The sequence below is a fragment of the Phragmites australis genome, chromosome 23 (assembly GCF_958298935.1).
Source record: "Phragmites australis chromosome 23, lpPhrAust1.1, whole genome shotgun sequence".
Lineage (NCBI taxonomy): Eukaryota > Viridiplantae > Streptophyta > Magnoliopsida > Poales > Poaceae > Phragmites > Phragmites australis.
Window position 1 is genome coordinate 19,954,257 of NC_084943.1, and position 129,256 is coordinate 20,083,512.

Below are 129,256 nucleotides of genomic sequence, written 5' to 3' on the forward strand. Positions count from 1 at the left end.
CCCCCCCCCCCCCAAAAAAAAGAGGGGGAGCAAATGTCAAATTGCTGACAGTGCGAGTGGGCGTATTTAAGTTTAATTCTAAATTTTCAATTTCAATTGGACTATAGGATTGTTCAAATAGGATAAACACAAGATTTTATAGAGCTAGTGAAGTATTTGGTTACTTGATTCATAAAGCTGGTATCATGCAGACTTATTCATGTAACTCTTTAGGAATGAATCAAGTTGACCAGACTTGAGCACATCTAGATTTATAAGTTGTCAAGTTCGAACAATTCAGAAGTTTTATATTTGTTTTAAGAGAATGACATTGATGTTTACTCTATTTATTGAATTGGACTTTTTTAGACCCACATTGAATTGGAATTTAGATTTACGAAGAGATAGTACAAATGATACTTTTTCCATACAGATAAGAATGATGCGATTGGACATTGCCAAGGTACATATCATTGTGGCAGTTATTGACTTGATCATCTAAAAATTAAATATCACAATATATTCTACAAATGCATGGCAAACCAACAATTGACCTCCCAATGTCAAAGGAGCCTGGCGTTCCAAGAAATTTCTCAATGACAAATATATTGTTAGCTGTGATTGTAGCAACTTGGAAAGTATATTTTTGACGTTTGGATATGGTTAACCAAATGATTGTTAATTTAATGATGCGCTATCCTGTGAGCTCGGTTTATACTCAACTTAGATTCGATCAGATAAGGAGATGAATTGTTTTTTTCCACCAATTGCAGCTCTATTATCCTTTTTCCAATCCCAAAAAAGTATTTCTCTTATTTGTCACTCTTGCTTTAGCGTAATTATCAATTTTATCGTCATGATCAGGTCAATGCTAGTTGGCTGTGAATTTTTTATATTTTAATGTATCAATAGCATAGCTTCTTCATTTGCTTAAAAAATACTGTCAAATTTTCCCATTACCTTATTAAAGCCTTATGAACTTTGCAAATTCATGGACAAAATTAGCGCCAACATTTTAGCACAACTTTTAGAGTTCCAGGAAAGGTACATTGTTGGTATATTTCTCTTTTGGAAGCTCTTTTTTTTTGTAGCTGCATATTTCTCTGAATTTTCAGCATAATATTGCTACACGCACCCAGCACACGTACAAGGAAGATTACCCACACACTTTTTTTGGCTGAAATTTTACTTGCGCTCAAAGATTTAAACTAAGGACAATATCAAGCAACCAAACAATGTAAATTTACACTTCCATGCCGGTTGTTTTATTCCATATTCATATGGTGATTTTCATTGGTTTTGAAGGAGGATTATATCGAGTAGTGTGTCAAACACTCTGTTATGCAGCTGATTACCGATTCATGCTTTCTTCTTCCACATATGGTATGTTTCATTGCTCTTATGTGCTATTATATTTAGGCTATTTGCATGCTATTACAGTTTGAGCAGAGATTGGGATAATATTTTATTGGATCACTTTGAGTTAATCATTATGGATATGGTTTCTAAATACTCTTTACAATTTTTTATTTAAAAGTGAAGGTTTCTCTATGAATTGAGTTCAAGGTGGAGGATTATGAGTGCAAAAGAGGAGGGTTTTTTTTACTAGATACTGCACCATTTGGTATTACAGATGCAATATGGTTTTGTTGTCTTCGCTCACTCAGAGAGGTCTAGTACAAAATATGATATATAGATACTACAATATTTGATACTATATTCAGTACATTCATGTTGTTTTAAGATGAAGATGTCTGCTCATGAGGTCTATTGCGGAGTTTTTTATACTCTGTTAATTGCACATTATGTCTTTATCTAGACTATTGTTTCAAAGGAGCAGTTAATGACCATGTTATAAGATTCATATTATTTTATGGCCGACAGTTTGGTGTATGTAATGATCACACATGTAATTTGCTCTTGTGAGAGCATTGTTTGCTAAGTTTTATGTTCCAGACGGATCATATATGATTTCATAACATGAGTTCTTCACTGAAGGTTTTATTTAGCACCACAGATGATATTTTGGCTTATGCTTTTGATGATTGAGCGTTGTTTTAGTTTGGATAACAAGGTCAGTTGTACAAATTCAGACTCTTGCTAGAGTTATGAATTCATGAAGACCCAAATTATTTGTCTGCTTTGTTCATAGTTGTGCATTGGGACCTACTGGTTATTTGTTGTATTTGGCTTCGTATGAAGTGTTTGAAGACTCAAGTGATCATAGTCATTGTTTAGCCCTTCGGGGTTTCGAAGACAACTTCTTCAGAAATATATTTATAGGGATTTTGAGTCAAGGGGAGGTTTGTTAGATATTATGTCTCAAAATTATAGATAGACTCATAGCTGGATACACTCCAAACAGGGCATATAAATATGGGTCAACCCCTATACTTGTACCCTGAGCCATCATAATAATAGATTTTGTTTCCCGTGGTTTTTTACCTCCACATTGGAGGGTTTTTTCACATTAAAATTGCGCCTTCTCATGTCTATTAATTCCAACAAGAAGCTACACATTCTCCCTTGCAACTCTTAGTGCGCTTCCAAAACATCACTATGCTCTTATAGGGATTAAAAATTCATGAAAAAACATAGAAAATTAAGAAAGAAAGTAACAACACAAAAGTTTCATGACTTGCCTTCGAACAAAAGTTTCCAATTTCAAATAATTTACACATGGTAATTTTGAGGTAGTTAAATAAAGGCAAAATTATGTGGATACCATCGCAAAAGTGCTCATATTAGAAAATACCATCGACTGTGAGGATGACATATAGGCCCAGGACCCACATGTCATCCTCACACCGATGGTATTTCCAACTTTTACAACTTTTGCGATGGTACCTAGCAAATTGCCTCTTAAATAAAAGCTGAGGAAAATCCAGACTCTTCGAAAAGTCACTACTACATAAAGGGTCATCCATGCCCTCTTTTCACTACCGGTAAGAAAATAACCATAGTGATAAGGTATCACTGCCTGTTCATAAGCTTAACCGGCAGATCTAACTTTGAGCCGGTACGAATCTGCAGTGAAGTATCACTACCAATTCAAAAGCTCATCGCAAAGGAATAATTGAGCTAATATGAACTAGCAGTGATAATACTTATCTCTATCGGCTCATATTCCAAACCTGCAGTGATAAAGTTTATCACTGTCGGTTCAATATCTAAATGACAGAGCAATAATTGAGCGAAGACGAACCGACGGTGTTAATTATTATCACTGTCAGTTCGTATTCCAAACCGTCAGTGATAGTTCTTCTATAAATTGAGTCCATGTCCCTCAGTTGTGCTCCACATCTCACTTCACTCCCAATCTCCAGAAGCCACTCCCAAGGGGTAGTGGCGGTCGAAGTGGTGTGGTGCTCACCGTCACCACTACAGCTGCCTCTACCCCTTGTGCTTGGCTTCCACGTCCTTCGAGCCACCTTGTTTCCATGAGCCACCTCGACATCTCTAAGCCCATAGCCACCACGCAACCGCCCGAGTCACCTTGTGACCACCATCTCTAAGCCTATCACCTGACCTTGTCGTCTCCGAGCCCAACACCAACCTCACCATCTCCGAGCCCATCGCCAACCTCACCATCTCTGAGCATGTCGCCGACATCACTGTCTTTGAGCTCGTAGCCATGTTTCCCTATCTCCCGACTTGTAGCCCCATCTCCTAATCTCCACATCTCCCCATCTCCCCAACTAAATGAGTGGCTAAGTTTGAGTGTTAAATATTGTGGAAATAGGTAGATATAAATAAATGGAAGAAAACATATTCGCTTCAAGCTAAGTTTCAGTGGTAAACATTGTCTTTTCGCCATTCATTTAGACTTACTATTGTCACTCAAATAGTATTGTCACTTGGATAGCGCAAGATGTAAAATGGATGGCGCAAAGCTACTGTAGCAAAAATAGTCCTATTAGGTTATGATTGTGATTTTGGTGATTAATGACAATATAGTCATTGGGATTAATATGTTTGTCAAGAATATATATTAGTAGGTCTCATGGATGCAATACACGAAGAAGTCACCGAAGTCGGGACAAAGTTTGATTAAATTGGAAAAGTCCCAGGAATATTTATCTCATCGGATGATCTGGTGCAAAGGAGTTTGCACTCACCAGAGTATTGTGTAAAGAGGCTGATAGCCTCACCCTATAGTCTGGTGAAATAGGACATGAGACCACCGGAGTGTTTCTGACAAAGGGGAAGAAGGCTGAGTACCTCACCGGATAATCCGGTAATCTTCAACGGGTAACACCAGAGTATTTCATGCAAAGAAGATTGCAAGTGCAGAAGACTGAAGATCAACCCACCGGATGCTCCGGTGCTTAGTTTGTGCACACCGGATTATAGCACCGGTGCATTTCTTGTAGAGACGACTGTAAGTGTTGAAGAATGAAGAACAACCCACCAGAAGGTTCGGTGCTTTGAAGATGAATCCACCGGAGCATTTTACATAAAGAGGTTGCAAAGGCTCTGATGGCTCAAGATAATTCACCAAAAGGTCCGGTGGCAGATTTGAAGGTACACCGGAGTGTCCGGTGTTCACAGAGGCATTGAGTGGAGTTCCAACGACTAATTTCTGAGTTATACTCACTGGATGATCCAGTGTTAGCACTACTATTCTCACCGGATCATTCAGTGTTAATAGCTTTTCTGAGTCATTAGGAATACGGCTAGTTGGCGGGTTTGAGGCTATAAATACCCCTCCACTCAGTCATTTAAAGGTGTGGCATGCTGCTGGAATCTAGAGGAAGCTCATACACACTTGAGAAGACATCCAACCACCAAAGTGCTTAAAGTGATCATCCAAGGCGATTAAGCACAATATTAGAGAGTGGTTAGTGCTTATAGGCCTAGCATGAATTGTAGCTAGGTGATGCAGCTTGTAGAAGGGATCAATGAGTGATCCTGGCTTGTACCAAGTGGTACGTCGGTACCTTGAAGTCTTGGTGACTCACTGGCAACTTGAGCCAGAGTTGCTCAAGCTTATTGACCATCCGACTTGGTGTGGAGCAGTGTCAAGACACGTGTTCAGGAACGCGGAGACCCTTGCCTTGGTGGCACAAGCTTCGAAGTGATCACGGTGGCAAGTGACCTGAAGAGAGGCTAGTGGTGAGACCCTGCCTTAGTGGTTTGGTTTCTCATCTAGCTTGAGTCCTTGCGTTGATAGCTTGGTGGCTCAAGAGTCATGACCGGGTGCTGACCAGAAGTATATTCTTGGTGGAGCATCAACGTAGACTAGAGATGGTATTCATGCCATCGATACCACGGGATAAAAATTACTTGTTCTGAGTTTGTCTTTCTACCGTATTTACGTATTCATATTTGCATACTTACAATTTACCTTGCTAGAGTATGTTGCAATCCTCGTGGGCGGTAGAGTAGACACATCAGATAAACCTAAAGCATATTTAGATAGAAATTAAGATAGATTCATCTCGTGAAGTTTTTGGAACCAATTTAATTTAAGTTTTTAAGTGTCCTAATTCACCCCCTCCCCCCTCTTAGGACATCACTGATCTTGATAATTGGTATCAGAGCCTCATGCTCTTGATAGGCTTAACATTCTAGAGTTGTGATATCCGGGATTGAGATGGATACCCATAGCGCTCCACATTTTGATGGCACTAATTTCCCCCGTTGAAAAATTCTAATGACTTGTTATTTACAAGCTAAAGGTTTAGATGTTTGGAGGGTCACCGAAGAAGGGATGAGACATCGCATCACCAACAAGAAGAGGCAATTAGATGCATTGGCGAAGAGTATCCTTTTATTATCTTTAAATATTGATGCATTTAATCATATTTATTCTCTCATCAATGCACATGATATGTAGACTAGTCTCATTAAGATATATGAAGGCATAAAGGATGTGCGCAATGAGAAATATCATGTGCTTGTTAATAAGCTCAATATTATCAAATAATTTGCTCATGAAAGTGTTAATGACATATACTCATGTTTGAATATTCTTGTCAATGAGATCAATAGGTTAGATTTGACGTAAATTGATGATAATCAAGTGGTGAGAAGAATACTTCAAACTCTTCTACCAAAGTACAAATTGATAGTCTCCATCATCTACGATAATAATGATATCAAGGTTACGACTCCAAGTCAAGTGCTCGGCAAGATCACCACCCATGAGATGATCATGAATATAAGGGTAGAAGCTTCTTCTTCATCTGATGCCAAGAACCTTGCTCTCACAAGCAAGCAAGCACCATACCAACACATGAAGGCAAATATGAGGAGATAAAAGCAAGAGTCAAGCTCAAGCGAAGAAAATGAAGATGAAGAGAGCAATGAAGATGATGAGCAAAGCACATCAAGTGATGAAGAGACGGATCCCAAAGTTGCCAAGCTCATCTCTCAAGTAGAGAAGAACATCAAGAAGATCAATGCCAAGATTGATCACCGAATCTTCATGAAAAACTTGGTTAAAACAATTGATCACATCAATAAGGAGAAGAAGACCAAGAGCAAAAGGGAGACAATGGGAAGAGTCAAAGTATTTGTAAGCATGGAAAGATGGGTGAGTGAAGATGAAGATTCAAGCTCAAGTGATGAGAGTTTCACCATCCACTCCTCCAAGAGAAGCTCTTCCTCAAGGTCGTCATCACGCAAGTTGTCATCACACAAGTGCCGTATGGATAAAGGTATGAAAAGCGATGTAAGTGATGATGAATCCGATGAGGATTCTCCCTCTCAACAATAACTTCTTGATTTGATAAATGAGCAACAAATGGTCTTAAAGAAACAAACTAAAGAACTAAAGAAATTCAATATCCTAAATGACATTCATACTACATTTGTTTCTAATTATGAATAATTATTGAGCAAATTCAATTTACTAAACAAGGAGGATGAAGATCTTAATGCTAAATTGGAGTGCATTGAATCTCAAACTAAGGCTCCTTTGAAGCAATCTACCTCACTCTTTAATTTCAAGTCTAAGATAGATGCTTCCACTTCTTGTAATGATTTGATTGATTTATCTAGCTCACCCCTTTGCAATAAGACATGCATTGAGAATGTTATTGTAGAACTATCTAATGAACTCATTGCATAAGAGAATGATGAGCTCAAGAAAGAAGTGGAGAAGCTCAAGAAGGACTTGGCAAGATTAAAGGGCAAGAACCATGTCCAACTTCCTTAAGATAACCATGCTGCCATGGTGAAAAAGCTTGCAGAGGGGTCCACCGTGACATATTTCAAGTGCCATCAAGAAGGTCACAAGTCTTTCCAATACGAGCAAGTCAAGAAGGAGATCCTTGAGAAGAAGAAGATCATGAACCTCTCTAATAAGATCTTTAACATCTACACCAAGCTCAACTACAAGAACAAGATCAAGAAGAAGGAAAATGGCAATGTGGTTGCATATATAGTTGGGAGAAATTACCGGGGTGAAACCAACCCATTTGGGTGCATAAGCAAGTCAGACCAATATGAATAGGCCCCAATCGGTTTGGGTTCCAAAGAATACTTAAAGTCCACAAGTCGGCTTGGGGATTTAGAAACTTGGCTCACAAGATAAAGTGAAAGTTCAAGCAAAGAAGCTAAGTATATAAGATTAGACGCTTCATTGAAGATCGTGATCATCATATACCCAAATCCTCATCCAAAGATAAAAGAGGTACATTGTAGCTTGATCTTTGTCTGTGTATTTTGTTTTGTATCTAGATCATTTGCTTTGACTAGGATTGCCTGTGCATTTTTTCAATTTATTGCAATGCCTAATGTAGGTTTTTTATATGGTAGGTTGCTTGTATTTCTCTCTTTTATTATGAGACCATCCCTCGTCGGTTGCCCGCGGGACCCACTATCAAGAAGTGTATCCACAGCATTCATTTGAATGTTCTTATAAAACAATATTTTTTTTTCATATCATGTGAGTGAGGTAAAAATTCCATGGATCGATCTCATCACTCACATCCAACAGCTAGTGAAATATTAGTTGTAGATTTCTTACATGGCAATAGTTTTTCAATTGGTATTCTTTATGTGCCATGATCCAATCTATAGGATAAATTTTCCATTGTTATCAATAACAAGTACATAAATCTCACAAGTATTCAACATATGTACACATTTAGGAGAGCATATCCTATAGGTTGTAATTTTGAGAATAGCATGTGTTGCTAGATGTATCTTTTGCAGTCTCATGGAGAAATCAATACGCCCCAGAGGTATGCAATGCTTAAAGGTTTTAATTGGTATAATTGTCAATTTATTTCTACATTTAAGCTACCTCCATGCACGATATGACTTAAATTTTCTACATCTACTTATTGTCTAGATGTGCATATATTGCTACATTCCTATAAATGGTATTCGTAAGTGAATCTCATTATATGTATGCACACATAAAGGGAGAGTTTAGATTATATCATGTGAGTTTCATGAATTATAATCCTTGTTTGTCTTTTTCAATTAATATTAATGCCTCCTATCGTTACAATTGGTATATCTTTTCAATTGGTATCATTTCATTGGATCATCATTTATGAAGCTCTCTCTCATGTGCTCTAACGCTCTTCCTTGAGTTCAACATGTGTTTGTAGCCCTTTTTGAGATTGTTGACAAAGGGGGAAAAGTTTGACGACCAAAGTAAGAGGCATGTCTAGTAGAGAACAAACAAGATATCAAGGTTGACAAAAGAAGACTCATCTACATTTGGTATCAAAAGCATCTAATAAAAAAGCTCTTGCATAGGTCGATCAAGGGAGATAGTGACAATGGAGAAAGGAGGAGCCACAACAAAGGGGGACTAAGTGATAAGAACATTCATCCAAGCAATGTGGTAAGGCTTTGTGCTCTTTACGATTAGTATCATTTATTATTTATCACTTGTTTTGGTTGTGTTGTCCTTGCTTTAGTTGTGTTGTCATCAATCACTAAAAATAGGAAGATTGTAGCGAGAATGGTCCTATTAGGCTATAATTGTGATTTTGGTGATTAATGATAATATAATCATTGGGACTAATATATTTATCAAGAATATATGTTAGTAAGTCTCATGGATGCAATACATAAAAAAGCCACCAAAGTCGGGATAAAATTTGATTGAATTGGAAAAGTCTCGAGAAGATTTGTCTTACCGGATGGTCCGGTGCAGAGGAGTTTGCACTCACTAGAGCATTGTGTCTAGATGCTGATAGCCTCACTGGATAGTCCGGTAAATAGGACATAAGACCACTGGAGTGTTTCTGACAAAGGGAGAGAAGACTAGGGACCTCACCGGATAGTCCGGTGATCTTCACTGGGTAACACTAGAGTATTTCCTATAGAGAATAATGCAAATGCAAAAGACAGAAGATCAACCCACAGGATGGTCCGGTGCTTGGTTCGTGCACACCGGATTATAGCATCGGAGCATTTCTTGCAAAGGCAACTGCAAGTGTTGGAAAATGAAGAATAACCCATCGGAAGGTCCGGTGCTCTGAAGATGAATGCACCGGAGCATTTTACACAGAGAGGCTATAAATGCTCAGATGGCTCAAGATAACTCACCGGAAGATCTGGTGATAGACTTGAAGGTACATAGGAGTGTCTGGTGTTCACAGAGGTATTGAATGGAGTTTCAACGGCTAGTTTCTGAGGTTATACTCACCGGATGATCCGGTATTAGTACTACTGTTCTCACTGAATCATCTGGTGTTAACAACTTTTCTAAGCCATTGAGAATAGAGCTAGTTAGCCGGTTTGAGGCTATAAATATCTATTTACTCAGTTATTTGAAGGTGTGGCATGCTCCTAGAGTCTAGAAGAAGCTCATACACACTTGAGAAGACATCCAAGCCACCAAAATACTTAAAGTGATCATCTAAGGTGATTAAGCACAAAATTAGAGAGTGTTTAGTGCTTATAGGTCTAGAGTGAGTTGTAGCTAGGTGTTGCAGCTTGAAGAAGGGATCAATGAGTGATCCTAAATTATACCAAGTGGTACACCGACGCCTTGAAGTCTTGGTGACTCGCCGGCAACTTGAGCCAGAGTTGTTCAAGCCTGTTGATCCTCTTACTTGGTGTGAAGTGGTGGCAAGACATGTGTACGGGGACACGGAGACCCTTGCCTTAGTGGCTCAAGCTCCGAAGTGATCACGGTGTCAAGTGACCGGAAGAGAGGCTAGTGATGAGACCTTGGCTTGGCGGCTTGAGACCTTGGCTTGGTGGTTTAGTGGCTCAAGAGTCATGATCGGGTGCCGACCGGGAGCATATTCTTGGTGAAGCTCAACTGTGGACTAGGGGTAACATTCATGTCATCGATACCACGGGATAAAAATTACTTGTGCCGAGTTTGTCTTTCTACCTTATTTATGTTTTCGCATTTACATACTTGCAATTTACCTTCCTAGAGTACGTTGCAATCCTCTTGACCGGTAGGTAGACACACTAGATAAACCTAGAGCACATTTAGATAGAGATTGAGATAGTTTTATCTTGTGAAGTTTTTGGAGCTAATTTGGTTTAGGTTTTTAAGTATCCTAATTCAACCCCCCTCTTAGGACGTCACCGATCCTCACAGCTGTTGTATCAAGAGCTCATTTGACTTGGGACATCAGAAGAGCTCTTGGTACAGCAACTTCGCAACAGCCATTTCTATTTGTCATTGCGAATGTAGATTTAGATATAAAATGTTCTACCACGAACATTCCGGCATCATGTCTCTGTCTAAGTTTGAGATTAAACTTAGGCTGATCCCCCATGCTGGCGAGTTCACAGTAGAGTATTTTTGCATATGTGGATGATTTATCACTGTCGGTTTATCATTATCGGTTCTTAGTTTGAACCAGTGGTTATAGTAAACTTAATATCACATCAGTTCATAAGCCGACAATGATAATCATGACGCTAATGATACCAGTTTTGAGCCGGTAGTGATGATATTTTCTATAGTAGTGAGTATGTATTTAATTTATGAACCACATTTTCTAGAAAGAGTTTCATGTGCAACACATTTTAATCTTCCTTAACATTTATATTTTAATCTACATGCCAAAATCACACCATTGGGGTTTTGGGCCAGTCCAAGTCTGATGGGCCAATAAAGAAAATTTAGAAAATGCCAAATTTTCATCTACTCGAGTGTTGGCCTAAGAACACCAAATTTTGAAGATTGCTCGCAAGTCCTTGTATGTTTTAAAGTTTGCTCTCTCAATTGTATTTTGTAGAAATGAGCAGAGAATCAAGGGCTCTTTTGCAATTTGATGCACCGAGCATGTTTGCTTGCATGCGTCTGCCCTACTAGGCTGAGATGTGTGTCCTTGCATGCATGCATGCATGTAAGTAGGATGAGAGTGGATCATAGACTCATCTACATTCCTATAAAATGTATAAGTCATGGTAAATCTAATCGATCTTTGTTGTTCATTGGAGTTGATCAAATAGTTCACATGAAAAGTATTTCTCCTTTAAAAATATATTTATTCTCCCATTATTTACCTTCCATATCTAGATGTCCAATATTTATCTTTCATACATTCTAAAAATACAATCAATCTCTCATTATTTATCTTTCATACCTAGATGTATAATATTTATCTTCCATACATTCAACGTCGGGTTTCTCCAGATGATGTGTCGCCTTCCGTATTTCGCCTACAACGCCTGCTTTTTAAAGAGGGTGCGTTGCCACCCGCACGTTGCCTCCACCTCCGTCTACCACAGAGGTCGCCTCTGTCACACAATCTTTACACCAATGTACTATACGATACTTATTTTTATCCCCTCACAAATCGGTCACCATCTTTATCCTACTCATATTGTTGCTATGGACGGCCAACTCTAGATGATATGAACCCTTCTACCCTCATGTTCAAGTACTCATCATTTTCCTCCCTCCTGAAATTACATGATCATATTATTAATTTCGTGTATGTAAATATCTCTTTTGTTATGTTATATTCTTCTATTTCTTTAGATTGCTATATCATGGATTGATTCTGCGTGTGTGAAACACGTGTGTAGTTTCTACTAGTAAAGATAGTGGACCACTTCACTCACGGGGGCAGTGACATGAATTGCGGGTCAAGCTATTGCTTCATGTTAATTACCTCGTGTCGGTTAGAGCATGTACATCTGTTACCCCTTAAGGTGAGTGTTAAAATTGGTTATCCATTATTCTCTCCACAGTGGTATAGCTAGTATTTTGGGGGACAAGGGCGAGCTTTTAGCTTACAAATATAGAAGTGCCCAACATCAACATAACTAAAAATGACATCTAGTAAAATCTATACTCCTATAAAATGCATGAGTTGTGGCAGGTCCGATCGATCTCCACTGTCCACCTGAGTTGATCAAACAATCACCATGCAGAGTTAGACCCAGTTCCTCCTTCCAAAAATACATTTAATCTCCTATTATTTATCTTTCATATCTAGACGTCCAATATTTATCTTCTATACATTCCAAAAATACATCTAATATCTCATTATTTGCCTTCCATACCTAGACATCTAATATTTGCCTTCTATATATTCACCGTCGAATTTCTCCAGCGGGTGTACTGCCTTCCGCACTTCACCTACAATGTCGGGTTTCTCCAAAGGGTGTGTTGCCTTCCGCACTTCACCTACAACGTCGGCTTTCTAGAGAAGGTGCACCGCTGCCCGCATATCACCTCCATCACTATCTACCACAGAGGTCCTTCCATCGCGCTATCTTTACACTAAGGTACTATGCAGGAATTGTTTTATCCCCTCACAACTCGGTTACCATCTTGATCCTCCTCACAACGTTGCTATGGACGGCCAACACTAGACGATACGATTCCCTCACCCTCCTATCTAGGTACTCGACAATCTCCTCCCTCCTGAAATTGTATGATCATGTTATGAATTTTGTGTATGCGAATCTCTCTTTTGTTATGCTATATTTTTTTATTTCTTCAGATTGCTATATCCTAGATTGATTTCACGTATGTGAAACACGTGTGCAGTTGCTAGTAGATCCAAATTACCAAGTTTTAAGTAAAACTAGTGCATAAATATAGAGTGAGACAATAAAGTGCTCATTAAAAAGGTAGTAAAATTAACTAGGAAACTCTATGTGAGCTTGTGCCACTCCAATATGCACTCTCCATCTCGAGAACGGATTCCAAAATGATTGTAGTTCTGTATTGATTTCATCTTCCAACAAGCTGCTATGAGGAAATTGAGGTTCTTGGAGAATGAAAATATAAAATCAAATTTCAGAGTAGAAGTAAAGAGGGAAAATTACTAAAGAGCATAGGTGAGATGTGCTAGCAAACTAGTGCGTCGCCTGTCCATGTGCCTATTCCTATGCCTGCAAATCGCTCTCACCGGCTGGCCATGAACCGCGTGTACTATGCATAGCGCCCTGCGAGATGCCGAGCCAATCCATGTCACATGCTCCTTTGATAGGGTTCAATGGCCTCTGCTCACGAGTCAAGTCGACCAAGACAATTTGATTTGTTGCTTCGTTGGCTGGACCTGCGGGCTGCGAACCTTATTTCGCTTAGGCAGTTGGCTTGCCAGGCCAGAGGGTCCGCACGGCATGGACACGTCTTCTCAACCATGACACAGCTCTAGAATGCTAGGCCAACAGCCATGGCACAATTGCTGCAGTGCTGCCGGAAAACATGGGGCTTTCCTACTGGTGCTAACTTGTGTGTGCACACATGAAGTTGAAACCCTCCAATGTAAGGATCCAGATTGGGTGATATCCATTCAAGAAAAACTCAATAACTTCACCCCCAATGAAGTATGTGTTCTTGAAGAATGTCCCCAAGGCAAGCACGTGTTGGCACAAAGAGGATGTTCTGAAATAAACAAGATGAACATGGAGTAGTGGTGCGCAACAAGGCAAGGCTCATTGCACAAGGATTCTCTCAAATTCAAGGCTTGGATTATGGAGAGACCTTTGCACCGGTGACAAAGCTTGAGGCCATTCACGTCTTTCTTGCATATGCATTTTCACATAATTTCAAGTTATATCAAATGGATGAGAAAAGTGTATTTGTAAATGGTTTCATAAATGAAGAAGTTTATGTTGAGCAACCTCTCATATTTGAAAACTCTAGATATCGTAATCATGTTTATAGGTTGCACAAGGCACTATATGGACTCAAGCAAACTCCAAGGGCTTGGTATGAGCGTCTTCGGGACTTTCTACTTAAGAAGGGATTCAAAATTGGAAGGGTGGACACCACATTGTTCATGAAGACCATTGATGATGATTTCTTCGTGTGTCAAATATATGTCAATGATGTTATATTTGGCTCAACTAATGATGAGTTTTGCAAGGAATTCAAAGCCATGATATCTAAGGAGTTTGAGATGTTGATGATTGGCAAGCTTAACTTCTTCATTGGATTTCAAATAAAGCAATTGAAGAAATGGAAATTCAACTATCAAAAGAAGTATAGCAAGGATCTTCTCAAGCACTTCAAGATGGATGATGCTAAGCTAATCAAAACTCTAATGTGCTTACTAATAGACATCTCGACTCGAATGAGGAAGGTAAATCCATTTATCAAAAGCTTTATTGTTCTATGATCAATAGCTTACTTTATCTTACCGCATTTAGGCCCGACATCATGTTTAGTGTATGCATGTGTGCGAGATTTGAAGCAAACCCTAAGGAATCACATCTATATGCAATCAACAAAGATGGATGAAACTACCAGCAGGTTGGCTGAAGTGCGATGTTGATGGTGCTTTCCTGGCCAATGATAACACATGAGCTACCAGCTGGGTTTTACGTGATGAGCATGGCCATTTTGGTGGTGGGGTGCATTATGGTATGCACATGCCTTGAGTGCTATATGGATAGAAGCATAAACATGTAGGGGTGACTTAACATATACAATTCAGAGAGGTGCTCAGAAGGTGATAATGGAAACTGTCAGCCATGTTTTGGTTGATATATGGGGAAATCCAACACGTCAACACCAGAGATTGCACTAATTCTAGAAGATATCAAAGAGCTTAGTAAGAGTTGTTCTTCTTTTCAACTGATCTATTCTAGTCACTCGTGTAATAAAGCTGCACATACTTGTGCAAAACATGTTTCACGGGTTTGACGAGGGGTGTGTGGCATTTTGAAGTGCCCTCGATAGTCCGTGATTCTCTAGAGCTAGATTGTAATCCTACTATCAGTTAAGAATGAAGCTCTTTGACTTCAGAAAAAGTATATCAATGAAAATATGCTCATATATGCTGTGATAATGAAAATATACTCATATTCGTAGGTGCATTGACAAAATCCCCCTCCCAAAAAAGAGATAGATCAAATGTCAAATTGTTGACATTACAAGTGGGTGTATTTAAACTTAATCCACAATTTTCAGTTGGACTATATGATTGTTCAAATAGGATAAACAAAATATTAAAAGAGCTAGTGAAGTATTTGGTTACATGATTCATAAACCTTATATCATGCAGACTTAGTCATGCAACTCTTTAGGAATGAATCAACTTAACTAGACTTGAGAACAGCTAGATTGATAAATTGTCTAGTTTGAAAAGTTCAGATGTTGCATTTTACAATGTTGAATATGCTCTTTATTAAAAGAATGGTACTTGCGAACCAACACTTAGTGTGGTGGTAGAGGCGTGAGGGTACATCTGCACCCACAAGGTTCAAATTATGGTGCCCATGATTTATGCATATGCGGGTGCTTTTAGCAGTTTATTTATAGTCATGTGGTAGGAGACACACTTAGATGTGTGAGAGTGTGGTGTGTGCATGTGTGGTGAATAGGAGAGAGCAATTTTGGACTCACAAAGGAGAGAACAAAATACTATCAACCCATCATAGATATGCCAAACAGGTGAACTCGATCATTTTATTATTGCTCTAGTAATCTTCCATTCGATTGAATCTAAATGTAGTTACTAATCATAATCATGCACAGGACATATTGATGATATTGTAAGAAGAGTGTTAGATACCTACCACGCACGAAGGATTTCTTGAGCCTAGCAAGCGAGTGAGTGCCTCACAAGCTTTCCGGTACATACGGAATATTCATGTCTCGCAATTACTACTAAATAACTCACTCCATGCCACTGATATTTTCATTCCTTTTTAGTAATTGAGGCAAGACCCAGGCAACAATTTATGTGGGCTCTATGTATGTGAGTACATGCACTGATCCATCTTGATAAATCAAATCATATCAATTCAAGAACAACTCATCGGGTTCATCCTTGATGAGGTTGTCAATCCAAGGGGCGAGTTTCATATACCAACTCAGTGAAACCGTCCTTCGTTAAACATTGGTAACTTAGATATGTCGGTACCTTCTAGTAAAAGTAAAAAAAAACAGAAATATGACTAAAGCTTGAGCTGATTCGCATTCTTGTAGGTCCATATTATTGCAAAATTGCAAACTTGATGTAAAATTGTCTACGAGGATGAAAACTTATTGATGTGTATGGATGAATGATATTTGTGAATGAGGTTGACATGTGATTGTGTATATGGATGATTTGTGAATGAAATATGTCGATATTGGGACTATAAATGTACATGCATGACATGTGATGCATGTATGCCGAGATTGGAGTTGTTATATATATGATGTTTTCTTTTTCATGGTGACATTAGAAGTAGGAATGAATTGATCAATATTCTGGACATATCATAGGCAGTTCATAGCTAAAACTGGCATTGATATGGACTATCAATGTCATTCCTGAACGGATCAAAAAATGGCAGTAAAGCCAGTTACGAGCTGGCAGTAAAGGGCTTTTCTATAGTGGTGTCTGTCATCCTTATAATCAAAACAAAAAAGAGCATACTTAAACATTTTGCTAAATGAGCCTAGCAAGCGAGTGAGTGCCTCACAAGCCGGCTCGAGATCATCTAGGGTCTAGCTCGTACTCTCATATCGGTTTGTTTAAGACTTGAACCTAAGTTGAGCTGGCTTTTCCCATGAATGATATGTTGATTATATGGTCCCACCCGACATTGAGAAAAAGAGGGAGGTAGAGACAAAGCGTAATTTGAGGAAAAAATTCTTCTTTGAAGTTCAATTCCAGGACAGATGTTTATTTGTGGAAAACACGTAGAAAGATATGAGTTGCTCGGTAACAAATATTACAATTGCATTGCAAAGTAAGCTCAACTAACACAGACAAATCATTACATGGAATGAAACAAACATATGCTTTGCAAGGTGATCTCGACTACTGACAAAGGTAACTGATGTAGTTCTTCGATACATCAACGACGAAGCAAACTCATCGAACAAAGGTAGATGGACAACATAGAAAGAACCACTGCAAATGAACTATTTTCTTGAAACACCACTGCACTCAAAGAAACTCTAGATGATGCTATTGGAGATAAAAACATGCTCAATCGATCACTCATGCTCTTCTGTCTGACGAAAACAGGATGATTTCGGATGATGAACAGTGTATTCAGGGCATAGTTCAGAGCAGAGCAAAAGGCAAGGGTTTTGGGGGGTCAGCAATTGGTCCCTTCTTTTTTTTTTGCTTTTCTATTTATTTTGACTCAAAGGCTCACACACACGAACACATGACCGGTCGATCCTAGCGTGCATCATCCACATGATTCTAGGATCCACTAGTCTCGGTCAGGCCTAACAAACACACGTGCTAACTCTGAACCTGAGCCGGACTTGCGTCCGTCAGACCCAAACGCGCACACACGCAACACTTATGCAACAATCATGATTAATACAACACAACAATGTGCTTCACCGCGATGACTGCCTCGGTGAACCTCTTGACCAAGGCATCATAGTAGGGCAAGTTGTCCTCCGAGGAAATGGTGTTAGGCACCCCATTTGGGAGGTTGGGGAAGGGCAGAACGTTGCTGCGATGGGTGGTGAGCCTCATGTGGACAAGCTTGAGCGAGTACATGCTTCAACCACATTCTCAGCCTGTACGTACCCTCGCTCGGCCTCGAGCAAGACGTAGGAGATGCAACGGTCAGCCCAGTCCACACTCTGCGGAATGAAAGAATGATTAGTTCCTGAGGAAAGACAATCCCCCATAGGATAGGGGTAGCGTTTGGATGTTGCCGAACTTACAGGGACGGTATCGCTTGAGAAGTAGGCTTGCACGTGTAGAATCTGAAGGAGAGCCATACCCTGATTGGCGCTCCTCCGGAACTTGGAGGCACGATGAGGTTTGGTTAGGCAGGTAATACGAATCTCTTTCTCCTCGTCCCCTGGCTCACCGGCGGTGGCAGCCACGATGAGGCCACCGCGAGGGGAGTGCCTGCCTGCGCCGACCAGGCCGACTGCCACCACCACGAACACGATGCCAAAGCCAGTAGCGGCATGACCCCTGCTAGAGGCGTGGCTAACAGCACCGGCTAGGCCCGCCAGGGAGCGGGTCACCGCTGGCACCGCAACGGACACAGCGTCATAGCCAACCGCAGCGACCACGACGTGACCATCATGGGTGGAGGTGCGGGTCGTGGCCAACAAGCGACAGCACCCACCGTCGCCACGGGGTGCACCCCTGGCGGGAAGTGAGCCCCGCAGGGGCCACCATGAGGAGAGGAGACGTTGAAGCAGCCCGTGGGGAGCATCAGACAGCCCCCGGAGAGAGGTAGGGTTGTGGGCATAGCCATGGGACTAGCGGCAAGTGAGTGCTTGTGCGGTGAGAGTGGAGAGATGAAAATGAAGGGGGCACTACTACAGAATATGTCATAAGTAGCACCTCATCAGGGTCGGTTCGAGCGTAACCGGTACTGTTGACGTATCAGTGCCGGTTCTTAAACTCCCGCGTGTGAACCACGATTAAGACGCCAAGAACCGACACTGATAGGCACTATCAGTACCGGTTCCAACCACAAACCGGCACTGATACTTCACAGATAAGGAGTCCTCCACAGATAAGGATGTGGTGAAGAGCCCGAAGAAAGGGAAGAGGTAGGCATCCTTTAGTGGTCCTACTAAAGTGAAGAAGTACAAGGACAAGAGTCATATGGTCAAGGAATTTGCGAAGATGGTCACCATGTTGAGCAGTGCCACATCTGATAGATCGATCAACACCTCATCAGTTGCAGCTCCTCCCACCATCAAAGATTTGTTGAGGTTGGTTGTTAGATGTGGTGCGAATGAAGGGACTGGTCTACACTTCACAGCTACAAAGATTCTTATGAAGCCGAACTATAGAGAGTTGTTAGCTTCTTTTGAGACAGATCCAGGGAGACTTGATTGGCTTCATAGGATGCACAATGAGTTGAGCAATAAGTGATGATTTGTACCATCTATTGTACCACTATTTGAACAATTACCATTTGTGCCGAACTAGTCTTGATTGCTATTTCACTTGGACTTTGTTGTAATAATTGAGTTGTGTTGAACTTATGTGTTGTTCAATTTATGGTGAAATTATGTGTTGTTCAATTGGATGCTGAATTAAGATGTTGTCATGTGTAGATAGATTATTCGCATGAAGTATCATGGCTTAACTTCGAAGTTCATGTGGATGACTCTCAAACTATGTTCAACTTATCTTGGAAGGAATTTGAAGTTGAAGAGGAGAAGGAGGAAGAGGTTGCGGATCTAACAAGGCAATATCTTTCATATGTCATAGCGGCTGGTTTTTTAGGCAACTCTTACTATGATACATATGAGAACAAAAGACCATATAGGACACCACAACAAACTGGTTATGAGTGGACAATAGAACAACTAGCTAATGATATGGATTGTTACTCAATGTTCAAGATGGCTCCGAAAGTATTCTATGCATTGTATGACACTTTAGTTGCAACTATAATCTTAAATCAAGTAGGTTATGTACCTCAGTTGAGAGTTTGGCTATATTCTTATGGATGGTAGAAGCAGGAGAATCAATTAGTCAAGCAAAGAATAAGTTTAAGAGGTCTGATGAAACAATTTGTAGAAAATTTCTACATGTCTTGCGTTCTGTCAATGCCTTTGCTACACAAAACACTAGACCAAGATATCCAAACTTTACCATCATGCATTTCAGACTGCAAGATGGTAGGTTTTTCCCTCATTTTAATGGATACATCGGTACTATAGATGGCACACATATACGTGTCATTGTACCTTACGATGAGATTGTCAATCACACTTATCGACATGGCTATCTAACTCAAAATGTGATGGTTGCTTGTGACTTTGATATGAGATTACCTTTGTGGTGGTCGGATGGCTGGAGTCGGCGCATGATACTCGTATATTCAACAACTCATTAGGGAAATATGCGGCAAGTTTCTCTCACCCACCTGCAAGTAACAATTTTCACTAATCCAATGATTGTTCACCTTTTTGTGTACTCACCGCTGACATGTGACCTTGCATGTTGGTATATACTATCTTGTTGATTCCGGATATCCAAACAAATGAGGGTACCTTGCACCTTATAAGGGAAACAAATATCACCTCCAGGAATTTCATCAAGGACGACAACCAAGCAGGAAGTATGAAGTGTTTAATCATGCTCATTCCTCTCTTCAAAATGTAATTGAGAGGCCATTCGGTGTTTTAAAGATGAAATGGAGGATCTTATTAGGCATACTAGCGTACCCAATGGTAAAGCAAACTCAAATAATTCTTGCATGTATGGCCCTTCATAATTTCATACGTGACAGTGTCTTGCGTGATGAGGAGTTTAAAAAATGTGACACTGATGGGGACTACAATCCAGGAGGTGCTCAACCACACCAAGTGAGAGGTGCTGGTGACACCTCTATGGCGCAAGATGAGCAAGATATGAACCAATTATGTGACAGTATTGCTACCTCTTTAATGGCAAGTAAAATTTAGGAATATTTTCATTACATGCTACTACTACTATTTGGTGAATAAGATTTTAATATTGTAACGCTATATATCCTACTATTTGTTGAAAATTCTATACGATAGATGCATGTATTGTTTGATGTCATTGTTTGTACATATGTTGTTGTAGCTTTATCAAGATTTAAGCAGGTCAATTACACTTTAATAGCATATTTACAACTAATCAGTTAAACTAGGGGCATTTCACACATTTCCTCGTTCAGCCACAGCTACAGTAGACAGACAGTACATCCAAAATCCAACTATCCAAACGACTTTCTTCTCAACTCAAAACAGTCACAATCACTTCCCTAACCAACTAGCCTTCTATAAAAACCACGCTCTATCCAAACAGGCATTGTTTGTGGGCAGCCCGGCTGACAGAACCCAATCTGATCTAGCCTAGAAAACCCGGCCAGGCCGGGCCGGTATTGGGCCTTAGTTTTTGGCCCATTTTAGTTCTCCAACCGTCCTCGGGCTTTGATAAAAGCGGCCCGAAGATCCCGACCCTTTTTCGTTCGCCCTGCGGATGACGGGGACGAGGAAAAGAGAGCGAGAGAGACGGGAGAGGCGCCATGGCGATGCGAGCAGCTGCGGCGGCGGCGGCGGCGGCAGGCTTCTTCTCTCCCTCCTCTGTCTCCCCGAGGCGCTTCCTCTCCGCCACACCACCGGCATCACTCTCCACCGGGCGCTGCATCCATCGCCATCGTCTCCGCGCCTTCCCAAGTACAGCACTATCTCCCTCCATTTCTTTCTTTCTTTGGTGTTCCGATTTCTCAATGAACAAATGCAATCGTCTCTCTCCATTTTCCGGAGATTCATTGCAGATTCGGAGTTAACTCTGGAGGAACTCAACCCATCCGTCGATCTACTCATAGGCACCCTCCCCTTCTCTCCCTCCCCCTCTATCTATCATTTATTTATCTCGTTTGGAATCTAATGACTAATGCAGAGGAAAACTGCTGAGGCTGTCGGCGATTTCAGGAAAACACCTATCTATATCGTTGGTATGCCTTTTCCAGCTTCCTTCGAATTTTTGGGGATTAAAAGGCTTGTTTGGTTTGGCACCAATGTGAACCAAGCCAAATATTGGTAATAGCAATCAAGTTAGACACCATTTTGTTTGGTACCAAAATTTGGCAATCCAAAGGTGAGGAAATTGCTCACGGAAATTTTGGCTCTGCTAAATCTTGGCTAGGCCACGATCCAAACTACGTTCTTTTTGCCAAATTTCGGCCTTACCGAGGCTTTGGTTATTCCAAAATCTTTTGAAGAATAGATAGCAGGTGTTCTGGCTTGTCATAAGTGGAGAGAAAATATTTACAAGCTGCCTGATACGAAATGCCAGGGCAGTATGCATCTAAACGTACAGCACAAGAGAAAACAACCGTCTGAAAATCATGTTGAATTCTAAATCTCCGCAATTTCTTCAACAACCACAATTTACAGGAATTGGGTGTCTTCGCCGGATGAGGCTGAAAATCTGTTCTTCGTCGAGCTGTTGTTGCTCTAAATTCTCCGATTTCTCTCTTTCCATAGGTCCAGGCGGTGTATGTAGCTAGTTGAGTGTCTAACTCCCCCTGCTGTGATGGTGTTCCTGCAGTACTGTTGACCACCGTTGGGATAGGGAATTTGCCGTCGCTGCCTGGCTAAGCAACTGTAGTCACATTCCTGCCCAGCCTGCAACTTTCTGCCAAACTACTAGAGAGAAAAGGCAGTTTACCATGAGGCGAAGGGCTGTTTCATCCTGGTTCCTACAGAGCTTGAAAATTGGATTGACATCATGGCCTCTTGCCAGTAGCTTGCTTGTCCACTGTGAGGATTTTGTTTTGCAGTAGGAGCCACAGATGAAACTTGCTTTGTTTCCAACCTATGACATCCAAATCAGCATCCAATCCATTTTGTGAACAAGCCGAAGAATTGTGCCTCAAGCTTTTGCCAAGTAGTTTCCATGAGCAGATAAGCACCAGGCTATCTTGTTCTCTTAATCTGATAGAGTTATGTCTCGCATAAGGGACCAAAGGTCGGCAAACTGCACGTTGTCGAGATGACATTCTCTGCCCTTTCATCCAGTTTCTGTTTTGATGAGCTGCTGCAACCTTCAAATTTTGCCTCCAGGCCAAGGTCTACACTGCTGGTGCAATTTATTTCAGAGAAGTGCCATGTAGCCATCTTCATGCTCATGCCAAAAGCTAACTTGGGTGCAATCCCCTAGCATGATAGGCACGTAAGCTCTGACAACTCCTTGTCCACCTCATCACAGGGTGTGTTCACTTCAATCCATGGTTTTTCCTTCTGTGTGTACTCGAATCGTAACCATCTCAGTTTATTCCAAAAATATTGGCTTGGCTCATTTGGGCATAAACCAAACAGGCCTTGTCCAGACCAAAAAGATGCAGTCACTGACTGGCTGGTTTCTTCATGCATAGGCATGGATTGTACAGCCAAGCGCAACATCACCAAGCTCCTTGCCAATTCCATCATATACCGCTACCTCTGCAGCGAGGAACTGCTCGAGGATGTTCTTGGAGGCAAGGACGCCCTCAGAGCCTTCCGGGAATCTGATGGAAAGGGCTACCTCGAAGTTGAGGTGCTTTCCTTCTTTCTTCCTTTCTCTCTGTAGTTATTGTTTAGTTTGTTGCCGCAAAAGTTGCTATCCCTACATTACATAGTACCAATTTGCCATTCCTTTGTCTTGTTGCTAGACCGAAGGGTTAAAGCAGCTGACATCCATGGGTAGCCTTGTGCTTTGCTGTGGGGATGGCGCTGTCATGAACTCAACCAATCTGTATGTATGGATGTGTCTTCACCATCTATTCTGTTACCTGCGCATGTTAAACTCAGTCTGTCACACCATGATGCTGATATTTATATGTAATGAATCTCCAGGGGGCTGCTGAGGCATGGTGTCTCCATTTGGATTGATGTTCCTCTCGAAATGGTGGTGAACGATATATTGAAGAGCACAGGAACACAAGCCATTACAGATCCAGACTCTTTTTCTCAGGTTATACTCTCTTCTTGATAGCCAGTTGTTCGATGCTCTCTGCTGATGTAATAACCGAGATATCCTTATATTTTCTCACTCTATTTTATTGGGTGATAATTTTGATTCAGCTGTATGACTGTAAAATCGTCTTTGGGACTCCAATAGCCCTTAAACTATAGTCCATCAAATCCAGCCAGCCTTAACGCTTTTACCAGATTGAAATTCAAGTATCATTCTAGTAAATTAGTATTTTCTTCTTATGTGAAAGATACTTCCGCATCCTCTGGTTTGTTATTGTCATTAGTATGCTTCTCTTGTTACTTGGCTTTATTATCTATATGCACTTGCAGGCAATGAGCAAGCTCCGTCAGCAGTATGATGAACTGAAAGAGCGCTATGGAGTTTCTGATATTACTGTTTCAGTACAAAGTAAAGATAGATCCTCAAACAACCTTTCCTGCATTTGAGTGAAAACTAATAAATGCTAATTTTGTACAATCAGTTATTTTTTGCTGACATGTCGTTCAACACTTTACAGATGTGGCTTCTCAGCTGGGCTACAGCAGTGTGGACTCAGTGACCCTTGAGGACATGGTCCTTGAAGTAAGTCAGCAATATTAGCATCGCAGGCAAAATTGTGTATCATCATTGACAATTGAGCAGAACTTTACCTAAATATAATTGATACCTAGTTGCCTTGTAACGCATACACTGGAGCGTTTGTCCCACGCTAGGCACATTTTCATGTCTTTTCTTCCCAGATTGTGAGGCAAATTGAGAGGCTGATCCGAACGAAGGCAATGATGGAAGCTGCTGGGAGGCCCTTCTAGGCTAGAGGCGCAAGATTTCGCTTCGGCATATATATTTTCTCCAATTGTCCGAGCCTAGACATCTGGCTCTTTCATGAAGCTAATTGCAGATTTGCAGTTAGCCTATGAATCAAGGACAAGCATTTGAAATCCGAGGAAATGAAGCATGATGTTTCATTCGAATATGTTCATTTGTAGTGGACGGTTGACCGGCATTTTATAGCGCATTTCTGTGTAAATCCGCCACAGCGCATCAAGTATCAGAACGAGAAAAAAATACTGTGTAGCAGTGAAACTGGCAAATTTTCTTGCTTGTAAATGGCCCGGTGGCCAAACAACCAGGGAATTTTTCTGGTAGAGAAACTTTGATAATCCTTTTGCGATGCACAGGATTGTCAGGTTAACACTTGTGCGATGTTACTTCTTTTGGCTGGTTAGTACTTTGTATCAGTTCAGTGCATAACCGACCTATGTGGTTGTGTGTTGAAATCGGCTGTAGGTTGGACAAAAGTTATTTTGCTTTGTCAGGCCACTAAGCCTATACCTTTGTAACTTCACTTTTGCTATAAATAGAAGTGCAAATCAGAAAAGCTGCAAGTAGTTTTTTGCAGCATAAAAACTCTCTAGAGTTCACTTTGTGTGTGTTCTTGCCCTTGGTTCTATCAATTGGTATCATAGCTCGTGTTGGGCGAGTCTAGGAGGGATGTTGGCTCCTCAGCCAAGGCATTCTTGAGCACTAGTGTGCCATGGACGACGTCGATCACCATCGCCTCCTTCGCACTGACACCATCGCCTCCTTCGCACTGACACCATCACCATGACGATGTTGGGCGAGAGATTGGCGTACAACGTGTAGTGAAGGAAGCGACTGGCTTTGTCGTGTACGGCGCTCACCAAGACAAACTACATCGAGTGGGTTCTGGTCATGCAAGTGAACTTGTAGGCGCAAGGCTTGTGGGAGGCCATTGATCCCGGTGACACCGACTTCTGTGATGACATGTTGGCCTTGTGGGCCATCCTTCGAGCTATGCCGTCGGAGATGTTGTCTTCGCTCGTGGTCAAGAACACGACGAAGGAAGCCTAGGAGGTCATGAAGACCATTCGTGTGGGTGTTGATCGTGTCCGTGAGGCGAACACGTAGAAACTTCACCAGGAATTCGGGGACATCGATTCAGAAGCTGCGTGTTCTTGGCGACAACATCCGAGATCAGGAGGTGGTGAAGAAGATGTTGCAGGTTGCCCTGGAGCGCTTCATGTAGGTAGCTATCTCAATTGAGACGCTACTTGATGTCAACAAGTTGTTGGTAGAGGAAGTGATCGGTCGCCTCCGAGCCGTTGAGCAACGCTACAAGGCTAAGAAGGCCAAAAAGACCGACGGCCAGGGGCGCCTACTTCTCTCCAAAGAGGAGTGGTTGGAGCGACTCAAGCTGAGGGAGAACAACGGCAGTAGAGGGAGCAGCAGCGCCAACAACAACCGCCGTTGCAGGAAGGGCTGAGGTCGTGGGCACGATAACGGACCACACAATGACAAGACGAGCGGCAAACGCGACCTGAAGGATCAGTGTCACAATTGCGGCAAGTATGGGCATTAGGACCATGTGTGCCGGAGCAAGCCTCATCGCGAGAAGGCCCATATGCCCCAAGAAGAGGACTCCATATTGATGGTGAGGGTAGAAATCCCCAATCCATCCTCTGCTCCGTCGCAATCTCCTGCTCTGACCTCTGGCGGCCCGCTGGCCGCGGCGACGAATGGACCACCTCTGTCACGCCCGTCGACCTCCTCGTCTCCCACCTCTCTACCCTCTCTCCTCCGTTGTGTGCCGGATCCTCCTCACTGCTGCACTCTAACCTCACCTCGCCAGCGCGACCTAGCCCCGGGCTGTCGCGCCTCGAGCTGGCGTGTCGTTGTGCCTCCCTAGCGAGCCACCATTCGAACTACGGGCAAAGCGACACTGCCCGAAGCGCATCGTCATCAAGCGGGGATGCAGTGGCTCAGGGAGGCCAACGAAGGGAGCACCTGGAGGAAGCCACCACCGCCGAAAGGAGCGCTATCACCTCCTTGGTGGCTGCTGCTACGTCACCTCAAGCAAGAGCACCGCTGTCACCTCAGGCTAGACCACCGTCGCAGCAGCTGTGCAATCAAGTGCACCTATGCAAAGAGAGGGTGATTGACACCGAGGCCACAAACCATATGACGGGATCCCGGACCACCTTCTTTGTCCTCAATGCAGAGACTCACGGCACCATCAAGTTTGGGGGCGGTCCTATGGTCCAGATCGAGGGTTGTGGGACCGTGCTCTTCGCCTCAAGACTATCACGTCCCAAAATGCTAATCACATGATTAAGCATTCATTATCATCATGACATTATGTTTATCTGTATTCGTTTGATAACTTGAGTTTAAACATGTTTCAAAAGTACTTTGAGATAGTTTAGAGCCATTTAGGAAAACCCTAAATGCCTTGGAGATGAAGAAGAATAGAAAAGGTGAATAAAATAAAGTTTTTAGCACAAGACCGCCCTCATGGTCTAACCGGGATTCCCTGCGGTTTGACCACCAGGGGGCAGCCACGTAGGCTTTCTGTGGTCTGACCGACACTTCCCACGGTCTGACCGCCATAGCGCAGAGGCTCCACTTAAGAAATTTGGCTAACTCTCTCACACTCTCACTCACTCTTTCACCCACACCACGAGAGAGGGAGAGACCACCTCAACATCTATGACGATAGGAGATCGACAGAGAGGACTTCCTCGAGCTCCCCAAAGGTTCCCTCGAGCTCATCCCCTTCATCCTCTTCGTCGGGAGAGTTCCTATACGCGTTTCTTCCACCTCAAGCCCATATACTACCCGAAGCCCGATCTCCAAATCGAGCTTCCCAGAGCGGTCCTTTCCAATAGAAGGCTTCCCTACACTAAGGTGAGCCATCCCCTACCCTTTTTCCATCATTTCCAAGCTTGAGTTGTCCCCCATGTTGTTTAGACCTAAGTTCAACCTAGCCTAGGACTTATTCATGTGGTATTTTGAGTTTAGCTTGGTGTATATTGTCCAAATAACTTTAAAAGCATTCCACTAGTCTCATAGAGCATTTTGGTACCCTTCATGATCGAATGCCTCATCGGAGCCTTCACCTACGATCTCACAAGGTGCTATTGGCAAGGTCTCGTGATCTGACCGCCAACTAGGTCAGTTTGACCGCTGGTTAAGAAAATCAAAACTCCAGTCGAACCCATAGTCAGGAGTCAGGCAATCGTTAGCCGGTCTGACCGTAGAACCTCGCGGTCTGACCGCCGACCGGTCCGATCTGACCGCAGAGGCAAAAACCTTCTGCACACTGGCGGTATAACCGCCACTTTAACACCGGTCTAACCGCCGACCACTTAAAGCTATAAGCACTTAGGTTGTGTTATCTAGGGTTTTAAACTTTGGAACCCTAATATTTTAGCAGTCTTTTGCAAATGCTTTCAAAACACGACACTCTATTGTTATCCAAGCATGCATCATATGCACACTTTTCCATCGTTTGATTATTTTTGCAATGTATTCTTGATTCGTTTAGAGAGTGTTATGTCGATGGTCCAAGTGAGTAAAGACGATGCCAATCTACCGGAGTTATATGAGTGTTGCGCCAGGAGCATCAGGCAACCGCCGGAGCAGCAAGGTAAGCATCTAACCATACTCAACCTACTACTTTAGATCTCATATTATATAACTTGATAAATTACGCTTTATGTATGTTTGCATGAGTAGTGAGTCCATTGTCGGGTTTAGATGGGTAGAACCTATGTTGATGAATTGCATTACCTCTACCTTGAGTTGTTGAGTATTCATATATTTGTAGCCTTGATAACATTATTAATGTCTAACTTACAAATTATTCAAAATTCTTAGCAATGCCTAGGTCCTCAATAGAAGACAAGCAACAGTTCAACCATTGTTTGTGAGCTTAGGACTTACTTATTGTTTACAAACACAATGAAAATGATGTGGGTTATATGAGATGTGAGAATGAGGCTAGTTGTGAATGGGGTTAGGGCTTCTGCATCGGAGGAGTTCCTCGATGTAGTTCGGGACAGGAGCCCGGATGTCATAGATCGCTTGCATCGTTTAAGCACCGTCCATCAGTGCAGTTGGCTTTAGCACTTTCTGTACTTACTACATGTCGCATATATGGACGATAAGCCAAATACCTTTGTAGTTGTAGCCTTTTGGCGTGCGAGTCGGTAGTGTCGTTGGCATAATGGGCTTATAGAGGTATCTAATTTGCTCCAGGAGTAGTTCTGGATGACCCTTGCACCTATCGACATGATCAAACGGTTAGAGCTTATTGAGAAAGGTTGACATGAGTACTCCTTAAGTGAGCCTATGTGGACACTTAAGCCGTATGGTCCACGAGACGTGTAGGTAAAGGAGTACCCCTGTATGGTGTAAAAATAATTCGAATTGTCACGCTATCGGTCATGAGCATGTTTCTGTCTATTTGTATCGGTCGTAGAGTTTCTCAATTCGAGGATGTGTTATATGGAATGGTGTGTTGGGGATGATTGAAAATGATTATTGATTACATGGGATGGTTACAATAATATTTATGTTCAAGTTGTTGGTTACATGGTAGAAAGGTACTTTTGGTTAAATATATTAGCTCACATGTGTATGTCAAGTTGCATTTCTCTTATGAAATTTACTTAACCATGTGACTGATTCCTTGCTGATACCTCAATGCATTCTCCTTAGAGTTAGGCTATTATATATACCCATTATGAATTAAGTCATGCGAGTATCTTCGTACTCACGCTGCTCTTTCAGGTTTTACTGATGAAGAGGAGCTCGTGTTTGCCTACTTCATGTCCGCCGATGTAGGTGACGAGAATGAGTAGTGCAAACTACTCGTGTGACGTGCTTTTGGGTGGAACCTAAGGGCATATGGCTTCATCTAGCCTTTGGTGTTGATAGGTGTTACTTTTCTGCTACGTAGTTTCTCTAATCTTTTATTGTAAATAATTGTAAATGGGTGAATGCTTAAGAACTTGTAATATAATATAATTACTCGCTTGTTCTTAAGCTTTGTTGCGATGCTATATGTTGGAAAGGCATGTGTTCTGATCTTGAGCACAAAACACGTGTTGGGACTATCAGGATGGTATTCTGGTTAATCATCGTGGTCCTAATTAAGAAAATTATCTTCATGATGATTAATTAGAATACTATTTGGACAGTTCCTCACAAAGACTGGGGAGCATCACTCCCTGAACGGTGTCTACTACATCCCCGCACTCGCCGCCAACATCATCAATGTCGGCCAGCTCGACAAGGTGGGGTGCCAGGTGCTGATCAACGACAGGGTGATGAGGATATGGGACGAATGCCACCGTTTGCTAGCGTGGGTTCTGAGATCCCCCAACTGGCTCTACGTGCTCGCCCTCGACATTGCACAGCCAGTGTGTCTGATGGCATGCGAAGCGAAGAGTGCCTTGCTATGGCATACTCACTTCGGCCACCTCAACTTTGCGGCACTCTAGAAGATGTCATGAGAAGGCATGGTGCGCAGATTGCCTGTGGTTGAGCAAGTGGAGCAAGTGTGTGAGGCATGCCTCACCAGCAAGCATAGGCGAACGCCGTTCCTAGAGCGATCTAGGTACCACGTCGAGCACGTTCTAGAGCTGGTACACGATGATCTTTGCGGTCCCATCACACTTGTAACTCCAAGCAAGAACCGCTTCTTCCTCCTGCTTGTCGACGACCACAACTGTTATATGTGGTTGTTGCTACTCTCCTCCAAGGATAAAACACTGGCGGCCATCAAGCAGTACCAAATGGCAGTGGAGGCGGAGACCAGCCGCAAGCTCCAAGCTCTCCACACAAATCACGGGGGACAATTCACATCGATGGACTTCACTGAGCACTGCATGGACCATGGTGTATAGTGGAAGCTCACGGTGCCATACTCGCCGCAACAGAACAGCGTCGTGGAGAGCCACAACTAGATGGTGGTGGGCACTGCACGGAGCATGCTGCTGGCAAAGGGCCTACCTGGAATATTCTAGGGTGAGGTTGTAACCACTGCAGTGAATGTACTGAACAAGTCATCGAAGAAGAGCGTAGAGGGGATGACTCCCTATGAGGCCAAGCATGGGAAGAAGCCGGTAGTGAGCTACTTGTGCATGTTTGAGTGCATTGCGCATGTAAAGCTCACTACGCCGCACCTAAAGAAGATGGAGGCATGGAGCAAGCCCATGAGCTTCGTCGGTTATGAGCTAGGATTGAAGGAATATCGTGCCTACGATCCGACGACCCGACGCGTGCACATCACCAGGGATGTGGTCTTCGACAAGAAAGCCCAGTGGAATTGGGACACCGATGGAAAACGGTGTGAGTGGCAGTGAGCCATTCACAGTCAAGTACACAATTGTGCACCAACCCGGTGCACCACCACCACACACTTCATTGACCACACCCGCTGGAAGCTAGGGGCACCAGCCGAAGGCACACCTCCTCCAAACACGCTGGTTGCTAGTGTTGTGACATAAAAATTGCACCAGTGGACTTCTCCTCGCCCCCAAGCGTTCCTAAGGAGAACTTGGATGCTGATCATGATAGTGCTCCGCTTTGCTTCAGAACCGTCAACAACCTGATTGGGATAGGATCACCTCGCAGGTATGCACCACGCGAACTCAAGGCTGATGAGCTGCACATGGTGATTGCTGATGAGCCCGCGTATTTTGCTGAGGCAAAGCACCACCAGAGTTGGTGCAAGCCAATGCTAGAGGAGATGCAATCAATTGAAGAAAATCACACTTGGTCCCTCACTGATCTCCCACAGGGGCACCGTGCAATCAGCCTCAAATGGGTTTTCAAGGTCAAACAGGACAAGCACAGGGCTATGATCAAGCACAAGGAGAGGCTTGTGGCAAAGGGGTATGTCCAGCGCCATGGTATTGACTTCGATGAAGTCTTTGTGCTTGTGGCGTGCCTAGAGATAGTGCAGCTTCTTCTTGCACTTGCTACACATGAAGGCTAGGAGGTACACCGCATTGATGTTAAGTTCGCCTTCCTCAACGGCGAGCTGAAGGAGGAGGTGTACGTGCAGCAACCTCCGGGCTTCATCAACACTGGCAACGAGCACAAGGTGCTTAAGCTGCACAAGGCTCTTTATGGCTTTCATCAAGCGCCGAGGGCTCAGAACACCAAGCTAGATGACACTTTGTTGTCACTCGGTTTCGTCCAGAGCCCCCTCAATCACACCATCTACACACGGAGTCTGAGGTGGAGCACATATGATCCTAGGAGTCTACGTCGATGACTTGATCATCTCCAGCACAAAAATCTCAGACATCCTGCTGTTCAAGCAGGAAATGCTAAAGTTGTTCCGTATGAGTAACTTGGGAGTGCTTAGCTACTACCTCAGCATTGAGGTGACGCAGAGCAGGGACTACATTACTCTCAATCAAGGAGCTTAGGCAACAACCATCCTGGAGAAGGGTGGCATGTCCGACTGCAACCCTGTTCAAGTGCCAATGGAGCCAAGATTGAAGCTCAACAAAAGAGAGCTCCACTCTAGCTGTCGACGCAACCATGTACCGCAGCCTTGTCGGAAGCATCAGGTACTTGGTGAACACACGCCTAGATTTGGCTTTCTCTATTGGCTATGTTAGCCGGTTTATGGATGAACCACACGAGAAGCTTGCAGTTGTCAAGTACATTCTGCGTTACATCGCAGGAACAAGCAACTGGGGGCTCCGGTATGCAAGAAAGAAAGATTCACGGGCAGAACTGCTAGGATTCAGTGATAGTGACCTTACAGGTGATGTTGGCAGTAGAAAGAGCACAACCAAAGTCATTTTCTTCCTTTCCAACAACCCAATCACTTGGCAATCAACAAAGCATGGCATTGTCAAGCTGTGAAGCCGAGTACATAGCTGCTGTCACGGCTGCTTGTCGGGATGTATGGTTGGCTCGGGTGCTAGGAGACATGGTGAATTCTATGCCAAGCACCCCCAAGCTAAAGGTGGACAACAAGTCCACTATTTCTCTCATCAAGAACCCTGTGCATCATGATCGGAGCAAACACATTGATATAAGATTCCATTACATCTAGGAATATGCATTGAAAGGGGAAATTGAAGTGGAGTTCGTGGACACTACAGAGCAGCTTGGTGATATTCTCTCAAAAGCACTCGGTCGTGTGAAATTCCAAGAACTCCATGAAAAAAATTGGTCTCGTTGAGCTCAAGCGCAACAAGTCTTAAGGGGGGAGATTTGTCAGGTTAACACTTGTGCGTCGTTACTTCTTTTGGCTAGTTAGTAGTTTGTATCAGTTCAGTGCGTACACGGCCTATGTGGTTGTGTGCAAGTTGTGCTCTGACATTGTGCATATTCACATGAGAGAAAAATCAGTGTTAGAAGTGTAAGTCAAAAAGCATGTCAGGGTCATTAAGTGGTAGAGTCGGGTGTCAGCAGTCGGCTGGATATTGTTGAAATCGGATGTAGGTTGGACAAAAGCTGTTTTGCTTTCTGAGGCCACTAAGGCCATACCTTTGTAACTTCTCTTTTGCTATAAATAGAAGAGCAAACTAGAAAAGCTGCAAGTAGTTTTTGGCAGCGCAAAAAACTCTCCAGAGTCCACTTGTTGTGTGTGTTCTTGCCCGTGGTTCTATCAACACTGTTAAACAATGGTTTTAATAGGGATTATGGTAATTTTAGTGGAAGAATTTACATGGGAAATACTCATTTTTATATGTTTTCAGAGACAAATGAGAGAGAAAAACTAAGCAACTCTCTTATGATCTCTTACCTTGTTAGGTTTTGTTTGTTTTTTATTTTGATTAAAGATCTAGCCTCAAAACCAAAACAAAAAATAAATGGTTACAATTTAAAAGCTAATTCTCACAATCCATAAGTCAAATTATATTATAAAATTTTATAATCTATAATTTAATAAGAAATAATTTTCACAAATTCTATGAAATGGACTAGATTCTAATAATAAAAAACAAAAACAAAAAAGCCGTGACAGGCCAAGCCATTCACGCGGGAAGGGGAGGTCCTGCGTGCTGGGTCCCACGTGCAGCCTCACAGAGTCGCGCGCTTCCCTGGGCTATACCAGAGGGAGGAACGAGCGAGACGACGCGAGAATCTCGCGGCGAGATCCATTCCGCTGCTGCGCCTCAAGCGGAGTCCGAAACCTAGCAAGGCGAAGGGTAGCACCATGGCGCGGTCCGTCGAGCCCCTCGCCCTCCTCCTGCTCGTCCTCGCCGCCCTCTCCGTTGCCGCCGCGGCCGACGCGCCCTTCGTCGTCGCGCACAAGAAGGTGGCGCTCTCCCGCCCCAAGCCCGGCGTCGAGCGCCTCGCCGTCTCCCTCGACCTCTACAACCAGGGATCCGCGTATGTGCTACCATTCCCTCCCCCCCCCCCCCCGGCTACTGATCTTTGTTTGTTCGCGGAAGTATTACGTGATTATTGCAACCAGCAGCCTGGGATCTGAGAGCTCTGAAACCACCTTCTCTGATCTGGATCACGGGGTCAGGGGATCCGGAGCCCTGCGAGGTTTCCTTCTTAAACCTCAGTGAGGAGATTTGGTTTACTTGTTATTTACTGTGGGTTTCTGCTAAGTCTGAATGATGGTTACTTAGTTGTGCTACAAGAAAGAAAGAATCAGACAAATTACCAACCACTACTTGCTCTATTGCGCATAGATCTCGCTATTCTCCCAAAACCCCTGCTGGAAACGGGAGCAAACCAGCAATTAGGTTGCCCATACTCTTAATTGACTGCTAAGATCTAGAGCTTGTTATTTGTAATTGCGAACTAATCACCCACAAGAGCTTAGTACATGTTTTCAAGCAGAATATAGTGCACTGTCTATTTACCTGAGAAACTAAAGAGCATTTGTCCATTGGTTGCACTGCCAAAAGGGAATGCATTTTCTATTTATCTGCAAAACTGATGGTGCAAAATTGCTTCGGGGTTAAGGGGATTGGATGCACCTTTGAAGTTGATGCATGCACTCTGTTTACTAGTCGTTAGCGTGGGACCTCAGAAGTCGTGTTCCTTGACTAATATAAGGGTATCTTGCTTGTTTTGCTATATCCTGTAGCGTCACAAGTTTATAGCTTATCTGGCTAGATTTACGAGTAAAGCACTTCTATAATTTGACTGGTTGGTTATGTCAGATATTACAGCACCTATAGAATGACCAATAATTTTGACTTCTCAATGCACATAGTGGAGTTTCTCCTTTGTTATACCTAGAAATGTTTTGTGAAGGCATCACCATGTGCTACTGCTTTCTCTTGTACCACAGTTCCATAATGTTTGATGAGCTTTATTTTGGATTTGATTATGCATCTGCATGGAGTGGGTGTGTTGGCTTTCACAGGTTATTTTACTAGATTTATAGCCCTTGCAGGATGTATCTGGTTCAGTTCTGATATTACTACATCTGATAATTCTACAAGTGTGCTGCACCCTTTAATTCCAACAAGCCATTTCTATGAAATTTAATAGGGCTTGCAACAACCAAACTTCTCCATGCTAGCCGAATGCAGTATCCTACATTGTTGAAAGTAAAAAACTGTAGGTCTTTTACAGGGAAAGTATAAATAAATAAATAAAATATTGAAGCTGTGCAGAAACTATGTCACCAGTACCCAGTATATACAAAATATGGGTTATTGGTAGATTCAAGTTTGGAATATTTGATTCATTGTGAATGGAACATGTAATAAAGATCATTAGCAACCAAGGGGGAGCTTCATCAAACAAGGTTTTTTTCAATTACTATTTCCTACTTGGCTACGTTGCTGTGATAGCAGCTCTAGAGCGGATAAGGGTGAACCGTGTGCATGTGTTACAACTTAAAATATGTGCTTCTTTGACTTTGATGATCTAAAATGAAACAGAGTTTGACCATATATGTTGCTTTGCTATGCCATTAGCTTGACCATCGTACCATAAATGTTTTGGGTTGTCTATTTTTTATCCCTTGAAATGCATTGCCCTCTTGCTTGGCCAAAACCTATCACTATTTTTGTGCTTAACTTAGATTCCTTTTTGTGTCATATAATGGCAAGGCAACAAATATTTTTCATAGTCATCTGCATTGACTTATTGTAAAACTTATTGCAGAACTGCCTATGATGTGGCCATTAATGATGACTCTTGGCCAACAGAAGCATTTGAGCTTGTCTCTGGAGAGAAATCGAAGACATTGGAAAGGCTTGACCCGTGAGTCCATTTTGTAATGCATCTCTCTTCTTTAGGTGTGTCCATTTTCATTACTTTTACACTTTTAGTGGTGCCACCGCTTCGCACACATTTGTCCTGGAGACCAAGACACAGGGCAGGTTCCAAGGTTCACCGGCTATTATTACATACCGTGTTCCCACAAAGACTGCACTTCAGGTTTCATCTTCTACCTTTACTGTACATACTTCAGTAGTGTTTCCTATTCTATGCATCTTCTGTTATCCTTTCTTTTTACTTTGTGATTGCTCAAAACCATTTTGCTAAATCAAAGCTTTTATATGTTAAAGGAGGCCTACTCAACTCCCATCTTTCCACTGGATATTCTTGCTGAGAGACCTCCAGAAAAGAAGTTTGAATGGGTAAGTAATCATGACGTTGTATTCACATCCTAGTTTTTCTTTCCGATACTAATGTTTGAATGTTGCTTCTGGTGCTGGCCACCCGCTTGCGGAAATTTGGATTTGCTCTCGTACTATGTTCAGGCTAAAGTAATTTCTTTCTTTCATCTGCTCGAGTCTAATTTTCTAGTCTATCTTAATATGCTGCTCGAAAGTAATTTTTAGCATTCATGGGAGCTGGATACTAAGAAATTGTTATCCACGTGCAGAGGCTCATGGCGAAGTACGGGCCGCTGGTGTCTGTTGTTTTGCTGGTTGGAGTGTTCATCTACCTGGTCGCGAGCCCTTCAAAAAACAGTGGAAAGGCAAGCAAGAAGAGACGCTGATCTATTTGTAGGTTGCCATCTTCGGTGTAGCTGATCGTTTGCCTGGAGGAACACTTGATACTGTGAGCTTAGAGAATGCTTTGAAGTTACATTTACTCACCCCACCATGAACTGTAACGAAGTGAGCATCAATTAGCAAAGTGGACCTGTAATTTTGGTTATTACTTTCTGTTTTGTTTGTCAGTGACTTAACTCAGAGGAGTAGATTCGGTGAAGCTTAAGAATACATTTTGATATGATTCCGTGCGTATTTTTGCACGTTTGTGGAGAGTATTGAATGCTAGCTGGTGATAATACACACTGTATCAGGAAGCAAGCGCTTGGTGGTTTGAAGTTAGAATCACTAGTGAGAGTAACATGTCAACAAGAATCTCAAGAGCAGTGCCTTGCATTTTGTCCTGGATTTGTTTACACCCCTAGAGCTGACCATAACCACATTTGCAAACATTTCCTTGGCAGAGGGATCGTTTCCATGGGATCTGCTGAACTCTGATCAACGAAGTCATTTCCGTTCAGGAGAATGATCGCTGCAACGGACTAAATCTTTCTTGCAAATGCTTTACAAGATCACATAAAAATCAGGCGTGTGAAAACTCCGTTTGTACTACAATCTTTTGTAGGAAAATGCCAGTACTTGGGTAGAGAGTTTCGTGTGATCTCCCAACTCAGAGTCAGTATGGGCCACCATTTGCCCGATTGCTCACCACTTCCAACCCAACCTATTACGGCCCAGCTAACCATTCCCCGCTCATTCCGGCCCACAAGACAGTCGCATCATCACACTGACACGGTGGCCCCATCACTTCCCCAGACCAATCCAACGGTCAAAACCCACCGGGCTTCCATCCTAGCCGTCCGCTGTAGGGCAATCCCTTCCCAAACCCCTCCGCAGCGCCCTATATATAACTTGCTCTTCTCCCTCCTCCAACCCTAGCCGCGCGCATTTCCGCATCTCCTCTCCCAGCCGCCGCCGCCGCCGCCGAGATGGGTCGTGTGATCCGCGCGCAGCGTAAGGGTGCGGGGTCCGTGTTCAAGTCCCACACGCACCACCGCAAGGGCCCCGCCCGGTTCCGCTCCCTCGACTTCGGCGAGCGCAACGGGTACCTCAAGGGCGTGATCACCGACGTCATCCACGACCCGGGCCGCGGCGCGCCGCTGGCCAAGGTCACCTTCCGCCACCCGTTCAGGTACAAGCACCAGAAGGAGCTCTTCGTTGCCGCCGAGGGCATGTACACGGGCCAGTTCGTCTACTGCGGACGCCGCGCCACGCTCTCCATCGGCAACGTGCTGCCGCTGCGCGGGATCCCCGAGGGTGCCGTCGTCTGCAACGTTGAGCACCACGTCGGCGACCGCGGCGTCTTTGCCAGGTGCTCCGGGGACTACGCCATCGTCATCAGCCACAACCCCGACAACGGCACCTCCAGGTACGAACACGATCAACATCCCTCGTCCTCCATTTCTTGTGTATGATGAGATCTGATGCTTTCGCTCTAGTAGTTATCGCTAGATCTGGTGTGTTGTCATGCACTCTGCTTCGTAAATGATGCGTTATTGTGCCATGTAGTCTATGCAACTTGTACTTCTGTATGTATGTGATGCTTGAGGTACTGCGCGTTTGTTGAATTATATCTTCTTAAATAATCGAGATAATTGGATGTGGAATTTGGTTTAGTATAGACATGATTTGCTTCGTGATTGTTGTTACATGTGGTTCAATTTGAAATAGTTTCAAACATACTTCAATTTCTAGTTGGTTCTAGCAGATAAACTATTTAGAGAGTTTCGTAACATTGCATATGTTCTGATGATGAGGTGAATTTGGGGGGTTTTCGTAGCATTTCTAGTTGGCTCTGCAGATGAAGAGATTGTTAGTGTTGTTTATGCGATGTGTACATGTGTATGTTCTAACGTTATATTTGTTTTTATGATGTTGTACACCAGTCATCATCTTGTAATCTCGATCTATTACACTACATGCTTTTGCAGAAGATAATTTGATTACAATGTCTGCCTACTTTAATGCCTTGCATGTATCACCGTGATACCCTGATGCCTGTGATGAACTCTTGTTGAAACTTTTTTTAGTTCTGTCCAGGCAGAATGGTAGAACAGTCCTTGCCTACGCACATCAACTCATGCTTTTCTGTTCATGCAGGATCAAGCTCCCCTCTGGTGCCAAGAAGATTGTACCCAGCAGCTGCCGCGCCATGATTGGCCAGGTTGCTGGCGGTGGCAGGACTGAGAAACCGATGCTGAAGGCTGGCAACGCCTACCACAAGTACCGTGTGAAGCGCAACTGCTGGCCTAAGGTGCGTGGTGTGGCCATGAACCCTGTGGAGCATCCCCATGGAGGAGGTAACCACCAGCACATTGGTCACGCCTCCACTGTCCGTCGTGACGCTCCTCCTGGCCAGAAGGTCGGTCTCATCGCTGCGAGGAGGACTGGGCGTCTTAGGGGGCAGGCTGCCGCCACCGCTGCCAAGGTCGACAAGGCCACTTAGGGCTGTTATTTGTCTTTGTTTATCTATCTGTGCCGTGTTCGCTGCTAGATTAAAAACAACATGTATTCCAGTATTGATGTGTTATTGCCTGCTGGTGAACGTCTTGATGGATGTTTCAGTTTTCTTCTGGATTTTACATTCTACCTAAAGAAGTTTTTGCTTGGATATTTTGTTCTGCATGCTCAGTGTGGCCCTGTTCCTGCCAATTTCTATTGCTATCTCTACTTTGAGCATATGTGATGGATAAGAATTTACCCCAATTCGTCGCTATGGAGCATGATTGGATTTTGTGGATTTTACATTGTCTTCACTGTAGCCTTAATTTTAGATCGTCTCATGGCAGAATCAGGTGTTCAAGGTATGCTCCGTATGCATCGAATATCTTGGCAATTCGTCATATCAAGGTGACGGTTCGTAGCAAGTTTTTATTAGAACACAACGCTGGTGCATCAAACGTAGGTATTTCCTTTGGGTCTTCGATTCCTTCATAGTTTCAGATACTGATGAACCCTCTGATGAGACAACACTAACCCTAGCGACCCATCCCAATTCTTCTGCAAATGTTGCGATGCCGTTGAGCCACCAATTTTGCACCAGTTGATTTGAGTGCCATGCGAGCATGTCCATATCCCTGATTCCCTGTGTAGAACAGCACAATAAGCTTCTTCCTGATATTCTCCTCGGATAACAGTAACTCAAGCAGGGGTTAACTAGACCAAGCACCAAGTCGACTCCCAATTTAGCTGCGACGTCGTCCTTCTCCAGAGAAGATCTTTGGCTCGGTTGCAGGCTTTTGTTCTAAAAAAGTTTGACGGTTCCTTTCCTTCCGGATGTTCCAACAAACGTAGATGAAAATGGGGATGGACACTTTCCTATGGGCCTTTGCAACCGCAGCCATTGTCTCCTCCCACCGCTGCAACTGATGGATGATGATTCAGTAACAGCGTTGATCTGAATTCTGGATGATGTGCCCATGTTGCCACATGTTCCCATACTTCCCTTGAATAAACACATTGGATTGTGCTTGATCACAAATAGAGAAGGAGCTGTTATGTGGCCAATTTTTCTTTGCTAGATTGTCTGAAGTGTTCGATTTGTGTTATACTAACAGCCAAGTGAAGAACTTGCACCTATTCTCGACCTTGGCCTTCCAAATCTGATTCACGGGAAAACGGCAAAAGGAGCCATGGAATTGGGCCTAGGCTTACTTTGCACTATAAGAACCATCGCTGTCCACTTCCAGATTATGCGATCCGTTAAATTAGGCTGCAAGATGACTCCTTGAATTTTCAACCAAAGCTCAACAAATTCCTGCAGCTGTATTGAGTTTGTGATGTCCCTTACTGTGCGTATCCAATTATTGTCCTGAGCTCATGTGCCACGGTTCGGTTCTTTCTTGTAGAAATGAGGAATAGATTGGAGACATAAACATTTTGAAGCCCACCTCGGCCCATCCAAGACTCGAGGTACATCCCTCTTGCACAAACCTTTCAGAAGCTACCATTACCACTGACATCACTGATAATATTCTTAAAATGTCAAATATAGAAAACCGAATTGTCGAAGATTTGGGCTTATCTTTATAAGTCTAACTCAGAAAATCTACACGTATTGGGGTCACATAGAAATTTTTGGACATTCTTTAGAAGGAGGATCAACCGACCTACGAGTTGACCGTGACCAACACGGTAAAGAAACCCTAGTGCCGCCTGGCACCCTTGTGTAGCGCGGCAACCACAAGGATGGACTCATTTTGGGGCTACCAACTCCCAAAACTATATATAGATGACCCTCTTGACTTTTTTGACTTGGAAGATCCCAAGTTCAGAGTCAATCTCGATGAAATGTCTTTCATCTTGTAGAAGGAGGACAAACTGATCTATTAGTTGGTCGTGGCCGACACGACAAAGGAGCCTTGGTGTCATGTGGCAATCACAAGGATGGACGTATTTTGCGACCGCCAACTCCCAACACTTTATATAGATGACATGTCAATGTTTTCGACATGAAAGACCTTAAATCCAGAGCCAATCTTAGCAAAATATCTTCAACTTTAGTTTTAGTTATCTAGAGTAGTTTAGGCTAGTTGGGACAATCTAATTAAAGCATGATGCTCTAACTAGATCAGGGTTCAGAGCTAGAACTATCGCCATCAAGGTATGCTATGATAGTGATTATATTTTATGCTTTATGAAGTATCAATAGCTTTTATATTAAATATTTGTGATCATGTATTACTTTTTGATCCCCATTATCATGCGTGCTCTTTATTATTAGTCTAGTTCATGATTAGACGACTAGCTAGTAGATATAATTATAATACTTAGATATAATCTTTATGTTTATATACTATCATAACCATTAACAATATTAGCCCTCTATGCAATTGCTTTTCTGAATAGAATTAGTTTATTAGTTTAAAATATCTCTAGTCTAGTTTGCTTGTTGATCTCGGTGGATACGATAAATTCGAAATACTTGGTCGAAGTGATACAATTAACCCTTGCGCTTATGATATTTTTATTATAGGCGGAACTAGCGTCAACAGCCTCAAGTTTTTTAGGCCGGCAAACTCTCTTCCAGTTAACTGAGCAATGGCCTTCGTTAACAACACTGTCTGCCTATTCGGCAACGGAGCTCAAATTCTCTCTCTCTCCACCCCCTCCCCCGGGCATGTTTCATACTCCAAATTTAAATTGCAGGTATTGTTTCAGACAATCAAGAAGATCAGAATTCAAATAACCGTAGTTTGAAATTCCAAATTGCACGATCAAGGAAAGGAAAATATGTAGTTTACATATCTCAGTGTACAGCCACTCAGCGCGCCAATAAACCAACCAAAAAGAAAGGGCCGGATGCTTCGCAGGGCTCGCTTACTATGGGCCCCTTCCGAGGGCAGCAGCTGAACAAACGTTGCTAACTGGGCTCCTCCCATTCTGTTCTTCGTTATGGATCAAGAGTACACAGGGGCCGAGCGGCCAGATAACCCCCGCCCGGTAGGCCTCGCCGCATTCGTCAGCCCTTGCTGATGCTGATCGGGCTGATCGGTAGGGTCGAAAGCAAATTATAGCACTCTATCTTATAAACATATGATGATATATTTATTTTATCTTTTATCTCTTCAATTCAGCCATTAAATTACATAATTTATAGCGTATATAAGGTTTGACGAGAATATTTCTGAACAGATTACTATAAAATTTAGTTTCACGGGCCCTTCGTCCTCGCTCCTGTTCCACGTGTCAGCCGGGGCCCTGGTGACTGATCGGCGTAGACCAACCGGCGCCGGAGGAGAGGGACCAAAGTCACCCAACCTGCCTGCTCGGCTAGTGCTCCACCTGGCCTCGGGCCAAGCCACCGAATCAAGCTCTCTTTCCTTCCCGTCGTGCAGATCCACGGCCGCCCTTCCGGCCGCTTTTGTTGACTTGACACCGCGCGCTCGGCCTCGTTCATTTCACACTCCGATCATGTGGGCGCGTCCGTCAGCAGCGGCGGCATCAGATGAGCTGTGCTTGGGGCCGTACAAAGTAATGTGACATCCTTGCGACGCTGTCACGCTTGGTTTGACCCCTGCACTAGATGGCCGGTCAGGGGAACAGTGCTGTCTCGCACCAAAGTCCTACACGTCGGACCTACTCGGACCGGCTAAAAAAAGTATTTGCATCGCCATTGCTAGCGTTGGAGATTTAATAATAGTATTTGCCAAATGATGTCTCTTGTCCGAACTATGTTGGCGTCGATTTACTTTATTCTCCATCACCGTTGTGCGGTCAACAACGGTCACCCAGCTTAAAATCTACAACATTATAATAAATCTCTATTATTTTAAAAAATATAGTACCAAGTAGAATATCATGCCCTCACGCAGTCACCCTCCTTTGGTCCTGTTCCACACCCCCACCTGGCCACCCTTCTATCCTGTTCCTCGTTGCTCCCTTAATTCCGCTTCATCCCTTGATCTTCCTCCCATCAGCCAACCACCCCTCCACCCTCTTTCAATCTCTGCTAGTCAAGCGCATCAACGTCCAGCTGCAACGATTTGCGCACTATCGTGTTCCTCCTCTGTCTCACTGTCCAGGCACGGCCTCCGCACTTGTGAAGACGGTCTCCTCTCTCCTGCCAATGACGACGTCGGTGAGGTACTGCTGCGCGAAGCCCTCCTCCAATCCAAATCAAGCAAATCGAATCATCCAATCCGAATCGGCGCCCGCATACTGGCGTCTCTCGTTGTCTCTTCGGTCGCCGGCGCACCCGCATGTGCGTCTCTGAAAGTGCATCTAGCCCCTATGTGTGGTTTTGGTAATTAATGACAATACATATGGACTAACAATGTTGTTGAGATTGTTAGTAGGTTGTTCAATAGGTGATGCATGGAGAAGAGACATGCATGAACTCTAGGTGAATGGGAAGATTGAAAGTACATAAGATGAATGAGCTCAAAGTGATGCTCGGAAGAAGAAGAAGCTCAATAAGATTAGCAATAAGCTTGAAGGCTAAGTTACTTGTGGAGATCAAGTAACTAAAGGTATGCTTGTCAATAGAGTTTTATAGACTAACCCGTGTGCTATGTGTTTAAGAATGAGTGGGGTTAGGTTCTATATGAAGATTGACAATATGCATGAAGGCTAATAAGTTGCTTATGGAGATCAAGTAACTTAAGGTATAAAAGTTTCATTTAGATTTTATGGACTAACCCATGTGCTTTGTGCTTAAGAGTGAGTTGGGGTTAGGATCCATAAGAAGGCATGAGTTGAATTGAAATCATATATGCCAAGAGTGAAGAACAAGAGTGGACTCCATATATGAAAAAGTGAATTCCTTGAAGATGTCGAATACAAAGTAGTTTTCTATGGCAAGACGGTGAAGGACAAGCAAGACTCAGCTGCGATGGACCATCCGTGGTGAAGGGCAAGCAAATGGTTTGGCGCCGAAGGACCAAGGCGGTGGTGAAGAGCGAGTGAAGGCTTTGCGTCGATGGACCGTGCGAGGCTATGGGAAGCTATGGATGATTCACATCAATCATATGAAGAATCAAGAAGAGATGGAGTGAAGAATATATGGAAGTTGGCAACCCTCAAGGTTTGAAAGAAAAAGAAGCGGTACTTGAAAGTTTTCAAATGCTCAAAGTGGTTCAAACGAGTTTTATCTTTGAATTTGAGTATAGGTATGCCGCACTATTAAGAGGGATGCAACGTGAGCTAATTGTCGCGTCTCAGTGCTCAAGAGTTCCCAACCAAACCCAAAGTGAGAGTTTGTTGTTAAGAGTCCGGAGCGGAAAGTGCGGAAGTGTCCAAAATGGGTTTTGGAGTGTTCCTAATTTGATCCTATGTGTTTTAGGTCATGAATTCAGTTGGGATGTGTAGCCCTCTGAATAAGCTTTCCATAGAGTCCAAAATCGTCGAAATCGGACTCCGAAATCAAAAGTTATCGCCGTTTTTCGGAGGTCAGCTGTGCTGTACTCGGAGACTCCGGTGAAGACCGGATTCTCCGGTACCTGGAGTGGCCGGAGACTCCGGTGTAGGCCGGATATTCCGGTAAGTTCCAGAAAAGAGCCCAACGGCTAGTTTTTTGAAGTGGGCTATTTATACCCCACTCACCCCATCCTTTGGGGCTGCTGCAAGGGCACGAAAGAAACACTTTTTAGAGCCAAAAGAACTCCATCCCACTCCATTCTACTGTGTGATTTGAGAAGAAAAGTGAGTTGGGTTGAGAGATTGGAAGATTGAGTGCAAGTGAGCTAAAATCCAATCTTGAGCACTTGAGTTCTTGACAAGAAGTTCTCGAAGCGTTTGTTACTCTTGGAGGTGAAGCCTCCTAGCCGGCTAGGTGTCGCCGGTGAGCTCCCGTGCTTGTGGTGAGCCGCGGAAAGTTTGTGAAGGTCGATCTCACCTCCGGAAGGAAAGAGATCAAGTTAGTGGAAACCGAGCTCAAGTGTGACCGAGCTTGGAGAGGAAAGCGGTTGAAAGAGACCCGGCTCGTTGGAGCTTCCTCAACGGAGACGTAGGATTCACGGTGGTGAATCCGAACTTCGGGAAACAATTCTTTGCGTCTCCTCTCTTGTTTCCTTACTTTTATATTCTTACTCAAATCTTTGTGCATATTGCTCGATCTACTTGTTTGTGTGTATTTGAGTGTAGGTTCTTCGTGAATCTACTTGGAATCATCTCCGGGAACACACGACATCACTTGGTTTGAGCTAGAACTCTCCACTCATTAATTTTATTCAGTTTCGGGCTCTGTTCTGTACAGAAACCGGAGAATCCGGACTTTACCGGAGTTTCCGGACCTGTACACACCGGAGTATCCGGACTACACCGGAGACTCCGGGGTGAACAGTAATTCCAGGCATATGAACAGTATTTTCAGCCTTTTTCAATTTATGTTTTATTGCATATCTCTTGCTAGAATTGAGTAATTTTTGTCACCTTAGGATTGTAATTTCCACACTTCTTTAGGGTGATTGTGCACTAGTTGAGCCTAGCATATTTAGGTTTTTCTCTTGTGAAAAACTCGTTAGTTTATATTCCGCTGCAAGTTTAGGCCAACGGTAGAAAGGGTTGAATTTTTGTAAAAACGCCTATTCACCCCCCCTCTAGGCGACATCATTGTCCTTTCAGTCTCCCATCCCCCTACAGCCAGATTCTTGCGCCATCGGGCCCCGGTAGTGGGGGCCACCACACGCTCGCTATCTCGCCCCTCTTCTTCTCGCTGGACTCGCTCCCGTCAGCGCCGTACGTCGATCTAAGGGTGGCACCCTCTATACCGCCTTCTCCGCCGTCGTCGAGCTCTGACCCGCCGCCGTTCGAACTGCCGCTGAGGAGGGCGGGGCACCGGCGGTTGCAGAGCAACATCCCCTTCAGCTTCGAGCAGCGCAGTCCACTGCTACCGGCGTCGACACTGATGAAGCGTGAGGTGGCCACAACGGCGGAGGGCTACAACATGGACTTGGACGGGCTGGACCCGCTCAACTCCTCCGAGGAGCGCCACGACGACCACGACAGCTGCACAAGCGGCACACACACTGGGAGTGCGACAGAGAGCAACGAGAACGAGGTGGAGAGCTAGTCCACATCAGTAGAGAGGAAGGACAGACGCAAGTCCCGGTATTGTCGCAGCCTATCTATGGACGTAGGCAAGTCCCTAGAAGAAGGTGATGTGGCACTATTTGATATGGAGTTTGCAAATGGAGAGTTCAATGAGGCCGAGAAGAAGAAGATCATGGCAAATGAGCAGCTTGTGGAGATAGCTTTGACGGACCCAAGAGAGTCAAGAGGTGTGCATTTCTTCGTATGTTTGGGACATTCATTCCTTTTTCGAAAATTGAGCATTGTATCTTATGAAATTTTTCAGGATTCTAGCGAATCGATAGTGTGCAACGGGTGTCAGAGGGTGAACTCCTCAAGCGGGGATCCAGAGGGACCCCTTCGAGATTCGGCCGGGGGATGATTCTGAATCCGTTTTGCGAGTGAAATAAATGGGCGTAAATGAGATGCAGGTGGAATAGAATGATCGGATGCAGCAAGTAGTAAATGCTCGGGGGATTTTTAGACAGGTTCTGGCCGCACTGAGCGTAACACCCTACTTCTGTGTGTATGCTATAAATGCTCTGAGAATGTCTCTCTGAGTGTTTGCTGGGTTGCAAGAATATTTGTCTAGTCTAGAGCTTCATGCTCCTTGTTCTTCGGTGCTCGTCCTCAGCTCGTATTCAACTTGTCCCCCATTGAACTCTACTTCCTCTGTGCTTCACTTCTTGTATTTCTCCGAGGAGCCCGCCCCGCATATATACCCGCCGGGGCGGTGGCGTGCCCAGAAAGGATGACACGAGTTACAAGGCACCATAAAGGAAAAGCAATCATCATGGGATGCTGCGTGAGGTGACGGGGAGGGTTGAAAACGTGCCCCCGTCCGGCCTTGTTCGCCATCATGCCGTTCTTCAACGGGCGCCGCGGAGAGGGCCCACCGAGCAGCCTGGCGTGTTCGCCCGGTCAGAGCAGGCCTGACTCAGCAGGACGGTAGGCGGGGCGCCTTGGGCTTCACGATGCTATCCCGAGGCGCGCCGGATGACGCGCGATGGGACCCGTGCATTAAATATCCCCACGCTTTCCTGCCAGGCCGTGGCAGGGGCTGACAGCAAGCGTGGGGAGAGCAGTTGGAAGTGACAGGCCACATGCCCTCTTAAATGCAGCATTGGGCCTCTCACCAGCTGACACCTCACCGTTGGACCTCTGTGGGGGCCACCGCGAAGGACTTCTCAGGCCCTCGGGGAATCGAGTGCTCGGGGGGCTACTGTTCACAGCCCCGAGCACTCTCTCCCGGATATACCCTTTCTTGGTCCTTGGGGAACCGAGTGCTCGGGGACCACTGTTCACGGCTCCGAGCACTCTCTCCCGGAACTGGTTGTTCGGGTCCTCGAGGAACCGAGTGCTCGGAAGCCACCGTTCATGGCCCCGAGCACTCTCTCCTAGAACTGACTTCCTTTGGGTCCTCGGGGGACTCGGGTGCTCGGGGGCCACTGTTCGCAGCCCCGAGCACCCTCTTCCCGGTACTTGACATTCCTTGTCGTCGGAGGACTCGGGTGCTCGGGGGCCACTGTTCGCAGCCCCGAGCACCCTCTTCCCGGTACTTGACATTCCTTGTCGTCGGGGGACTTGAGTGCTCGGGGGGCCACTGCTCGCAGCCCCGAGCACTCTCTTCCCGGCACTTGGTCTTCTCGGATCATCGGGGAACTCGGGTACTCGGGGACCACTGTTCATGGCCCCGAGCACCCTCTCCCGAGACTTGGTCTTCTCGTCCCTCGGGGAGATAACCCCCGTGGGAGGGCGCCACGTGACACTATGCTGTTCTAGCCTCGGGACTCGGAGACCTCTGGTTCCTGTACCACTGATAGCGGGGGTCAAAGGAGCACAAGATGAGATACATTAAAGAGCTTGACCATAAGTTACAGGTATTGCAAACGGAGCCTACTACACTCTCAGCACAATTGACAAAGCTACAGGTTTGTTCTGTGGAGCTAATAGAGATTTTATGGCATAATAATATATTGATTTTGTGCCAATATTTTTCATGATCAACTGAACCTGAATAGGTGGTAACACACGATACATTCTTCGACCAAGGCAATCTGAGTAATTTTGGATGACGTGGGTTGTGAATCAGTTACCTATATATTGTATCATCATTTTCACTATATTTATACAAGGATCTAAATGGATGGTATTTTATTACTATGTGCTTTGCAGATGTCTAGACTTTTTAACTCACATTTTCATCTTATCCGTAAGAATTTAAAAGTTGTGTTCTGCGTTTGAATGTTGCAGTGGCTGTCTGGTTGGCTGATCAAATGATACTAAGTTTGGAAAATGACGGATTAGGACTCTGGAGGGAGTTGTGGAGATAGGTTTCCATATTTTGTTGAAGAAATAATGTTTTCATCTAAAAAAGATAATATACAATCATTCTGTGTAGGGTGTTAGGGAAGGTTGGGTAGAAGGATTAAGAAGGATAAGCCTGAACAGTTAGGATTGCAATTTGCGTATGTTCAACTTAGCCGATGAGAATTATGTTGTTTATTTATGATATCATATCGTACCAGGTGAGTTATTAAAGGAGTCAACAATATTATCATATACAAATTTTTCACTCCCGTTACACACACAAGTATTCAACTATAGAGGTTAAATGTCTCTTAGGGGTTGAAACCATAGTATCATTATTTCATTATCTAAAAGATCCAGATTATCGATTGGGAAATTATGTGTTTATGCTGTTGATTACATATTTCTTCCCCATCTACTGTCGCTGTCAGAGTCAAGTTGTTGGTCGCACCCAAGTACTCTGCTACTGAGTCTAGAGGAGTCACAAGAGGTGAGAAAGGAAATAAATTTTATAGGAAACGATCATATAAAAGATCTTATTCCCTGTGATTACATATGTTCACCTCCTCTTTCTCCTCTTCAATCTAACTGTCGAATCACACAACGAATGATATAGATAAAATCTCACGAAAATCTTTTAAAATATAGTTTTATAAAATTTGCTTTTGGTGAGAAGAGCACGAGCAGAGAACATGGGCGGTCTTATCCGGGTCTTTTAGCTGGATCAGCTCATCCGGTACTAGAGGAAATATTCTTTTCAATTGGACGACTCTACTAACCAAACACTACAAGACTAAAACTTGTACGGGAGATCCCATCCATCTTCTACCGTAAACAAAAGCACACCCCTGTACGCGCCGCCGCTTTATGCCTGCCTTGCTTTCGGTCGGCGAGCTCACGAGGATCACGCCGCGTCCCTCGTCGCTGGTTTCATGGCCGGGCCGGCACGCGTGAGATCGGCAGATCCACCGATTGACCAGGCACGCCCTGCTGGCGCGTGCCACGTCACGCGACTACCGCTGCTGGATTGGGTAAGCCGTGCGACACCATCACATCATCCTTGTCACGCACGCGTCGTCGACTTTTCTTTCCGCGCCCCAGTAGCCAGCACAGTGCACGCAGAGTGCCTTCATTTTTTCAACGGGCGAACAGAAACCAGCGGAATGATCGCAACAGGCGAGAAGACAACGAGGCTAACACGCGTCCAACACTCGAATGGTACTCTTCAGCTGGCACCCATTTCGTTGCAAACAGTCGCCGACGCAACAGAATCACGAAGTGAGGATGATCTTTTTCTTCTTTCTTCTCCACATCATCTCTCACGTTTTCTCTTTCTTCTATTAAAAAATAAAAAGCTTAAAGACGAGAGTGACAGCCGGTAGCAGGGCATGAGCCCCTCCGCTCTATCTTCTTGGCTTCTTGAAAAGTAAATTTTATAAAATTATATTTAGAAAAAAAAATTAAAATTTTATTAACACTATTTATCTCGTGATTTAATAACTAGATTGAAAAATAAAAATAAAATATACACGTATCACCATAAAAAAAAATCTTTTGTATGATATACTACTATAAAATTTATTTCTCTTCCTTACCCCTCCACCCCTAAGATCCGCCGCTATAGCTCATGACACTCGTCTAGTTGCGACATATCTAATCTTAAATTTTATAGAAATTACCTATCTCATACCACTCGATAAATACTCGATTTTCTTCACCTGTTTGGCCCGCGCCCTGTCTCCTTGACCCACCAACGCTGCATCCCTCTCATCACCTGGACCATCACTATGCTCACCTTTGGACTGCTGTGCAAGGAGATACACATCGACGAGTACCAAGACGGCAGTAAGGATGAGAACACTTAGCCCACTATATTATTTATTGTAAATGATATGCTCTCGTTACCACGCACGTATATTAAACTGGTCCTAAAAAAGAATAGAGCCAGCTTCAGTTAGTCATAGGTACAGAAATAAGTTGAGACCACCCAAGCAGAAGTATCCTTCGACGTCGCCGTTGTGCTTTATTAATAATAATACGTGTAATTCCTCCTTATATGTCGTTCATTCTTTTTCTAATCCTGAAGAAATCTCTCCGTCTATTTTTTTTAAAAAAAATGAAAGATCTTGAGCCCGAATTTTTTCCATAGAAACGGAACGGAAAACTCCTTACGAATTCGAGGAGAAGTTTGCTGGTCCGTTCGTACGTGAGCGTTGCGCGCTGTGGAAAATGAATCGAGTTCAAGATCTGGCAGCGTCGCAAGCGTACTCCGCAATGATGGCGCCATTAAGTCGCTCACGTGTCCCCACCTACCGCTCGCCACACCTGGCCATGGCGGTGGCCGGGCCAGCAGGTGTGCTTCGCTTTTTGGGCGCGCACGCCTCCACTGCTGACGCCGCCAGGTGGGCCGGCTATCTCCACGTCGGCGCCGTCCCCCCGTGACCCAGGCGGCCGCGGGACGTGTCCGCTCTATATATAGCATCGGAGAGAGGTCTCCGTCGGGCGAGCTGAGCTGAGAAGCCGGCGCCGAGGGGTACGATGCCAACGACGCCGCTACAGAACGGCGAGCGGGCGGAGGCGGTGGCGCAGCAGGGGAAGGCGGCGAGCCGGCTGGGCGCGCTGCTGCTGCTGCTCCGGCTGGCGGCACTGTGCTTCTCCGTGGCCGCGGCCGCGTTCGCGGCCACCGACGGCACCGCGCTCCGGCGCGCGCCGTTCCGGTTCCTGCTGGCAGCTGACGCCATCGTGGCGGTGTACTCGGCGTTCGAGGCCGGCGCCGCGGCGTGGGAGGTGGTGCGGGGCAGCACGCTGCTCCCGGAGGCCTTGCAGCTCTGGTTCGACTTCGGCCACGACCAGGTGACCAGTCAATGAAGGGTTCTTACTTGTAATCAACCAACGTGCTAGTTCCTCTCAATCATAGCACACGTGCACGCAGGGCTTTGGCTATATGGCGTTGGCGGCAGCGGCCGCCGCGGCGCGGGACGCGGGGGCGTGCGGCGGAGGAGGGGACTGGAGAAGCGGCGGCGGCGCGTCGTGCGTGCAGGCCCACGTCGCCGTGGGCCTCGGCTTCGCGGGGTTCGCGTCCCTCGCTCTGGCCGCGCTCGTCACCGGTTTCCGGCTCGCCTGCTTCCTCGCCACCGGGTCCCGGTTCGTGCCGCCACCCTCCTCGACGATGTATTGACCGACATTTTGGCAACGGGATAGGTCGCACCTGTGTATGCACGTACGTGCTTATGGATTATGATCCGAGAGGACAAGAGAGTTGCCTCGCCAGGCGTGCATGTAACATCTTTATTGCTAGCAGTAGGTAGTGTAGTACTGGTAAATCTGAGCGCTTGTAAGATCGATGTATGTGCGTGTGCACGGACGTGATGTTCTCCAGTAAGATGGGAGCTAGGATAAGAATGTGTGTGATAGCTATGTGGATCGATCGTGTACGAAAGCTGCTCGAAGGATGGATGTGGCGTTTGCGGATAGGCACGGAACCTGTGGCAAAGCTCAAGATGAGAGCTGAGCCGGCGGGTTCGATCCGTTCGTCCTGGCATCTTTGCATGGTGCGGGCACGTTGCCTGTGTGCGCGTGAACGTTTTCCAGGAGCGCGGCACGGCGAAGTCGGTCGTGGTCGTGGGCCGCGCGCGGTGCTCGAGCCGCGTCTTGTTCGAGCGGCGCGGGCGGCTGCTTTGGGCAGGGGCGGAGTGGCGACCAGGGCGCTTCTCCCGTGCCGCGCCTTGGCGTTCGAGCTGGGGACCTGGGCTGGGAGGGAGACAGCCGGAGCTGGGCTTGTCACCTTGGGCAAGGCATAGCCAAGGCCTGATTCCGCCTGGCGCCTGCGCGGCCCGCACGTGATGAGCAAGCCATCTCTCTTGGGCTAAAGGTGAGCCTGAGCCTGGACAGTTTGGCTGCTTCGATCTATCGAGCCCGTAGCCCACTCCGAACGAAACACGCGCACTGGACTTTTCAACTAAGAAAACAAAACTGTTTTTGCCTCCCATAATTATCACGAAAATCTGATTTTCCTCCCTAAGTTTAATATCATTAACAGCTCCCCATACTAATAATACAGATCGACCCGATTCCGCTCCAGTTTTGTCCACGCTAGCGCCACATCATCCATCCAAGTTGCCAGACATGTGGATTAGAAAAGAAAAAAATAGACCCACATGTCATCCTCCCCTCCCATTCCGAGCCTGGTCAAAGATGTCTTCGCCCCTCTAAGCACGATGTTGTCGGCATCTTCACCCCTCCGTGCACGAGAGATTGAGCAGATTGGAGTCATGTCTTCGTCCCTCTCTCTGGTATGCACGCCACTGTCCTCACCCCGCCCTTGCGACGTAGCCTCGCTCCCATTCTCTTTCTCCGCTGTGAGGTCCAGATTTTATAGGATCTAGACACCATTGACGGGATCTCACTCGGATTTTTTTTGCCGTAGCTGTTTGGGAACCAAGGGGATGAAAATCTCGAGAAATAAGAATTGTCTAAAAAATTAAAAAATCAGAAAAATAATAATATGAGAAACAAGAAATTTTATTACATTCAAAAAACAAGGGAAATTTTATTACATAGCTAGTAGCAGCAACCAACAGAAAGAGGGCTCTATCACTGACTCGGAAGGATTCAATGCAGACACACAATTTCAGTAATCATCTGGATGTGACCAAATGACAAGTGTCTAATGCATGTTCTTGAAAGTGAAGCTGCATTTCTGCTAATTCGAATCCTGTGGCAACATGGCTACCGCTTTTCACCAACTAAAACCAAGACGTTCTTGAGAGGAGGATGGAAGCAAATTACAGGAATTTCTTGGTTCCTGTCGTCCGATGAGAAAGCCGTGTAAGCTTCAGGCTTGCTTCTGACAGACCGTGGAGATCTCCCATGTGCCTTTCTCTCAAAGCCTGATCAAACACAACCTAAAACAAACAAACAATTCATCTTTTTAGGCAACCAGACAGTAATTCATGCAGTGAGAGACATTGGATATAAGTTGTTCCAGCATGTTCATACTTTGGATACATCGCGAGTTGCTGTGATCGCCTGTGCAGTCTGTGCAGCACACTTCAAGTCAGAGGAGTACACGGCAGCTGCCTCGACTTCTTTGGATAGGCGAGCATCGGGCGGAGGAGCACCTCATGCTGGATCCGGTGCTTCCGCTTCCACCAGCGGAGGTGGAGGACTAGGTCTTGCGGTGGGACTCCAGGACGGGGGTGTCCTCAACAACGAGCATCGTGAGGACGGACTCCTCGTCCCACCCCACTAGCGCGGCGATCCATCATAACCACGGGCTGAGCAGACCAACACCGTCTTTGGGAGCTGCCGCCTACCGTTGCAGGGCAAATATAGGGATATCTGTCATCTTCCTCTCCTCTCTCTGGTGTAGAGGCGACCACCGTCGAGGTGGAGGTGGCGGCGGCCATCGTGACTCACGAGTCAAGGAGCGTCGCGGAGTTGAGAGCAAGTCACGAGCGATGCGGGGCAGAGAATCTCAACCTATTGTGATAGGGTGTGGTTCCTCTGTAAAAACAGAGCAAACCGGGATATGAGCTCCCTATCTTGTGCTTTCCAAAGGAGCTCCTAAGTTGCCTTGACGATTGCTCCTCTGTGAATACCCTCCCTTGAAAAAAATACTAAGATCCCAACAGAAAAAGCTTAAGTGCTTAATAGAGGAATTGTCAATGGGTTAGGCCAACTCCAACAATTCCCTTAAAATTTTATACTCTATAACACTATTGTAATATTCACTATCACTATTACAGCACTATTTTTTCTAACCATCTCCAACAAATACTCTATAAATTAATCTTATCTTGTCTCCTATATTCTTTTTCCTTTAACCGTCCATTCTCATCCCTGCTCCTCCGTCATCCCTGCTCCTCCCTTCCTCATCCCTGCTCTCCGCTCTCCGTCCATCGGCTCACAGACGTCCTCGCCATCCTGGCATCTGCGCGCTCTCCCCAACTTGTCGCGTCCACGGCCATGTCAAACGCCACCGAGAAGCAGGCCCAAAGGCCCCCCGCGGTCGTCGCGGACGCGGAGATCCAGAAGTAGTTCTCCTGCTTCGACGCGGACGGCGACGGCCGAATCTCCCCTTCCGAGCTAGCCGTGGTCTCGCGCGCCATCTCCCCGCCAGCCAGCTCCTCGCACGGGGCGCACGAGGTGGCCGCCATGATGGACGAGCTCGACACCGACCGTGATGACTTCGTGGACCTTGGCGAGTTCGCAGCCTTCCACGCCCATGCCCGCGGGGACGGCGAGCTTGAGGCCGAGCTGCGCGCTACCTTCGATGTGGACGGCGACGGATGCGTCCGCGTACAGTGTTGCGGCTCCAACGATTCGTCTGCAAAAAAGCCATCCATCTCTCCTTCCTTTGCCGCCACCTCATTCCTGTAGCACTTGATGCCGGCTCTGTTAGAGATGGTTGCTATTACTACAGTAGACCGCAAAGTACTATGTAGCTCTGGAATTTGTCGATTTACTGATTCCGTTGGAGTTGGCCTTACACGGGAACAGAGCCCATTACCATCCCTAGCCTGTACCCCATCACGACCATCCGCGTCGGATCGGACGGTCCAGAAGCACTCCATCCCGTCCCACCAAAGATGCCCTTCTTTTCTTTTCCCCGCATTATTTGATTTCCTCGCCCTCCCCTCTCTCTCTCCGCCGCCGCCGCCGCCTTCCTCCCCCTCCACCCCCTCGCCGATCGGGCTCGCGGCCACGCCCACCCCGCCGCCGCCCGCTGCGGAAGCCGAAGCCTCCCCCTCCGTTCCCGGCCGTACGCCGCGGCTCGTCTCTGGGCTTCGAGCGATGTGAGTTGGAAGGCAAAACCCTAGACTCCGTAGTCGGATCTAGGGGCCGGTCTCGATCCGTCCCGGATCTCCGGTCGGATCTATCCTCTTGGTTTTCCTACCTGTTCGTGGTGTCTCGATCCGTTGATTGGTCGACGGCTGGTTGCTTGTTTGCTTGTGTCTGAGCTGTGCGCGATCGGTTCGGGCGTGTGTTGCTAGATCTGGGCTGGTTTATGGATTTAGATTCTCGGTTTGTGGGTTTGGAGTTGGAGGGTTCCGCGACTTCTCCGTGTGAGAGGTTAGATTCATGGGTGGGTAGTGGGTGATACGGTGGTCTTGTGTTGTTGAGGAGGGTTGTGTTGGACTTCGATGAATCTGATGCACATGCGTTACCTTTCTGTGTAGTTGATTGATTCAAGTTAACTGACTCGTAAACTGCCGCATACTGTTTCTACCGTTATGTTGCCGTTCTATAAACTGCTTATGGCTTAGCTTGTAGTTTTGTTCATTCATGCTATCACTACCTATTTTAGTGAAAATCGAAGCTTACTACTAAAATTTAACCAGGGACCAATAATATTCTGATTTGTATAGCTGTTCCACTTATGGTAGTTTCACTTTTAGCTGTAATTTCTGAATTGAATCTGTTGCGGGCCAAATTTGCTGCAATCAACTAATTTTTTGTGGCCACACATGTTTCCTTGCTTGCTCGATTACTCGAGCTTCATCCAGTGCTGGATACAGGCTATGAAGTTGACATGGTCTAACAATCTGAAACGTTGATTTTTGTATATTTGGATGAGCTGAATATGTTTCATGCTAAGCGGATTATGTTATTATGCTGCTATTTTATACATGGTCTTGTGGACCATATGTGATTACATGTCTACTGATGACTCGGGTTATAGGGATCATTCTTGTTCCTACATTTGGTTATTAGAGTAAGATTCCATCATTCCATCTTGATGTAGTTCGTTCCTTTTTTGTACGTATGTGGGTATGCTTACTAGTGAGATTGTTTTTGTGATTGCTATCATACTAAGCATGCAGTTTTTGTTCATTCTTTGTGACTGACACAATATATATATCGAGTATTAATAGCTCTATGGATCTGCATAATTTTTTTTTCATGATGCATATGGTTTTCATGTCACGAATACATGCATATATATCTGAGTTCCCCCTTATATCTTCACAGAGTCAATATGTCACTGGACATTACTCAAATTCTTTTAAGTGCGCAATCTGCGGATGGTGCGATTAGGAAGCATGCTGAAGAAAGCCTCAAGCAGTTCCAGGATCAAAACCTCCCAGGATTCTTTCTCTCCCTCTCAAGTGAGTTGGCCAATGAAGAGAAACCTGAGGAGAGCCGCAGGTTAGCTGGATTGATCCTTAAGAATGCACTTGATGCAAAGGAGCAGCACAGGAAGAATGAGCTTTTCCAGAGATGGCTGGCACTGGATGCTGGTGTCAAGGTACAAATTAAAGGATTGCTGCTGCAAACTCTCTCATCACCTGTTGCAAGTGCCAGATCTACTGCTTCTCAAGTCATTGCGAAGGTTGCTGGTATCGAGATTCCTCAGAAGCAATGGCCCGAGCTTATAGGATCATTGCTCTCAAACATACATCAGGTCCAGCCAAACGTTAAGCAGGCTACACTAGAGACACTTGGCTATTTATGTGAGGAAGTTTCTCCAGAAGCTGTTGACCAAGACCAAGTCAATAAAATACTAACGGCTGTTGTTCAGGGTATGAATGCTTCTGAGGGGAACTCTGATGTGAGGCTTGCAGCTACACAGGCATTGTATAATGCATTGGGCTTTGCTCAGGTTAACTTCTCGAATGACATGGAGCGTGATTATATCATGAGAGTTGTTTGTGAAGCAACACAGTCTCCGGAGGTGAAGATAAGGCAGGCCGCCTTTGAGTGTTTGGTGGCTATCTCATCTACTTATTATGATAAGCTAGCCACGTACATGCAGGACATATTTAATATCACTGCAAAGGCTGTGAGGGGAGATGAGGAGTCAGTTGCACTTCAGGCTATTGAGTTCTGGAGTTCCGTATGTGATGAGGAAATTGACATTCTGGATGACTACGGTAGTGAATTCACAGCTGATTCCGATGTCCCTTGCTACTATTTTATCAAGCAGGCTCTTCCTGCCTTAGTGCCCATGTTGTTGGAGACTCTCCTCAAACAGGAGGAAGACCAAGACTTGGATGAAGGTGCTTGGAATCTTGCAATGGCTGGGGGAACTTGTTTGGGCCTGGTCGCAAGGACCGTCGGGGATGATATTGTTCCTCTCGTTATGCCTTTTGTGGAGGAAAACATAACAAAGTCGGATTGGAGGCAAAGAGAGGCTGCAACATATGCTTTTGGCTCTATTTTGGAGGGCCCATCGGCTGATAAACTGGCTCCTCTTGTTAATGTTGCCTTGAACTTTTTGCTGGCTGCGTTGATGAAGGATCCAAGTAACCATGTAAAGGACACAACTGCCTGGACCCTTGGAAGAATCTTCGAGTTTCTTCATGGTTCAGCGCTTGAAACTCCTCCTATCATTACATCCGAGAACTGTCAGCAAATACTTACTGTGCTGCTTCACAGCATGAAGGATGTCCCAAATGTAGCTGAAAAGGCATGTGGAGCACTCTATTTCCTTGCCCAAGGCTATGTTGATGCTGGATCTGCATCACCATTATCCCCTTTTTTTCAAGATATTGTTCAGAACCTTCTTATGGTTACTCACAGGGAGGATGCTGGAGAATCCAGGCTGCGCACTGCAGCTTATGAGACTCTAAATGAAGTTGTCAGGTTCTCCACTGAGGAGACAGCCCCTATTGTTATGCAGTTAGTACCCGTGATCATGATGGAACTCCATCAGACACTTGAAGCTGAGAAGTTGTCAACTGATGAGAGGGAGAAGAGGAGCGAACTGCAGGGCCTTCTTTGTGGCTGCTTGCAGGTAATGATCCAAAAATTGGGAGGAATGGAGTCAACGAAGTACTCTTTCTTGCAGTATGCAGATCAGTTGATGGATCTGTTTTTGAGAGTTTTCGCCTGTCGAAATGCCACAGTGCATGAGGAGGCTATGCTTGCTATTGGTGCGTTGGCATATGCAGCTGGTCCAAACTTTGCAAAGTATATGGCACAGTTTTATCAATATTTGGAGATGGGACTTCAGAACTTTGAAGAGTATCAGGTATGTGCCATTACCGTGGGTGTTGTGGGTGACCTTTGCAGGGCACTGGAAGACAAAATTTTGCCCTTCTGCGATGGCATCATGACCCAGCTTCTGAAGGACCTATCCAGTAACCAGTTGCACAGATCTGTAAAACCACCGATATTTTCGTGCTTTGGTGATATTGCACTGGCAATTGGGGAGAACTTCGAAAAGTATTTGATCTATGCCATGCCTATGCTGCAAAGTGCCGCCGATCTGTCGGCACATGCCACTGCAGCTGATGATGAAATGCTCGATTACACCAATCAGCTAAGGAATGGGATCTTGGAAGCCTACTCTGGTATTCTTCAAGGATTTAAGAGCTCACCTAAGACACAACTACTGATGCCGTATGCTCCGCATATTCTTCAGTTCCTTGACACTATGTATAATGGAAAGGATATGTAAGTCCTCAAGCCCAAATTCTGATTTCCTACCTTCATGTATGAGTTATTAGGTTGTTGCCCTAATTAATTATAATATTATATCTTCTTTACAGGAATGATACTGTGATGAAGACTGCAATCGGTGTCTTGGGAGATCTGGCAGACACATTGGGTGTCCATGCTGGTCCTTTGATCAATCAATCTACCTCAAGCCAGAAATTTTTAGAGGAATGCTTGGCTTCAGATGATCCTTTGGTCAAAGAATCAGCTGATTGGGCGAGGATAGCAATCAGCCGTGCAGTTTCGGGTTGATGTCATACTGATCTTGAGTCTGCACTTGCATCCATCTACATGTCATGTCTGGGTCTTTGATTGCATCATGCCAGACCTGCTCTTTGGAGACGTCCTACATCCTTACAGCAGAGTCGAAGGGTCCTCACTAACTTGCATCAGTACATGTGTCAACCTGTCCTTTTCACCTCCGCGGAAAAGAGGGTTAAGTTGGCCGCCTGCTAACTTTTGCTAAAGGCATCTGCAACCTTCATTTCTTATTGGAGGTGAGATGAGCTTCTATTGTTACCTGACATGCTGACTTTTCCTCGGCATGGCGCACCTACGGTCTGTGGCTATCATTTTCCCCTGCATTCATCACATGCTTCAAACTTTGGTCGGATGGTCACTTGGGACAAGGCCCAATTGCTTACTGCTCCAGTAAGCAAGAGCGGGCATGAACGCATTATCACAAGATTATTTTGTATTGCTCAGGGCGGCCAAGCCCATTATGTCATACATACCCCTCCCCAGCTGGTAGCTTGTTTATTTTTCCTAGCATTTTCTTTCTTCACTTGCATTGTCTTGCATTTCATTATTGTCTGTTTTGTAAGAGTTCTTTTTGGGCAAAACTTCTGTCCGGTCCAGTCTGGTACGGCACGCCGTTGTACAAGTCCCCGCGTGCATCACTCAACCTCCAGGTTCTATCGGAGCAGCAAGAGTCTGTACTTTTTCTTTCTTTTTTTGGTTATTTTCTACATGCTGCTCGATTTCGGTTTCTCTGAAGCTGGGTGGTGAATGGTGATAAAACAAACAGTTATAGGTCTTTGGAGTGGTTTTTGCGGGGGGCAGTTGGTCGGAGTTGGATTTGTTTATGAATTGTAATATTCTGTGGTGCTCTCCCCCCTGCTACCCAACATTGTCATATCATTTGTTGAGCATATGAGAATATGATGATGAATGTGTCGAATGATTTGTTATTTTACCGCCTTCAACCTGCTATACTGCTAGTGCCCTTTGCATAGTACATGATTGCATTGACGATTGGTTATTATTGGCTGCTGCTGAGGGCGCGAGTTTGCTGACGCTGGTGCGCGTCTGCTTTTAATCACTCCGACGAGCAGCCGAGCACCGGTGAAGTTGCGGTGCACGAGAGTTTTCCACACGCCCTCGTCGTTTGCGGTTTCAGGCCCGAGCAACAGCGCATGGTCGGGAGTGTCTTGTTGATGACTTGCTTATGCATAGCGCACCAGTTTGTATCCCGGATGTACCTTTGCACTCTAGTTAATGGAACTTATGATTCCATTAAAAAAAGTAGAACTTATGATTCCCATAAAAAAAAGAGCTTTGCATCTCTGTATTGTATTAATTTTCTCCCGTTAGACCCCCCCCACCTACACTAAGTTATTTTTCTCAGAATTCAATCCAAATGAACTCAAGCAAAGCTGAAAATTCATTGATACTATTACCAAATATGAGGCCAGGCCCTAGAACATGGGTATATGTTGGGAGTTTTGCACGAATCAATTTTTTTTCTTCTAAATTTCTTTTGGATTCCTCCACTTCAGCCTATTTCTTTTTTTTTTAATCCTTGTATTTTTCTTAAATAGTTTCGTTTTGAAAAGGTGTGTTAGATATAGACTTCCATGAGACCATGACAATGCAACTTTTTTTTTTTATCAATGCCCGTGTGTCCAAGTTATCTCTATTTGCTCTCCTGCTCACTATTCCATATCATGAAAATCTTCGGTGGACTTAGAGACACGTAGGTAGGTGTATAGTTGTACTTCATCTGTTAGAAAATATAAGTCATGGTCTGACTTGACACGGTCTCTAAATCACTTTTTTCTTATATGATATTATCCATAGCAACAAAATTATGATCATAGGAAAATACATTCAACTGCAACTCCAATGTATCATTGTTTAATCACAAAACCTACATATTCTTAAACAAATACTCTCTCCAGGCGAAGCCAGGATTTGGACGTAGGAGGGCCAAGTAGTAAGGGTCTCTACCCGCCTAGCCCATCTAGGGGTGACTATGACTAGGCAGTCAAATGTCTTCCAGGAGACATGTTAAGTATTTTTCTTAAAGCAAAGTTTGGCAATGGAGGGGGAGGGGAAGAGAGATGGAAATTCATGGGAAGAAGGGGAGATGGGAATCAAATTATTCATGATTTCATATTAAAAAAACATAAATTCGGTCATTGTGTTCTAAACTTCCATAATCCATAGTTTGTCCTATCGGATCAACCATGAGAGAATAAGAGACCTCATCTTTGGTAGTTCGTGCAGACGTGCCCTAGCGAGCTGTGAGCAATAGCGACCGGTGGCCCGGCGGAGTGGTAGACCGCGGTCGGTGAATCAGGCGGCAGACGGCGGGCGACGTGAGGGAAAATTTTTATCAGCGATAGAATTTCAATATTTTCGATATTTCTGTTTTATTGCTTGGGTCCGGTAAATTTCTTTTATCGCCCGAAATTTTTATTTTTTAAATTCCCGCCTAGCGGCACACCGGTACACAACTACTGTTGTATCTTTGAACCTGTGATACTCTCTTATTTCTATATTATTACGTGTTGTTTTTTATGTTAAATGGTTTGGAGACAATCAGTGTTATTTTATAGATAAATTGAGCTATTTTTTTTTAATTTTGACCGAAAAAATTTGTTCATCGCCGATAGAATTTCGATAAATCCGAAAATCCCGTTTATCATTGACCCCCGATAAATTTATGCTACTGGTAGATAAGACGAATAGACGAGGATGACGCTGACGAGATTTGAGTATGCTATGACAGAAAAGTATTTGTTTGCTTGCTTGCTGGCTTAACCAAATAATTAAAAAAAGAATAAAAAAGCAAAAGAAGCCAAAAGGCATTGATATTTAGAAAGTATTTGTTCATTACAATAATAGATAAATCAAACAGTGTATATTATATTACATTTTGTAAGATGAATAAGTGAACAACTAAAGCTTCCATCAGAAGGCAACATCAAGCTTGAGCTACATGGGCTTCAGAATAGATTTCATGCTTCCTTGATGAGTGGCATCTTAACTGAAAATTAGCTACATGATCTGATTAAAAAAATCACATCAACTTGAAAGGAGACATAATATGTGATCCGCGACCAGAAAGATTGTATGTGTACTATGAAAACAGAAGTATAACTGCACATGTGATTCAAGTATTCAATGAAGGCATCACTAAGTTTTCTGATGCACCCAAAAACTAAGTTAGCAAGCTAGTTTCAGAATAAATATACTAGTCATGCTAAAATTTCACGGCTCTCAGAAAATTGCACAACAAATAAGTAGGAGAAAAGGCTGATTCTGATGCAACTATTGATGCAGGAACTGCTAACATATCACATGTCATAAGTGCAAGTATTGGATACTTGGTGGAGTACATCTTCTAGTACTGCAGGATATCGAATTCAACTTCTACTGAGACAGTTTCTTCTTTCAAATACTTTCCAAGCTCATTTGCTCGTCTCTTTTGATGCACATCTTGTTGTTGTCCCCAGTCTGCCCATGAATTACTTTTACCACAACTTAATTCATCATTATTGGTCGCCTCTGCATTCTCATGGATTAAGTTACTCGACTCCACGGAATATTCAACGAAGAGTTTTTGAATTGTCTTCTGCACTTTGGAAAAGTATATGGATGCTTTATTTCCAAAATCTTGCCTTATACGAAACCCAAGAAAGCCCAACTTAAATCTAGGATCTAGAACGACATGAACACATATCTACAAGAAATATAGATCCCAATACTTCTGTAGTTTTACCTTCATCTCATTTACCATTGATGCAATGACAAAGTTTGGATTTGAGGACTCATTTTCCAACAATTTCTTCACCTCCCAAATCTGATAGAAATAGTAGCTTGCAGTTGGATATTTGGAACCCAAGAGTACTTCAGTTGCATCAGAGAATAGTTCCAAAATGTTACAAAGCTTATTGTCCATGTTCCATTCGTCAAGTAAAGGCTCATGTACATATTGATTGTCCTCTCGAGTCAAAGCTTCAAATATTCTCTTGTACTCCAAAGCTGAATTGAGCATATGATAGGTTGAATTTCATCAAGTGACTACATCAAGAGAGGGGTGTTTGTCACAAGATATGCCTACTAGTTCAATCGTTTTCTCAAATCTTTGTTTCTGAGCTTGTGAGCTCTTTACATACTTCACACTATCTCTGATATTGTTGACAACACCACCATGGCCTTAAAACCTTCTTGGACTATCAGATTTAAGACGTGGGCAGCACACCGACAATGAAAAAGTTTTCCTTTACGATGTAGCAAACGCTTGCCTATAAGGTTTTCCTTCAAAGATCTCACAAAAGAATCATTCACCGGTGCATTGTCTAATGTGATTGCATACACCTTATCTTCTATGTTCCAATCCAGAAGAGTCCTTAACAATGCATTGAATAAGTTTGTACCATCATGAGGTGTCTCTATTAGAGTAAACTTTATAATTATTTTCTAAATTTTCCAATAATCATCAATATAGTGGCATGTAACACATAAGTAGCTCAAAGTTTGATTTAATGTCCACAAGTCAGCCATGAGAGGAACTCTACATGTTGAGTTCTTTAACACCTCTCGTAGGGCTGTCTTCCCTTTCTCATATGTGCAAATGCTATCAGCCTTGATGCTGGTTCTAGAGACTAGTGTGAACCAAGGATTTAGGGTATAAATGAAGCTTCTAAATTTTGGGTAGTCAACTAGGCTAAAGGGCAACTCATGAATGACAATCAACTTAACCAATTCTCAACGAGCTACTTCTTGGTCAAATTTCCAATTTTTCAAAGAAACATAAGGCAAGGATAGACTAGTAGAATTCATTTGATCAACCATTCGATCTAATCTAGACTTTGCGTCACAAGTCCTCAAATACCTACTGCAAGCACTTGTGTCGACATCTCAAGATGCTTTGAAAACTTGATTGCAATGAATGCATTGAGCTTCTACAAGAATCTCACCATACATATATAGGCGTGAAATCATGTCATATATCTGAAGTAAGTTTGCACCTGCCATATATTTTAGGACAAGATCAATTATAATGCATAAAACAGTGGTAACAACAATAGACAATTGACAAAAAAAAAAAAGTAGCAGCAGATTGCAATTCTTACCATACCCTGGACTATTTGCTTGATCATGAGAAGGAGACATGGGGATTGGGGACCTTGCCACTGCTATAGATGGGGACATATGTCTTGAAGACAATATGAGCTTTATCCATGTTGACTTCGCGGCTGTTGGTGCTATCAGTGACCTGAACCTCTTTGCTGGTGGTGGCTTCTTCCGCTTCACCCTTGGGGTCTTCCATTTTGCAAGAACAAATATTATTTTCTCAGCTTACTACTCGATAGCAATATATCATGCTTACTTATTTGAAAATGGAAGAACAATTTACTAGATGCATTAGCATGTGTTTAGGAATTCATTATGCCAAAATAGAAGGCAGTAATAGCACACTTAAAATGTTTAATGCTCAATTCAAAAGAATCTAGATATATTTTGTTAATATGATCTGAGCTTATGAGAATTGAAAAGAAAACAGAACATTCTATAATTTTTTGAAGCATATCATAGGCTAGCACTTCCAGTGATTAGATGATTACTACAATGTAATTAAATTCAAGAACCAATATAGGTTGTCACAACATTTATATACTTTGCAAATTAGTAGTTGCAAAAATGATATGTAACTTGGTTTAGAGTTAAGATGCATCTCTCAAGTCAAAATATTATATCATTCACTTCAGATAGATCTGAACAACACCATATCACCACAAAAATATATAATGGATAACATTGGTCAAATCAAACCTGAACTGCTCTGTCAATTTTCAGTAAGAGATATATGCATGTTTCTGAAACTAGGTTCGTGCTCATGTTTTTAAGTAAGAGATATGCGCATGCCAAGAGCAACGGATTGATCGTTGATCCTTTTATTCTTTCTTGTGCAATTTTTTTATGCATGGCTTCAAAGGTACTCAATTTAGACTGACGGAAAATGGCAGGATGAAAAGGGAAATATGTGCATAAGTTGTAGCAAGTTTCATTGTTGTGATTGCAAATAGCAGAGGAAACATACTTGTAAATCTACTCCCTTCCCCTTCACTTCTCATGCAAATATATTTCATTTTCAGGGTCGTTGGAAACACATGAATAGATTGCTAGTAGATCTATATGTTCTTCACCAACTCTGTTCTGGTGGATGCGGATGATATAGGATTCACAATTTCAAGAAACCGCAGGGAAGACCGGACCTTGTAGTGGTGCTTACTCGGCACAAATTAAGGGATGAACCGGAGGGTAGAGGCATTTACCTGCAGGGAGGCGGTGGTGACGAAGGCAGAAGGGTGAGCAGCAACGAAGGCGGCAGAGGAGGAGGCAGAGCCGACATGTATGGGTGGCGGATGGAGTGCATTTGATGCAAGATGACGAGGGGCGACGACGGAGGGTGCATCGATGATGGGGATGACGGAGGATGCGCCGATAGAAGGAGGCGGCATTGTAGGTAGGGCGTCATGGGGGGCTAGGGTTCACCATGCCAGCCGCCTCCCACGGTCCAGTCTGCGCTGTGAGGCTACGGTAGAGGAGGAGGAGGAGGCAGAGTCGTGTGCAGCCTTGCGATGCTGCCGGGACCCACAGACAGCCTGCATAGGTCTGCTCCAGCTAAGTGAGCTGAGATGCGGCGCTATGTGGGCTCGTGGTATGGGTTGGTAGCATAGCCCGCTCCACGTGCATCCTTAGTATTGTTACTATAGCCTTCTTCAATGTAGCGCACTGCCTATCTGTGGAATGGATCCAAATCCCATGACTCACCCCGGTGAAATCAGAGAGGAACAATGATTAGTGAGGAGATGAGCATAAGCCTAACATCGAATACTATAGCAACAGAATGTAGTGATTTTACTATTTACAAACTTTGTAACATCAAATTCTATCCATCTATCTGCAATCCAATAGCTAATGGTGGAGTGATGAGGATTCCATTCCACAGGGAATGGCCGGGTTCAACAAATGCTGGTTCCTTCGCTCGGCTTGAGCTTGGCTCTATTGGGCCTCAGCTATCTAGTACTACTAGCACTAGTCACATTCATGAGGGGGACCAGCAAAGCAATTAGCGATTGCAATTAGTCGGGTCATTAACTAACCTTATGGGGAAACGAGATCGTTAGGGCCAGGCCCCCTCTAGCCCATGTCTCCGCGCTCCTGTCCCCTAGTCTCAAATAAGTATTTTTTTTTACATAAAAACATTTTGTTTTTAGTAATGTATTGATAAAACATAGTAAAATATAGTATTATAAAAATATTTTTCTAGATAAATCTAATTGTATTATCTTCAAATATCAAGTTTAATACCTACAAAATAATGTATAGCTAAGTTTTAAAACGATTAACTGTACGTAACGTAAAACGATTCTTATATGTGACTGTACGAGTAGTTGATAAAAAAACCACAAAGCTTAAACCTTGGAATGTGTGTGCGACCAAAAAAACGTAAGAGACAAAGCATATTGTTAGCTTATTAGCTCCATGGCTATCATAGCCTATATAACCTATATGATTCATAGGTCGACTGTGGACTGTGGAGTCGCAAACCATATACTTAGGCCATCTCCAGCAAAGATCGGTATCTGTATTTTTTTTATTGCTACAATAATTTTGCCGACTGCAGCTCACCGCATCAGGGCTCCAACAGACACCCTATTCGGCTCTACAGGGATGCCGAAGCTGCTTTTTTGCCAGTCACTGGCGGCAACTCTGCGGGAGGAAAAAGACTACCATATTACTGTTCATAGAGTATGCACTTGTTTCCGAGGGAAGGAGTAGAGTAATGGAAGAAAGGAAATAGGGTAGTTGTTGGAGATGAAAAAAATAGGGGATACTGTAATAGTGTTAAGAGATACTGTAATAGTATTATAAGAGATGAATTTTTAAAGTATCTGCTGAAGATGATCTTAATTTTACTTTTAGTCTCGTAGGTTTTTATTTTTAAGTATGGTAGTTGTTCTTAAACTTGTTTTATGGTGTCTTTTGCGGTAGCGTTAGAGTGAAGTTGGCCGGTGCGGGTTTGATCCCCGTTTGCACACGTCTTCTCATAGAAGGAGGGACTTCGGTCCTACATTTTGATTTAAATTCTGGAACTTTTAAAATACAAATTTAGGCCTTAAAACTTGTTATGTGTGCCCCTCAAGGCCTAAATCCTCCTACTCGGCACGTACTTGCCGCCATCGGTTGAATCTAGATTGAGTATTTATACTGATTAGAATGATTTGGATCTTGAGTCACACACTTAGTAAAGGTAGGAACTCATATCTATATATAAAAGTTTAGAGACTTAAATGATATGGCAGGACAAGTTCAACGACGCCTAGTGCATTTAATCTTACTTTTGAACATTGAAGCATTAAAGCTCTTCTCTCCGGTTAGATCCTTCCCTTAGAAGCTTCAAGCTTCTTGTTCCTGAGCTCGCGTATAAAACTAGACAAAACTCGTCTCATGTCTCGTCACAACTCATAACAAGAAGCTAGCGAGCTAGCTAAGACACGGCCATGGCCAGAGCCTTCGCCTTCGTCCTCCTCCTCCTCTCCGCCAACGTCGCCGTCATGACGGCGACCACGCTGACCCTCCACAACCTCTGCCCGCACCCCGTCTGGCCGTTGGTCACCCCCAACTCCGGCCTCCCCTCCATCTCCGACAACACCGCGCGCCTCGACCCCAAAGCGCTCCTCTCCCTCTCCTTGCCGTCCACCTTCTGGGCTGGCCGCGTCGCCGCGCGCACGGGCTGCGACGTCGCGGTGTCGAGCTGCGAGACGGGAGCCGCGCCCCCCGCTACCGTGGCGCAGGTCACCGTCCACGACCGCGGCAACCTCGACATGGCGGCCTACAGCGTGAGCCTGGTGGACGGGTTCAACGTGCCCATGGTGATCAGCCCGCAGGCCGTCGGCGGCGGGCAGTGCCCCGCCCTCGGGTGCGCCGTGGACCTCAACTGCGACTGCCCGCCAGCGCAGCGCGCCGTCGACGGCGCCGCGTGCCGTGGCCCGCCGGCGTACTTCAAGAACCGGTGCCCGCTCACCAGGACGACCTCGACCGACGTCGAGCCCGTGCCGCAGAGCTGCCGCGCGCCGGGGGAGCTCAAGATCGTCTTCTGCCAGCCGTCCATGGTCGCCGCCGCCTCCGACATGGTCATCCGCACCGTCGTCGCCGACAGCTAGATTGATCGAGGCGTCGTCTCGCTCCATTGGCTTCACTTTGTCGATCGAATCGTTGTCGTGCATCCGTGCATGTGCATGTATGGGTTTAGTAATTGTTAATTGCTGCTTAATATTTAACTGTTGAGAAATTTGGCTCCGACGTGTGTACGTAGAACATGCCTTAAGCACAATAATGCAAGTTCTACAACTCGATGCAATTCAATCGTCTCTACCCAATTTCTGATATTTAGAGAAAACAATTAGTTGTTTTCTAATACTCACACAGTTGCATTGTTCTGTTCATCCGCGCAGATCATCAGCGTAGGCTAGATCAGAACTAACACTGATGAAGTATCAGTGTTGGTTCATAACATCCCGTGCTCGATCAATGATTAAGCTAGGAATGAACCAAAACTGATACTTCAGTTCTAGCTGGTAACTATGAACCGGTACTGATACTTTTTATCAGTGTTGGTTCATGTTACGAGCCGATATTGAATATTAGATCGATCCCAAAATTTAGATCCACTCTCATTTTGGCTCGTTTGTTGAGGTCCGACTAGATCTCTCTTTCCTTTATCTCTTTCGCATGGTTCATCTCTCTCTTATCTCTTCAATTGTTCCCTTCCTTATCTCTTCAGTTGCCTTGGCCCCGTGCAGGCTGAGAGACAAAGAGAGGGCGGCGAGAGAGGGATGACCGGTCGGGAGAGAGGAGTGTTGGGGGAGCGAGGCCGGCCAGGGAGAGGATGAGTCCCTCTGGCAGTGGCCTCCTCGGTCGAGTGGCCGGCGGTGCGAGCCGGTCGCCTAGAGGAGTTGAGGCGGCAGGAAGCTACGCAGCTATGGACCAGGGTCATTGCAAGGCTCACCGGCGACGAGCGTGGTCGAGCGATGGCGAGGGAAGTAGGCTTTCGGCTTCCTGACTCAGCACGCGCGTGCTGCACATGAGGTGGAGGAGCACCCTCCACATGCGCTTCATCCATGCCGTCAATCTCCTCGGTGGCCACGAGCGTGAGTCAAACCGCATCCGCTTCCTTTCCTCACTTCCACATCATCGAAATCCATTGTCCACAAATATTTCTTGGCAATCTTGATCATTTCTTGAGGAATTAATCCCCCTAACTTCTCTGGACGCACAGGGGCGGCCGAGCGGAGGTGAAGAATGGGGCGTTGCGATGTGTGCGCTAGTGTGGATGTATGCTTCTTGTGCAGGTGGAAGGAGCGGAGGAGGGAGAAATGGAGTAAAGGGGCTTGTATTTGTGTGTACATATTCAGAGAAAGGGAGTAGAGGGGCTTACAATCTCGTTTATGCCGATCTATATGTCATTGTTCAGAGAATAAAATTGCGAGTACATGTTGTGATGTATGAGGAATATCATGTGCTTGATCTGTATGTTCTTATTCCGTTCTGCGATATGGTCAGCGACTTGTCAGATAGAGATAGTGGCGGCGGTCGAGCCGGCTTGTTTATTTATATATTTTTGGCTCCCGAAAACTTTTTCAGTGTCGGCTAGTAACCATAGACCGACACTGATATTCATTATCAGTACTAGTTCATAAACCGACACTGAAAATCACGAACTATTAGTGTCGAGTAATCAGTATTGGTTCAAAAACTGCTACTAATAGTGTTTTTTAGCCGGCACTAATGATTATTTATGTAGTAGTGATTTAAACTTTGGTAGCTAATATAGATTATAATATGATGTTATAAACGAGAAAAATAAAGTTCCCGTAGAACAATAAAACCGTTTCTTATGGAATTCCTAGATTCCAAACGAACTGGACGTATGGCCAGTTTCAAAGGAAGGTCCCGCCTCTACTTCAGCCATGAGCCAATAGGTACTCCACTCCAGTGTTGGTGATTTTCGAACTGGACTTTCCAAATTCCAGAGTGCACGCATGAGGTGCAATCCTGAAATATACGATCTGCTCCTCTGCAAAAAAAATCAGATTAGTCAAACCGGAGTTTCAATATTCCCATGAGGTGCACATTTTCTAGATGAAGAAATATCTTTATTATGGCCTCTGTATAAGCTATGCGCCAAACTATTCATTATTACAACATTGGAGCCAAAGGCTCAAGATGAAAAGCTCAACAAATGGCGCACACTTACAGGTCTCAAACATGAATTATGGAAACTCAAGGACAAATTCTATTAGTAAACATTAATCCATGTTTGACGAATATCTCTGTGATAGTTGTTTCTAAGATATGACATGTCCACTTCATCTTCATCCTTGGTGCTTTCTTTTGTAGCAAAGATAAAAAGCGAGTTCAATAGGTTCTCTAAAGATAATTCATATTTCATTTCTACTCAACCATATAGACTAACAAAATGCAATAGCCCCAATGGGGTCAGTCTCTGGCGTCTATATGTTGTATCCATATTCCAAAAAAAAAAAAAGTGCGATACTGTTGGGTGGTTTAAGGTTAAAAGCTACCTGGACCGACAGCCGGATAAACTTAGCAAATTGACAATAAAAAACAAGTGTTATATAGTCTCATTGTTATACACTTATATGTGCTTTTTGAGGTCGATGGAAACGTTTATAGCTGTATTAGATTCTGGCATATGTGCCTTGCTTCTACCATTAAAAAGCGCCTGCGCTAGCTAAAGCCAAAGTTGTAGAAAGAAGTTACTGGCCTGATGTCATCATCATTAGCTTATGAACTTTTGACAAAGCTGAATTATGCCAAAGGCCAAAGTGCCCAGGGCTAGGGGATATAGAAAGTTGATAGACATGATCATCGATGTCAGCAGGTCCATTGTGCTGGCCAAAATCAGTTGGCTATGTACATCTTTCTGGTCCAATATTCTCTGAACTTTGCTGAATTCCAATGCTTCGAACGGGTGAACGGGTGGAATCGATCTTGAGGAAAAGTGGGTGGTTTAGTTGCACCGGAATCGATCGGCAACAATGGGCTCAGTTTGTTTTACATGCGTTTTGTACTGGCGTCAACAGATTTGGTCGCAATTCGCATGATCAACAGTGCCATCGATATAGAGGCTAAAGTTAAGCAGCTATCCGACAATAGATCGAGTTGAGAGATGCAAAGTGAAAGAGAATTGGTGCAATTATTCTCTCTCGAATACCTACACCTTGTTAGCCCACAGGAAAAGGTTTTTTTGTCACTATTGACCATCGCAATACCACATACTCCCTCCGATCCTAAATATAAGTTTATATAGTATTTTTCTAAATACATTAAATATAAATCAATCATAACTTCAATGCACATTTTTACTTTATTATTCTATATATGTCCATACTTAAATGTACTATAATCAATACAATAAACTTGGCATCCACCTTAATTGTCGATTTGTTGCAATAATTGATGAGCAATAGGGTTATTGTACACTGCCTTAATTCTTGTGCGCAAGTCCAAATATACTTATACTAGCTAAGTGTTCGTATGTTACAACAAAAATATAAATTTTAGACCCGGTACTATCAAGCATAAACTCAAGATATAAAGATGTGGATGTGATATAGAAGCACTGCCGAACGAATATGTTGGGAGCAATATCGCAGTTTGATTTCAGATGGGATCCGAAAAAAGTAAGATATTATACACTAATTTTCCTCCTAATTTTTTTAATTATTTTTATTAATATAACGGGTCATATATCCATAATCGGTAACGAGACGGGGGACTGGAGGATGAGCGTAGATAGTAAAAATAGATAAATTATATAAATTTTAAGTGTTTTTATTAGACAGAAGAAGAGTATAGGGAGAGACGACGTGAAAAACAACTCTGTTTTATCCCGTAGAAATTTGTGATCGTAGAAGTGACTTGACAAAGAAACGGGCTCGTTTGGGCTTCATATATGATGCGGGCTGGAGTAGCGAGCCGGATTGAGCCATAACCTAAGACGGGCCAGGCTGCTTGCAATTAACAACCCATATAAAAGGACTAGCCCAACCGACCAACCCAGCTCAGCCCAACCGACCAATGGATCGGATGAGGCCCGCTGGGGCCCAATGCAATGCGAATCAAACGAGGACCCCCTCTGAATTTTTACTGTTTTACCGCTGTACTATATTTACGATCTGAGTGTCTGACACGTTGATGTTGTGCCTCGGAGAGCATCTCACTGCTGACATGGCGACCAACCACGGTACACAGGCATCGAATATGCATTATTGATTCCTTCCAGTCCACCGCCCAATGAAATTAGTAGTACTCCCTTCCGTTATAAATATATTTTTTAATATAGTCTCTAATATATATATTTTTGATCATTATTTTTTATTAAAATATATTTATAAAAATTATTGAATTTGTAATACTATATAATTGTTTTTAAGACAAATCTACACATAATTTTAATGTTTAATTTTTTCTATAACGACATTCACCATCCAAGCCCAGAGAGGCCCATCTTCCCAAAAGCTGCATTAAAGTACAGTGCAATCGCCTCCTTTCCAAAAAGAAAAAACAAGAACAAGAAACAATGAAACTATGGCTCCATCAACGAGGTTTTAATCAGTCTATTGAAAAAAATGTTATTTATAGGTAGAAATAAACCCAATCTCTAGTTTGAATTTGATATTGCAGCACCTAGCTTTTCGAGACCATTTGTTTAACAAAATCCGCGAACGGTACATTTTTTTACCGCAAAGTAGATGCATAATGAGTACAATATTTTTTTTCTTAGAGTTGCATTCATTTTCCTCACCTTTCACAGATAGAATATATTTTTCAAAAGCTAGTTACTACTTTTATACTATATTTCAAGACATATATAGACTTTTAATACTCTATTATATGTAAATCCATATTAAATTTGGAGAGCATGCTATATCCAATTCATTATGAAAGTTATCTATAATACTATCTATAGAAACATGCATAATTATTATAGCTAGCAGTTGAATATAATGCCTGAGATCACCGAGATGCCCAAAGCGAAATACCTGCCTAACTAAAGTGAACCACAGGTAAGTTGATCGAGGTGGTACCGTAGCCATCTAATCACATTTTACCTCACATTCTACCTTTTGCTAGGCCCACGCATAATGACATGCATGGGGACCGTGCTACACGTACGAAGAAAAATTATGAAGCCATTACGAAACGTCTGCCCACGTGACTCTACGGTCTCCATCACAGCGGGGTCCACTCATCGGTCATCCTCTCCAATGAGTTACACCAGTTCTCTCTTTCCACGCTCCTGTTATGTTCTAATCTTCACGGAAATTGTGAACTAAGCACGTGGATCTCACCACTACCAGCAGCTCGCTTGTCAACAGTGAGATGCCGAGGTAACTACTGGTCCATAGAAAGTACTCCAATCATATTACAGAAGTTGCAAACAAATCATATTGTAGAAAGCAAACAAATTATATTGTAGTCAAGTATGTAGTATCAAACGTTACGACATCTGAAAATGATTCATATGCAGCTCTACTTCTTGCATCTGCCCAGAAAAATATTTCTTAGCCAAGACTCCTCATCCAAGTCCATGACATAAAAAAAGTTAGAATTCTTAGACTGCATGCGTAGGAAGTATTGATAAACTGCATGTGCATCTCCGGCACCAAGCCTCAACCTTCTTTCCTGTAGCAAATAGTTCATGCACTCCTTTTCACCAAACTCAAGGTTTTCATAGCAAGCCGGTGATGATGCAAATTTGGAAGGCAAAAACGGAGTCCAAATGCAAAGTTTTCGCGTGGCTACTCCTGCAACAAAAAGTTCTAACAGCAAACAACCTTGCAAAGAGAGGATGGCCCCATGATCTAATATGTAAGCTTTGCCGAATTGAAAGTGAGACTCCGCAGCATCTTTGCAAAGATTGCCCATATACTCAAGAGGTGTGGAAGGTGATCACCTCTTGATTGAACCTTCAAGATTTTTCGGACATGGATGAGCATTTATCAATCAACAGATGGTGGCAATTGGTTTGTAGGAAAGTGGCACGAACTCACCATACATTATTTGACGGCGTTGTCATCTTTTTTTGGTAGAATATATGGAAGGAAAGGAATCGGAGAACCTTTGAAAACAAGCAGTTATAAGTGACAGACGTGGCGTTCAGACTCAAGGAACAGATTGATCAACATCGGCTAGCTCTCCCCTCTTCCTCTTAGTGTAGGAGTTTATTTGTGCTTTCTTTTAAGGCGCTCGGTCGGGGATGAACGGTTTGCTGTTGAAGCGTTCCTAGCCTCCCTTCTAGCTGGGGGGGGGGGGAGTGTGGGCCTCTCTGGCTTTGTTTGTTGCTTTCTTGCCGTGTGTGTTGTCCTGAGACCTTTTTTTATCATTTTTGTTTTTTCCTTCCTAATATATGATCGGCAAGCCTCTTGCCATTCCTTTCGAAAAAAAAGGTTTTCATAGCCCCCAGCTTGCACAACAAGAGAACTGAAGTTCTTATTCACACGAATTCTTGCTCTATCATTTAACTGTAGTCTTCTCTTTGCAGATAAATCAAGTTTCTTATGACATCTAAGAAACCTTGCTTTGCCAGGACTCAAATCATGATTGTGCTCAAGTGTCAGTGAAGATAAGCGGTACTTCTTGTCAGGATCATGTAGAACAAAATTTATTTTAGCTGGACAGTCTATTCTTGCAGAGGGATTAGGCTTGAATGTATTTTTTGAAGAGTACCGAGCTTTGCCTTGTCTGTTGCAAGCGAGAGTGAAGTATTGCACAACATTTTCATCTTGATCAGTTTCATTTTAGCCAGCTCGTGAGCTTCTTTTTTAATGGCAAAACCCTTTGTTCGAGCATATCTCTTATAAAAGAGAAAAGCATCATTCATATTATCAAAAATCATTCTTTTCTTGAGCTCAACAAGTGACAACTCTTCTTCTGCAACTTGGTCATTCGAATCATCTTCAATCTCCTCAATAACAAAGTCATCATCATCCAACATTCTTTCTAGACCAATATTTTCTGGATATACTTCATTAAAGATCATATCACTAGCTATTGCCTACGAGCGGGATTTAGACAAAGACAGAGTTGGAACCTGGATGATTTAACTATTAAAAGATTCCAATGTATAAGTACAAGTGTTGGTTAAATCTAAAACTAAAAGCAAAATAATCCACATGCAGATAGAGATAATTAAATTTTATGATATACATACCTTCGTGTGCTCTGATAATCCATAAATAAATTGATGTTTAAAAATAGATGGGACAAGAGGAGATAAGAGAGGGAAGTCAGGTTGTTTTGGAGGGAACTTTGGATGGTTTGACGGGAGTACTAATTATCAGATTTTATTAGTGGTGGGCCTAATTAATAACTGATTAGGAAAGAGACGGGGAGGGGGGCGTCAGATTTGTCACGTGCAGAGCTTGCTTAGTAGATATTTAGTAATAAAATCTTACTACGCATAAACTTTTCCATAATGAACGAGGGTAGGTAGATTCCGTGGCATGTCCACACCTCTCACAGTCACCGTCCTTATCCACCATGTCCTGCTGTGTTTGCTGCCCCTGTACTACTGCTGAAGATGCTTGCATTCACGCACGCACGCACGCGTGTACGAGCAGCCGCGGCGCACTGGTTTCTGCGAAGACTAGTCGCGCGCTGCCTGATGCCTCTGCCTCGATCTTTTGAAATCTTTACAGCTGCAAGCACGATGCCTCAGGACTAGTAAACTAGGACGCGATGCACGCACGCCGGTCGGAGCCAGCAACTCAGCAGACAGCATGGGTTCCTGATCACTTTTGTTTTGAAAGTTCAGAGCGCGAAAGGCTAGAAAGAAATCCAAAAGTTGATAATATAATCGATAGGATTTGTTAAAATAGATAATATATTATCAAATTTATAAATTTTGTATGCGTATTCGGCACTTTATTTATTAAAAATGAATTTTTGATACATTATAATGTGAAAACACGCCGACCACACTCTTTTTCGACAGCTTATATACCGAATATAGCACTATTCACTGTATTTGGCACTGAACTGAAAACACGTCGATCCATTCTTTTTCAGCACCTCATATATAAAATATGGTATTGTTCACTATATTCGGCATCGTGCCAAATATGACGAACAATATCATATTTGGTATCTAAGGTGCTGAATACAGTATCACCGTCTGTCAGCTTTGATTCACATGAATAGTATGATGGGTGAAAACCGATGAAATTGAAGATGGAGTCGACGAAATTTAGAGGAGAGACTCTAATGCTATATTAGAAAACGTTGTCACCTCTCTCGAGACCGAGTGGATGTATATATATGGGCTATCGAATTACAACAAGAGTTACAAACGGATTACACCTTATACAGATGATTTCAATCATATGAAATAAAGCATGGATACAAAACCGAGTTTATCTTCAAGTTCTATCTCTAAACCTATTCAAACACAAAAAGGCAATATATCTGTGCGCGGAGTACGTCAGAAAGATGCTGAGTTGGTTATGATAATTTTTTTAACTTATCCCTTTATTGTAGGTTTTGTGTATGTTTAAATTTATTTTTATTAAAATTAAATTAAAAAGAAAATATCACATAAAATAATAAAAATGTATATAAATAAAATATTATAAAGGAAATCACTCGAAGTGCGCCCTTTCGTGTGGCATCGAGGGTAATTGCAGTCCAGAGTATGCAGAGGGTGGAACCAAACATGGTCAAATGGGTCATTCGTGCCGGCCCGGCACAGGCCCAGCTCGGCACGGCCCGAACGGTCCATCTACAGTAACGGGCCGTGCCGTGCCGGCCCGCGTGCCTTCCCCTCGGCCCACGGCACGGCCCGTCGGTGACCGTGTCGTGCCGGGCCGGCCCGGTCGGCCTGACGGGCCGAAATAGATAAATATATATATATATATAAAATAAAAAAATATATAAAAAATAAAAAAATATATATAGAAAAAATATATAGAAAATATAAAAAAATAGATAAAAAAATAGCTACAAAATTAAAAATATATATAAAAAATAGAAAATAATCGAGCATTTACGTGCTGGGCCGTGTCGGCCCGACTCGGCCAGGCCGTGCCGTGCCGGCCCGTCGTGCCGCGCGCTCGGCCCAGGCACGGCCCGTGACCTCGTGCCGTGCCGGCCCAGCCTGTCGGTGATCGGGCCGTGCCGTGCCTGAGCTGTGCCTACAGTGCCGTGCCTCGGGCCGGTCCAGTAGACACAGCCCATTTAGACATCTTTAGCTGGAACAAATTTCTATTTTCTAGAAACAAAAATCACGCGTGACGCCAAGGAGCGGTGTAACGACTTACTAAAGTGAAATTTCCTATGTGCATACGCAGCTTATCATAACTATTTATTTGTATTAAGGTTTATATAAAAACTTTTGAAATAGGTGAGAAAAAATAAGAGATAGATTTTTTTTTATTAATAGAATAGAATATCCTGACCTTTAACCTCATAAGTATTAGGTAGGAGATATGAATGTTTAAAATAAACTGTATGGGTATAAGCTCATAACAGTCATACGATTTTGTATTTCTCCGACTTTCTGTGTGCAACGTGAGTTATATGACAAACACCCATATTCTGATTCTAGATTATAATAATCTGATCCCCAAATCCAAATGGTGAAATTATGATTATACAATCAACAGCTATGCCAAACACCCAGATTCGGATTCTAAATTATAATAATCTAACTCTCAAATTGTAACAATCTAACAATCGTTCCTCAGCTTCCACGCATTGTGAGAGTCACAACTACCAAAATAGACATTAGATTTGGTGTGAAATACCAAACTAGACATTGGACATTTATCTATCCCGAGCGTCCCCTCCCACCCCTCGCTCGTGAAGCTCTCCCCGCCCCTCCCTACCGCCAAACCCCTCTCACCTCCACTGAGGTGCCTCTAGCACCCCTCTTTCCTCCTTGCTACCCCTCCCTACTGGTCGGCAGCGCTGCATGTCGATGGCAACGGCGGAGAAAACAACAGCTCAATCGAAGGAGGGCGGTAGCAGCTTCGTCACACAGAGGTAGATCCATCACTGGGGTCCATGGCTCGCGGGCTCGGCAGCGTGCGACAGGCACGGTGGTGCTCAGGCCCCGCTGTGAGCCACACCGGCATCGGGCCAACACCAAAGCGGCGTGCACGAAGGCTCGATTGAGGGACTGTGATGCTTGCCACAGCCTTGATTAGGACATAGGGGTCTTGAAGTAGATGGTCGCTGGCGGGGTTCAAGGAGCTCAACGCCGGAGCTGAGGAAGATGAGCTTGCCTCTTTGCCTCCCGACGATGATCAGAGGAGCATGTGGCGAAGAAATGCATAGGACCTCTCAGCTACGCTGCTTTTGTCTTCTTTATGGTTTGGCTGGGCGGATCTGGCTCATGCACGATGGAGTTCGCACGGCCATGGCTCAGTTGCTGCTCGGTGGTGCTCTACAATGTGGAGTTCTGCGCGTGAGAGAGCAAGGAGGCAAGAGGAGGAGAGGCTGGAGAGCAGCAATTGTTGGGTCTCGACAACACACAGGACCGCGCACACAACCACCTCGTATCAGACCACTGTCTCTCCGACCATGACCAGTACGAGACCGACCAGTACATGTCCGAGCACGACCAGTTCGGAGATTCGCGACTGCGAGCGAGCAACTAGTCCTCCGACCATGCAAGCGACCAGTAGTACTCGAGCGATTACACGAGTGACCAGTCGTGCTGTGCTCGACTACGTGACCGTCACGCACGAACTCGATCACGCGATCATGTAGCTATACGTGAGTCTCGAACTTCCCGGCGTGGATACAAGGACGAATACTCGACGAGAACAGAAAAGCAAGATTAAAAACTCTCTGGAGGAATTTTTACGATTCTATTCAACTTATCTCAACTTGCGATTTTTTTGACTTATCTTAGCATACAATCCAGAAATTACAACTCTATATTTATAGCGAACCGCTAACTTTGAATCTTAATATGAATCGTGCCATCCCACGATCCGATTCTAGACTCTAATTCTGACTCGAACTAGACCCGTGCACACCGCATGTTATGAAGTCCTAAACACATTCGAACTAAGACTCTGACTTGAATACGACTCTAAGCCGCGTAAAACGAATCGACCCACGACCAAGATTAAGTTCAACAACAACTGCTTTTGGTGGCTTGGCAGTGAAGGTCATTTGTAAGGACAAAATTATCATTTGCTATTTTAATTTGCGAATTTGTATTTAAAATATAAAAAATAATAAACAGAAAATATACACTCACAACAGCTAAGTATTACAGACATTGCAAATTAAAAACAACAATCCAACTCTCTCACAATTCAAGATGCTAAACAACTTAACTTTTTACAAGCCCACTTCTTACCATCCAACTTATAAAAATTTATAATCTATAAACTACTTTTTACCATGTACAGCTAAAACAAATGGACAGGATTAGCGTGATGAGATTAGTCGAACCTCTCTTCAGTCACACATTAGTAAGTCGAGTTGGCAACTCCATTATCCTCGTTACTTGGTCACTTACTTTTCTAATATTGTTCGTGGGTTGCTATTCTATGAGCTAACCCACCGGATGATGCATGGCTATATATCCTTGAAATTTTGAATTACTCTACATGTTCATATCTGCAAAGCTGATCACTTTTCGCAATAGCAACAAAAATCAAATGAAGCCCACAGTTTCGATATTATAGGGGAATCATAAAAATCACTCGGGTGTTTATTGCTCCCAGCACCGGATTTTTAGTGCGTTGGATTTGCTTTTGGTTGCTGACACTTTTGACTATATATAACTTAAGGATCCGTTTGTTTGGTTTTATTTCTAATTTCTTTGAAAATCTGTATTTTTGGTTTTTTTTAAAAGTTGCTTTTGGATATTTGCTGTTAGATTTTACAATAATTTTTAGCTTCTCAGCACATTATTTCTCTAAAAAACTACTCTTAGCTACCTTCTAGTTTATTTTCTCAAAAACAGACTTCTAATTTTATAAAAACTATTTTCTAACAAATCCGTTTATTTAGATTTTTAACTTCCGACAGAAGAAGAGTAAGAAACAACCTAAAACAAATATATCCTAAACAATGGCCACCACTTTAGCCACTTTGGCTATATAAAACAAGCCTGCCTGCTCTCTACCATTCACAAACACCGTCCTCCAAAGCCAAGAAACCAAGACCATGGCCAAACCCCTCGTCCTTAGCGTCCTCCTTATCCTCGCGGTGGCCTCGACCGCGGCGGCCACCACGCTGACCCTCCACAACCTCTGCCCGTACCCCGTGTGGCCGCTGGTCACCCCGAACACCGGCTTCCCCTCTATCTCCGACAACGCCGTCCGCCTCGACGGCGGCGGCCGCGGGCTCGTCTCCTTCCGCTTCCCGCCCAGCTTCTGGGCTGGCCGCGTGGTGGCGCGCACGGGCTGCGGCCGCTCTCCCTCCCACGGGTGCGAGACGGGGAACGCGCCGCCGGCGACGGTGGTGCAGCTGGTGGTGCACGCGGAGGGGGCTCAGGACGTGGCGGCGTACAGCGTGAGCCTGGTGGACGGGTTCAACGTGCCGGCCGTGGTGAGCCCGCAGGCGGTGGGCGGCGGGCAGTGCCCGGCCCTGGGGTGCGCGGCGGACCTGAACGCGGGCTGCCCGCCCACGCAGCGCGTGTTCGGCGCCGGCGGCGGCGTCGTGGCGTGCAAGGGGTTCGCGAACTACTTCAAGGAGCGGTGCCCGCTGACGCGGACGACCCCCACCGACGTGGAGCCCGTGCCGCAGCGGTGCCTCGCGCCCGGCGAGCTTAAAATCGTCTTCTGCCAGGCCGCCATGGTGGACGCCGCCGGCGAGCCGGGGCTCATCCGCACCGTCGTCGCCGACAACTAGCCGGCGGCCGGCTGACTGATCGTAGCCACTACGTATTTAGTTCGTGTGTTTAATGAGATTAAGTGGGTAGTTAAGTGCGTATCACTCGTGTCAGACCGTGATCGATCGAGGCTGTAACTGTTATGTGTTTGGCTTCGTTGCCATGTCCGGCCGGCCGTGCCCTGCGAATAAAGCGTACGTACCATCAATCCATGATGCGTACGTAGTTTGTTGTACATGTGTGTTTACGTGTGTCACGAGCTAGCTATTCACTAGAAAGACCGGCATCTGATAGCCCCCCTTCGCTGTTAATAGGTAATTATTGAAAAGAACATGATAAATTACATAGTAAGTAGTAGTAGATATTAAAGTATAACAGTTGAGTGGTGTTGTCGTACTTGCTGCAATTGTGCTAGTCGGAAAATACGATCCTATCCTTACACAGACATAGGCTATCTCAACCGTCTATTCTTCTCAATTAATTCTCATTTATTTGTTAATTTTTTACTTATTTTATATCTTTTCTAACATATCTTTTTAATATAAATCTAAACATAAATAAACTATTCTAATAAGCTATAAGTTTTGATCTAACGAAATTTTTTAATACAAGTGAGAGAGAGGATGCATGCACGTGAATGGAATGGGGTTACATGAAGTTATTATTAAAATAAATTTTATAAGATCAGATCTTGTAAAAGACATATTTCGTGTGATAATATATGTCATCTCACTCCTCTTTAACCTAGTCTTACATCAAAAAATATGTAGCTAGATTCTTTGACCTAACTGTTATATCAAAGAATATATAGCTAGGTTAGAATCTCATTAAAAATCTTTTACAAGAAGATTCAATAAAATTTAGTTCCGATTTAGTTTGCTCTTGGACGTGAAGTACGCACGTCAAGTCATCCGAGGACGCATTGCAACGTAGCGATTTATGTTGACATCAAAGGAAATGAAACGCAGGGAAAGTACTAATACAATAGAGTATGCTATTTTGCTTTTTTAGAGTTAGGTCATCTCCAGCATAGTCTGTATCTAATATTATAGTACCTAAAAATACTGTAGCACTCTAAAAATACTGTAGCAGTAGCACTCTAAAAAATACTGTAGCACTCGAATTTTCTCTTACCAGCCTCTTTCAGTGCTGAGGAGAGGGAAGTTGGGACTCTAAATTTGCCGAATTCTGTAGCACCGTAACACTGTTCACAGAGGCTGACTGTGTGTCCGGAGGGAGGAGAAGAGTAGTAAAATGTAGGAAATAAGTTAGCTGTTGGAGATAGAAAAAATAAAAAGTATTGTAATAGTATTAGAGGATATTGTAATAGTGTTATAGGAGATGAATTTTTAAAGTATATGTTGGAGATGACCTTACACAGATGTATACTCAGCTAAAACCACTACTCATCAGCTTATTTTAGCTACGAGTGATCCATCGAATATATGTGCAACGAAAATCAAGTTTTGGATAGTTAGTAGAGATGGTGGTACTCTGTATTCACTTTGGGATTAAATTTTATGTTTGCTTTTTTATATTTTGTTAAAGTAGATTTTTTTAATGATATGTGACGTATTTATCGATATCGAGGCGTTTATTGTGTCCATGTCAATTTCCAAACTTTATATCTCCGGTCTTTAGTAGATATTGTGTAAGTGTGTACTAGTAGATGTTGTGATTTGGAATATCTGGCCTTTGATTGCCTCTCTGGTGTCGGACAAGTGGGGGTTTCGGTGGATCGATGTCGGGCGTAGTTTGTAGGGTAGGTAGTAGTAGGTTTAGGTGTAGATTGGTGAGGTTTCTAGTTTTCTTGGTGGTGCCGTCGACGGTGACATCATGCGAGCTTTTGCTTCGCCACGCTTTCTCTGGTGATGCTGCCTCCTTCAGTAACGTTCACAGGGACAACTGTGGTATGGTCGGTATATTTTTGGGGTTCTGGGTGCCGTCTTTGGAGTTGACTCCTTGCCGGCTTTTGCTTCTCTTCGGTGAGCTTTGTTTCAGCTCTAAGGATGATCATGGTAAGGCGCTTGTTAGGTATGATGGTGTTTGTGTCTTTGTCGGAGCCCTAGTGTTGCTGTTGTTGCTGTCGGACTTTGTTTTAGTATGTGTGGAGCGAGTTGAGGGATATATTTGTTCCCCTTTGTTTTTTTCGAAATGATCTTGAGTTGTTGCGTCGTTGGATTGGTTGCCGACGACGGCAGAGTGTTTTTCTGGGTCTTCATCCCTCACGTGGTCGAGGGTGGTGACGCAAGTAAAGTTTCCTCAGCCATCCTGGGGATGTGCCCGCTGACGTTCGTTCAGTGGCTCAATTGCGCTCCAGCAGTGGTCTGATATGCTAGCTCTTGCAGCTTTTCGAAGGTATGGAGGCAATCATCATGGTCGGTTGGAGGGCTCGCCTCCGACATGGGTGGTCTATGTCGTGCTCGTGTGGTGTGACGTTGGTTGATATCGGTGCGGGAGGTTGAAGATGATGAAATGGGCCTGAATATAATTGGGGTTGTACTGCACTTCTTTTAATACAATCCGCCCTTCTAAAAAAATTGTACCGGTGCTTCTGAGAAAATGTGCAACGATCTTGACGCGAGATGGTGCTTTGACCTACAGTAGTTATTTGGCTTGGTCCTCCAGCGCTCAGTGAGCGGTGATCACCGAGTCCCCGTGTCGTGTTATTATGAACTGGCTACTGCAGTCCAAGTCCAACTCGGCGAATCGACATGAGTAAATTCTGTCGCGAAACTGGACTGGGCTATCTAATTGGGCTGTCCAGAGCACTCCAAGTATTGTTTTTTTCTGAGATACTCTTGGGCTCACTTTGTTGTGTGGGCCTAAAGGACGGCTCAATTCGGAACATGATAGCCCATTTGTTCAGGGCATCCTCTGGTTGCTATCCTCTGTTTGGATCGGGTCCGAAATTTTGTCGGGCCTCAAAAAAACTTGGGCATACCTCAAAAACAAATTTATAGCGAAGTTAGATAACATTTAGAAGCTAAAACACCCCACTCATTTTTTCAGTCAAAAATTTAGGTTGATCTAAAACCAAATACTATTCTCTTTGCCTCGATTTTGACATGAACCAAGTTTTAACTTGCTCATTGGGTCATATAGACCAAACAGCCCGTAGAACCATTTCCCATATGGCGGCCGATTGATGAAGTTGCATGTGGTGCATGCACACAGGTCAATTAGGTTATCTCTAGTAGGTATTTTAAAAATTCATCATCTATAATACTATTATAGTATTTCCTAACATTAGCACAGTACTCTATTTTTTTTTAACTCCAGCAGCTACCCCTTTTCCTACTTTCTATTATCCACTCCTCCATCCGAACCCACAATCATCCTCTGTGAACAGCGACATTGGAAGAGATAGTATCTCACCCCTATACTGTAGCAATGGAAGCTACCTATGCTGGAGTGCGAAATCCGGCAACGGAGGTGGCAATCCAGCCTGCTACAATGATGCAGGTGCGTTTGCCGTCTCTACTGGAGCTGCTCTTAGAGTTACCATGGACCGTCGATTTTGTTTTTCAATCCAAATTTTGTCGTGCGGTTTAGAGCCTAAAAATTAAGAAAGTTAAAAATAGACGTGTCTAGGTAAGCTCGAAAGGAGGTTGGCGGTTCCATACTATAACAGTTGAAATTCTTAAAACTAAAAAAACTAAAAAAAATTCCAAAAGAAATAAAAGAATTTGCAAAACTATATAATCCTAAATGTATATATGCATATATATTTGATTGCTTGATTTTGAGCTAATATAAATATATATATAGTATATACATTGTATATATAAATATACATATGTATATACATGAGGGAAAATAGAAAAGAATATAAAAGCCTCTAGAGTTATATGGACCGAAGCTCACCTCCTTCTTTCTCCCTCTCTCCCCCGCTCTCTCACGCCATCGTGCTACGCCACTGAGGAAGCCCGAGCCGGCCATGAGCCAAGGAGCAAAATCGACGCGCATACGAAGGAGAAGAACTTCTAGAAGCTCGCCAGCTACGGTTAAGCACTGCGGTTAAGCAAAAATCATGGCCAAGTACTTCTTATCCCTAATCGGAATCGAGCTCAAATAGGAGTATGAGTTCATGCCGCCACTGTTCAAATCGAAGCCGAGTCGCCCGCAAACTCAATATCTTCCAGGTATATAAGGAACCCTAGACCCCTCCCCTAGAGCATCCCAAAGCAAGCCATCGGTTTAAAACCGAGAGTCACTGAGAGAAGCTTGTCCGGCACCACATCGGGAAAGAGAGCCGCCGCTGTCGATCTTGACCGCCGTAGCTCGATCGTCGCCGCCGAAGAGCTCTCTAGCACCGCAGGAGCGCAAGGAAGCCTCCCGAGGCAATCTCGACCGCCCATTGTCACTGGAGCACCACCTACAACACCGACTGAGGAAGAACACCGCCGTGCGCCGTCGCCAGCCTCTTTGGAGCTTCACCGACATCGACGTGAGCCCTAGGTGAGTTCCACGTGAGCTCGTGTCTCTGTTCCACCGCTCGCCATCAAGATTAGGTCACCAGACCGCCATTCCTGTGGGCTTCTAAGTAGTGCGCCACCCTGGGAAACACCATCGCTGCCTCTATGTCGCCGGAGATGAGAGCCAAGCCATCTGAGCCATCCGATGTCAAGCCAACGGCCAAGATTAAATCCCCTTATACCCCTTTTATGATCTAATCTGAGAGCGCCACGTGGCATACTTAAACCCAGACAACCTTTTGCTAAAGATGTCCAAATGGGCCGTGCCTACTGGGCCGGCCCGAGGCACAACACTGTAGGCATGCCCCAGGCACAGCACGACCCGAGTCGAGATGGGCCGGGCTAGCACGGCACGAGGCCACGGGCCGTTCCTGGGTCGAGCGCGCGGCACGGCGGGCCGGCACGGGCACGGCCTGGCATGATCCGGCCTGGCACGCATATACCCGGTTATTTTCTATTTTTTATATATATTTTTAATTTTGTAGGTATTTTTTTTTATCTATTTTCTATATATTTTTTAATTTTGTGGCTACTTTTTTTATGTTTTCGAGCTGACTGTGCCAACGGGCCGCTCGTGGCATTGTGCCCATCGGACCGACCGTGCCGCCAGGCCGAAATAGGCCCGGGTTGGCCCAGCACGGCACGGTGACCGACGAGCCGTGCCGTGGGCCGAGGGGGAGGCACACGGGCTGGCACGGCACAGCCCGTTACTGTAGATGGGCCGTTCGGGCCGTGCCGAGCCGGCCCATGCCGGCCCGGCCCGAATGGCCCATTTGACCATCTCTGCCTTTTGCCACGTCACTTGCCAAGTCAGATGCCACATCAACGATATTGTCTATTGTGTCGTGCCATCTTAGCTCAAGTAGCTCAATCAATTTTTCTTTTTTTCAATTATTTTAATTATTATAATGACATCATAAATAGTATATATTACGCAATAAATAGTTTTTAGTGAAAACTAAAGAAAAGGTACCCCTCATTTTAAAAGGATAGACAATTGAGGTAAAATAATTTTGGAAAATAATAATAAATAGAAAATTAATTCCTAATAATGTTTAATAATGTTTATTAGGTTTATTTAAATTCTATTTAATTGTTTTAAAGAGTTTATAATTCAAATAAATACTAGAAAATTTCAGAAAAAAATCCCAAAAAATTATAGATAGCTTTGGAAAAATTCTAGAAAAATTCTAGCAATATAATTTCATCTATATTTAATCTTATTAGTCATGTTTTAATCTTTAAAAAATCATAACTTGTTAATTATAGCTCTGTTTTGACTCTTTTTTTGCCAGATTGTCACGAATAGTGTGATCTTGTTTGTGATGATGTTTGTTGTGTGATATTTGGTCCTTTTTGTATCTTGGTCTTTATGTGTTGTTATTTTTTGCGTATGTTGCGAGTAGATGCCAACGTTCAGGAGGAGCTAGAAGGTCTGCAGGATCAGGATTTCGAAGATTCAACTGAGTTCAGCGAAAGCAAGTTGTATTCTTGAAAATATTTATCCTAGTTTTACAATTTTTTTTTTTACAAATATGCATGCTAATAATATGTTGAAAATCCCATGAGTTAGGCTTTACCCTATTTTTCCTTATCTCCGTAGTATGATTTTGGGTTATGTAAGGGTAGATGATGCTTAGCCTTGTTTTGGGTTGGTAATCATAATAATTGCTCTACAAAATTGATAATGGTCATATGCAACAATGATAAAATATGATGGAATAATTTTTGTAGTAACATGGCATAGGAATTTGAGCATGTGGTATGATCGGTAGGTGATGTACGATTAGAAAAGTGTTATCCTTATTCAAATCTAAGAACCGATTCGTGAGGTTACCTTTCTGTGCTTACAGTACAACCGCAAGCCTAACATGGGATGGACCTAGCTAAATAATTTGCATTACTCTCAGCATAGTGTAGATCATCTGGTAGTACGGGGAATAGAAGAGATTGACTTCTTTTGACCCGTAAGGCGCAAGAGGAGGCTTCTGTTTTTTAGGTGGAATCACACGACGGTGAACCCTTAGCGAGTAAACATGTGCTGAGAGGGGTATTGTAAATGCTTTATAGTGGATTTCTAGCGCACACCTCAGAAGTGTGTAAGAGTTTTTTATCGGCCAATGAATGCTCGGTAAAATAGGAAGAAATGTCTTATAGGTAAAGTAGAACCTCTACAGAGTTAAAAAGTAAATATTCAGTCACGCTCACGATCACGAGCGGCACCGAAAACCTACTATGATTATAACTTGATTTTTTGGTTAGTCTGATCAACTGTGATGGTGGGAATCATAATTGAGGGTCATCAGTCATAGTGGTGGGAACTATAATTGAGGTGTTCAACTTTAGTATATGAAATTTTAGTTAAGTTAGTCAATTGTTGGTTAAGTCAAGATAGATGATATCTTGAGTTGGTTTGCCATTCACTTAATTATTATTGTGTTTTTTAATTATTTTTACTTAAATGTTGTTTCATATAAAAGAGTTATTTATTTATATTTTTGTTAAAGCCTTCATATATATACTATTTTCTTCATAACTTGTTAAGTACAATAAATGCTCACTCTTGCTATTAATAAACACTCAGTTGAAGAAGGTATCGAGGAGTATGCTGAAGGTGAATCGTTCTAAGATGCTTTTTATATCGATAGTGCATGTGGAAGAGTTATAAAGGATTATAGTTTTTGTAGTTCGTTTAATTTCGATACAATTTATTTAGTTCTTCGACCCTTGAGATCACTTTTGTAAGATGTTTAATTCGATTGAGTATGAATATTATAATGATTATTATTAATAAAATTACTATGTGTTAAGATTGATTTTTGTACTTAGCATTTTAGATGAAATTAGTTTGTTTGTTGAACCGGTTTCGACACATACGCTTTCAATTAGAATCAAAATTTAATTTGGGTGGTTACTGAAGGTAGTTAGCTGACAGTTACAGTAAATATAGATATAGAGTACCCCATAATATCATCTCGATTGGCAACTTGTAAAAACGAAAAAAAGTAGCCAGTAAGTACTTTCTTCTGTGGAAATTACCCAGATATATATATATATATATATAGACACACACACATATTATTGTAGTATAGCAGGCTTTACTGCTGAAGTGCCGTTCCTCCGCCCTGGGTTTACAGAAACCGGTGACAGGCTAAGCGATATGATCGAGGTGGAAACCTAGACATGTAATCGTATTTTTACATTTCCAACGAAATCACACCATATTTTTAGCATCACGATAAAGATGATATTTAGGTAAACGTTGTATTGAAACACGTGAGGTTAAAATAATATAAATCATTTCATCTTTTTAGACACGTCGTTCATTAACTAATGATATTCATCAATTTATCTTTTAGAAGACAGTGTCGCTACGATGCCTATTATCTTGTTATTTTAGAAGATAATGTTATTAATGATGTATAGCTAGAAATTATATATAACTAGTTAGGTTTATGTGTTCTGAATAATGTGATGTATATTTGTGTTATGTTCTTAGATTTTATGATATATTAATGTTAAAGTGCTTAAATAATGTATGATCTAATGTTATGAATAACGTGTTAATATGCTGTTTAATTTGTAAATCATAAAATATGTATGCTATATCAATATCAGAAAAACAAAATTGCTTATAGGAGAAAAATATCATATGAACATTTTTAAATTTTTTTTGTCTGTGATAATTAACTTAGACGGGTTTAAAAAAAAATGTAACACTTACTACTTACATAATGGTTTCAACTAAACTCGTCTGTGATCCTTACTACTCACATATGATTTTTCAGAAAATATGTTTGTATGTAATTCAATTACAGACAGAGCTAAAACTATCTGTAACAAGATCTATGGTATAGATATTTTTATAAAATTATAATCTATAAATATCTATGATAATATTTAAAATTTATATATAATAACTGACCGTCTCCGACAACCTCGCTGGCCTCGACAACCGAGGGGTCGCCTCCTTCAGCATCCTGATCAACCACCTTGTCCGGCAAGGTGATGGCTCGGACGGACTGCGCCGTCGAGAAGCCCCTTGGGCCCTCGCGGTGCAGCTGCAGGTGCACGCGTTCGGCCTGGCGGACATGGCGGTGTACAGCGTGAGCCTGTCGGGCGGGTTCAACGTGCCGGCGGCGGTGACCCCGCACGCGTTCCGGACCTGCTCGGTGTGCCCCGTGCTGGGGTGCACCCCGTGCCTTAACCCCGGCTGCCTCGAGGGGTGGCGTGTGCCCGGCAGAACCTGCGACGGCGGCGTGCAGGAGCGACCCCGCGCCCGGGGGATACTTCAAGCAGCGTTGCCCCAGGACGCTGACCTGGGGCGGTGACACGGTGGCCGTGGACCAGCTGTGCGTCGCGCCCCGCGAGATCAAGGTCGTCTTCTGCCCGAAGACAATGGTCACCGTCGTCGGCGAGCCGGGGTTCATCCGCACCGTCGTCGGCGATGACTAGCTGATGAGCTAGAACGTACTAGCTGCATGAATAAATTGATCAGAGTTTGTCTTTCCTGCGTCGTTTACTTGCTTATAGGACATGTCATTGAAGGGTTACGGGTAGGCTACGCTAGCACAAAATAAATTTTCTCTACCGCATTCAACCAGGAAGCCATGCGAGTAGGGGATCATGAATCGTTACCACTTGACGAGCAGTCCAGCGGAAGAAGAGTTGGAGCAGACTAATCCAACGTCGTGCGCGTCAAGTAGTCGATCGTCAACCTCGTCTCGAGCACCTTCCGAGTACTTGCGGGTACGTCCCGAGTACTCTCGAGCAGATCAGCACCGCAATAGTAGCAGCGCCTCTACGGTATCCACACGTACAAGGATGGAATCGCCGTGCGCCGGTGTGCTAGCACCGCGCGCCCGGCTAGGGTTTCGAAGGGAGTTCGGGAATAGGAGACGGCCAGGGTTTCTGAAAAACTCAATGCGCCTTGGCCCCTGCCTATTCTTATATAGAGCACGCTAATGGGCCTTTAATCAACATTAAAGCCCATTATGACTCTAAACCCTAATGGTCCTTTAATCAACATTAAAGCCCATTAGCAGATCCAATCCGCAAACTCGATCGCCTCTAGGGCATATTACCAACAATCTCCTACTTGCACTAGAGTTAGCACAAGTTTTATATTCCATCCCCTTAAGTGTGTGACCCGTTAGGTTCATGTGTAAACGGCCGCTATCCGGAAACCCTTTTCCGAATTGCAAGTCAATAGCGGTACCTAGCAGGACATATTGACTCCCGAATGCACACAAAGATCATATTGGCTGAACCTTGATATACTCATGCACCAATCCCTTTACCACACGATACCAGTCAAGCTCAAGGCGAGATTAGTGCCACCCTTGTGATAGCTCGACCATTCACTCGATCAAGTAGTGGATTCACCATGATTAACTCTTTAATCACATTGGCATGGCCATGCACTTTCCAATCCAACTACCTCGAGGGGCCCAGAGATATCTCTCCCGTTATTTAGGAGGGGTAAATTCCATCTTGATCACTCACATCCCACGACATGTTTCATAACATACCCGAAAGCAACCTTTATAACTACCCAGTTACAGAATAGCGTTTGGAAGCCCCTAAGTGTGTTACTACACATTCTGGAATCAATGATGATCTCAGGTCAAAGGATTCTGTAGGTACACCATTTGAGATAACAACTGATGGCACATTAAAAATAACAATCCCAGCAGTATCTCAGGGTGGGTCTATCCAACATCATGTTCTCTAACATGTGTCCACATTACTGATTTGATATCTCCATATCTATGATCCATGAAACATGATCATCATTCAGTCAAATATGCTAATCTATAAATCATTATTGTCCCACACAATGATATGAGATTAGGGACTATTTAGAATAACATCATAAAAACAAAGAGTTTCACAAACAAGTCACATACTTGCTGATCAATGTAAATGATAATTATTCATGGAACCAGATAACAATTATCCAAAAGTACATTAGCATAGACAGAACACATTCTCTCACATGCACTAGAGTCTATCCCGCAAGTATCTAATACCCATAGAGCTCAAGTGTGCCTCATGCTTGGGCTGTGAGAGAGGCTTCGTCAACGGATCAGCAATATTCGAATCCGTGTGCACCTTGCATATTTTTACATCACCTCTATCAATAATCTCTCGAATGAGGTGATAGCGCCGAAGTATGTGCTTGGACTTCTGGTGCGACCTAGGCTCCTTGGCTTGTGCAATGGCACCACTATTGTCACAATAGAGGTCCATTGGACTGGACGCACTAGGGACCACACCCAACTCAGAAACAAATTTTCTGATCCAAACAGCCTCTTTTGCAGCTTCCGAAGCTGCGATATACTCGGCCTCCGTCGTGGAATCAGCAACCGTTTCTTGCTTGGAACTCTTCCAACTCACCGCACCTCCATTAAGGCAAAACACAAAACCAGACTGCGATCTCGAGTCGTCCTTGTCGGTTTGGAAGCTAGCATCGGTGTAACCATTTACAACAAGCTCCTCCTCACCTCCATAGACTAGGAACATATCCTTAGTTCTTCTCATGTACTTGATGATACTCTTTACTATAGCCCAGTGACATTCACCTGGGTTCGATTGATATCTGCTCGTAACACTTAGAGCATAGGAGACATCTGAGCGTGTACAAAACATAGCATACATGATGGACCCGATAGCAGAAGCATACGGGATCGCACTCATCCTCTCGAGCTCATCAGATGTCTTAGGACATTGATTCTTGCTGAGAGTGATGCCATGTGACATTGGCAAGAAACCTTTCTTGGAATCCTGCATATTGAACCGATTCAATACCTTGTCAATATACGTGCTCTGGCTTAATCCGATTAGTGTTTTCGATCTATATCTATAGATCTTTATGCCCAATATGTATGCGGCCTCTCCTAAATCTTTCATTGAAAAACTCTTTTACAATGAAGATTTGACAGCATCGAGCATTGGAATATTATTTCCGATCAATAATATGTCATCCACATATAAGACCAGAAACACAAGTGCGCTCCCACTAGTCCTTTTGTAAACACAAGGCTCTTCTTCATTCTTGATGAAACCAAACCCTTTGATCACTTCATCAAAACGAAGATTCCAACTCCGAGAAGTTTGCTTTAGTCCATAAATGGACTTTTGCAGCTTACAAATCTTCCCAGCATTTTTTGGATTGACAAAACCTTCAGGGTGTGTCATGTACACATCCTCACTTAGGTTTCCATTAAGGAAAGCCGTTTTGACATCCATTTGCCATATCTCGTAGTCGAAATATGCAGCAATTGCTAGAAGAATCCGAATAGACTTTAGCATTGCGACGGGCGAAAACGTTTCATCATAATCAACACCTTGAATTTGCCTGAAACCTTTCGCCACCAATCGTGCCTTATAGATGTGAACATTTCCATCAACGTCTATCTTTTTCTTAAAAACCCATTTACACTCGATAGTTTTCACACCATCAGGTGGATCGACCAAGTTCCAAACTTGGTTTTCTCGCATGGATTCTAACTCGGATCTCATGGCTCCAAGCCATTTTTCGGAGTCTGGTCCCACCATTGCTTCCGAGTAAGTCTTAGGTTCATCATTGTCCAACAATAATATGTCGCGTTGCCCCGTGGTTAGGAACATAAACCGCTCGGGTGCACGACTGAACCTTTCCGATCGACGTGGGGCTGGTGTCTCGACAACAGGTTCTGCAACATCTTGCATACCGAGTTGTGGTTCAATAGGAGCTGAAACACTTTCAAGTGGTTCCCGAATTTCTTCGAGTTGCACCGTGCTCCCACTAACTCTCTTCGCGAGAAACTCTTTCTCAAGAAAGACACCATTCCGGGCGACAAACACTTTGCCTTCTTCCCGGTTATAGAAATAATATCCTTTGGTTTCCCTAGGATACCCCACAAAGAAGCATTTATCAGATTTGGGAGTGAGCTTATCAGACGATAAACGTTTTACATAAGCCTCACAACCCCATATCTTAAGGAAAGACAATCCAGGACGCTTCCCGGTCCATATCTCATATGGTGTCATCTCTACAGCCTTAGATGGAACCCTGTTTAACGTGAAAGCAGCAGTTTCTAGAGCGTATCCCCAGAAGGACAATGGAAGATCAGATTGGCTCATCATCGACCGGACCATGTCTAACAAAGTTCGGTTCCTCCGCTCGGACACCCCATTCCATTGTGGCGTACCCGGTGGAGTCAATTGTGGAACGATTCCACATTGACTTAGATGATCACCAAATTCATGGCTCAAATATTCACCTCCACGATCTGATCGCAGAAATTTAATTGTCTTGCCTATATGATTTTGTACTTCATTCTGGAACTCCTTGAACTTTTCAAAGGATTCAGACTTGTGCCTCATTAGATAGATGTAACCATATCTACTAAAGTCATCGGTGAAAGTAATGAAATACTGAAAACCACCTCTAGCTGTAGAACTCATCGGTCCACATACATCTGTATGTACTAGGGCCAATAATTCATTTGTCCTCTCACTTCGACCAGTGAAAGGCGTCTTAGTCATCTTGCCAAGTAAACAAGACTCGCATGTATCAAATGATTCGAAATCAAATGAATGTAGAAGACCATCTTTATGGAGCTTCTGCATACGCTTCTCATTTATATGACCTAATCGACAATGCCAAACAAAAGTGGGATTCAAATCATTAAGCCGAGGCTTCTTTGTATCAATGTTATAGATAATTATATCCTCAAGATCCAATATATATAATCCATTTACTAATGGACAATTACCATAGAGCATACCATTCAAAAATATCGAACAACACTTGTTCTTTATTATAAATTCATAACCATCTTCTTCCAAACATGAAGAAGAGATAATGTTTTTGCCCAAGGCAGGAATATAATAACAATTATTTAATTCCAAAACTAATCCTGAGGGTAGCGATAAGGAGTAAACGCCAACGGCCAACGCAACAACTTTTGCACCATTACCGACGCGAGCATCCAATTCGCCTCTTGCACACTTCCTAGTCCTTTTCAGTCCCTGCAACGATTTGCAAGTATGAATCATTGATCCGGTATCAAATACCCATGAATCATCAGGACGAGTAGCAAGATTAATTTCAATAACATTTATACCTGAAGAGGAAGTCTTACTTCCCTTCTTCTTTTTGAGTTCTTCCAAGTACAATTTGCAGTTCCTCCGCCAATGACCAGTCTTATGGCAGTGGTGGCAAGTGTCAGAAGCGGCAGGGCTAGCCTTGGGCTTTCCAACAGGTTTAGGCTTAGAACTTGAGATCTCATCCGAAGTTTTAGCCTTACCCTTGCGCTTTCTCTTCTTGCTATCCTTTTGAACCATCATCACATGACTAGAGCTCTTCTTAATGCTTTCCTCAGCAGTTTTTAGCATCCCATGCAATTCAGCCATGCTTTTCTCCATGCTGTTCATATGAAAGTTCAAAATGAACGGCTCGAAGCTCGCAGGGAGCGACTGGAGAATTACATCCGTAGCCAACTCAGGACTAAGGGGAAAACCAAGTTTTTCCAGGCTCTCAATGTAACCAATCATTTTGATCACATGAGGACTGACTGGACTGCCTTCTGTTAACCTACACGCAAACAAGGACTTTGAGGTGTTGTACCTCTCGGCCCGAGCTTGGTTCTCAATCATGCCTCGGAGTCCCACAATCATATCATGGGCATCCCTGTTCTCATATTGCTTCTGAAGCTCAGAGGACATACAGGCAAGCATGAGGCAGCTAACATCCAGTGAATCGTTGGTGTGCTTCTCATAAGCCCTCCGATCCGCGGCAGGAGCATTATCAGCTGGTTCATCAGGATAGGGGACCTCTAGAACATATTCCTTTTTCTCTTGTTTGAGAACAATTCTCAGATTTCTATACCAATCAATAAAGTTTGTTCCAGAAAGCTTCTCTTTTTCAAGAATCGATCGCAAATTAAAACTGGAAGTGTTACTAGCGGCTGGTGCCATAATCTACAACAGAAAATACAGGTTCAGCACTATGCCTATGTGAATCTTCTATTAAACAATTTAACAAAAGATACTCCACTATATGTGTTTTCCCTCTAACAACATATAGAGGATCAAGATCCATATTTAACTAAGTTCTAGTGAGCTTTGACATCACTGCTAGAAACTTAGTGACATAGGTAAGCAACGCCTTGCTAATCACATCCCTATGTGACTCTTGTTTGCTGGGTGGCATCGAATGCCCCGGCGCCCAACACCATGCCCCAAAGCCCAAAACCGTTTTGATAGCTTTATCAAGTAAACCAATACTATGCGTGTGGATGTCCGACATCCACTCTAACTGGTTAAGATAAATGATGGCACCCTGCTTTGGCAGACCTACCACACAATGATCAAAACCTTTGTAGGTGCAGATATTGGAAGGGCATCAATTACTCTTGATTTTTCTGAGGGAAACTACTCTATCATGAAAATCATATCCACCACATATAAAACATGAAAGAATAGTATGACAGGAACATAAAAACATCACAGGCAATCATATTAACTGTGACATAGTATGGCCCCTTCACATGGTGATCTTCATCGCCACGGTTCCTGTCCTCCGGGTCATCATGCTTCAAATCTCCATGATCTTATTCTAGTCTATTACACCTAATAGCACTAGATAAATTACATGAGAAGAAGCATCACAAGTCGACACGCAGGTCGTTATACAATAACATGACAGCCTTGGGCTGCAATTAACCATGACACGCAGGCCATGAAAAATTACACACATGCATCACATATCACAAGGCCATACCAGTCACAACATTCTCTGCAAAAACGAGTTAAGCGTAGAATCGAATTCTAATGTCGTGATGGGATCATGTTATTACAACAATCTATGCGTGTACGCGACGGCGGATCGATCGCATCTATGAAATCGCTATGAAAATCTCATCGGATCGATCGTATCGAGCCAATTCCGAGTCATTCATAATGCCTCAATTTCCATTAGATCAATCCCATTGATCATCGCGTGAGGTTTTTCCAGAAACGATGACAGCACACCTGACCTCGATCTGCTGTTCTCCCGACCATGTCGCGATGCACGCAGTTAGCCCCGATGGTGATTCCAGCCGGTAGGGGCAAGTCGCACGCAAAAACAGGTGGGAGATCGAGCTAATCTTTTTGGCTATGTGGTTTCATCGACTGGCATCTCATCCGATCTCTAATTCACCAAACCAACCGTGCATTGATCAATCCATCATATGAACTGAACAAAAACAATAGATCTAATCTATTTCTATCACATATCTTCTATATGTGACTGATCCAGATCGAAAACTACGCAGGATGGCTCTGATACTACTGAAGGGTTGCGGGTAGGCTACGCTAGCACAAAATAAATTTTCTCTACCGCATTCAACCAGGAAGCCATGCGAGTAGGGGATCATGAATCGTTACCACTTGACGAGCAGTCCAGCGGAAGAAGAGTTGGAGCAGACCAATCCAACGTCGTGCGCGTCAAGTAGTCGATCGTCAACCTCGTCCCGAGCACGTCCCGAGCACCTTCCGAGTACTTGCGGGTACGTCCCGAGTACTCCCGAGCAGATCAGCACCGCAATAGTAGCAGCGCCTCTACGGTATCCACACGTACAAGGATGGAATCGCCGTGCGCCGGTGTGCTAGCACCGCGCGCCCGGCTAGGGTTTCAAAGGGAGTTTAGGAATAGGAGACGGCCAGGGTTTCTGAAAAACTCAATGCGCCTTGGCCCCTGCCTATTCTTATATAGAGCACGCTAATGGACCTTTAATCAACATTAAAGCCCATTATGACTCTAAACCCTAATGGTCCTTTAATCAACATTAAAGCCCATTAGCAGATCCAATCCGCAAACTCGATCGCCTCTAGGGCATATTACCAACAGTCATGTGGTTGCCTTCGGTTGTGCTGTGTCGTCCGGTGCGGCCGTTTGCCAATGTAGAAATAGTGTAGCACTGTAGCCTAGTAGAGTACTCAACCAGTGTTAGTAGTACACTAGAAATATGGGGCGTCAATTGGCACACTTGATAACTCCCGTTCACGATAGTGCACATGACATTCGAGAGTATTACTACTGCTGCTTCAATTCTAATAGTCTTGGTTCACTTGAAAAAGAGCATATGGTCAGTGTGCACAATTAACACATATTTGACAGCTTTAGTTATTGACATTTTTTTAGTGGGGTGTGTATGAATTATAGTGTCATTCTAGTAAGACTTCTGTGAAACGCGGAGGTGGCTTTGCTATTGTTGTCGCTTTCACGCTCTTATATGGATTGTGTATGATAATGTAGCTTTCACAAATGGAAGCCATTTTCAAATTTTTTTCCTTTTTTGTGTCAACCTTTGTTATTTGCATAATCGGTATGTAATGGATTGCTTGTACAGAGTAGGATACCAGTGGAGCGTTGTACATTGTGTCCATGGAAATTCAATCACCAGAAGTTAATTCACTGCAGAATCTCTCATGGAATCCATGCTCATGAAAATTCACTACAGAATATTATTGGGCTTGATCTTGGCCATTTGAACAACTTGTTCAACCTGTCAGCAGATACATGATGGTATATGATTTATGTGAAAGCTAAAAATCAGGCATATCACAGCAGCACATTGCGACAAAATGTTAAATTTTGAATAGCCAATTTTCACAATAGAGCAACTGAAGAAGGGACGATTAAGTTCAAACTCTACCGGTAGCTCAGGTGTTAATTGTCGTTTCAAACATAAATATATCACTTCTTAGCCAAGATGGTCTTCTGCCAAATCTCTAAGAGCTTTTACTCTAGAACATGTATACCATATAAGTTGCAGAGGTACAAGCAGAATTTAACATTTGTATTTTATGCTGACAATCTGACTCTCAAATGCGTTAATTTACACCACATTCAGTCCTACGTCGCTTCTGCCTTTGGAGGGGTAGTGGCAAAACCTCCTTAATTATCTCCAAAAATTCTTGGACCCGCTCATCTTCATCACATCCTTCTCCTCGCTCATCCCTGAAAAATCGTCTCCCATATTATTCTATCATATGTAGTTGAGGGTGAAATTAAATAGATTAATAATAAAACATTAACATGAAGACAAAATAATTGAGCAGATTTCTGAACCTAATTGCAAATGGGTTGTTCTAATAGAGAACAATAACAATCAAATTCTCTGGACTACCCAATTAGTTTGATCTCTGATGACAAGAAGGTTACAAATGTAATTAATGTAAGTTTCGTGAGCAGTTCTTGGAATGAATAATTACCGAATATCTGATGCGCATGCACAAAAGACAATACCTGCATATTTTGCATATGCGTAAGTGCACAACTATCCACACTACTTTTATTTGCCGATTATTGAAAGGAAAACCCAACATGTCCTTGACGTACATTCATGGATAAACATAAGATAGAAATCTAACTTATGGATAAGTCAAAGTTTTGAAGGATATGAAAAAATTATAATTGCCATACAGTATATTCTTACAATGAGATAAAAAAAAGAATGCAAGAACAAGTTAGTGCATTGCTTTAGTCGTTGTAAAAAGAAAATGTATTTGAACCTGTTGCAAGCTCATGTCACGTGAATTCAGAAAAGCAAAATTTCTAACTGTAATATCTAAGTTTGCATTAACTAGGTTGAATTTCTTCTCTACTACTGTTTAGTAGGTGGAGTTACTTCTTTTTTGTTCTTTTTCTTTGTATGATGACTTAGATATGTAACATTTTTCTTGAAGTGTCTATTTTGTTGCTTTTTTCTTTATTGTATTATTATTTGAATTTTCCTTCTCTCCTATGTTGTATAGTATATTTTCATAGATTTTTGTCACCTCTTTAATGTGTTGTTGTGATTTAAAATATTTTTGTTTTTGCTTTAAATAGTTTCGTAATATAATTTTATTGTTCATATAATGTAATTATATTATTACCATAGCAACCTTGAGTTGTTCTGTGGTACACATTGACTTGTTTTGGTGCTAAAATTTCATTGTTCCGACAATTCATTTCAATTGTTCCTCTAGTATTTTTGAAATATTCCTTGCTATATTTTAGAATTGTTCATGTGATGAAATTACATTATTTTGGTAATTCAATTCGATTGTTCCTCCAGGATCTTTGAAACATTCCATGTTATATTTTAGAATTGTTCCAGTGCTGACATTTTATTATTCTGATAGTCCAATCACTTGTTCCTTTCTGATTTTTTAATGTTCCATGTTACGATTTTATAACTTTTTTCTTGTAGAATTTTAATTCACATATAGTATACTTTAAATTGTTCATGTGGCATTATATTGGCTCACATGACATAAATGATGTGACTAAAATAGCTGAAAAATCAGGAAAATGACAATTGGGCCTTTTCGGCAAACTTGAATCCTGCTGGAGAAAAAAAAAAGAGTTTTTAAATATATTTTTAACATAAATTATTAAATAAATGTACTCAGATGAAAAGATTTGCAAAAATAGACCCTACCGTCCTCTCACAGAGCGGTTAGACTCTTACCGGACGGTAAGCAGTCCGCCACTTGCTACCGTGGCTTACCGCCTTTTCAAAAGGCACGGGTGAACTGTACAGCGCCAAAAGTACTGTTCACAGGCTATTTTACGCTTCCATCTTCTCTGTGTGGACTTCTGTTGCTCCAAAAATTGTAAAACTTTTTTTACGTGTTTTATAATCCATGTGCAAACTATTTTAATTAGATTCACCCAAAAAGCATATGTAGAATTTAAACTAAAATTCTCCAAAAATATTACTTTTATAAGTTCTAACAATTGTTAGGATCTAAAATAAATTTCAAAAAATGTGAGAAAATTCACTAATATTCTTCTTATATGATGGACTAATTTTTAAAATTATTTGCAGCCATATGTTATATGGTGAAAAAGTGAATTCATTTGTAATGCTCTATTTATATGTATTTTTATCACTTAATGTGACATTCTTCTTTTAATTCAATTTGAATTCAAACATATACACACCTTGACTGCATGTTATAATTAAATATTACATAAGACTAAGACAGTATATCGAGACACATTGCTTCTAGTCATACTGAATTGATAACACTCTCATAAACTGCAACTACGACGTTACGATACACGTAGCATATGACACATAAATACCTTATATGAAATACATTGACAATAACAAACTCAATGATCTGCACTTGTTGAACCACCCTTCCCGTGAGATATCTTCAACCTCTCCTTCTTCTCCTCGGCCTTTAGAGTACCAGCTGCCTCTTCCTTTTGAGAGCTACCTCAACACATGCATATCCAATACATTCCAACACAATCCCTTTGGCAACTGGGTCCGAGTCCGAATCAAATTGAATTAAAAGAAGAATATTACATAAAATAATAAAAATGCATATAAATAGAACATTACAAAGGAACTCATTTTTTCACTATATAACCTATGACTGCAAATGATTTTAAAAATTAGTCCATCACATAAGAAGAATATTAATAATTTTTTTCTAGATTTTTGGAAATTTATTTTAGATCCCAACTATTGTTAGAATTTATAAAAGTAGTATTTTTTTTGAGAATTATAGTTTAAATTTTACACATGCTGTTTAGGTGAATCTAATTAAAATGGGTTGCACATGGATTATAAAATACGTAAATTTTTTTTTAGAATTTTTAGAGTAACAGAAGGTCAATATTTTATACAGAGAAGATGAAAGCGGAAAATAGCCCCTGTTAACAGTATTTTGGCGATGTACGTGCCGTAACTTTATTTAATTATTTATGTTTAAAAATAAAAAAACTCGTCCTCGTGGGCCCGGGGAAGGAGCTGCAGGCCGATGTGGGCTGACATAGGGAGGGAGGTGCGGCCCTATGCTTCTTTCTGGCCAGCCCGAGGGGGGGGGGGGTGCGTGCCAAGATTTCAGGTCGCACATGCGGCCTATAGACGCCCCCCTTTACACCCGCTGTCTGTTCTCGAGTGCCTGCTTCACCGCACCCATTGGGCTTTATGGTTCCCGGTCGTGAAACGGACTTGGGCTTTTAAACGTCAGGGAACGGACCAGGTTTTCTATTCTTGGGTCGCTTCTAAACAATTGCCCAATTTTCCCTGGAGGCTTGTGAGTTGGGCTGAGACCATATCTCGGCCATCCAAACAATGCCCAATTTTCCCTTTCACGCGTGACAAAGCTCACCTGCCGCATGGGGTCAAATCCTAGGTGTGTTCATCTCAAAATTAAATCTCAAGTAAGTTATGGGTGTATATATATATATATATATATATATATATATATATATATGTTCAGTGGTACTAAGTATAGGGATGGCAATGAGATCAATCCTCGATACTTTTTCATCCCCATCCTTATTAAGCTTTTCTTTCATCTCTATCCTCACAAAGAATTTTACCGAGATCGGATCCCTAATAGAGATATAAAATTGATTATAATTAATTATTTTTATATATTAAAAATATATCTATAATATAAATAAATAATTTATTGATGCATATAAGATTAATTAATACAAGATGGATTAAATATCATAGGTTAGATAAAAAATATAAGAGTAATTTATTATTTTTTCTGTATAATATAATGTTCATATGATATCAGAGATATAACGAGGAGCGAGGGTGGAAACATCTTTACATCCCTTTCCCCACATAAATTCCTGGAGATTAATTTTTTTCATATTTATCTTTTAATAGAGTAATTCTCTATAAATTACCGAAAATCAGGGCCATTGCCATCCCTCACTACGCGTTTCTTAGATTAGAGAGTCTAAAGTTCTCACATATATTCTGAGAATTCAAGAATAAAGTAGTCAAATAACTGTGCAAAGTGACCGGGTGCGCGTTATTGACTTATTGTTACGTGTACTCTTAGAAAAGGCAAATTCCGGCCGGCTTCAGCAAGGGAATAAAAGAGCCGTTTGAACTAGCCAACCGCGCGGAAAGGGCGTCTCCACTCGCCCACTACCGCACGATCACATCTCAACGGTTCGGAGCTCCCCGTCCCCGAGCCCAGGAACATTCTAGAACAGCATTGCCCGCGCCCCTCTCCCCTATAAAATCTCCCTCCCCCGCTCCTGCTCTCCTCCTCTCGAAACCCTAATCCTCCACCCGCGCCGCCACTTTCGTCTCCCCCCTTCCCGTCTCCACCTCCGGCGAGAAAATTCTTAGCAGAGAGGGAGAGAAGAGATGGCGGGTAAGGGCGACGGGCCAGCGATCGGCATCGACCTTGGCACGACCTACTCGTGCGTCGGCGTGTGGCAGCACGACCGCGTTGAGATCATCGCCAACGACCAGGGGAACCGCACCACGCCGTCCTACGTCGCGTTCACCGACTCCGAGCGCCTCATCGGCGATGCGGCGAAGAACCAGGTCGCCATGAACCCCATCAACACCGTTTTCGGTGAGCACAACACGTCCGATCTCCCCGCTTACTCTCCCCTCCCCGCTTAGATCCGTCTACTTGGAAGCGATTACTGCTTCGCGCTTTGATCGAAGTGCTTAGATCTGCTAGATTTGTTCCAGTTTAGCCCCGAGGAAGTAACAGATCGGATAATGCTCTGTTTGGTTTCGAGAGCGGATGGTCTTTCAGATCCCAAGTACACGTATACTTGTTTTTGCTTGGATCTGAACCCGGTAATGACTTGTGCCGATTATTTATAGCCTGTTCTGTTGTAAGTTCGTTGCGATCTGTTTTGTTTGACTTAGTTCTGTCACATAGTACAGTAAGATTAGTGCAATCGGGCTCTCGCGATCTAGATCCATTAGTTTGTAGGACTTGGTTCTGCCTGGCACCTGGCCTGATCCCAGCCTTTTCCTAATATAATTGTCATGAACGTTCGTGACCTGTTGTCTTTTAGTAGATCTGTGTAATGGGTTGCTTCTGATTGTAATATTTGGCCCTGTCTTGCTTTGTCATGTTAGATCTGTTGATTTCGAGTTGCTGTGCAATGTTAGATAGTGGCAGCTTTTAGTCGTTACTGCTGCTGTCATCCTAGTTAGTCTACGTGATGCCAATTCTGCTACTAATCGTGCCTTTTTCTTTACCTTGGTTTACAAATTGCTATGATGAAAAACGTATGGTTAATTAACATTAGACATAATCTGATCTGGTTGGTTTTTATTTTGCATTCATGTAGTTAACATTATTGTAGTAAGATTCGTTTCCATGTTATACACAGTATGTTAGTCTTAGTGTATCCACTTCATGCTGTTTTGACATAATGGAAGTAAACTACGTTTCCATTTTATTCAGTCTGTTAGCCTTATTATATCAGCTTTACTCCGTTTTGATATTTTCTGAGTTATGTTTTGTATAAATGTCATTTCTGCCTTCAAGTATCTATTGGTCCAGTTTTGCAATTTTATAGTGCTTTTGCTCAGATGTTTCTACGTTACTATTTTGTTCTTGAGCTGGCAAATTGATGACGAGCCAATTACCCAAAGCGCATTATTCCACTGATTCTAATGTGATGGAAGGCTATATTATTATAGCCTTTGTGGTTTTCAATCCGAAACATCTGCAGCTCAAGCATTTTCCTAGAATTTTGTTATTTTGTTTTCATTTTTTTACCATTTTGTTATTCTAGTATTTTTTGTTTTGATCTAAAAATCATAACAAGGCACTCAGGTTGAATAGAAACCTTGGAATTGTTGTTTAATCTTCTCTTTGTTTATGATCTTTTTGTTACTCTTAAAATAGTAATGGGAGAAGTGATGAGATCATATCCACACGAGATATCTGCATTTTTTATTATTATGATGATCACATCATGCACTACCATCTGATCTCTCATAATTAATTTTTTTAATATGTTTTCACTAGAAATCTTTTGGTGATTTTGTAATATTTGAAAAATTATAGCAACTATGCAACATTTTAACCTTATATGGTTTACATTTTACATGTGCAATCTGTGATGCAACTATTCCTATTTCCTGAATCACCATGATTATTACAATCAAATCACCATCTTTCGGCTGAGATTGCACAACTAGTTCACACTACTTTGTCTTGGATAGCAATTGTTTGCTCTATGAGTCATTCTTGCAGTCAATGCCATTTGGTATCTGACGCTCAGTCATCTTTTGTGATTGTGTGTCTCGAAGCATGGCAGAAAATGAGTGGGAACAGATCTTGCGACACTGGTCACTCCTTCATGAGCTTCCAGTTACTATAACCCTGTTTACATGCATTTGCTTGTGTAGAATTTTGTTGGCATGTTATGTTACCTATGACTATGATATTTATATACGGACTACAAAGTTCAGGATTTGTTTGCTATGTGAGCATGATGATAACATTTCACATATTTGAATTTCAAATTATATCTGTTTGTTGTCTTCATATCTGTTTAACAGTTTGATTGAACTACCTGTTTACTTCTGTACCGCCCTTTGGCGCATTTAAAATCTAAAAAAAATCTCTTAATATTACTGTTAGTGCAATTTATGACACATTTCTCGTGCAGATGCCAAGCGTCTCATCGGCAGGAGGTTCAGTGATGCTTCTGTCCAGAGTGATATTAAGCTCTGGCCCTTCAAGGTAATATCTGGACCTGGTGAGAAGCCAATGATTGGTGTCCAGCACAAGGGTGAGGAGAAGCAGTTTGCAGCTGAAGAAATCTCCTCCATGGTTCTCATCAAGATGCGTGAGATTGCTGAAGCTTATCTTGGCAGCACGATCAAGAATGCTGTTGTCACAGTTCCTGCCTACTTCAACGACTCACAGAGGCAGGCCACCAAGGATGCTGGGGTGATTGCTGGTCTCAATGTATTGCGTATCATCAATGAGCCAACCGCTGCTGCTATTGCCTATGGTCTTGACAAGAAGGCTACCAGTGTTGGTGAGAAGAATGTCCTCATTTTTGACCTTGGAGGTGGTACCTTTGATGTCTCTCTTCTCACCATTGAAGAGGGTATCTTTGAGGTCAAGGCCACTGCTGGTGACACTCATCTTGGTGGTGAGGACTTTGACAACAGGATGGTCAACCACTTTGTCCAGGAGTTCAAGAGGAAGAACAAGAAGGACATCACTGGCAACCCCAGGGCTCTTCGAAGGCTGAGGACAGCTTGTGAGAGGGCGAAGAGGACTCTCTCTTCCACTGCCCAGACCACCATTGAGATTGACTCTCTGTACGAGGGCATCGACTTCTACTCTACCATCACCCGTGCCAGGTTTGAGGAGCTCAACATGGACCTGTTCAGGAAGTGCATGGAGCCTGTTGAGAAGTGCCTGAGGGATGCCAAGATGGACAAGAGCAGCGTGCACGATGTGGTTCTTGTTGGTGGTTCCACTAGGATTCCCAGAGTGCAGCAGCTTCTCCAGGACTTCTTCAACGGCAAGGAGCTCTGCAAGAACATCAACCCTGACGAGGCTGTTGCCTACGGTGCTGCTGTCCAGGCTGCCATCTTGAGCGGTGAGGGCAACGAGAAGGTCCAGGACCTGCTTCTGCTGGATGTCACCCCTCTTTCCCTTGGTCTGGAGACAGCTGGAGGAGTGATGACTGTCCTGATCCCGAGGAACACCACCATCCCCACAAAGAAGGAGCAGGTTTTCTCCACCTACTCGGACAATCAGCCTGGTGTGCTGATCCAGGTGTACGAGGGTGAGAGGACCAGGACCCGCGACAACAACCTCCTTGGAAAGTTCGAGCTCTCTGGCATCCCTCCTGCCCCCAGGGGTGTACCCCAGATCACCGTCTGCTTTGACATTGATGCCAACGGTATCCTGAACGTGTCTGCGGAGGACAAGACCACCGGCCAGAAGAACAAGATCACCATCACCAACGACAAGGGCCGGCTGAGCAAGGAGGAGATTGAGAAGATGGTGCAGGATGCTGAGAAGTACAAGTCTGAGGACGAGGAGCACAAGAAGAAAGTGGAGTCCAAGAACTCCCTGGAGAACTACGCCTACAACATGCGCAACACGATCAAGGACGAGAAGATAGCATCCAAGCTCGACGCCGCGGACAAGAAGAAGATCGAGGATGCCATCGACCAGGCCATCCAGTGGCTGGACAGCAACCAGCTGGCGGAGGCGGACGAGTTTGAAGACAAGATGAAGGAGCTGGAGAGCCTCTGCAACCCCATCATCGCCAAGATGTACCAGGGCGCAGGCGCTGACATGGGCGGCGCCGCGGGCATGGATGAGGACGCGCCGGCTGGCAGCGGAGGCCCGGGCCCCAAGATCGAGGAGGTCGACTAAACGCGATCGCCTTTTCGTCCGTCACTTACGTAGCAGTGGTGGTATGGGTTTCTGCTACTACGAGTTATCGTTCTACGAGTTATCTTATCTATGATGGTTAATTTTTGGACCCCGTGAGTATGACTGGTCGGTAGTGCCTGGGAGGTGAACATGTTATCTGGAGACTTATTATTTTGAACATGGCTTATCGTCGTACTTAAGTAATACGATATTATTCGGTTCCGGTAGCAATGCCTTACAATTCTTTCTACTGCTGCCGAAAATTTGCTTTTGATCTTTGTCGCGTTCTGTGCACCCCATGGTTTGTCTTTTCGTTGTCTCAACTTGTTTAACCTTGGCTGTCGATGCGCGCTAATCATACCAGTTGGAAAAATCATGCGCCGACTGCCGAATTTGGGTTCCGGTCGTTGCCGAATCAGATTCGCCTCGTTCAGGCGCCGATTATTGTGCAACCAAACCCAGGTCAGGTGTACGCTCGCCGCCTTTGTTCGGTTCTTCGTGGGCTGGACGGTGGTCGGTGTGGTGCCCCGTAACGTCGGCCCTGTGCCGCTCGTCGTACGTTGAAGGTGTTTTGAGTGAAGAGTAGTAGAGGGAATGTATACTTGTTGATTGAAGAGTAGTTTCACCCGAACGGGTCTTTTGTTGTAACTGTTTATAATAGTTATTAGACTAATTGATCATAAGCTAATTAATCATATCTGATAATCTTAGAAGTTGTCTGTTTGTAACATTCCTTTTTATTAATTATCTGAATCTAAATTTGTTGTTAGAACTTTTTTAAAAATTATGAGAAAATAATATATTGATATGTTAATATGTTTTTAAAACTCTTTTAAAACCTAATAAAAAATATAAAAAATAATAATATGGCATATATATAAGTTATTGTCTCAAGTTCATATGAAAAACTTAGTAGGAATAAAGTAGATATTATCTAAATAAAAATTTTATATGAGAAATTGTATAGGAAAAACTCATAAAGAAAAATAATGTAATATAATATGAACAAATTATTATTTATCGATCAATTCTCTCTGAACCTTGTAAATCTCGCAGTAAATCAGCGAGATTGTCGTATGACTTAGTTTGCAAGATTTCTTATCTTTCTATTATTTTGTAATTCATGAGGATAGAATATTTTAGGGATAATATGTTTTATTATATTGCTCTTTATGTAACATATTTGTATTTGAGCAATGCATACATAATTATCTTTATATATAACTGTTGGTGATTCAATGGAACTAATACCATATGACTGTTGTATATGGTTGATCATTCTGCGAAATTATACACATTCACATGATGCTTCATATAATATAATTATTTCAGAATAATTTATGGATGTGTCACTAGAGTATATTTTGAAGACTTCTATAAAATAATTGTTCCACATGTAACAACATGAAGCCTGTCTGTGATATCGTATTATATGATAAATAGTCATCACTAGTGTATCTAATCATATTCATATCTTGCTTTTTTTGAAAGAAAAGGCCAAAATTTATGGTGCTTTAGAGATATCAAAAGATATTCTTAACTTCGGTTCAATGGTGTTTAGTTGGAGCTGTGCTATATCTAGCAAATTTACTGCAATGCAATATCAGGCCTAATACAATTTGCAAGATAAATAAGCGCTTCAATTACACTAAGATAAGAAACCATAGGTCTCAATATCTCTTCTCCTTTCTCGCATAGTCTAAATGAATCTTTGTTCATATCAAGAGATCGAACAACTATAAGAGTCTTGGATGTATATGATTTGTCCATATTTAATTTCTCAAATATTTTCTAGGTATATGCGGCTTGTTAAAGTATCTTTTTAAAAACGAACTCTTTTAGTTGGTCGTACTACATTCTTCTCGACTGCTTTAACCAATATAATGACTTTTTGAACTTTACACACAATATTATTGTGGTTTGCGTTTGGATTCAGAATGTCTAATCCTTAGAGTACTTTCATATATATATCCGAATCAAGTGATCAATAAAGATATACGGTCACTATATCCATTAACTGTATAGATAGATAATTTGGAACTGGCAATGAAATTAGATATCAAAACGTGATTCCATTCATCATTGAAGAATAAGTCTCATTGAAATCAATACTAGGTCTCTGCGTGAACTCTTGTGCTACAAGCCTCGTTTTATATCTTACCATATCGTTGTTTTCATTCAGTTTGCGGATGGAAACCCACTTGTATCCCACAGAAAAAATATTACAAGGAGTAGTTATTATTGATGTGAATACCTTTCTTTTGGAGAGCGAGCGTAATTTTGCCTAGATTGTATCCTTCCATTGTGTCCAGTCAGAGCGCTTGCGACACTCTACCATGGTCTTGGAATCTGGATCATTGAGAAGATCTTTGCAATCTTCGAGTAGAAGTATATGTTGACAATTGTAGTCTTTATGTCAAATGATTCTCCAGAATTAATATAATTGATAAAAATTTAATCTACTCTTTTTGACTTATCGTGATTTCCCATTATGGCAGAGTCTGAATGTTCCGATGTCCCACAGTATTTGTGTGCACAATTGAGCTGGGATGTGGATGTTAAACATCCACTAGGTGTATAATATCCATAGGCCTTGGGTGTCGTTTAATTTGACGTTGATTTGCATTTACTGTTTTGGAGGAAGTATTCCTTTGTTTCCGCGGTAGTTTATAAGAAGTTTTATCCTTTGTGACCATACTTCTCTCCCTCTTATTTTGATTTGGGAGTTAGAGTGATTTTGTTTGGTACTTCACTCTTTTCGGTACCGTCGGTGGGTGAACACCGCAAACGGGGATCCTGAGGGACCCCTTTTGAGATTCGACCGGGGGGCTGATTCTGGATCTACCTCGTATGTGGATTTAATGCGAGTATGTGAGATGTAGACGGGAGGGATGATCGTCTGCTAGTAGGAGTAAATGCTCAAAGGATTTTTAGACAGATTCGGGTCGCACGGAGCGTAATACCATACACCTGTGTGTATGCTATTAATGCTTCTTAGAATGCCTTTCTCTGGATCTCTTGTGTTACAAGATTTATTGTCTAAGTCTAGAGCTTCGGTCTTCAAGTGCCGATCTCTCTAACCTTCAGCTGTGAGCTAGAACTTCTTAGACTTGTTCGTCGGGCTTCAGACTTCTAAGACTTATCAGGCTTGTTCAAACTTGTTCTTCTTCGAAGTGCATCCCCCCTTTTATCCTGTTGGGGGAGGCTTGTCGTGCCCAGAAAGGAGGGCACGAGTTCCCATGAGCCATAAATGGAAAACAACCATCATGGGGCTGCAGTTTGACGTTACAGGAGGTTAAAAATGTGCCTTCGGCCGGTCCTGTTGCCCATTACGCCAACTTTAGCAGGTGCAGGGGGGCCCACCGGGCAGCCAGCGAACAACCCCACATGCCCGCTCGGTCAGAGCAGGTCTGACACAGCAGGGGGGCAGGCGATACGCCTCGAGCCCAGCGATGATATCTCCAAGCCGTTTCTTTTATGGCCCCCACAGGGTGACGTGCGAAGGGACCCGTCGCATTAAATGTCCCCACGCCTTCCTGCCAGGAGGTGGCAGGGACTGACGTACTCAGCACGACAGGCGTGGGGGGAGTGGTTGGAAGTGACAGACCACGCTCCCTCTTAAATGCAGCATCGGGTCTCTCACCAATTGACACCTCACCGCTGAGCCCTTGTGGGGTCCACCGGCAAGGGGCTTCTCAGGTCCTCAGGGAACTCTGGGTGCTTGGGGACTACTGTTCATAGCCCCGAGCGCCCTCTCCCGGATATATCTCTTCTCGGTCCTCGGGGAACTTCGGGTACTTGGTGACCACTGTTCATGGCCTCGAGCACCTCTGCCGGAACTGGCTCTTCTCGGGTCCTCGGGGAACTACGGGTACTCGGGGACCACTGTTCATGGCCCCGAGCACCCCTCCCGGAACTGTGTCTTCTCGGGTCCTTGGGGAACTACGGGTACTTGGGGACCACTGTTCATGGCCCCGAGCGCCCCTCCCGGAACTGGGTCTTCTCGGGCCTCGGGGAGATGGTCCCCGAGGGAAGGCGCCACGTGGCATTCTGCTATCCTAGCCTCGGGACTCGGGGACCTCTGGTTCCCATGTCACCGACAGGTACATTCCTAGCAGGAATATGGGATTTAGTGACACTTTTGTTATCAATAAATGCATCTGTCAGATTATTTGTAATATTTTGCAGATTTATGATTCTCTGATCTTGAAGTTCAGATTCTTGAGTACGTGGATCTGAGGAGGAAATGTCGGTGGCATTCCAATTGATTTTCTGATATTCTTTCTGGTACCTGAAATCTCTCCCCAATGTCGAGAAATGCTCCTCATCAAATATACAGTCAGCGTACCAGACTGTAAATATTTCTCATGTGAGAGACTCGAGATATTTTATGATCGATGGAGAGTTATACCCTGCGTAGATCACTAATTTCCTGTATGGGCCTATTGATGTACGTTGCGGTGGTGAGATCAGTATATATATAGCGCAACCGAACTTTCGCAGATGGGAAATGCTTGGAGGATTTTCACGTACTAACTGCAGTGGGGAAGTAGTGTGTTATACAGTTGGTTACAATTGAATTAAGTCAGTAGCATGTAAGACTGTATGACCCCAGCATGAAGTTGGTAAGTTATAATTATGTAATAATGGTCGTGCAATGAGCTTGATTCTCTTGATGAGTGATTCAGCCAAACCATTTTAAGTATGGACGTATGGTACTAAGTGGTGGACTTGAATTCCTAGGGTCATACAATAATCATTGAAGGTATATGAGGTGAATTCAGCCGCATTATCCATTCGAATGGATTATATTCTATGTTCAGAATAATATGCTTATAATTTAATAATTTGAGCAATTATTTTGGCAAAAGCATGATTTCGTGTGGATAAAAGATACACATGTGACTATCATGTAGATGCGTAAATGAGAAATATTAAGTACTTGAATGGTCTAGATAATGGTTGGATAGGATCACATATATCGCCTTGAATATGTTTACGGAATTTGAGTGGTTCAGCTCGGATTTTAAGATAAGAGATCTTAAAATCAATTTTCTTGTGGTACATACGGTGCATACATAATCTGAAGATTGTGGGAATTTGGTAGTATTCATACCATGATAAATTGAATTGCGGATAATTTTTCGCATTATTCCGACACCGGGATGACCAATGCGATCATGCCATATTTGGAATGTGTCAATATTATAAAAAATTACCTTATACGTAACATGCGGTACATATTTAATCTATGTATAGTACAATCTTGAAGATAAAGAGAGAATTTTTCTAGTATTTGTGTGGCATATCCGTTATTTTTAGAAATGAGGAGATATTTCTCTCTGTTACCATTATGTGTTTCGATATGGAAACCATTTTGGTGGATATCTCTATAACTTAGTAGGGTACATGTTAAATTGGAATATAATAGTACATCATCGATTTTAATTTGAGTACCCATAAGGAGAGTGATTATGACGCGACCAGAGCCAATAATCATAGCATCGCGTCCCGCGATTGTCAAAATATTTTCTTTACTCTTTTTAAGAGTTTGAAAATATTTAGTCTCTTTTAGTATAGAGTTAATGGTACAACTATCTACTAAGCATATTTTCTCTTCCATCGGATTGTCCTCCGTAGACATCTATATATAGAAATGGAGAATTTAAATTAAAATTCTTTATAGATATATAGAACATACAACTATATTGAGTATCAATGTGCTGATGTATTATTGGAATATACAATATAGCATAAGATGATAATAACCTATTACAACACAATGTATGACATATATATAACAATATCTAATTAATTAGGAGTCTAATTGAGGTCTTCAAATAAGTTATTGGAAGCAAACTCCACGAGTACGTTGTCTATGCTCTCAAGGTCCTCTTTGAAAGTGCCTAGAGGGGGGGGGGGGGGTGAATAGGCTTTTTCTGAAAATTAAAACTAAAACAGCGGATTAAATCTGCCGGATACTCCGGTGAAGGTCGGATACTCCGGTCTGGTCCGGAGTATCCGGTCTAGTCCAGAGTCTCCGGTCTATACAGGAAATCTAGAACAACTACGAATTAAAGCAAGTAGCTAGAATCTATAGTTGAAGCTAGGTCTACTGGATATCACAGAGCTAAAATAACACTTAACACTAGCAAGATGATCACTAGAGCAATTTGTATGAAGAATCACAAATTCACACAATAAAGCAAATTGCTCGAATACGAATGCAAGAGATTATCTCGGAGTTCGGCCACCTCACAAAGAAGTGCCTACGTCTCCGTTGAGGAGCTCACAAAGAGCCGGGTCTTTTCCAACCCTATCCTCTTCTAGCGACCACCAAGATCAAGCTAGAATTTCTTACTCAATTCGAAGATGTTTACAAACTTCCCGTGGCACTCCACAAGTTTAGGTGCTCTACGGGCGACGCCTTGCCGTCTAGAAGCACGAAGCTTCAAGAGAAATGATCGCTGCGAATGCTCGAGGAAGAACTCAATGCTCAAGTGGCTCAAACCCTCTCCAAACACAAACTCACTAAATTTTGCAAACTTTGCACTAGAGGTGGTTGGAGGGTCTTTGAATGCTCTTAAAGTGCTCAAGGAGACTAGAGTTCACCAGCAACAGCAAGCACTAAATGCCATGGGGTGTGGGAGTATTTATAGCCCTCTCTCAAAAACTAGCCGTTACTGTTCTGTCAGAACTGACCGGAGTATTCGGTGAACACCGGAGTATCCGGCCCTAAATCCAAAAACGGCGTCAGAACGGTCACAGAACGTGTCAGAACTAGCCGTTACAATTCTGTTAAGTTACCGGAGTCTCTGGTGAACACCAGAGTCTCCGGTCCTGACAGGGCTTTCAAAAAGACTAAGTCCGGAGACTAGCCGAACCCTCCAGCCTCTCCAGGTACCAGAGTATCCGGTGAACACCGGAGACTCCGGTCTTTTTATCAAAAAGATTAAAAGCTAACCAAGACACCCCTGCCGGAGTCTCTCTCGGAGACTCCGGTTAAAACTTAACCTCTTACCGGAGTATCCGGTGAACACCGGAGACTCTGGTCTTTTTCAATTAAAATAAAGCCTTAACCGAGACTCTCTGACGGAGTCTCCCTCGAAGACTCCGGTCTAATAACCCATAAATTACCGGAGTATCCGGTGAACACCGGAGGCTCCGGTCTTTTTTCAATAAAAATAAACCGGAACCGAGACTCTCTGCCGGAGTCTACCTCGGAGACTCCAGACTGAACACTGAGTACCGGAGTATCCGATGAACACCGGAGTATCCGGACTCAGTGAATTTTTGCAGAACTAACTCGGTGTCCGTGGGTGAGTGTGTCTCTCAACTAGTTGGTTCTAAGGGATATTTTGAGTATTGAGACACTAACCAAGCAATCAAATGCAACTCTCTTAATAGAGCGGCTATCCTAGACTCAATTTCAAAAGTAAAAGAATTTAAATCCTATTGAGTACTCTTCGTTGATTCTCCATTTGTTTCGACGGGCGTCAAACGTTACATGTCTTCTCAACTAATACTTAAACCTGTTCATAACTTAGATAAACATATTAGTTCCTTAATCGTTTTGTCATCAATAAGCCAAAACCCACTTAGGGGGCCTAGATGCACTCACTCTTGCTGCTACAAAGTGATGTCGTTGTTCGGTTCTGGATGAATGTTTTGGGAACAACTTACCATACTGATGGTGTCAGGTTGAAGATTGAAATGAGGTTTATATCTTTCACCTTGAGTTGGTCGGCTTTGTCCGACGGACTTAAGGTAGAGATCAAACAAGTGTTTTGAGGTGTGACATTTCTTAGTTGTATGACTGTAGCAATCACATTTGCGACAAATATTAGATTTGTCTTTGTTGTTTTTGAAAATGCCCTTCCCCTTGTTGTTTATATGGAATTTCTGCTTCTTGTTGCGGTTCTTCTTGCCTTTGAAGTTATTTGGGCGACTTTTGTTACCGTTAAACTTCTTGGTATTCTAAATATTAGAGTTAACTTCAGGTAAAGGGGCAGTGCCTGTAGGGCGCGAGTGATAATTCTTCAAAAGAAGTTCATCGTGCTTTTTGTCCTGAAGTAAAATGTGAATTAATTTAGAATAGTGCTGGTAGTTTCTAGCACGATATTATTGTTGCAATACCCTATGTGCAGGAAGCATTGTAGATAATTTTTTTTTAATTTTCTCCACATATGTGGGAGCTTTGTCACAAAATAACAACCTAGAGCAGATCTTGCGAACAACATGGTTATTTTCTTCAATTGACTTAAAGTCCTGGAGGCGAATGTTGCACCACTCATGTTGTTCTTTAGGTAGTATGACATGTCTTTTACTGTTCATATCGCTCTTTGAGCGAGTTCCATAGATCATGTGGATTTTCATCCATCAAGTATTCAGATTTTAAATCTAGATGAAGATGTCGCCTTATGTAGTATAAAGTCTCATACTTGATTTGATCTTGAAGTGGCGGATCACCCTCTTGAGGAGGATTGATTGTTGTTATGAGTCCGTGAGATGATAGACTTACCTTCATGTCTATTGTCTATGTTAGATAGTTTTTGCCATCTAACTCAAGTCTGTCAAACTCGATGTTGGATATTTTGTACTACAAATTAACCAATGATCGAATGGATTTACACTTTAGGTAAATTAAAGAATCATGGTAATGTTGTAATAATGCAAAAATTGTAAAATCAAGTTGAGACTTGAATTACATAGTGTAAATCTCAAATTATGTTGCTAACACATTGAAGGTAGTCACCGAAATGATGTAAACCTATCAATAGTGGGGGCATAATCTATAATGAGAAGTAGATGCTTTGAATCCCACCACCTTGTGTTATACAAATCTTGTGTTAACACTTTGAAGGTAATCACCAAAATAGTATAGATCTTTATTTAATTCATATTTATATTGAGTACGTACGTCGTGGATAGTCACTATGTGTTAAACATAGTGTGGATTCCACAGTAGTGCTTATGTACTATCTTTGTGTATGACCAATATAAGATATGAATTAAGGTAATCACCTGAAAAGGTGTAGACTCATGCTGCGGTGGACCCGAAAGATCCAGTTGCAACGGGTGATCGTCGCATTGGAAGATTCTGAGCCGGTTCGGTCATGTCTAAGGAGGCGTCAGTGGCTTGCACTAGAATAGAGCGAGCGACCTTAGCCCTCGGAGGAGATAGCGAGGTGTACTCAGGAGTACAACCAAATGTGCTCCTCTGGATCCTCCTCCTCTGAGGAAGACACCACCACTGTTGGAGCGTTGAAGAGAGAAGCAGCACCACGACGTGCTGTCATTGTTGGTGGTGGTCTGGAGTCAACAGTTGTCGTGTTGGGAACCGTTGCCGTGAAGGATCTCGAGCTATTGGCCGGTGCTGTAGACGCCCAAACTCCAAAAGAGTAGGGCGACATGGGTAGCGAGGTTGGTGGCGGTGAGAGCGGTGGCCAGACGACAGGCGAGGCTGCCGCATGTGTTGCGGTCCATGGAGGACTGCTGTGGTGGCCAGAACCACGATGAGCAGCACCGCGTCGCGAACGATTTGATGGTCGATGACGGCGAGGACTACATGACAGGACAACGACGACGATGTACGGAGATGCAGATATGCTATAGATTGGGCAAAATGGGTTCGTCATGGAGTGCTCACCATCTGAGAGAGACCTTCGTGCCTCTTTGTTGGTGTTTGCTGTCTGGCTGAATGACCTCTTTCTCTTTCTTCTTGTGAATGCTCAGTGGTGATCTATGTGCTTGATAACATGTTTAGAGTGAAGAGTAGTCGAGAGACACAGATCAGAGAGAATAAAAACTTGTGTCTATTGATTGATGAATTTACACATATAGATACATGTTCAAGGGACATGAACATATCCATTCGGGTGGAACTTTTATCCAAATGAATGTCCCTTTGTTGTAACTGCTTATGATAATTATTAGACTAATTGATCACATATTAATCCTAGAAGTTGTCGGTTCGTGACAGAAGGGTCGGTCAAGAGCTGCTCTGCGCTTGCCGGACCTCCTTTCCTTGGCCTCGAAGCATGCATGCCGGTTAGCGTTACTGAGCGCGGGCAGGGGCAGGGGCAGGGGCCGGCGATTCGCCTCCGCACCAGCACGAGCCAAAGCTGCTGCTACCGCGGTTGCCTCGGAGTCCGCGCCACGCTAGCGAGACGGGATGCCACGCTGGCTCCTTGCTGTACAGCCATCAGGACAGAATCTCACCGCCCTGCATCGCGTCGGTCACGCGGACGACGCCTTCGTCGACCGCCGCTTTAGTCGGCTTGCTGCTTTTCCCCCGCTGGCTCGCGGTCTCGCGATCCTTTGACTGCACATATACATACATATAATATATACCAGTCGAGTTTTTTTATATTCTTTAATATTAATATTTAAATAAATAGATTTTTAATAAAAAAAATTAAAAAATAGATGGCTACCAACCTTTTATATAACGGTTAGTCCCTTACAACCTAAATAGGCCGGCGCACTGGTTACACGTGTGAAAAGTGTTTTCATCGAAATCACTTTCACGGTCTCGCGATCCTTGACTGCATATATACATACATATAATATATACCAGTCGAGTTTTTTTTTATATTCTTTAATATTAATATTTAAATAAATAGATTTTTACAAAAAAAATTAAAAAATAGATGGCTACCAACCTCTTATACAGCGGTTAGTCCCTTACTACGACCGGCGCGCTGGTTACACGTGTGAACAATGTTTTCATCGAAATCACTGTTCACAATAATATTTTCACTTCGCGCCTTATTTACATAAAATTGTAGTTTTCTGTTACTCTAAAAAATTCTAATTTTTTTTACGTGTTTCATAATTCATGTGCAATCCATTTTAATTAGATCCACTAAAAAACCATATGTAGAATTTAAACTAAAATTCTCAAAAAAAGACTACTTTTATAACTTTTAATAATTGTTAGTGGCTCAAATTTTTTTCCAAAACTCTGGAAAAATTCACTAATATTCATCTTATGTGATAGAATAATTTCTAAAACTATTTTCAGCCTAGGATATATGGTGAAAAAGTGAGTTACTTTGTAATGCTCTATTCACATGAAATGATAAAAATGCATATAAATGTTGCATTACAAAGGAACTCACTTTTTCACCATATAGCATAGGCCTAGAAATAATTTTAGAAATTAGTCCATTACATAAGATGAATATCAGTGAATTTTTCCAGATTTTTGGAAATTTATTTGAGACCCTAAAAATTGTTAAAAATTATAAAGTAGTCTTTTTTTTTTGACAATTTTAGTATAAATTTTACACATGCTTTTTAGGTGAATCTAATTAAAATGAATTGCACATGAATTATGAAACACATATCTAAAGCTTTAGGATTTTAAGCAACAGAAAAACACAATTTTATATAAAGAAGTTGGGAGAAAAAATATTACTGTAAACAATGATTTCAAAGAAACCACTGTTCACACACGTAACCGGCTGACCAGAGGGCTGTTAGCCCCTCATCACGTCGGATTGCTTACCGCCCTCTATGATAGGGTATATTCCCATCAGGGGTCTATTATTCAAATATTAATATTAAAAAAATAAAAAAACTCTATACCAGTCTATTCTGTGCAAACGCACAGAACAGAATTGGACTACGAATTGACCTACCGATCGAGCTAGGCTCCTTCCCCACGCGTGTCTTAGTCATACACAAACTATGGGAGCTTATCCACTGATGCCTGTACATATTCAATCCACCAATCTTATGTTCATTTTTTTTTTGATTTTAATCATTAAAATGTAACATCATTAGAACCGCAGATTCGATTTTCAATCCGTTTGAATCATATTATTGAAAAAAATATGTTTAACAAAATGATATCTATGAAGACTATTTTAATAAAGTTATAGGATTGTAATATAGTTACAATATAGTAGATACTCTAATTAAGACATGGTGAACAAATATAGCCACAACATTGCCGATTGTAACATGGCTGCAACATAGTCGAGTCAGTACTAATTACAACAAGTTAGACGCTCTAGTTATAATACGGTGAATACTCTAGTTACAATATGGTAGATAATCTAGTTACGATATGTATTGTCGAGTGTGAACTAGTTATAACATGGTAGACGCTCTACTTACAATATGCTGAACAATATAGTTACAATATTATCGATTACAATAAAATCGTAATATTGTTGAGTGAGTACTAGTTACAACATGGTGAATACTCTAGTTACAACATAATAGACAATCTAGTTACAACATGTATTATTGAGTATGAACTAGTTACAATATGATAGATAATAGAGTTACAATATACTGAACAATATAGTTATAATATTGCAGATTACAATATAGTAATAATTAGTTATAATCAGTCAGATTGGATAAGTAAGTTGCAATCTTGCTATGCATATAGTTGTAACCGCTCTATGCCTATAATTACAACAGATAGTTACAATAACTATATAGTTGCAATTATTTCAACAAAACATATTCATGATGGTTCTAGTTTTGTAAGCATATTTTTTAAGTAAGATGTTTCAAACGATTCATCAATTGGAGTTACAGTTTAGGAGAAAAATTATTTTAAAAATTAGAATGAGAGAGGAGGTAGGATGGTGGGATTCTTTTGACTAGCCTTTGACCATACATGGATGGTAGGTGGGTGGGTAAAAGCGTGCTCGGTCGGTCTAGTTGGCTGCTTGGTCGGGCTCACGTGTGACCTGTGCGCATTCTGCGCGTATGCGCAGATATATAGTGTTTATATATATATATTATTTTATGTGATAAATGATATATATATGAAGTATATGAGTATATAAGATAATATATTTTTTAATGGTTTGCATATAGTTTTATATATTACATTTTATATATAGATATAAAGTACTGTTAAAATCTATTAAAATTGATAGACTTTTTTTAATTTTTTAAATAGTTTATATTAAAGTATCTTAGAATGAGTATATAAATATATCCAATATATTATATAATATAGTAAAGAGTACGGACTTCTGAGAGTTCAGACTATATATATATTTGCTTGGGTTGCTGCATGCTAGGTAGGACTTAGGAACGGAGGAATCTTCAGGGCCAAGACACGCGCCTCTGCAGTCCTGCAGTGCTGCTGGCTGCTGATTCGGTGCTTCCTCGTTGCGCACGAACTTCCATTGCTGCCTTTTTTTTTTCATTGCACGAACTTCCGTTGCGATTTTGGAAAATCGGCTCAATTTGTTTGTTAGTCGTTAAGTTCTTAATCGAGCCACTCCAATCGTCCTTCTCAAGCTCACCGTTCATCCATGTGACGATTCATCGTTCATATGGTGATGACCAGAACTTGGAAACCATCATCGTTCGAATCAGCGTGGCTCGTTCAACTGAATCTGTAGAAATTCTCTTGAAACGAGTCAACTTTTACGGCCCTTGGTACTGTGTTGCGGCCATGAATCCATGATGGGCTGTCGATGTATACATGCGAGGAGCCGGCTGTGTGCGGCACGCTTTACAAGCGAGCATGCATGCACGGCTGCCTGCGATGCCTTACCGCCATGGCCGGGCCCCCATCTGCAACGTCTCGACCACACCGGCCGGGCGGCCGGATCGCAAGCCGGGAACATCAACTTGACGGGAACCGGATCTCTAGCATTTCCCAAATCATTGATGCGAGCCTGCGCCGCGCTTTCTGAATTTCGGAGGTGTCATTGGATCAGCTGAATGCATGATGACAATAAAATGCTGGGAGGAGATGGTCCGAATCAGGAAGAAGCAAGTATTACCTGCATCAAGATCTGTATGCATGCATGCATATGCTGATCAAATACACGTCCGTCAATCGATCTGGACTCTGGAGAGGGGACGGCCGTGCATGCATACATACATTGGCCTTGTTTCTGCTCGTGCAGAGTTCAATTTGTGGGGGAATCAAGATCAATCTTCCCAATATCTGCTTACTCATAATCTGTTACAGATCCTTACTGTTTGGCCACATCTTCTGCTTTCTCTGTGGAAAAACAACTGAAGCAAAAGCTGTTTACTCTCTGGTCCTAGCTCGGTTACTTACATATACATTGTTTATCCGAAAGCGATCTAATAATGTGGATGTGATTAAAAGAACACACCAACATCATCTAACCAAACTCGTCCTGCATAATCACGTAAACATGGCAAAATCCGTACATGTTTAAGAATACTGTAATTCTACCAGCTGGGGGTGGGCCACCGAACAAGCACTGGGTCGTCAAGCTCAGGCAGACAGGCAGTCAGGCACCAAGACTAGACCAGCTCGCTTTCGCTTTATTTGCCTTTGGAGGTGTATAAATACGAGGCAGCAGGAGAGAGGGGCCTTCATCACTTCATCTCATCTCCTTCATTTCGATCTCGTTCCATTGCGTGCTGGAGCCCTCCCGTTGGCCGGTGGTGCCGTCCATGTCTCCTCCTACTGCACACTGATTGAGCTCACCACTCTCCCTCTATCTCTCTCCTACTGTTAGGGTTTGCCATGGTCATCACCTTTCCCGAGTCACCTTTTACTCTCTCTGATGACGCATGACATCCATCCCCACTAGCTCTAGCTGCCTCATCAGCACCCTCTCTCTATCTCTCTCTACTTCTGTCTCCTGCACTGTTCTTAGGTAGCTCCAGCTCGTCCTCTCTTAGCAGCTAAGGAATGCCACATAAATTATAAAAGACACCACTTGAGGTCCAAGGGCAGGGGAAAAGAAAAGCTGTGGTTTCCGATCCCTCTCCTCTCACACTCGCTTCTTCTTCTTCTGAAACCCCTCCCGCATAGATCTTTTCTTCTTCTGAAACTAGTCACGTAAAGTAGTAGTCGGAAAGAGGAAGGAGAGAAGACGAAGAAGCTTGTTCATCTCACTGCGTCATGGTTTTCTCCTCGATCCCAATCTTCCTAGATCCTCCGAATTGGGGCCAGGTAACGAATTTACTCTATCCTTCTTCTTCTACTACGAGTTCCATCCATTTTCAAACTTTAATTACTGTTAATTTCGTCATACACACACTGATATGTACAGATGTGTGCACATCAGCACAAGCATGATGAACTGATGCAGTTTATATATTTTTTATCTTTGTTTCCACGTTCTTGTTTTGAGCGAATCTTAGTTTCTAATGTTAATCTCTAAGTTTTGTTGATTAATCACAATTTTGTTTACTGCCTTTATTCATGCCCAATTGAAGCATGTTCTTGAATATACCATGCATACTTTAAAGTTCAGTCTTTATTAATTTCCTTCTTCGATTTGCTACACAGATGCAGATACAGCAGCAGCCACTTCAGTGTCTCCTTAGCGGAGGCGGCGGGAGCGACCACCACCACCTAATGCCTCCGCCGTCCGGCCTGGTGCCGCTGCCCGGCGGCCTTGTTGACACGGCGGCAAGCGCTCCGTCGGGCGGTGGCTCGTCCACCTCGCTGCAGGCCGCGGCGGCGCAGCCGCGCCCGGTCGTGTCGATGTCGGAGCGCGCTCGGCTGGCCCGCGTGCCGCTCCCGGAGCCCGGCACGCTCCGGTGCCCGCGCTGCGACTCCGCCAACACCAAGTTCTGCTACTTCAACAACTACTCGCTCTCGCAGCCGCGCCACTTCTGCAAGGCGTGCCGCCGCTACTGGACGCGCGGCGGCGCGCTCCGCAACGTGCCCGTCGGCGGCGGGTGCCGCCGCAACACCAAGCGCTCCAGCAAGAAGTCGTCCCGCAGCGGCCAGGGCGGCTCGGGCTCGGGCGCCACCGCAGCCACTTCGTCGTCCTCCACCACCTCCACCTCCACCACGGCCACCACCACCACCACGAGCGCGGCCGTCGCGGCGGCCGAGGCAATCGCGAGCATGCAGGCCCAGCTGCCCCACCTCGGCCTCCCGCCAGCCGCGGCCGCCGCCGCGCTGGAGGCGTCGCTGGAGGGCTACCACCACTACCTGCAGCTCCAGATGCAGCCGCAGTTCCTTCAGCAAGGACTGCACGGGTACCATTTCGCCGACGGCGACGGTAGCGCTCTCGCCGACGGGTTCCCGAGGGGCGTCGCGTCGGGGCTGCTTGCGCAGCTTGCCGCGGTCAAAATGGAAGAGCACGGCAGCGGCGCCAGCGGTGGTGTCGTCGCAGCACACGAGCCGTCGTACTGGCCCGGGAGCGGCGGCGGCGGCGGCAGCGGGTGGCCGACGGAGTTCCTGTCGGGGTTCAGCTCGTCGTCGTCGGGGAATGTGCTGTGAGTTGCTTGCATGGGACCGTCCAGGCCGGATGCATGGGCCATGCATTCATGGATGCTGCTGATGCTGAACTAGGCCACCCTGAATGGATTAGTTTTAGGGTTTATGTGGTTTGGAGACTTGATCGGAGTTGTGTTCTTCAATTAGGCTGGTGATCAGTGTTGGGGTTTTACATGTTTTTTTTCTTTCTTTTTCTGAGTTTTTAAGCTGGTTAATGCCGTGTAGTTGGTAGTTGCATGTTAACTCATGGAGGGTGATATGTGTCAAGTTACTTAACTATACTATGTTTAATTACATGAGAACTTGGTCATAGTTGTACTGGTTCAAAATTTCATATATATGTGTGTGGATGTTTTCTTGTTGAGGGTTAAGTTGTGGAACAATGTGTGAGCATGTATGAATGATTATATTCTCGAGTTAAAATTTGAAAATGTGATATCTTCTTGGAGGTTAATTAAGACCAGAGGTTTATTTTTCATTGAAAACGAGTCGTAATTCCATGAAATTTGCTCCTTCCATCGCCTACTTTTTAAAAAAAAAAAGTTTATTAATTTTATCGTTACATCAAGCTAATATAACCACATAAAAATTTACCACTGATCTCTGCATAACAAATATGCATATAGTCACAGTCTAACAAATAGCAACACAATACAAGAATCACACAAAAGACAAATATAACAAGATGGAAGCGCCTCCCTTCCGATGAGGTTATTCTGATTGGGTTTGGATATAGAGTTTAGACTACCATCCAAACTAAGTAAAAAGTTATCCGGCCACTCGCTCCTGTCATGTACGTGCCATAGTAACCACCTCCTGATGCATCCACCGATGTAGCATATACAACGAATGGACCCAATGTATATATGTAAAAATAACCTGTAAAAAATAAATAAATTTCTATTATATACTAACTACTTATTAACTATCGAAAATTAGTATGTAAGAATGTAGAGAACAAAGAGAGAGATAAAATAAGATATTCTTATTGTCTTCTATCATATGTATGCAAACTCCTATATATATAGCCATAAAACAATGTTCCAAGAATTGATGCTAGGAGAGTTACATCACTAATGCCATGGAGGTTAAAAATTTGATGGTATAGGGGTTATAAACATCCACATAAATGAAGATTTCATAACATTCCCACTTGGATATCCATTAATTATGAATATGCATGCCTCATTAAAAACCTTGCTAAAGAAAAACCTAGTGGAAAAAAAACCATGATCAAGAAAAAAAGAGTACACATATATTCACTCATCCTGATGGCAATATCACTTAATATCTTTGAGTCGCCGCACTCTAACACCATGAGTCAATTTCTTGAATACTGAAGTTGGGAGTGCCTTCATGAATAAGTCTGCTAGATTCTCGCTTGAATGAATTTGTTGGACTATAATAACACCATCCTTTTGAAGATCATGGGTGAAGAAAAACTTTGGCGATATATGTTTCACTCTCTCTCCTTTGATATATCCATCTTTTAATTGAGTGATGCAAGCTAAAATTGTCTTCATGTATGACTGTAGGCGTTTCTTCTTCTGAAAGTAAATTGCACTATTTGCAAATATAATGTGTCATATTCCTTAACCACACACATTCCCGACTGGTTTCATGAATTGCCAAAATTTCTGCATGGTTAGATGAAGTTGCTGCTATAGTTTGCTTCATTGAGTGCCATGAGATAGATGCACCATCACACATAACATAACTGGTTTGTGATCGACCATTGTGTGGATCAGATAAATACCCTGCATATACAAAACCAACTAGTTCTCCCTTGCATATATTAGAAAAATTTAAACCCATGTCTATTGTACTTTGAAGATAACGAAGTATATGCTTCACACTATTTTAATGTTGTCGTGTAGGACAAGAGCTATATCTTGCTAACAAATTAACATCGAATGCAATATTAGTTCGTGTATGAGTAGACATATACATGAGTGCTCTTATGGCACTTAAGTATGGCACCTCAGGACCAAGAATTTCACTGTCAGTTTCTGGTGGGCGAAAAGGATATTTGGTTACATCAAGTGATCTGACAACCATTAGGGTACTTAAGGGATGTACTTTATTCATGTAAAATTGTTTCAATATTTTGTCTATATAAGTTGTTTGATGCAATAGAATTTCATCCTTGAGATGTTCAATTTGTAATCCAAGGCAAAATTAGTTCTTCCCAGATCCTTCATTTTAAATTATTTTTTCAAGCAATCCATTGCCTTAGTAACTCCACTAGGAGTAACAATCAAATTTAGATCATCAATATAAATAGATATTATCACAAATCTAGATTTGGATCTTTTTATGAATACACATGGATAAATAGAGTCAGTCTTGTACCCCTCTTTTGTTAAATATTCACTGAGACGATTATACCACATTTGCCCTAATTGCTTTAATCCATATAATGACTTATTCAATTTGATTGAATATTGTTCTCTAGAACCTACACTTGGCACTTTAAACCCTTCAGAGAGTTTCATATATATGTCACTGTCAAGTGATTCATATAAGTATGCTGTAACAATATCCATTAGACGCAAGTCAAGATTCTTTTTTTTTTGCCTGACTAATAAGATATCTAAAAGTTATTGCATCCATCACAAGAGAGTATGTTTCTTTATAGTCTATACCAGATCTTTAGGAGAATCCTTATGCAACTAATCGTGCCTTATATCTTGTAATTTCTCCCTTCTCATTTGTTTTTGCACAAAGACCAATTTATAACTAACATGTTTGACACCATTAGGCGTATGGGTTACAGGTCCAAAAATTTCTCTTTTTGTGAGGGAATTCAATTCTGCTTGAATTACGTTATTCTATTTTGGCCAATCTTTTCTTTGCTTGCATTCCTCGACTGATCAAGGTTCTTGATCCTCATTTTCATCTATAATTTCTAGCGCTAGGTTGTATGTAAATGCATCACCAATGATGACTTTATCACAGTCCCAAATTTTTCTAGACATGATATAGTTTAATGAGATTTATTTTTCTAAAGAATCAGGTACATTTATTTTCTCTATAGCATTACTATTTCCATGTCTACTATCTCTTCAAGAGATTTTTCTTGAATTATCATTATTTCCTCGACCTGTCCATCTCGATTCTTTGCTCCTTTTCTTTTTCAAGGTTTTCTTATCTTTGGGACCCAATGGTCTACCACATTTTGATTCATTAGCGGTGGACGGTTGCCCATCTTGGACATTAATTTTTTTTAGGAGCATTAACAGTTAGAATATGTGACTTTGTCACTCTTTTCAAGTCTATGAAAGCGTCTGGTAAATTATTCGCTAAACTTTGTAAATGAATTATCCTTTAAACTTCTCGCTCACATTGTTTTGTATGAGGATCAAAGTGAGATAGTGATAATTCATTTCAACTTATTTCTTTATTTAGCTTCTTGTTGTCTCCCCCTGTTGTTGGGAAATTTGATTCATCGAGATGACAATCAGCAAATCTTATGGTAAATACATCTCCCATTGATAGTTCAAGATACTTTATTATTGTCGGTGGATGAACACCGCGAGCAGGGATCCTGAGGGACCCCCTTTGAGATTCGGCCGGGGGGCTGGTCCTGAAACTACCTCGTACGCGAGGTTAATGCAAGTGAAACTTAGGTAGGATGGATCGTCAGCTAGTAGAAATGAATGCACCAAGAATTTAGACAGGTTCAGGCCGCACGGAGGCGTAATACCCTACTCCTGTGTGTCCAGTATATTTTCAATGCTCTTCTCCTTTCCTTTTTTCCTCTCCCTTCTACAAAGTGCTCCCCCCTTTATCTACCGGTGGGTAGGCCCTTCAGGGAGTGCCCAGAATAAGGGCACAAGTTCCCGTAAACAATAAATGGAAAGTGATCATCATTGGTCTACGGTTGATGTTACAGATGGTTGAAAATACATCCCTTGGACGGTTCCATTGGTCTTCGCGCTCCAGCTTTAGCAGGCGCAGGGGCGCCCACCGGCCAGCTTCTGATTACTCTCTCATGCCCGTTTGGTCAGAGTAGGTCTGACGTGGTCTGATGTAACAAGACGATAAGCCTCAAGCATATCAAAGATATCTTCAAGAAGTCTTTCTTTATGGGCCTCGCGAGGGGACATGCGATGGGACCCGCCATATTAATTGTGCCTACGCCTTCCTGCCAGGCAGCAGCAGGAACTGTCATATTCAGGACGGCAGGCGTGGGGGAGAGTGGTTGGATGTGACTGTCCACGCTCCCCATTAAATGCGGCATCGGGCCTCCCACCGACCAACACCTCATCGTGGAGTCCCTACGGAGTCCACGGGCATGGGGCTTGCTGGGTGCTCGGGGCTCTCTGGGTGCTCGGGGACCAACTGTTCTTGGCTCCGAGCACCCACTCCCGGACCTTGCTTCCCTCGGGTCCTCGGGGCTCTCTGGGTGCTCAGGGACCAACTGTTCTTGACCTCGAGCACCCACTCCCGGGCCATGCTTCCCTCGGGTCCTCGGGGAGGTGGTCCCCGAGGGAAGGTGCCATGTGGCACCGCGCTGTCCTGGCCTCGGGACTCGGGAACCCCCGGATCCCATATCACCGACAGCAGCCCCCGGGCCCATCAGCAGGCAATGGACTAGAGACTGAGGGTGGGGCCCTATTTCTTCGAGGCCGATCACAGCATTGGTGCCACGTGGCTTTCTGTCGCCCGGTGCTGAAATCTTTGCAGGCCTTGCAATTTTTAGGCCCATGCTCTTGGTATAACCCAAGGAGGAGCCGAAAGGGTGCGCGCCATTTCAATTTTCGAGGAAGGCGATGATGAGGCGGGAGACGCCCAGGCTTCCACGCGGATTGAGGAAAACGTGCCTCGCTTACTGCGCCGAGGAATAAGGCGTTTGAACTCCTAGCGATAAAAAAGGGGAGAGGCCTCCGCCGGTGCTCACTTCATGATGATGAAATAATTTCCTATCTTCTCATCGGACTAAGTGAGGAATATGACCCACTTGTGACCTTAGTCACCACCCGTGCAAATGCCATTACGCTGGGCAAGGTGTACAATCATCTCATGAGTTTTGAGATGCATTTAGAAAGCTGCAATGGACCATTCAGGATGGTGTTGATCAGCCAACATTGCATCAAAGGGAAGTTGTGGAAATTCTGGAAGAGGACACGATGGTCGCGATGGAAATCGTGGTGGAAATCACTGTGGACATGGTGGTGGATGTAGGAGCTCTCAAGGAGGTGGTGGTGGTGGCAACTTTGGAAACAATTAAAATTGTCTTGAATGCCAGATCTGTGGCAAACGTAGACATCTCGCACCTCAGTACTGGTACCGCTACGATGAGTCCGATGACAAGCCCTTGGCTGCATTTGCTGCAAATCCATCCTATGGTGTTGATGCCAGTTGGTTCATGGACACAGGTGCGATAGATCATATCACTAATGACCTTGAATGTCTCGCCGTGCGTGAAAATATCATGTAAAAGACCAGATTCAGACTGCAGGTGGCACATGTATGCCTATTCGCCATGTTGGTCACTCTCAGATCTATACTCCATATCGATTTCTAAAACTGTGAAATATCCTCCATGCTCCTAAAGCTTCCAAAAACTTGCTTTCTATCCGTCGATTCACCAAAGACAACAATGTGTTCTTTGAATTTCATCTAGATTTCTTTGTTGTCAAGGACAAGGACACGAGAGCGGTTCTTCTTCAAGGGAGATGTAGAGATGGTCTGTATCCTCTTGATCAAGCAGGCCTGCTGAAGAAGACTTTCCTTGCGGCCGGGCATATATGGTCTCAAACCAAGCACCTCGGGCATGGTATTCTAAACTCGGCTCCACTATTTGTGCTTTGCAATTTATACCTTCCAAGGTAGATACCTCTCTTTTTATTTACAAGAGTGCAACTCTGATCATGTATGTTCTACTGTATGTTGATGATCTCATCATTGTCAGCTCTTCAACAGCAGCTACAGACTGGCTTTTTCAGAAACTGAACATTGAATTTTCCATTAAGGACTTGGGTGATTTACATTTTTTCCTTGGAATTGAAGTTCACCCAAGTCCAGGGGGCTGATCTTGTCGTAGCAAAAATATATTGCTGATCTGCTTCAAAAGACCAACATGATGCAATGTAGGCCTATTACCACTCCTATGTCTAGCTCAGAGAAGCTGTCTAAGATAAGTGGAACTGCACTCTCTGCTTAGGAAGCTACACGATATCGCAATGTTGTCAAGGCACTTCAATATCTAACCATGACACGACCTAATATCTCTTTTGCTGCCAACAGAGTCTGTCAGTTCATGCAAAATCTTACTGAAGATCATTGGATTGCTGTGAAAAGGATACTGAGGTATCTAAAGTTCACTTCTACTAATGGCTTGAAATTTGGCCGCTCAAGGACCACTCTTGTCAGTGCCATCTCAAACGCAGATT

The 129,256-nt window shown here is 43.2% G+C and overlaps 10 protein-coding genes, 5 non-coding genes and 2 pseudogenes across 17 annotated transcripts; all 17 read left to right on the forward strand.

The window, feature by feature from the left end:
* Positions 1–21,271: 21,271 nt before the first annotated feature.
* LOC133906323 (probable inactive shikimate kinase like 1, chloroplastic) lies at positions 21,272–24,945 on the forward strand. 2 transcript variants are annotated; one of them, XM_062348191.1, is made up of 9 exons: positions 21,272–21,469; positions 21,560–21,617; positions 21,696–21,750; positions 23,173–23,333; positions 23,449–23,531; positions 23,633–23,750; positions 24,083–24,161; positions 24,271–24,335; positions 24,494–24,945. In XM_062348191.1, exons 1-9 carry the CDS (start codon positions 21,273–21,275, stop codon positions 24,560–24,562), a joined length of 885 nt encoding a protein of 294 aa, XP_062204175.1. In that variant the 5' UTR covers position 21,272; the 3' UTR covers positions 24,563–24,945. The 2 variants fall into 2 exon arrangements, with proteins under 2 accessions (XP_062204175.1, XP_062204176.1); XM_062348192.1 differs by having other exon boundaries at positions 21,571–21,617.
* A 7,166-nt stretch (positions 24,946–32,111) lies between these two features.
* Positions 32,112–32,441, forward strand: LOC133906053 (secreted RxLR effector protein 161-like). Its single transcript, XM_062347845.1, has one exon. The coding sequence runs from the start codon at positions 32,112–32,114 to the stop codon at positions 32,439–32,441; it is 330 nt and encodes a 109-aa protein (XP_062203829.1).
* Positions 32,442–33,596: 1,155 nt separating this feature from the next.
* Positions 33,597–36,743, forward strand: LOC133905922 (uncharacterized). Of its 2 annotated transcripts, none has more exons than XR_009907717.1 (5): positions 33,597–33,920; positions 35,664–35,762; positions 35,831–35,939; positions 36,071–36,271; positions 36,391–36,533. XR_009907717.1 is itself a non-coding variant. In XM_062347734.1 (5 exons), the coding sequence occupies exons 1-5, from the start codon at positions 33,745–33,747 to the stop codon at positions 36,505–36,507; spliced, it is 573 nt and encodes a 190-aa protein (XP_062203718.1). In that variant the 5' UTR covers positions 33,600–33,744; the 3' UTR covers positions 36,508–36,743. The 2 variants fall into 2 exon arrangements, 1 of the variants encoding a protein (XP_062203718.1); XM_062347734.1 differs by having other exon boundaries at positions 33,600–33,920; positions 36,071–36,142; positions 36,391–36,743.
* Positions 36,744–37,420: 677 nt separating this feature from the next.
* Positions 37,421–39,134, forward strand: LOC133905921 (large ribosomal subunit protein uL2-like). The gene is made up of 2 exons (XM_062347733.1): positions 37,421–37,931; positions 38,663–39,134. The coding sequence occupies exons 1-2, from the start codon at positions 37,492–37,494 to the stop codon at positions 39,006–39,008; spliced, it is 786 nt and encodes a 261-aa protein (XP_062203717.1). The 5' UTR covers positions 37,421–37,491; the 3' UTR covers positions 39,009–39,134.
* A 3,996-nt stretch (positions 39,135–43,130) lies between these two features.
* LOC133906054 (bZIP transcription factor 29-like) lies at positions 43,131–46,366 on the forward strand (annotated as a pseudogene).
* A 4,420-nt stretch (positions 46,367–50,786) lies between these two features.
* On the forward strand, positions 50,787–51,834 carry LOC133905747 (CASP-like protein 4C1). Its single transcript, XM_062347510.1, has 2 exons — positions 50,787–51,235; positions 51,315–51,834. The coding sequence occupies exons 1-2, from the start codon at positions 50,921–50,923 to the stop codon at positions 51,558–51,560; spliced, it is 561 nt and encodes a 186-aa protein (XP_062203494.1). The 5' UTR covers positions 50,787–50,920; the 3' UTR covers positions 51,561–51,834.
* Positions 51,835–54,346: 2,512 nt separating this feature from the next.
* LOC133906055 (probable calcium-binding protein CML16) lies at positions 54,347–54,763 on the forward strand (annotated as a pseudogene).
* A 211-nt stretch (positions 54,764–54,974) lies between these two features.
* Positions 54,975–60,015, forward strand: LOC133905835 (importin subunit beta-1-like). Its single transcript, XM_062347609.1, has 3 exons — positions 54,975–55,179; positions 56,357–58,783; positions 58,879–60,015. Exons 2-3 carry the CDS (start codon positions 56,364–56,366, stop codon positions 59,075–59,077), a joined length of 2,619 nt encoding a protein of 872 aa, XP_062203593.1. The 5' UTR covers positions 54,975–55,179; positions 56,357–56,363; the 3' UTR covers positions 59,078–60,015.
* A 7,569-nt stretch (positions 60,016–67,584) lies between these two features.
* On the forward strand, positions 67,585–68,422 carry LOC133906460 (osmotin-like protein). The gene has a single exon (XM_062348375.1). It carries the CDS (start codon positions 67,624–67,626, stop codon positions 68,284–68,286), a length of 663 nt encoding a protein of 220 aa, XP_062204359.1. The 5' UTR covers positions 67,585–67,623; the 3' UTR covers positions 68,287–68,422.
* An 11,853-nt stretch (positions 68,423–80,275) lies between these two features.
* On the forward strand, positions 80,276–81,237 carry LOC133905739 (osmotin-like protein). The gene has a single exon (XM_062347500.1). It carries the CDS (start codon positions 80,336–80,338, stop codon positions 81,020–81,022), a length of 687 nt encoding a protein of 228 aa, XP_062203484.1. The 5' UTR covers positions 80,276–80,335; the 3' UTR covers positions 81,023–81,237.
* A 21,287-nt stretch (positions 81,238–102,524) lies between these two features.
* LOC133905854 (heat shock 70 kDa protein 4-like) lies at positions 102,525–106,884 on the forward strand. Its single transcript, XM_062347630.1, has 2 exons — positions 102,525–102,853; positions 104,922–106,884. Exons 1-2 carry the CDS (start codon positions 102,640–102,642, stop codon positions 106,655–106,657), a joined length of 1,950 nt encoding a protein of 649 aa, XP_062203614.1. The 5' UTR covers positions 102,525–102,639; the 3' UTR covers positions 106,658–106,884.
* Positions 103,866–103,972, forward strand: LOC133906849 (small nucleolar RNA Z194). The gene has a single exon (XR_009907857.1). It is a non-coding gene; the product is annotated as a small nucleolar RNA Z194 (small nucleolar RNA).
* LOC133906854 (small nucleolar RNA Z195/SNORD33/SNORD32 family) lies at positions 104,157–104,244 on the forward strand. The gene has a single exon (XR_009907862.1). It is a non-coding gene; the product is annotated as a small nucleolar RNA Z195/SNORD33/SNORD32 family (small nucleolar RNA).
* LOC133906855 (small nucleolar RNA Z196/R39/R59 family) lies at positions 104,359–104,441 on the forward strand. The gene has a single exon (XR_009907863.1). It is a non-coding gene; the product is annotated as a small nucleolar RNA Z196/R39/R59 family (small nucleolar RNA).
* LOC133906851 (small nucleolar RNA F1/F2/snoR5a) lies at positions 104,505–104,644 on the forward strand. Its single transcript, XR_009907859.1, has one exon. It is a non-coding gene; the product is annotated as a small nucleolar RNA F1/F2/snoR5a (small nucleolar RNA).
* Positions 106,885–121,008: 14,124 nt separating the features above from the next.
* Positions 121,009–123,216, forward strand: LOC133906327 (dof zinc finger protein DOF2.2-like). The gene is made up of 2 exons (XM_062348196.1): positions 121,009–121,577; positions 121,917–123,216. Exons 1-2 carry the CDS (start codon positions 121,527–121,529, stop codon positions 122,859–122,861), a joined length of 996 nt encoding a protein of 331 aa, XP_062204180.1. The 5' UTR covers positions 121,009–121,526; the 3' UTR covers positions 122,862–123,216.
* Positions 123,217–127,757: 4,541 nt separating this feature from the next.
* LOC133906848 (small nucleolar RNA Z247) lies at positions 127,758–127,896 on the forward strand. The gene has a single exon (XR_009907856.1). It is a non-coding gene; the product is annotated as a small nucleolar RNA Z247 (small nucleolar RNA).
* Positions 127,897–129,256: the final 1,360 nt, after the last annotated feature.

Coding starts and splice junctions, on each gene's coding strand:
- LOC133906323 (XM_062348191.1), top strand. CDS start 21,273: ATGACGGGGACGAGGAAAAGAGAGCGAGAGAGACGGGAGAGGCGCCAT. Junction 21,470..21,559: donor TCGTCTCCGCGCCTTCCCAA/GTACAGCACTAT, acceptor CATTTTCCGGAG/ATTCATTGCAGATTCGGAGT. Junction 23,334..23,448: donor AGGGCTACCTCGAAGTTGAG/GTGCTTTCCTTC, acceptor TCTTGTTGCTAG/ACCGAAGGGTTAAAGCAGCT.
- LOC133906053 (XM_062347845.1), top strand. CDS start 32,112: ATGTACCGCAGCCTTGTCGGAAGCATCAGGTACTTGGTGAACACACGC.
- LOC133905922 (XM_062347734.1), top strand. CDS start 33,745: ATGGCGCGGTCCGTCGAGCCCCTCGCCCTCCTCCTGCTCGTCCTCGCC. Junction 35,763..35,830: donor ACATTGGAAAGGCTTGACCC/GTGAGTCCATTT, acceptor TTACACTTTTAG/TGGTGCCACCGCTTCGCACA. Junction 36,143..36,390: donor CAGAAAAGAAGTTTGAATGG/GTAAGTAATCAT, acceptor ATCCACGTGCAG/AGGCTCATGGCGAAGTACGG.
- LOC133905921 (XM_062347733.1), top strand. CDS start 37,492: ATGGGTCGTGTGATCCGCGCGCAGCGTAAGGGTGCGGGGTCCGTGTTC. Junction 37,932..38,662: donor CCCGACAACGGCACCTCCAG/GTACGAACACGA, acceptor CTGTTCATGCAG/GATCAAGCTCCCCTCTGGTG.
- LOC133905747 (XM_062347510.1), top strand. CDS start 50,921: ATGCCAACGACGCCGCTACAGAACGGCGAGCGGGCGGAGGCGGTGGCG. Junction 51,236..51,314: donor TCGACTTCGGCCACGACCAG/GTGACCAGTCAA, acceptor ACGTGCACGCAG/GGCTTTGGCTATATGGCGTT.
- LOC133905835 (XM_062347609.1), top strand. CDS start 56,364: ATGTCACTGGACATTACTCAAATTCTTTTAAGTGCGCAATCTGCGGAT. Junction 58,784..58,878: donor ATGTATAATGGAAAGGATAT/GTAAGTCCTCAA, acceptor TCTTCTTTACAG/GAATGATACTGTGATGAAGA.
- LOC133906460 (XM_062348375.1), top strand. CDS start 67,624: ATGGCCAGAGCCTTCGCCTTCGTCCTCCTCCTCCTCTCCGCCAACGTC.
- LOC133905739 (XM_062347500.1), top strand. CDS start 80,336: ATGGCCAAACCCCTCGTCCTTAGCGTCCTCCTTATCCTCGCGGTGGCC.
- LOC133905854 (XM_062347630.1), top strand. CDS start 102,640: ATGGCGGGTAAGGGCGACGGGCCAGCGATCGGCATCGACCTTGGCACG. Junction 102,854..104,921: donor CCCCATCAACACCGTTTTCG/GTGAGCACAACA, acceptor TTTCTCGTGCAG/ATGCCAAGCGTCTCATCGGC.
- LOC133906327 (XM_062348196.1), top strand. CDS start 121,527: ATGGTTTTCTCCTCGATCCCAATCTTCCTAGATCCTCCGAATTGGGGC. Junction 121,578..121,916: donor ATCCTCCGAATTGGGGCCAG/GTAACGAATTTA, acceptor TTTGCTACACAG/ATGCAGATACAGCAGCAGCC.